Here is a 128,321-nt window from a genome sequence, read left to right as displayed (position 1 = left end):
GTCAGAGGTGCGAGCAAAAATCTGACAATGGCGCCGGCAGCGATGCTGTTTTCCAGCTTAGCGTGGTGCTAGCAGCCTCACAGCCGGCACTTTAGTCGGAAAATGCTGATTACCGTGACCAAACACCCAGTTTAAGGCGAGGTAACGGATAATCTCTGACTTAAGTTGTTCTAGTCGAACTTGACAGCGCGCTGAACTGATTAGCTCACGTAACTCCTTCCTCTGGATATTCAGCATCGTGCTGAATTGAATCGCTCCCCCATGTATCTTATGGTGTGTACACACGTAGCGATTTAAAAGGACGATTTGAACGATATCGTTACCTTTCAAATCGTTCTTTTAAATGGTCCCTACCAACTTAGCTTCGACTAGCGATGCGCGGCCACGTATGGACGATAGCGATATCGTCCGTGCACGCAGGTCAACTTGCTCGCTATAGTCGACGGTAAGTTGGTGGTGTGCTGGATGATTGATATTGGTCATCCAGCATACCAAGGAGGGTGCATAACGATCTGCCAACGATATCGTATACTGGCAGATCACTACGTGTGTACGCACCATTACTTTGAATACATAGGATTAAAAAAAACAGGAGGAGATCTTTATGTAAGATTCTTCATTTCTTGTTCAGTTACAGATTCTTTAAAACCATAAGGCGAGTGCTCAGTCATATATACACAGACACACAGTGTAAGGTGCCAGACAGATCATCCAGCAGTGATGGGTGCAGCGTATTTACAAAAACATTCTTCAGAAAAACCACGGCAATGTAGGTGCAAGGGACTAAACACAAATGTAAACCACTCGGGCATGCGCCGTCATACAAAAGGCACTCATACATGTGCAGTCATACAAAGGCACTCATACATGTGCAGTCATACAAAAGGAACTCATACATGTGCACTCATACAAAGGCACGCTCACAAGTACATGTACAGCCATACATCGGCACTTTTATATAAGCACATAGCGCCCGGAGACCGGCTGTGGCCTACACAGTTGCACATCACATACCGGGCTTTGGTTTGGTCATAGGGGATCGTGGGAGGCTGGAGACCCCGCAGGCGGATACACAGACAGCTACATCTCCTAGGTTACTTACCGCGTCCTCCCAGTTCTGCCGATTATACGTATTAGATCCCAGCGAAGTCGCCATTTTACGGTAGCCCGGTAGCCTAACTCCCAGTGGCAGGGCGGGGGCCTAGTTCCTGTACTGAGTGACCATATGCCCGCTACTACGCATGTGTCTCCAGTGGAACTCTAGTGGCTGCGCACTACACTGCGGGGTGGCTAGTCTGCAAGGTCTAGACGCTCTTAGTAGCGCTTCCTAGCGGTGCCTAGCCGGCATTACGACTACGTACATGTTGACTGAGTGTAATGGTCTCTGCAGGGTTGTTGAGGTCGTTATGTGTTGTTTGTTAGTAAATTATTTATGCTTTATTTTATTTTTTTACTCCCTTGAAGTGAGATCACAATAATACATTGTCATTGGTGCGGATGTAGTCTTGGCTACATTGTACAAAAAAAACACAAATGTAAAATTGCCCATATAAATAAGCATTTTGTGCAGAATGCTGTGTCAGATTCACAAGGCCAAAGCTAAGTACACACTGCACGATGGTGTACAGTGGGCACAGTCGACAGGACATCACAATGTAACGATACATCGCGCGTCTGTACACAGTGCACAATGCGGTGTACATTTGCGCGATATATAGCTCCATGCTGTATTTAGCAGCATGGCGTCATTCATCGCATTGTCCTGTCTGCTGTGCAGCACAGCAGATGGAATTAAGGCCATAAACGACTCGTGGGCACACACTATGTGATCCACACAACATATCTTTACTATCCGCTTTAAATATATCATTCAATGTTTTTGCATAGTGTGTACACAGCATTAGTCTAATACATCTTTTACATTAGAATGCCGGGTCGCACCCGGGATTATGTTCACGTGCCTATCGGCATCACGTGTGGAGCCGGTGCTTAGAGATGATCGCCTATTCGGAGAACGAGACCCAGGCCGCATTGACCCGGGTTACCTGTTCACACTGCTTCACAAGCAGGGTTGAACACGCAATCAACCCTTCACGTCACACGACCTGGCTTATTTCAACCCTGCCCTTTCGCACTGCGCAATAACCCCGCGCTCATGTGCAATAACCCGGGTTATTGCTGCTAGTGGAAAATGGGTATAAGGGATGTGGCTTGACAGGGTTGTTAGTAAGTACAGTACCTTAATGAAATATATACGTAAGACAATATATCTGGACAGTGTTTTTATTAAATATTAAGGTCACAATACCATTCAAAATACAATTAAATATATACACAAATAAAAAATACTAATTAAGTACAAATAAATATAAACATTAATTAGTTTCCCATTTGAAACCAAATGGGAAATTTCTTTCGTGCCACGAACCAAATGCAAATATCAATTGATATCCCTTTTACGGGTTATTGCTGGGTCTACCCGGGTCATGGCTCAGTGGAAAAAAGTATCTGAAAAATAACCCGGGTCAAGTGACCTGGAAATCCAGTGAAGAAGAGTGTTCCACTGCACCCACGTGCAGTGTGAACGGCGCAGATCTGGGAATAACCCGGATCGGTGCTGTAGTGGAAAAGGTGTGTTTCCAGGGTCTGACCCATTTTGGAACGGTGTTCAAAATCTCGGGTCAGACCCTGGACTTAGGTGGAAAATAAGCTGATTGGTGATTGTTGAGCAGTCACCTCCCACTTTTTATGACCTCACAAGTTTAACAGGGCAGACCTGGTTTCAATGTGAAAGGGCTGACCTGGGAATAACCCAGATCTAAGGTGCAGTGTAAATGGGGTCTGACCTGGGTTGGAACCATGTCCGAAAACCCAGGTCGGACCCGGGTTTTTGGTGGAAAAGGGGTATAAATGAATGCTAACAGGTTAAAGCAGCCAGACTAATAATGTATATAGTATTAGTGGGATGGATAAGTATGCACTCAGCGAAAGAGAAGCAGCTGCCGATCGTTACCAACATCATCAGGGTATATTTTGCTCTAGGGGTTGTGCAACCATAAGAATACACCTCTTAAAATGCATATATGGGTCGTTGCTGTAGTTGAGTAGTCATGGGCGAAGAGAGGAAGGGGAGCGGGTACTAATTACCTGGACCATGGCTTGCTTGAGGGGCCCAGCGGGGGCCCGGGTTCAACACCACTTCCCCCTTTCTACCTATCAGCAGCCCAGCACATGCTGCTGTGTGCTGGGCTGCTGATGCGGCTGCGCATGCCCAATTGGTTTAAAAAAAAAAACACAAAAAAACACATAAAAACACATGAAAGGCACACAGTGCCTAAAAAAAGCCGTCCGGCTACCGCCAGGTTCTTCCCGGGCCGGCCAAAACCGGCAAATGTGAAACTGGCCTTAGGCAGCTGCCTAGGGTGCCGGCCACTAGAGAGTGCTGCTGAGGCCATCTACCACAAGAGGGAAGGATGATTCTGAAAGAGACCTCCTGTTCCTGTATCTATATGAAGCTGGCAACAGCTACAGGTCATAACAGAGGCAGTCTCTATTTTCCCCTGCTCTCTGGGTTAGCAACACATGTGTTGTGCTGTGCTGTCACTGTTACACAGCCTGACCAGCAGCTCCCGTCCCCTACTCTTTTCTCCGCTCTCCTCACTCCCAACCAGTCACAGTAGCTCAGCTCCTATTTGAGACAGATGATGAGTTGGCTAAGTGCTGCGGATGTCCATCACTGGGGTGTCCATTGATGGTTCCATTGGTGATTACCATCAATGGCACAAAAACCATCTATGGTGAACCATCAATGGTTTTCACCTCTCAAAGGCCACTGCTGCTGGGGCTGCGGACCAATCAGAAATGGGGGTGGGGCTTAACAGACGCCGGGACAGGACTAAGCTCTGTCCCATCAAAAAAACAGCCATCGGGTCCCACTCGGCCATCGGTGGCAGAGAATCATTGGCATTCTGTTATCAATGGCAAAACCATCCATCATCAGTAGTTAGAATCAATGATTATTAACTATCAATGGCCATCCCTATTAAATGCTCTTAAACATAAACTGTGCATGACATGAAGGGCAGGCAGGGATCTGCACAGTGAAAGGAATGGAACACATGTAGATATCTGCATCTATACCACAGGTTCTCAAAGCAGGTCCTTAGGTCCCCAAACAGTGCACGTTTCCTCACAGGATCACAAGTGAAATAATGCAGATATTTTTAAATGTGTCAGTGAGTAATGAATACACCTGTGCACCTGCTGGTTAACCTGGAAAACGTGACCTGTGTGGAGACATGAGGACCGTGTTTGAGATCAATGATCTATACTATCTGTATCTCTTCTGCTGAAACTACTAATGTGCGTCTTCTTCCTGCAGCTGTAAAAGTATCAGCCACCAGAGTGGGGGAGTGAAAACTCCCCCTTTTGGTGATCCCTGAAAGACCCATAGCGTGTTAGCTTAGTGCTGATGCACTGCGCAGAATCATATCATTGAGTTTACGGCACCCAGTGCCAGCCACACCCCCTCAGCGCATGATGTCACGCCATGGGGGGGCGGTCTGCCAGCAACCGAAACAAAAGCACTGCCTGGAGCATCCTCAGGATGCTTTGGATGCCGTCAACCGACACTTCAGCCATCACTGCACCTGCGATTCTGACTGCGGCACCCTGCTAGCCGGATACAGGGACCATGGATAAGCAGCTGTGCACCAATCGCCCATATCTAGTTATGGCCCTGGTGCTGAATCTTGCCCCCTGGTCAGCCCCAATACGCATGCACTAGGTCTTGCAAACATCAACAGATCTTGTGCGCAGACGGAATGTCACAGCACATATGGCAAAATGGTTAGATGTTTGCAGATACCATACGGAAAAGTGATTTTCTCTACATGATCTGCTTTCACATATTACTATGTTTGATGTGTCAAAAAGCGCTAGTTATAGCTAGTGATGTGCGGGCCTGGATTTCTGAAATCCGAACACACCCAAATTTAGGAGTTCCGATTCACTTTTGTGACCCAGTTCGGATCTGTTGCCGGTGCGGAACTTGGATTTAAAAACCGAACTTGGGTTTTGTATTCGGACATTTTAGCTGTTTTCATGGATTTTTTATCCAAATCCAAAATCAAAACACTTGAGGGTGGTTTTGCAAAACCAAACACGAAGATGAATCCAGATCCAAAACCAAAACACAGGGGTTAGCACATATCTTTAGTAGTTATAGCGCATCTGTCACTTATCACCTCTTCTTACACCCCCCCGGAGGGGCCTATTTATCAAAGTGTATTTGAGGTATAATCCCCGAAAACACCCGGGGGTTTACCTCAAATATTAAGTATCCCGCAGATGTATTAAGGCAGGGCTTGACAAATCCCAGGGGCCAGATCGCCATGGCTACCAGATTTTGCTGCTTGGCTACCAGATTTTGCAGTGAGGAAGCAGATCCTCAGCTCCAGCGAAGATTCGTGCCTATAGTATTGCGGCATTCATTTCATGCACAGGAGTGCATGTGCTGAGTGTCATCTGCAGTGACTGCTGTGCCTGTGTCTGTCCTGGCCTGTGCTGACTCCTCCTGTCCATCCCATCCTGCGCTGACTCCTCCTCTCCATCCTGGCCTGCTCTGATCTTTGCTGTCTGTCTCGGTCTATGCTGATCCTCCTGTACATCCCGGCTGTCTACTGTCTCCTATCTCTGGCTGTATAGAGATCTCCAGTAATAGGGTCTATGCATGGCCAGGGATTGCGGAGCAGCTTCAGAGTGATAGTGGTGTGACCATGAGGGGAAGGGGGGTTCTGTTGTACTTTCTGGCACCATTGTTTTATATGAAATGTGGTCCGTTATTGGTGGGGGTGGAGCAGGGGAGCTGTGCAGAGCAGTGAGGGGGCCTCCATGTTACTATATCCATTCAACTGTGGCCATTTTGTGGACTAGTATAGTGTGTATAACAGTTGCATAACACACAGAGCTGTGCTCCTCACTCACTCCTGTAACTTTTTGGAGGGGACAGTGATCTGGCTCCTACACTTTCATCTTGGCTCCTAGATTTTAGAAAGATTAGTCAAGTCCTGTATTAAGGAGGGACCGCAGCAGGTATCTCCGATGTGATCCCTCCATTATCACTGGTAGCCGTCTCCCCCATAGGTTTCTATGGGAGATGTGATGCTGACAAATTTACCAATATCCAGAATGCGATGCATTCCAGATATTGGCCCCCGCAGCCAGCTAGCCGCTGTATATCGTGCATAATTAGCCTGGCGGAGGGATCCATCTGAATCCTCCCCGACTATTGCGGATGTGCATGTGCGGTCAGCGGGACTGCGTATGCGCAGCACCCCCTGCACTGGCTGGCAGCTCTCCAGAGACATCGCAGGGACAGGCTCCTTTCGGAGCCCGTGTCCCTGCCTGTCCCGGATGATACATCTGGCCGATAGGATCGCTTCTTGCAATGCGATCATGGGCGTTACTGGCATGCCCTGATCGCGTTGCAAAATCGATCATTGATAAATGGACGCTAGAGCCTGTTACCTAATCATCAACTTTAATAAACTGCTCTGATATGCCTACCTGCTTCCCCTGTTTTCTTATTTCCATATAATTTGGCTGAGAGCCCCCTAGCACATGCCATATTACAACATATACCAAGTTACCAATGTGACATTGTAAGTCTTCCTGCACAATATACTGTATGTAGCTGCCTGGTTGCGGGGATAGGAGCCCTCACTTCAATCACAATTAGTTGCATCGGAAGAACTTGAAGCACATGGGGTGGACTGAGTCCTCCAGCTGCTGTCACGGTGCGGGAGGGACACATGCTGCTGCTCACACTCACAAGCGCAGGGAGCACCAAGATGGCCGATGCCACAACAGAGCAGCGTGAGAGGTGATGTGTATTACCTAGTATTATGCACTACTGTCCCATATCTTACACAGACTGATCTGTCATGTACAGTGCTAGAATCCAGCGGCAGAGGCCAGGGCAGGCTGGCGGACTGTATAACTTGTACTTTATCTGTGATCTATCTTTTCAACGGTATAGGCCTGAGCAGCGCTCTCTAGTTACTCTGTTCCCCGGAATAGTAGTTGTAGGACGGGTAGTAGTACCGGTTTCCCACAGCATGACGTTTTTGTGCCTGTCTCCTTATCTAAACTTGGCACTTTTATTAGGCTTAGTGGTCTGACTCTGAGCACTGTATTATGATATACAGAGATTTTTATTTTATATAGGTTGGTCTGTGGAAGATAATCTCTCGGCTATATGTATTAATGGCTCGAAGGAACATATTTATTAATAATTGTGGTCTTTCCCCAAAAATAAAAATTGCTTATTATCGCCACAATTCACGACAGTAAAGAATCTTTATTCGCCTCAATGTATGATGAGAAAAATAAGCGATTGAACGATTAGGACATCGTTATCGTTCAATCGCTCATTAATTGTGCAGTGAATATGCCGGAGATGTGCTCTCCCCCTGGTCGTTTTCGGCATTTGTCATCGCCTGAACATGCAGGCCACCTGCCGATTTCGTCAGGTTGTGCATGTTCGAGGATGAGGGTGCCTGCACTGAACGACATATCGTTCAGTGTGGGCACATTATCCACTGCACAGGTTGATGAACTATTACAATGTTGTAAGCGTACAGTCGTTCCACTCTCTTGTAGTGGATATGCATCTTAAGAAGCAAAGTGATTGCATTTGTGATCACTTTACTCCCTGCTTCGGACCCTGCTGCAGTACTGAGCATGTGCAAGCGGATCAGATCCCTCTCCCAAAAATGTGCACTTTGTAGCCCTTGTCTATAGTGGCTGACGCCTTCTGAAGATAGCGTTACTACCAGAATTTGGTAAATTTGCCAGTTAAGCTGCCCTTAAAGAAACCTGTAGGATCTGCTTTTGCAAATGAATACTTATGGAGATATCTGCTGCAGTCTCCCTTTCTCTTGTACTACAGTAGGGATGCTTAGCTGACTGGGTGGTTAGCACCCATTCCCTGTCTGCCCTGTTTGGGTGGTTAGCACCCATTCTCTGTGTGCCCTGGCTGGGTGGTTAGAACCCATTCCCTAGCTGCACTGCCCTAGCCCAGACTGTCATCCATTACGTGCATCACAAACGTCTCTGTGCCGCATTGCTTGCTACAAGGCCACACCTCTTTTTGGGTGCACCACACCCCCTTTTCAGGCAAAGCATCTACTGTGTGCAACTGTCCCTATTTAGTAAACCACAATAGTACACCACAAAACATTTTCCTTTAGAGTAGATCGACCAGTCCAAAAGTCTGGCCGTCTATGGTATCGAATCATAGTCCCTTTATAGCATTAAAAATTGTTATGATTGTTTCATAATTATAAATTCAATAATCTATTTGGTTTGGTTTTGCAACTGATACAATAAATTCATGGTTTCTAAATACTATTACATGCAGGGTTATATGTAAATGTAAGGATGTATATAGAACTAAGAATTCTAGCTGATAAAACTCCTTCCGACCATGCCTTAAAAATTGTGATTCCCGCCAGCCTCCCAAAAAGGTGGTGTGGTCAGGCAAGGACATGCCCCTAATTTATCACACTTGGGGGCATGCCCAGCACTTACGAAGGTGCTGGGCTTCCCCCAAGCTCTCCCCTCACTGTGAATAGATGCCGTGCGCATATTTAGAAAAAGCACGGCATCTATTCGGTAGCCGCAATTTTTTTTTACCTGTGGGACACTGTGGCCCACGGGTGGGGATGGCACAAGGCAGGCTGTTTTAGCAGAGGTGTCACTAAAAGGGCAGGGCGCATTTTGGCCCTTTAAAATCTAGCAGGGCGCGGTGCCCCGTTAAAACAGCCTAGCGGGAACATTGTCAAGTTCTGTAGTCTGGTGTCATTACCATTCTACTCGCATACCGTATGAAAGCGCAAGGTTAAGTTTACAATCTAAAAAAAAGTTACGTTTATTCAGTTTCTCTTTTGTAGAGTAATTTTTGTTGATTTAAATGGAACCTCTCTTCGGATCGTTTAATTTAATTTTCACGTGGGATAGATAGATCATTAAAGTAGCAATATCATGAAACAAAATTAAAAAAAAGTGTGTTTTTGGTAACATATGACTGTGGATAACTATAAGAAGAATCTTAGGGGACAATTGTGTTTGGCAGGATGTGCCGCTGAGCATCGCTGTGATGCATTACAGTGCACATACCTGCTGCTGTATATATTACTTGCAACATAGCTAGTTTTACTGGGCACCTCTGTAGGTTATGAAGACCTTGTAATGTTGCTGGCCATCATCTGCTAGTAGTGTTAAGCTGGGTACACACTGAAGCGATGTGCACCCAGCCGATATGTCGGATCCTGGGTACACATCAGAACGAGGTAATGAACGACGGACTGATACCACGTTCCATCCTTCATTACCTGCAACGGTACCGATTAGACGATGTCGCAAGCGGCCGCAAGAGCGTGCATATTGGCCGTACACACTGAGCGGTGCGTCCGATATGTCGTTCCGATTCGTCCAAAAATGACATTCCGTGCCGACATCGTCTCAGTGTGTACCCAGCTTTAGTCTTACCTCTTTGTCTGCTCTGCCATTGTCACATTTCTCATTGGCCTATCATTTTTATTTAATAGTGATGAACTGGAAAGTTATGAAAAGTTTATTCAGAGAAAGGAACAGCTTGCCTCCCAGGAGTATTGTGGAGAGGACAGTGAGGAAGATGACGATGATGATGAAGAGGATGATTGGTATTGGGAAGGCAGCAGCGTTAATCTCACAAAGCACTATTCCTCTACAAGAGCGAGTAATCCTCAGGTATTAATTTGCTTGTTTTGTGATACCTGTAAATAAATAACTTGACTGTATGTAATATTTATTTCTTGTTTACAAATATAAATTAGATTTTTTTTTCAGTTAACACATTACAAGTAATGGAGCATACACATGGTCAGATTTGTCAGATGAACGATTTGAACGATTGAACGATTTTTGACTGCATTAAAATGAATGGAATCGTCCAAGTCTGACTGCAAACACATCAGATGTCAGATATCGTTATCTGACAAACGGGAACGCGCATCGTTCATCGTTCAGATATGTCAGATTTTCCTTCAGATATGAACGACTGAATGATTTTTAAATCGTTATCGTTCAGATCTGAAGGAAAAATCTGACCGTGTGTAAGACTCTTACGTGTTTATCACAGATGGTTGTAGAGCTGCCCGTGATACGAGCTTTGTGCTCTCCGGGAAATTATTGGTCATTATTCTCAGTGCCTATGAATCCTTTATATGTTGTGATCATGCTATATAAATGGTCGTGGAAGAACGTTTTAAAGCAAGAAGAAGATATACGATCTATGTTATCATTTGTGATTTTACTTATCCTCTGTGCGACAATATTGTAATACTAAATGTTAGCTAAAATGACCGTACTTTTTATAACTCTTAGAAAAAAAAAAATGTCTTCTTCAGCAGAATCAAAACCTATGACTGTCATCAGCAGAAATCTTGTGTTTTAGGCTAACAGACAGCATATGCATAACGGCTCATCTAAAGCATATACCGTAACGGATAAGGTTTTGCAGAAGTATGAAAATAAAATTCATCTAGGTAAGCATAAGTTGTTTTAGCGTTCCTGGTGTAATGCTTGAGGATGACCTTTCTCATGAAATCTTTTCCGAATGTATAAAATCAAAGATACACATGTAATAGTTTTGTTACATCTTGGCAGCATCTGTTTTGGCCAAAGAAACATTATTTCTGGTTACCTGATATGGACAGCATGCGTTTCCGTTATTCATATGGCTCATTTTGAAATAAAATTGTGTTGTGTAACTGTTATTGAAGGCAAAATGTCTGTATATGATGGCTCTATAACAGTAACAAGGTTGGCATAGTGGTGAGCATTACAGCCTTACAGTCCTAATGTCATGAGTTAAATTACTGACCATATGTATGGTGTCTGCATGTTCTCCCTTATGTTGTGTGTTTCTACTTCTGGTTCCATAGGGGGTCCACATGGTTGACCTTGGGGTATAGCTGGATCTGGATCCACGGGCACCACGCAGTTAAAGCTTTTGCTGCTCCCTGGATGCACTGGGTCCATCCTCCTCTATACCCCACCCCAGCCACAGGCACCTTAGTTTTAGTTGGTGCCTGGCCGGAGTCGGGTCACCGTAGCGCAGAGGGGCTGCTTAGCAGCCCCTAAGCTACTTTTTAGAGTTTATTAATTTCTTTTTTTAGTGACTCTTCAGAGCGGTAGCATCAGACTGTCCATTGGACATCCAAGCTGCCGCTTCTACACCCCGCTGGCGCCGCAACACCAGTACAGATCTGGGGATCGCGGCGGGACCCCAGAGTCTGTACTAGCACGGGCCGTGGGCTCTCCCACGACTGCTGCCGGAGCGCCGGGGATAAGGTTAGACGCGGGTCACTGCTTGCGGTGACCCGTGTGTAAAAATGCAGTCACATGCCTCCGGTCTCTGGGGACGGACCGGAGGTGCTAGCAGTGGCGGCGTGCTCCCCCTTTCCGGAGGCATACCCCGCGGGACCACGAGACCACCAGGGTATTATGCAGCAGCGGGAGCCAGCGTCCCTGGGGTCAATCGCTAGCCAGGGGAGGCAGCCTTCCCTGTTCAGCAGCTCCTCCCCTCAGCTCAGCGATCCTTTCCGCTTAGGTCTGGCAACGCTGAGCTGCTTCCTCCTGCGGCCACTCCTCTGAGGTCTCCGGCGGCCATTTTTTCTCCGGTGGCAGCGCAGATCTCGCAGGCAGTGTGCGCTCGGTCCCCCTGTTTACCTGTGTACACTATAGCCCTTCCAGACAAATCTGGGCGGTTGATTGTAGTGACAAGGTGCAGTGAGTATTAACTTTCTGCATTGTATGTGACTTTCGCTAGTGCTGACTGTCTGTGCTTTATTTCTACTTACTGTCAGTCTATGATTATCCCTTTCCTTCTCCTACAGCCCTGACAGGTGTATGTGGGAAGGGCTTTTCTTGGATCTCACTGATATAAATTCATGTATTTGTGAGGTCGGTCACATACTGTGGTGTGCTACACGGTGCCATATTTGTGGGCTTTTGTGCTGCATACTTGTGGGTGCTCCAAGAGTACATTCTGAGCTTCCCAGTTGTGTTGCTATATATATATATATATATATATATATATATATATATATATATATATATATATATATATATATAATTTCGGTGTGTGTGTATGTATATATCCGAAATAGGGTTGGAAAGGACATGCGCCTAATAGTGTAGTAATTTATAAAAAATGAGCACGTGCTCAAATATAAATGTGCGTACCAAAAGATACGCGAAAAAGTTTTATCTATAGTGCTTTTACTGGAGCTCCATGTGGTGAAATAGACCCGGAAATCCAGAAACCTTAAAAAGGATAGGCTCAAACAGAGCCAGAAAAAACACACATAGTGTAGTATTTTCTTAAAAAAATTGTATCGTAATTAACATATAATTATGCGTACCAGAACGATACTTGGATCACTGCATATAGTGCTACATATAAATATGCGTACCAGAACGATACTTTGATCACTGCATATAGTACTGTGTGTCACCTTCAACATCCCATAATCCTTCACCAGAAGGACTAGAGTGTTACACCTGTTAGCACCAACTGGACTTTATATAAATATATTTTGCATTACAGTGCAATATTTTTTGAGACTTTAACCAGAGCGCCATTCTATGAATCCTCTACAAATACTCATATATATATATATATATATATATATATATATATATATATATATATATATATAAACATGTCTGAAGAGGGTTGAGCTCTCTACGGCTCCCACTCTGTTCTCCTGCAGACGCTGCACTGCATAGGTGAATATGGAGGATTTATCACAGGATGGGCTGTGTATGAGGTGCTGTCAGTTACCTGGTCCCTCTAACCCCCCAACCTCGGGACAGGATCCTCCTTAGGCAGTGTTTTTTCAGGTGCTGGCGTCCATCGCGGACCGTCTGACGGTCCCGACTGCTCTCCCCCATAGGGAGTTACCCCAAACAGCCACCCCCCCCCTTCTCCGGGTGTACCAGAATTATTTCAGTCTTCCCCTGGGCCTCAGACTGTTCATCCATATGCGGGGTTCCCTATGTGTGTTCAGTCTCCTCCAATGACGCAGCAGTCCGTCATTCCCTTCCAGGGTCTCCCGCCAGCGGGTCAACCACCTTGGGTGGATGTGTTCTCCAATTCAGTGCAGAGTTTGGCGGCCTCATCTTCAGCCTTTTAAACCATGTTGTGTAGTGACAAGTCTCACAAGGCATCAAAACGCACTGTTATGTCAGCCCAGTCTGCACAGCTATAAGACTCAGATGCGTCCTCGGTTGACGGGGAATTGCATGAGGACTCTGATTTGGATTCCCCTGTCCCTGAAGTGGAGATGAAATCTTCCATTAATGTGCGGGCGGTGCAGTCCATTCTTAATATAGAGGATGACGCCCCTGCCCCTAAGTCCAAGTATTCAAATTTTAAGCAGGCAAAAGTGACTTCGGCTGTGTTTCCTCTCTCTGATCAGCTGACTGATCATATGGCGGAGGCCTGGCTGTCGCCTAGTAAGAGGTTCCAGCCGCAGAAACATTTAGCATCTAGTTATCCGTTTCCTGCAAGTAATTGCAAAAAGTGGGAAACCCCGCCTGCGGTGGATTCTCACGTTACTCGGTTAATCAAGAGTGCTACCTCGCCTATGCCGTCCATTTCATCCCTAAAGGATCCCACGGACAGGAAAGTGGAGACTTGTTTAAAATCCATTTATTCTCTCTCTGGGGCGGTGCCCTGTCCGTCCATGGCCATCTCTTGGGTGGCTACAGCCATTGAGAGCTGGGAAAATGTACTAGATGATACTCTTCCTGAGGAAGCTCCGGAGGTTCAGAGAGCTTTGGTTGGACAGATGAGGGATGCCGCTCCCTATATTGGAGAAGCGTCTTTGGATGCCAGTCTTCTGACTTCCAGGGTTTCGGCGGCAGCGGTCTCTGCTTGCCGGTCTTTGTGGCTTTGTTCTTGGAGAGCGGATGGGGATTCCAAGAAGGACCTGGAGGCCTTACCCTTTAATGGGGAGATTTTGTTCGGTCCTGATCTGGACAAAATTGTTGATACCTTGGCAAAGTCTAAGTCGGCATTTCTGCCAGCAGCTGCGCCTTCTAAAGCTAGGACCTCAGCCTCTCAGTCCTTTCGGACTCAGGCTAAGTCCAAAGGTCAGTCCTTTCCGATGCAGTCGTCAACCAAGGCTGCTCCTAAAACAAAGAAGCAGGCCTGGAGCACTAGACGCCCTGCTTCCAAGCCAGATGATAAGCCTTCAGCCTGATGGGACGGGCCTCTCTCTGGGGGATCCCAGAGTGGGGGGCCAACTTCTTCAATTCGCCCAGTGCTGGTGCAATACCACCACGGATGCTTGGGTACGAGAAGTGGTCTTTCAAGGGTACACCCTGTCCTTCCGTCACAGACCCCCCCAACAGTTCTTCTGCACGAGTCTTTCTCAGGACAAGACCAAAGTCTTCCAGATTCAGGAAGCCAAAGAGTCCTTGCTGAAAGCAGGGTTGGTTGTTCCCATTCGGCTTTCTCAATGTGGGAAGGGTTACCACTCTTCTCTATTTCTGGTTCCGAAAATCAATGGGTCTCATCGGCCTATTCTCAACCTGAAATCGTTGAACAACTACCTCAGAGTCTCCCTGGTCATCCAGGACGCCTACCTCTATGTTCCTATAGCCCCTTCACACCAGCGGTACCTGAGGTTTGCTATACACCAGCTTCACTTCCAGTTTCAGGCTCTGCCGTTTGGTCTTTCCACGGCTCCAAGGGTGTTCACCAAAGTTATGGCTGCCCATCTGCGCAGCCAGGGTATATGGCTTCTGCGGTATCTGGACAACCTCCTATTGCTGGCAGGCTCTACGGAGGTACTTTTGCAACATCTGCACCTGACGATCGCTTATCTGCAAGCGCACGGGTGGCTGAAAAACTGGAAGAAGTCCTCCTTCATTCCGTCACAGAGGATGGTTCATTTGGGAGCCCTTCTGGACTCTCGTCAGCAATGGATCTTTCTGACTCCAGAAAAGGTTTTCCTCCCTACAATTATGAGTGAGCAGTTGTCTGAAGAGTTCCCAGGTGTCGGTTCACTCGGCAATGAGAGTTCTGGGGTACATGGTGTCGACATTCAACATGGTGGAGTATGCCCAGTTTCATTCCAGGCCCCTGCAGGGGCTGATTCTATCCAAATGGAACAGGTTACCACACCATCACAGGGCCTGTTGCTAGCTTGGTGGCTTCAAACGTCTCACCAAGGGTCGCCCCTTTTGGATCCCGGACTGGGTTCTGCTCACGACAGATACCAGCCTCCGGTGTTGGGGGGCAGTGTCGGGTCCACTTTCACTTCAGGGCCGTTGGACGGCGGAAGAAGTGGTTCTTCCCATCAATATTCTGGAACTTCAGGCCATGTACAGGGCCTTCCAGTTGTCCGATCAAGCTCTTCAAGGAAGGGCAGTGCAAGTTCAGTCCGACAGTGCCACCACGGTGGTGTACATCAACCGTCAAGGGGGGACTCGCGGTCGAGCAGCAATGTCAGAGGTGTCACGCATCCTGTCTTGGGCGGAGTGCCACCTTCCGGCCAGTCTATACTCCAGGAGTTCTCAACTGGGAAGCGGACTTCCTCAGCCGTCACGACATGCATCCCGGGGAATGGTCCCTTCACTCAGAGGTATTTCAACTGCTCGTGGACAGGTGGGGACTGCCGGAGGTGGACCTCATGGCCTCCCGTCACAATCGCAAGCTGCCTGTGTACGGGTCCAGGACAAGAGACGCCAGCGCAAGCCTGGTGGATGCGCTGTCATTGAAATGGACATTGGCGTATCTATTCCCTCCGATATCCCTGCTGCCTCAGGTCCTTCGGAAATTAAAGCAGGATGGCGGTACGCTTCTGCTGGTGGCTCCGGCTTGGCCCCGAAGAGTACCATCAACGCTCTGTTTCCTCTGCCTCAACGTCGGGACCTGTTGTCTCAGGGGCCCTGCCTTTACCCAGATCTTGGTTGTCTGTCTTTGACGGCATGGCTCTTGAGACATCCGTCTTAAGGTCCCGGGGTCTTTCCAGCTCAGTCATCAGCACAATGCTACAGGTGCGCAAGCCTGCTTCCGCCAGGATTTACCACAGAGTGTGGCATACTTATTTTCAGTGGTGGAGTCCAGAAACTACAATCCTCAAGCGTTTCGTGTTTCTAGGATTTTGGCGTTCCTGCAGTCTGGGTTGGACCTAGGCTTACACCTAGGTTCTTTGAAAGTTCATGTGTCTGCACTTTCTGTGTGGTTCCAGAGTAGGATCGCTACTCTGCCTGGTGTCCGCACCTTTTTCCAGGGTGTTCTCAGGATTCAGCCTCCCTTTGTTCCCCCAGTGGCTCCTTGGGATTTGACAGTGGTGCTTCGGGCCCTACAAGGTCCTCCATTTGAACCTCTTGTGTCGGTGGAACTCAAGTGGTTGACAGCTAAGACTGTTTTTCTCGCCGGCAATTGCTTCGGCCAGAAGAGTTGTCAGAATTAGGCGCGCTTACTTGCCGTTCTCCTTTTCTGATTTTTCACCAGAACAGGGCAGTGCTTCGCAACCGTCTGGGTTTTCTTCCTAAGGTGGTGTCTAAGTTCCACATTAATCAGGAAATAGTTGTGCCGGCATTTCCGTCACCTGATCTCTCGGCTGGTGAGGCTTCCTTAGATGTTGTCCGTGCTCTCCAAGTTTCTGTGGACCGGACTAGTTCCATTCGGAAGTCTGATTCTTTGGTCGTCCTCTTTGGTTTTCACAAGAGGGGTTGGCCTGCCAACAAACAAACTTTGTCCCGTTGGCTTCGTTTGGTTATTTCTGAGGCTTATTCACAGGAGGGTTTACCTGTTCCGGCCTCTGTTAAGACTCATTCCACTCGGTCTGTGGGTCCCTCGTGGGCTGCTTGCCGTGGCGCCTCGGCTGTTCAGCTGTGTAAGGCGGCCACCTGGTCTTCCATACAGACTTTCCTAAGGTTCTATGCGTTTGACACCTTCGCCTCTCAGGATGCATCCTTCGGGCGCCGGATTCTCCTTTCAGCGCAGGAGCGTCCCTGCCCTTAGTTGTACTGCTTTGGGACATCCCCAAGGTCAACCCTGTGGACCCCCTATGGAACCTGAAGTAGAAAACAAGAGATATGGTAAGAACTTACCTTTGTTATCTTTCTTTCTACGAGGTCCATAGGGTCCACAGGGTGCCCGCCCTGACGCACTTGGCTTCATATGGGCTATGTGGCTGGTCACCGGTTTTCCTTTTCCCTTTCTGTGAGTATGGTTCTCGTGTGTTCCAGTCTTCCTCCTCTCTGTTTTTTTTCCTCCTCCGACCTTGGCTACTTAGCAACTGCGGTGCCTGCGGCTGGGGCGGGGTATAGAGTAGGATGGACCCAGTGCATCCTGGGAGCAGCAAAAGCTTTAACTGCATGGTGCCCGTGGATCCAGATCCAGCTATACCCCAAGGTCAACCCTGTGGACCCTATGGACTTCGTAGAAACAGAGATAACAAAGGTAAGTTCTTACCATATCGCTTGTTTTTTCCTCCAGGTGCTCCAGTAAACTTCAAAAACACACATACAGTATAGGGTAGTTGGCTTCAGACTAAAAATAACCCTAGTGTGTATGTGTGTTATAAGAAATGTAGATTCTAAGCTTCATTGGGGCACGGTCTGTGAATGACTGAAATATTCTCTGTAGAAGTGCTGCAAAATGCATGCGCTCTATAAATAAGTGTTAATATATTATGAATATACATGTCTATATTTAACTTGTTTGTACAGTAATACTTTGTTACTGGGCAACTACATCTGTACCTGGGTCCAGGGGCGTCGGAGCAATTTTATATTGGGAGGGGGGGGGGCGCGCAACATAAAATCGTTCCGGCATGCGCCTCTCCCCAATAATAGATCCAATAATAATAAATATCCCCCAAGGGCTCCAATGCAGCAGGTAATAAGCAATATTCCTCACCTTATATATTGTAGTAACAACAGGCAGAACTGATCCCAGTACAGGAGGAGTGGAGACTGGGAACTATATAGACCCTACAGATGATATAGTGTGACACTCTGCTCTCATCTCTCCTTTCGCCACACTTGCACTCGCCCCCTGCAGCCTCTGCACGTAACTCTCCCGCTGCTGTGTGATTTATGTAACAAGCAAAATAATGGCAGCTGATGGTGTTAATCTTAGATGGCTTCCTGTTGAAGGTTTCTTGCCATCAATGGAAAACCCTCGATGGACATCCCTGCATATAGCAGGTCTGGATGTTGGAAGCATGGCCACAGGAGGGGCGTAGGCACAGAAAGGTCCCCCCTTCCTCTCCCTTCCTTCCTCCTTCCCTCAATGTATGTGCACACATCTGTACACCCACACATACATTTTTGCATTGTGTTATTTAAAAGCTTCCTGTTTTCCAGTGGGATAAAAAGTGTAAGGGTTAATTATGTAGTAAGAGTTAAATTGAATAAGGGATTTTATTTTGTGAAATGAGTCTTGCTGTAGATTGACCTTGGTTCCCAAGAGCAGCAGATTGATTTTCATCTATTTTGATGGCCATCTAAATGTTCGGAGTGTGTGAGAAATGTCCTCCGCCTAGGCCTTTTGTTTTAAAGACATACTGTTTTTTCCTCTGATGTATAAGTATATTTGTGAAAGCTGATTCTATCAAGCATTGCCCGTCATTTTCCCACTATTCGTCAATTGCTCTGGAAGGGTATATGAACCCCCTTCTACATCAATTAGAGTAGAGCCAGTTAAACAAACATGGGGTCACAGTGTAAGAGTTCACTATGATTTAATCCATGTTTGCTTTTGATAAATATTTGATATATTTAATATTCTAGATTATATACTTTTCTCTCAACAACTATGTTGATTGATATCCATTATGAAAGCCACGCATCAGAGACCAAACATATTGGGAACTATATCACTGGGCATCTGCTTGTTGCCTTAAAATTAGTTTGACCACATTTAAAAATTCTCAGACTTATGTACAGTGGTAAAAATACCAATATGATGACAATAGGTATTCATGAGAACTCACTAGCTTCCACATAACATAGCCCATCATTGGTTTTGGTTAGTAGACACTGCAACACAAGTCCTGAATTTACGGAGGCTCTCCCCCAGACACCCAAAAGAATGGGCCCGCCTCCTGTATGCCTTACATTTCCCAAGTGAAGTGGGCTGCCATGAGGTCTGATGACATGCTTCAAATTGAATTGCTTCATCTTCAAATACACACCCACACCTCAGACATAATTGCTCCCTCCAGGACTATTCCTGTCTGAAATGTGTCCTATCCTACTGGTTCAGACACACATGGGAAAACTTGTTCAAAAGGGAGAGTCCCCTTTTTCAAATTATGTGCCTGTAAGTACTAGGGAGGCCAATCTCGACTCACTTTTTCAATCCCGGGAATCGGGATGGATAAAATGTCAATCCCGGGATTTAGTTAATCAACGCCGGCCGCCCACAGCACACCAACTCCAGTGCTGGCAGGTGCGGCTGTACAAGGGGGTAGGCTGGTGTGCAGCTGCACAGCGTCACCTATATGATTTCACACGCAGCCACACAGACTTAGGATGCCTGGGGCAGCGTTTGAGCTGATGGAACTAGTGCTCAGTGCTGCCTCCAGGCTGAAGACAAGCCATGCCAAGCAGCCCATTTTAATCTGAAATCCTGACTGTTTTTTTCCCTAAATCCTGGGATCCCTGGATTGGCTTCCCGATTTAGGCATTGTCTGGTACTCAAACAATAAGTTACTACTTATTGTTTGATTACCACACAATGCCTAAGTTGGGAAGTAAAAAATTTATGCCAAAAAATTCAATTGTCCCCAGATGGTTAGATCTAAGGGCCTGACTCGGACTCGTTCGCAAGGCTGCGTTCGCACGCAGCCTGCCGATGTTTGCAATCTGCTCATGCATACAGGACGCAGTGCTCATGCGCAAACTAGTCCAATGCGATCAGGAAGCATTCGCACCCTGTATACAGACTCTCCACAAGCATGAGTGACAGGACGTGCCGTTTGTGGGTGGTGACTGGGGGTGGTCGATGGTAACAGGGGGGGGGGATGTGCGAACGCATGCGTGTTTGTGCGTTGGAACGCCGTTTCAGGGGCGTGCATCGTCAGCATACACGTCACATGGCTGAATTAAACACAGCAGCGCTCTCCGTGCTTGCGGTAGGGTATGGTCAGCCACAAGTGCTGCGTATGGGTCTGATGTTACCGATTTGTGGGAGTGGGAGGCCCCGGTGCACAACTGTGTAAGAAGACAAGTACATTAGAGTCTCTAGTTTGAGAAATAGACGCCTCACAAGTCCTCAACTGGCAGCTTCATTAAATGGTACCCGCAAAACGCCAGTGTCAACGTCTACAGCAGGGGTGGGGAACCTTTTTCTGCCGAGGGCCATTTTGATATATAGAATATTATTCACGGGCCTGGTTCAGGACATGCCCGCTCCGTGTGATGTCACACCGTAGTGGGGCCACAATCGCTGGCGATTACAGCAATGCCCAGAGTATCCTGAGGTTGCTCCGGGGAGCTGTAAGGGCAGCGGTGTGACCGTCTGAAGCGTCCTAAGGACGCTCCAGGTGGCACTGCTGCATAGATTCTGGCTGCACGATGCCACTCTAGGCATCCTGCTAGCCAGATGAGGCTAGCAGAAAAAAGCTCAGAGGGCTAGACCAAATGATTCCGGGGGCCTTATACAGCCTTCCCCATCCCTGGTCTACAGTGAAGAAGCGACTCCGGGATGCTGGCCTTCTAGACAGAGTGACAAAGAAAAAACCATATCTGAGACTGGCTAATAAAAGGAAAAGATTAATATGGGCAAAAGAACACAGACATTGGACAGAGGAAGAATGGAAAAAAGTGTATTGGACAGATAAATCGAAGTTTGAGGTGTTTGGATCACACAGAAGAACATTTGTGAGACGTAGAACAAGTGAAAAGATGCTGGAAGAGTGCCTGACACCATCTGTCAAGCATAGTGGAGGTAATGTGATGGTCTGGGGCTGCTTTGGTGCTGGTAAAGTGGGAGATTTATACAAGGTAAAAGGGATTTTGAATAAAGAAGGCTATCACTCCATTTTGCAATGCCATTCCATACCTTGTGGACAGCGCTTGATTGGAGCCAATTTCCTCCTCCAACAGGACAATGACACAAAGCACATCTCCAAATTATGCAAGAACTATTTAGGGAAGAAGCAGGCAGCTGGTATTCTGTAGGTAATGGAGTGGCCATCGCAGACACCAGATCTCAACCCCATTGAGCTGTTGTGGGAGCAGTTTGACTGTATGGTACTCAAGAAGTGCCCATCAAGCCAATCCAACGTGTGGGAGGTGCTTCAGGATGCATGGGGTGAAATTTCTTCAGATTACCTCAACAAATTAACAGCTAGAATGCCAAAGGTCTGCAATGCTGTAATTGCTGCAAAAGGAGCGAAAGCAAACTTTGAAGGACAAAATTATTATTTCAAATAAAAATCATTATTTCTAACCTTGCCAATGTTTTGACTACATGTTCTATTCATTTTACAACTCATTTGATAAATAAGTCAGTTTTCATGTAAAACACGTAATTGTCTGGGTGACCCCAAACTTTTGAACAGTAGTGTACATACCGTGATTGCACGGCAAAACATAGTGGGCGTGCTAATGTCTTGCTAGCGATCGCAGGATTTGCATACTTTGGATGCGGACAGCTGCGTGCGAACAGGTCTGAATCAGGCGCTAAGGCCCAGATCTTCCTCATCTTGTGTCAAAATTAAACCGGGTCACTTAATGCATTAGGTGTTAGCAAGTGTATGTCTTGTTGGGTTCCCATATTACATATTTCTATACATTGTAAGTGCATTTAGTTGTAACACAGAGAAAACTATGAAAAATGCATTATTTTCAACTGCAGATTTTATTTTTTATTAAAAATATGAATAGAGTCCTGCTTTTTTCTGTTATGGAAATGTGGATAAATGCTGAAACAACCACCACAAAGTGTTTCTTTGTGATGTGTTTTATAAAAAAAAAGTACACGTTTGCTTATATTTCACTTTTTTGCAATTATCAAGAAAATTAAGAAAACAAAACCAAACAAACTTTTTTGGCTATTTTATTGATGTTAGATGGAATAATGGAATTTTCTGAAAATGCATAAAATCCTGAAAAAATGAGGTATAACTTACATTGGCACTGCATTAAAATGAGTGATATCGATGTTGGAATGTGACCACGGCCTCCACACAGGGGTGAGAAAACCATCAGCAGCATAGGGATTAATACTGGTGGCTGATAATGCTTATGTCTAGTAATAGCCACCAGCAGCAAAAAATTGTTATTCCAATACCTCATTTTACCTTCTGTGTCATGATCCTCTCAATGTACAGGGCTGCAAAATATGCTTCTGTTATTTAAATATAAGAGGAGTAATGTTTGATTTCATTATTATGTTTTATAGGTAAACTTAATGTTTCAGATTCTGTTATGAATAAAGTCACTGAAAAATCAAGAAAGAAGGATGCAGATACGTGAGTATCCCAATTTTTCAGTTCTATTGCTTTGCTTTCCTTCTTGTTTGCTTTTATAATGTACACGGCTGTTTATTTTGTCATTTGCAACGGTAAACATTTATCACTGATGTATAATAATAGCAGCAGTTAAGCTGGGTAGACACTATACAATGTATTGTATAATTCTGCTCATCCACTAGGCGATTAAACCTAGTCATGGAGCGATAACGACGGTCGTTATCGCTCCATCGTTTGGTAATCGCCAGCAAATTCGGGCAGTAAAAGGTTAAAAACGACCAGCGATGCGCGCGTCCGCTGGTCGTTTTTAACATCAATCATCGCCCGAACATGACGGTCAACCTGATGACCGCCGTCAGGTTGCCATGTTCGGGGATGATTGATCTGCATACACTGAACGTTCAGTGTATGCACTTCACCCCGCAGGAGACGATGGCGTCGTAATCGTGCCGTCGTCCCCGCATCGTGTAATGGATGGGCAGCTTAATACGTACCCCCATTCCGCCGTCCATTGCATTGTCCCATTGGATGTTCTGCCGTCCAGTGGGAGGATTCCACGAATGACGTTGTGGTGTTACATGAAACTATATATTGCGTTGACGTATGACAGATCATGTAGTGGGTATGGCGATTTGATATATAGTTACATCGTGATGCTGGGTCGCTGTGTACCCAGCTTTGAATAGGAATGTTACTGTTTTTTTAAGTTATCTTTGTAATACCGGAATATAGACAACATTTGGAAAACTTAAATGTCATTTATGTGTTGTACATTGCCTACACATATACATTTTTTCTTCTTAATGGCAGGTATCGGGTTAAGGATAAGTCTGACAGAGCTACTGTGGAACAGGTATGTTATTTCAGCTTCTTGCTGTCTATTGTAATCTCTCATAGATTAAACAGTGGTGTTAATAATAATAGGGCAGCTGTTTTAGCCATTAAGTAATATGGGGGAGGGGGGTGACAACAAAATTAAGGGAATTTAATAAAAAAAATGTCTAAATTGGTGGCATTTATCATTTTGGTAGACTTAATCATTCCTGAAAATTACAGCATTTGTTACTTATATTACACACAACTTCTATACACATGGCTATGGTCATTTTTATAAGGGATGAAAGTTTTGCCCTTTCACTTGCTGCCGCAGGAAGTAGAATACTTAGGGCCGAATTCAATTAGCCGTGAAAAGTACCGTCTGGCGAAAAGCAGATTGAATTCGCCTCATTTGCCTTTTTTGACGCCACGTTTTCTTCATGCGCGTCCCTGCTTTTTGCCCTATTCAATTGTAAAACAGGCGAAAACGCGGATAGGCGAATATTTTACAAAGCGAAACTAGCGAAAAGGACATCTTTTTTGGGGGAAATCAGTCTGTACCCCATAAAAAGCTTCAGTGACCCTGAGAATCAATATAGAATAGTAGTAGTAACCCTAATAAAAGTATTTAATGAACTTATTTTGTTGCAAAGGGCTGTTGTATGCATATTTGCATATGTGTGGAAAAATGATAGAAAACAATGGTTTTTTTGAAAAATAAGTAACGTAATTAAATTTGAGGTACCTGAAAATGTGTACTAGTATATTTTGATGTCTCTAAAATGAAGATTTAAAAAAACTCAAAAATAGACCTGCTGCAATATCAAAAACACCTGTCTCATCCATATAGCCGCCCAAAATATCAGGCCTTTTACCCATTTTCAAACACTTTACATTTTCGCCCCAAAAGTGACATGTCTTTTTTTTGGGGTGATGTAAGATATTTTTTTATTTATTTTGACTAATTAAGCATCGGGGGGGGGGGTTCTGAACCAAGTCCCCACATTTGTTCCCCAAAATATGAATTTTGCACTTTTTTCTCCTGCCTATTGCTGAAGAAACTTTTTTGCCTATGGAGAATTGAATACGGACATACTTTGAAAACAGGCAAAAAAGCGCAAATCGGTGAAAACTTTTCTCCAAATAGCACTTTCTTCAGGGTCCATAGAGATCCACAAGATACCATGGGGTAATGTGGTTGGAGAGATCCAGGCACCAAACAGTTAAAGCTTTCAGCTCCCAGGATGCCTCGGGTCCTCCTGCATATATACCCCAGCCACAGGCCTTCAGTTGTTCGTTTGGTGCGGCAGGATTCAGACGCACCTTTGTAACGGGACTACTCAAGCAGTCCTAAGCTTTTATGTTTATGTTTTATTTAATTTTCTATGTTTTTGGGTTGGCAGTACTGAAAATCTGAATTAAGACTCATATACTGCGACTCCTTCTGCCTCTGCCAGGCTGCGACACCAGTAATAGAGCTGGTGAGTCCGGCGGGTCTCGGCTGAGCATGCTAGCAGCGATGCTGGGGCCCGGACTGCAACCATACACACGGAGATGTCAGGTAAGGCGATTCCTCGCTTACTGGGAATCGCGCGTGGCAGTCCTTGCTTCTGGCATTGGAGACCCGCCGGAAGCAGCTACAGTCAGGACCCGGAGCGTCCGCGTCCTCACTAGACCACCGGGGCCTTATCGTCTGACTCTGGAGATCGGCTGCAGATGCCTCTGCTCCCACGAGCCCAGCATACCTGGTCGGTTAACGCAGCTTAGGGGAGGTAGACGCTCCGACCCCGACCCAGACACTGTCCTGTCAAAGGTTTTTGCACGTCTAGGTCGCTCTTCCTACCCGCCTCGTGTATATGACACGCTCACAGTCCACTGCTATAGCTGTTGGTCTCATGAGGTTTTTGGGTCAGTCTCCCTGTATACCTTTCCCATGGGTCAGGTATATAGTGCTCTATATCCTACCAAGCATTGTGTTTTGAGTAGTTGATTCAGAGCCCATTGTATCATATGGACTGGTTTTGGTACATGTATATAAGATTTAATGTGCAGATAAATCTGCAGATTTAATACTGTCTCGGTATTGATTGGTTGATTTAATACTATCTCAGTATTGAGTGGTTGCTGATTGACTATTGTACATTGGTCTATGTTAGGTTTTAGAATTGAATTAATAAAGGTTATATTTTAATGTAATTCCTTTTCTATATATTGGATTCTCTTTTTGTTTCCTTTTTCTTTTGTCTTTTCTCTATATTATCAGGAGTGTACCTCATACAAGGAGTCCTTTTTGTCTTTATATTTTTGTATAAAGATTGCTTCATTACCAGATGTTCACATTTTTTTTCAGGGAGTTTTGCGAGTTCAGCCTTCTTTTGTTCCATCGGTAGCACCGTGGGATCTGTCTTTGGTTCTTAAGGGTCTACAAGCTCCCACATTTGAATCTTTGGACTCTGCGGATTTGAAATGGTTGACAGCGAAGACCCTTGCTCTCTTGTCGCTCACCAGGATAGAGCTGTTCTTCGTACAAGGGAAGGTTACCTTCCTAAGGTAGTGTCCCGTTTTCATGTAAATGAAGAAATTGTAGTTCCAGCTTTTCAGGCTCCAGACATCTCTGTAGGTGAAGCTTCTCCTGGATGTAGTTCGTGCTTTTCGTTTATATGTGGAGCGTACAAACTCTGTTAGAAAATCAGATTCTCTTTTTGTATTGTATGGTTTTCACAAACGAGGATGGCCAGCTAATATGCAGACTCTGGTTCAATGGTTACGCATCACTATCTCTCAGTTGTATACACAGTTGTGATCACCCTGTCCCAAACAAGGTGACAGCGCATTCTACTTGGTCTGTAGGGCCATCGTGGTCTTTTAAACGTGTTGTTCCTCTGCTGAACAATTGTGCAAGGCAGCGACGTGGTCTTCTGTGCACACTTTTCTTAGGTTCTACGCCTTTGATACTTTTACCTCTCAGGATGCTTCCTTTGGGCGACGAGTTCTCTTTTCTGCTCAGGAGCGTCCCCCACCCTTAGGGGAACTGCTTTAGGACATCCCCATGGTATCCCTATGGATCCCTATGGACCCTGAAGAATAAAATTAGAGTTATGGTAGACTTACCTTGACAACTTCTTTTCATAGAGGTCCACATGGCACCCACCTTTTCTTTTGATCACGGATTCCCTCATCTTGTGTAAAAGTGTATCTGGTGTACGATTGTTCTTCCGTTTCCTCTTTCCTTCTCCTGCCTTGAGGCTTGTTTACAAAACTGAAGGCCTGTGGCTGGGGGTTGGGTATACTGTATATGGAGGAGGACCCGAGACATCCTGGGAGCTGAAAGCTTTAACTGTTTGGTGCCTGGATCTCTCCAACCACATTACGCCATGGTATCCCTGTGGACCCTATGGACCTCGAAGAAAAGGAGTTATCAAGGTAAGTAACATATTCGCAGCTAATTGAATTCGGCCTTAAGTATTCTTTTCTCATTATCAGCCTTAAGTATTCTTTTGTCATTATAACCTGAAACCAAATTACAAATCACAAATGTGTTATGCAAAAAGATATAATTAGTGTCAAGATAGAATACAGTCAATTAATTTGTTTTGCTTGCAAGGTATTGGATCCTAGAACACGGATGATTCTCTTTAAGATGCTTACAAGAGGGGTAATATCAGAAATCAATGGCTGTATCAGCACAGGCAAAGAAGTAAGTACTAAACTATAACATTATGCTGAGTCTCCATTTTAATTTCTGTATAGGAAAAAGCAAATAGCATGGACATTTTTAGTACTTGTCCTTCTATATCTGAACTCTTTAAGGGGAGTGGCACTCACTCTCTACATGAAGACCAAGAATTGTGAAGGGCAAGTCCCAAGTGCCAGTTGAGGGGTTACAATACAGAACTCATTCATCACTACCCATTAAACTAGTTGGATCCATTTGAACTGTTCCCATTAAAAGATTGTGTTTGAAAATTGTTTTGTAAGATGTCACTTCAACATATTGGGATAGTCTTTTTATGGGTGGGAAACCGCATGGAAACTGCAATCCCTTGACTGTTAACGACAAGTGGGACTTACTTTCTATATGCAATCACTGTTGGCGAATGGCAAGCTCCCCTTGCTACTATATGCGCTACAAGATATTGCACGACTCTTGGGGAATTACCCAATACTACTAGGTAAATGAACCTCATGGATGCACATCACTGTTATTTCCACCATCACTTTCTTACATTAAAATTTTTGAATAAAAAACATACCTTACATATACTTGTGGATGAGTTATATAGAAAATAATGATTTAAGACTAATACATTTTGCATTATTCGGTGCTAAGATAGAGTGTACATATAAATGCTAAGGAAGAGCCTCACTCATTCTAATCATTACAGGAGTTCAAATGGAGGTAAAACTTAGGCAGAGATACAGTATCTCCATTGCTTCTTTTTTTTTTTTTTTTTTTTTTTACATCTGTGGGGAATTCTCCCCAATTATATTTTTATTAGATACAGTAAATAAATTGAAATATTATAATAATCTCAACAATATCATATACAAAATTAAAATCAAATAAAATTTAAAACAATAAAATAAAAGGAGGGGGCCAAAAAAAAAGGGTAAATAGCTAAATTTTAGATACTACACACTCAGAAAATACATACAAATATCACATTTTCAAAACGGTATTGTATAACCCGGTTATATATCAACAAAACAATACCCTTTTGGAACTCAAGGGACTATATTATTAGAAGGAGAAGGAGAATGTAGTATTCCAATATCAGTTGGGCCAGGTCTCAAGGGATTTCCTCCCAGACTATCCCTATATTCTTTCCATTTAAACCACAGCATATGAGGCGAAGAGACCGCAGTAGAATAGTTACTGTCCGCTGTCTCAAAATCACAATGGCATTGAACTTTATTTATTATATGGCCTAAGCTGGGCACACAGTCTGTTCTCCACAATTGAGCAATGGCAGCTTTTGCAGAGATTAGAATGTGCCCCATTATATATCTATCTCCCTTTGATAAGTTCCCAGGGAAAAAATGAAACAGAGCAATAACCGGGTCCAGTGGTATCCCCACTCCCGCAATATCCCCAATCAAGGTGAACACTTCGACCCAAATAGGTCTCAGTAGAGGGCATGACCAAAATACATGGAAGATACTTCCCACTTCTCCACACTTTCTCCAGCAAAATTTAGAAATGGATGGCCAAATCTTATGTTGTTTCTCAGGGGTGAAATATGATCTATGGAGTAACTTTAAGAAAATTTCTGAGTGGTTCATACAGCGAGACACCTTATAGCAGGTTCGAAAAACTATTTCCCAATCTTCCTTTTCCAATGTTCTTGACCAATCCTTCTCCCATTTTTGTAATGATGTGAATTTGTTTGATCTATTCTCCGTTATTAGCTGTTGATACCACCATGTAATGCCCCCTTTTTGAGTAGAGGACTGGAATTGTTTTAGTATATACCCAGGTAAGGAACTATGTTGGAGATTGAAGGAGGGTAAGCTCTGAACCCAATGCCGCATCTGCAAGTATTTAAAAAAATCCTGTTTCGGGAGACTGAACTTACTCTGAAGCTCAGAAAAGGAGATAACTTTTCCACCAGACATCATATCCGCCAATGAATTCATTCCTGCAGCCTTCCAAGGCTCAACCTGTAGGTTTCCAATTAGTCTAGCTATACAAGATATTGAGAGTGCAGTTGTCGGTAAGGAAACATCTTCACACTTAATAACGAATCTATTCCATGCCTGTATTGTGGCACCAACTGAACCAGAGTGCCTGGAACTTGGGGGCTGTGCAGAGACTGGAAGCCATAACAAATCTGGGAGAGCTAGGGGTTTAGCGGCCTCCGATTCCCACGCAACCCAAGGTTTAATGTTATCCTCCGCAAACCAATCTCTCGCCTGATTGATCAAACAACCATACTGGTATTTCTCTATATCTGGGAATGCAACTCCTCCTTCAAGTTTAGGTAAAGAGAGAGTTGCTCTTGCTATTTTTGGCCTACCCCCTTTCCAGATGTATCGGCCTAAACAGATACAACAGTTTTGGCAGTAGCACCATTTTAAAGGCAGCTTTCAAAGCCACTTCAGAAGTGGCCAGTAGAGGGGCATAATTGCATTCAATTATATCTTTGGTTCTAGTCAGGCGCACTCCCAAATATTTCAGGGAACATGATTCCCATGAATAGTTAAAGGATGATTTTAAAAATTCTAATGTGTCCGTGGGGATATTTATTGGGAGGGCTTCGGATTTATTAGAATTAAGCTTATATAATGAGACCCTTGAATAAGCATCCAGCAGACGGTGTAGAGCAGGGAGAGAGTCTCGGGGATTATACAAACTAATCAAAACATCATCCGCAAATAGACAAATTTTGTGGCTAGTATTCCCCAGCTTAGGGCCCTGAATTTCGTGTGACCCTCTGATTTTCTCAGCCAAAGGCTCAATTGCTAGCGCGAAAATTAATGGGGAGAGAGGACACCCCTGACGGGTGCCATTTGAGATGCTAAAATTAGAGGAAAGGCAACCGTTTACATATACCCTAGCTGATGGGACCGTGTACAACGCCAGAATGGAATCTACAATTAATCCCTGAAACCCAAATTTCTTAAAAACCTCCCGGATGTAGCCCCAGTGTAGTCTGTCGAAGGCCTTTTCTGCGTCTAATGATAAGAGTAGTAGTTGTTTTTGAATCTTCTCACAATGTTCTATAATATTGAAGGCTCGTCTGGTGTTATCAGGTGATTGGCGACCCATAACAAATCCCACCTGGTCTGCATTAATTAAAGATGGTAACAGTGGGTTGAGTCTTAAAGCTATTAATTTGGCGAAGGGCTTAATATCCGCATTTAGTAGAGCAATGGGCCTATAATTCTGAACCTCAGTGGTGGGTTTGCCTGGTTTATGAATGGCTATAATATGGGCTTCTAGCATTTCTTTGGGAAATATTCCTGACTTGATAGCCTCATTAAACACTAGTAAAAGTACCGGCGCCAGATCCGCCTTGTAAACCTTATAAAAATTAGAGAAATATCCTTCAGGACCGGGGGCTTTATCTAAGGGCATGAGATCTATAGCTTGCTCAACCTCTTTATGGTCCACGGAGTATTAAGAGTTTCACACGTGGCCGAGTCTAGGACAGGGAGATTTACATCCCTGAGGAACTCTTTAATTCCCTCTAAGCTTGGTTGAGGTGTTAAAGGGTTCTCCTGTAGATTATATAACTTAGCATAGTACTCAGCAAAGGAGTTTGCTATTTTAAACGGATCTATCACCCTACCCCCTTTCGAGTAATTAATCGAATATATCTTTTCTCTAGCCCGCTTTCCTCTTAATTTACGGGCAAGTAATCTCGATGCGCGGATGCCCTGATTCAAACGGGCAAGGTTCCTATGCACTTCCTGTAATAAAAAGACATTAAGCTGCTTGCGTGCCCCAGCTAACTCTATATATATGGTTTTATTTGCTGGGTCCGCTTTATGAGCTGTTTCTAGGGAGTTAACAACCTCTTCTAATTTTTCCCATTTTAATCTATATTCTCGTTTAAACTTGGCGGCAATTTGTATTGCAGAGCCCCGAACAACACCCTTCAAGGTGCACCAAAAATTAAAGACAGAGGTCTCATCTGGTTTGTTATTGATTAAGTATTCCGATAAGGACCTCTGAATATGTTGTTGAGCCTCCGGTTGAGCAAACATATGTTTACCTAATCTCCACGGGCCAGGGATATGTTGTCTATGTGCAATGTCCCATGAAATGAGAATAGGGGAATGATCAGACCATGCCATAGGCATAATATCTATTTTCTTAATAGAAGATGGCGTAAATTTATCAGCTAGTACTAAGTCTATTCTTGAATACGAGCCATGAACATGTGAGAAAAATTAGAAATCTCTATCTACTGGATGTTTAATTCTCCAAACGTCATATAGCTCATATTCTGCAAGGAGCTGTCGGAATCCCCTAGAACACTCGGTAGACTGCCGATTCCTGGGCAAACTTTTACTGGACCTATCTATCAAGGGGTCAGGCACCAGGTTAAAGTCTCCCATAATAATAATGGCACCTTTACTGTATTTCTGGAGAAAAGCACAAAATGTCCTACAAAAATTCAATTGACGTGTATTTGGGGCATATAGGGACACTATGGTAACCTCCTTACCCTCCAATTGACCCACCAGCACTAAATATCTCCCTCCCGGGTCAGAATATTGTTTGTTCAGTACAAATGAACAATGTTTCGAGACAAAGATTGCTACTCCAGCTTTCTTAGATGGACCACTAGCCATTTAGCAAAGGGGAAAGCTATCATTATTAAACGCTGGTGGAGAGGAGACACAGAAATGTGTCTCTTGAACTGCTACAATTTGACCTTTAATTTATGGAAATGATTTAAAGCGAGCCTTCTCTTATGCGGTGAATTAAGCCCTTTGGCATTAATTGATATCAGATTAACCATAATAAAGTATTATGAGATAGTTTAAAACCAATGGGAATTGTGTATAGCGACAATTTTAATCAGTACATCTTAGCCTACTACAATAAAATAATAAAAAAACAAAATGGGGAAAAAAAATAAATAAAAAAACATAAAATTAAATACATAATCATAAAAATTAAATAACAACAAAAAGATGAACTAACTGAAATGCCCTCACTTGAGGACAGAGACGGTTGCCTAACCATGGCAACATGGTTGGGATACATGGGAAATTAAACACATGTCATACACCACCTTAAACAACATTGAGAATACAAGGTCATAACTATAACCTAGATCAGCGGAACTTCTAGACCTGAGATAAGATAACTTGAATTTTTCCCTAGCCTAAAGAGGAACCCATTTAGATACTATGACCAACATAATAACAAAGAATCTAACTCAATATTACAGACTTAGGGTTCTTGAGACTAATCAACTCTACCATATAGGCATGGGGGGAAAAAAAAAAAACTTATTTGAAATCATTACGATTCAGCAATCGTCCAGTCCTTCTGAATATGGCGAAGAGGAGAGCATCTAGAAGAGGACACTTCTATCTTCATCTCTGAAAGAAATTTCTCACCCTCTTCAATAGAGGAAATGGTGGTCAAGGAGCCATTGCGTGAGATGAGGAGTTTAGTAGGAAAGCCCCATCTGTAAAGAATATCAGCTTTTCGAAGGGCAGAGGTGATAGGTTGGAGTGAACGTCTCTTTAGTAGAGTAGCCTGAGATAGATCTCCATATAACTGCAACTGGCCCATAACAGCGGCCGTTTCCTCAGATGGACGAGCAGCTTTCAACAGAGCCTCTTTAATATGGAAGAAGTGCATACACATGAGGACATCTCTTGATGCGTTCTCTGGTGCCCTTTTGGCTTTGGGGAGCCTATGAATACGGTCAATCAAAAGATCAGTAGATTTCGCAGAAGGAAGAAGCTTTTGAAACAGAGACATTGCGTAATCGTGGAGGCTGCTATTGGAAATATTCTCAGGAACGCCTCGTAGCACACACTTTATCTTTGAGTGATGCTATTTCGTTCTGCATTGCTTCATGCATTGTGATGAGATCGTTATGCGACCCCACCACTTCACCCATTTTCGTCTCCAAATCATCCGTACGACCTCCAAGATCATCTATGGCGTGCTGACAATACTGAAGAGTAGCCCGAAATTCAGCTGCAACTTCATTTTTAAATTGTGAGAGGAGTTTTTTCATTGTACCCACTGTAAGAACTTCTCCATCCTCTGAAGTATCCTGAGAGGGGCACGGAGGTGTCGCCCCTTCGCTTTGTGCAGGTTGAGATATTGAGGACCCCTTTCGTGCTGCAGACTCTTCAACAACTTTTGATTTAGGAGATTGAGATGAGGCTTTGAAGAAAGAATTTTGAGAGACAGGTTTCTCCACTCTCGGCTTCTTAGGCGCCATGTATGATATTAAGATTGTTGCAGAATAGAAATATGAATTAGCACAGACACACCAACACGCAATGACTTCAATATGCTGAAATTATCTCAGGTCTTACTATAGGCGGTATTGAACATGTGTTAAAGAGAAACAGCGACTACATCTCCCTGAGATCAGAATATACTTGCAGAGTAATTACTGATAGATTTGATAAAATTGGCTGGGCTTAAGCAGGAGAGTCAGCCTGAATACTTTCCAAAATGGCCCACAGACCTTTATAGAAATCTCACTTCAGGCCTGGCTGTGCTGGGGATAATCTGCCCCTGACACTTGGATGTTAGGACTGGGGGAAAGGCAGGAGGGGAGCAATCTCAAGCCAGTTTATGGTGTCAGGCAGCCTAAGCCACCTACTCACACCAGCAGGACAGCGCAGTTGACAGATGCAGGCTGAGTGCAGGATGCCCAGTTACTGATATAGCCTACTCCTGGGGCCTGCTAATCCTCCTTCTGGTAGGTAAGGTGAGCACCTGCAGTCTCTCAAAGAGATCTCCGGAAAATGCGGGGCAGGAGAGAGAGGCTACCTTTAGGCGCGAGTTGCGCGTTGCCGCTGGGCGCTCCGGCGGGTCCCACTCCTAATCCAGTCCCCGGCTTCACAGGTCTGACAGGCCTCAGTGCATCGCTATGCGCCGGTGGTCGGCTGACACTTTCCCTGGACTTCTGGCACAGCCGCAGGTGTCCCAGCAGGCTCCCGAGAGGCTCCGCAAAGCACTTTAAACCTTTGGGGTCTGGGAGAGGGTCTCATTAGCACCTTTTGTAGGGGATTCAGCAGGAGCCCACAGGGATTGCGTCCACTCGATTCTGCAGTCAGGCCACGCCCCACTCCATTGCTTCTTTTGCTGCTGGTGTTGGGAAGGGAGTGGGGCTTTATGACTCGACACGCTGGAGGCCCGTTTACACCAATAGGCTCCATCTCACAGCAAAAACTCTGCAGTCAAATGTGAAATGCCAGGTAAGGAGAGGAGCACACTTAAATGCTCTGTGTCCCCAACCCTGGCAACCACAAACTCGGGAATAATGAAAAACTATGTGTGTGTTTTCAGGTTGATTAATGCCATAACAAGAACCTGAAAGTATTTTTGGTGGTAGATAGAAAAGCACAAAATAACACATTTGCTTTAAAAGGTGCCAAATTAGACACTGCCTACGGTGTGAAGTGCCTCAGTGGCAAAGGGGTTAATTATATCATTAACTCATTAAGAAATACATTTTGCTTAGTTTGTGTTTCATAAACCTAGTGGCTTAAATTTTTATTTTTGTATTATGTTTTTTTTTCAAATTATTTTTATTGTAGGCTAATGTTTACCATGCCAGCACTTCAGATGGAGAGAGCAGAGCAATAAAAATTTTCAAAACCTCAATCTTGATGTTTAAAGATCGTGATAAATATGTGAGTGGGGAATTCAGGTAAGAGACTTTTAGTATCCATTCCAGAAGTGTAGAAGGTTTACAAATACCAAATAAATCAGTTGTGTTGCAAAATATCAAACTTTAATAAAGTTACCCATATAATATCGCTATAATCAATAACGTAGGCTGTAATTTTTTTTTGCCATAATATCCTGGCATACTTGAAGTTTGTCAAATGAAATTAATGGCAACCAAATGTTAGGGTAGTGATTAACAGGTTCTTATGTGGCCAATGTACATCAGACAGGAACATGGCTTTATATGCTCATACACTGAGAAGAGGTTATTTTCAGCAAGATAGCACCTTTTTGTATTTTTGTGCACCGTTTTGTATAGATGATAATAATAAAATTGGGAGTTTTCCCTTCAGGATGAAGGTAACAGACTATATATCCATACATATTGCAAATGTGTAACCAATATTTGTAAAAAATTTTCATATAACATTCTAGGGTTAAGTAGACTTACTTAAGGGCCCCATACTCCTGAGCCGCGATTCCCCGTTCTGCCGTCGCCGACCGTATGCACTGATTGGCAACCAAAATTGCAATTACAAATCCCCAATGCTCCAAAAATGGTCGGAATTGGGGAATCAAGATTTTTCAACATTTTGAATATCCCCGATGTTGGCAGAATGGGGACTTACGGTAATCCGTTGCAGATGTATGGGCCCTTTAGACTTTGATATGTAATTTCAGCAGAGACAGTCACAGCAATTTAAAATGTGTATGTCTAATAACTGACCTGTACCAAGAAGTAACTTTCATACCAGCTGAGTGAAATCAAACTGTTTATTATGTAAATTTTCAACATTCTAGGTTGTTCAGAAAGTTTTTAAACATCCTCAGACATTTATACATTCACTATAAAATTTAGCTCATGTTTATGATGTTGGTTTGAGCTGGGAAGAGCATGTTCAAAGTATTATATTTTTATACATGTGTTTCTCAGTGCTTACTATTTGATCTTCAGGTTTCGACATGGCTATTGCAAAGGGAACCCTCGAAAAATGGTAAAGACATGGGCAGAAAAGGAAATGAGAAATTTAATAAGGTGAATTAAAATAACATTTTATTTGATTATATATTCCCTAATTGACAATTATGTCTTGTTTTGGTGCATTATCTGTTTAATTACTACCCATGTCTGTAGGCTGGTTGTTTACCTGATTAAATGTTTTTACAAGCAGTGAGTTGGTACCCTCTAAATAATTTGAAATGGCCCTGTATGAATTGATTTAAGATTTGCACATGTATTGTATTGAGTATATAGCAGATTGTTGACTGTACCGTCACTTTTGAATACATTGTACTTAGGAAATATTTGTGAACATTCAGCTGTTTGGGCTTTATTACTGTTCATTGTTCTATGGATACTCCCATACAAAATTTTGGCATGCTCCTGTTACCTGCCCTGTTCTTAAGGTGCGTACACACTGGGCGATAAAGTGGACGACTGACCGATAACGATATCGTTATCATTCAGTCGTCCACTTTATCGTCCATTTTTAACCCCAAAACGATGAACGATAACGACGACGCGCGTTCCCGCGGGTCGTTCGTCATCATTGTTCATCGGGCTGACATGCAGGCCAATCTGACGATCTCGTCAGGTTGCTGCATGTTGGGGAATGCAGGTGAGAGCCCGGCACTGAACGATATCGTTAAAGATATCATTCAGCGGCTGTGCTCAATGTCATGAACGACATTGAGCACAGCCTGCCGGGGACAACACTACACGATATCGCTCAGGGAGCATATCGTGTAGTGTGTACCCACCATTAGTGCGCTGTGCATGCAGTCAGCATTGTTTCAGCTGGTCAAACTGTACTGCATCCAGAGAACACCAAAGCGCTTTAGTCTTGCAACCCCTTAACTATAACCAATATACCTGCAACATTGCTTTAGCTCCGGCCCCCTACTTCTGCTGTGCTTTAGATTATTACATGTGTTACCTTGAATAAACCTATTGAGAATGTTTGTAATACTGATATTCAACTAACTTTCCCTCTGTTTGACCCTTTGTGTAGACTGAACACTGCATCTATCCCCTGTCCAGAACCGATTATGCTGAGAAGCCATGTTCTTGTCATGGGGTTTATTGGGAAAAATGAGATGTGAGTAACTTGTAAAAAGCAACCTCTTAATAATGTATAGGTTTTAAAATATTTCATATTAGAATTGCAGTGTCGGCTCAGCAGAAGTTTCCTATGTACGCACTCTTACAGTGCTTGAACTGTTTACTACAGTGTTGATATTTGTTATGCAGCTACTTTCTGGTATCAGCCATTTTGTATTGTATGGTCACAGTTCTTTTTGGTAGCCTTAAATAAATTCCCCCCCCCCCCCCCCCACTACCACATTTAAACCTAATATACACTACTAGTCAAAAGATTTAAAACACCCCGATTTTTTTGTCCACTTTTTATTTTTTTTATTTAAGCAATTCGAGTCCAGTGAATAACCTGAAATGTTATAATGGTAAGTGGTAAACTGACAGAGATTAAAAAATTTAGGTCAGCAAAAATTTTTTTAATTTTTTCTTCGGGGTTCATGGGGTCCACAGCCATTACGTTGGGGTATGAATCCCAGTCACCACACAGTTAACACAAACGAGCTCTCTGCTCCCAGGATGCACCGGGGTTCCTCCTCATATACCCCACCCCCTGCCTCAGGTAGCCAGTTCTTCCTGTTTGGTGTGTTCACCACATAGACAGTGGGACTGCTGGAGCAGTCCTGCAGACAAGTAACAAAAAAAAAAAGAGAGTTTTACTCTCCATCACGGCGGGTGGTCTGAGTTGTCCTGGAAGCAACCTCGCGTCTGATAGGAGACGCACCGGCCACCCGCTACAACTACCTCCTCCGGCGCCGCACTGCTAGCCTTGGCAGGACCATGGCTAGGGCTTCGGCAGGGTCTCTCATGCCCTGGACCGCATCCGGATCAAGGGGATGGCAGGTAAGCGGGTGGTAGCGGCGGCCGCCGGCCTCCGGTGGTGAGACTGGCTGGAGGCCAGCTGCAGTCGGGAGGCATACAGCTTGTTTCCTACGCTAGACCGCCGGGATGTGATGTTCCTGACCAGCCGGGGCTTGTGGCGGCAGCCAGGTCAGTTTACCGGGCAGGTCCAAGCAGCATTGGGGAGGTGCGCTTCCCCGGCGGCCCCTCCCCCAATCCACACGCTAGTTCAGTCCTCTGGCGCAGTGATTGTGGGTTGCCTCTCCCAGCCTCCATAGGGCAGCCAGAGTGTATGTCAGTTGCTCTCTGAACGCTTCAGGACGCTGGGCAGTCTCCCTGTATACCTTTCCTACTGCTGGTTCAAGTTTTACAGGGCTCTATCCTACCTAAGCCTAGGCTGATTGTGGTAGCAAGAGCTTATATGCATATGACTCGCAGAGTGTTTATGCATGACATGTGATTGTTGTTTTTATGTAAAAAGAACTGTGACTCCTGTAAACTATCACTGTCTTTCCCCTTAACCCTTTCCTACGGGTGTGTGGGTAGTTAGGGAGAAACAAAATCACGTGTGTACTCAGAACGTGTCATTATTATGTCTCAGAGTCTGAAGGACAGGCGGCTAAAGTCCCTGTGCTGGGGGGGTTTTCCCCACAGGATTTCATACAATCTGAATGATGTGGTTACTGTGTTAAGTAGACAAACCTCCCAGCTTTTGGATAGGAACTCCCTTGGGTTTCCTTTTCCCAGATTATGAACCAAAATACCTTGCTTAGTGGCCAGGTTGAACAGGCTCAATATCCTACTAAGCTGGTGTGCTTTTTGATTAAGAGCCTATGGCAAATATACTGCTTAAATGCGTTAAGTTTTGCTGAGTTATGCTGCCTTTGTTTCTGAGAAAACTATGAGGGGAATTCAATATGAAACGTAAACTTTGCTGTCGAAGTTTACGTTTCATATCGGAGCTTTTACCTGGGATAAAGTATCGGGCACGCGCCCGCTTATCCCCGTATTCAATATGAAACTAACGAAAACGGAAGCCTGCGAAGTTTTCCTAAAAAAATTTTAGGACCCCCCTAAAGTTGTAAAAACATGGGGGATCACTATGGGTACCCCGTAAATGAAAATGATAGTCGGGGAATGAAATGTAAATGAAAGTCGGGGATTTAAATAGCCGCAGCAGGTGTTTTTTTTCCCGACATTGAAGAAGTGTTGCAGAAGAGCACTTAGGTTATTTTTTTCGTTTTTTTAAGTGGTCCCATCAAATTTGGGATACATGAAAATGGGTACTAGCATATTTTTATGTCCCTAAAGTAAGTTTGTAAAAATTCTGCAACTATGCACCTGCCGCTAATAGCCTATTCTAGAATACACCTGCCGCATACTTGCAGAATAGCCCTGAACCTACTTCAGGGTCCATAGGGGGTCCACAGGGTTGACCTTGGGGTATAGCTTGGATCTGGATCCACGGGCACCATACAGTTAAAGCTTTAGCTCCCAGGATGCACTTGGGTCCTCCTCTATACCCCGCCCCCGAGCCACAGGCACCTCAGTTTCAGTTTGGTGCCGGCCGAAGTCGGTTGCACTGTGCAGTGGGGCTGCAGGAGCAGCCCCATAGCTTTATTTTTACAGAAGAAAAGTTTTTTATTTTTTTCTCTTGTTTTACACTTAATGCAGCAGCATAGGACTGTCCTTCTGGACGTCCATGCTGCCGCTTCAACACCCCGCTGGCGCTGCGACGCCAGTACTGATCTGGCGATCGCAGCGGGACCCCGGAGTTAGTCCTAGCATGGCTCCGGGACCTCCCTCTGACTGCTGCCGGACTCTACGGGGAACAGGTAAGCCGCGAGCAGCGCTCTTAGCGCCGCTCGCGGGGGTAAATGCAGTCAGTTGCCGCCGGTCTCTGGGGACAGACCGGCGGCGCTAGTAGCGGCGGCGGGCTCCCCCTCATGCAGGCATACCCCGCGCTCCGCTGGACCACCAGGGTATAAGTTCCAGAAGGGGAACCGGCATCCCTGGGGTTAAATACTAGCCAGGGGAGGCAGCCTTCCCTGGTTTAGCGGCTCCTCCCCTCAGCTCAGCGCGCCATTTCTCACGTGTACTGGCGTCGCTGAGCTGCTCCTCTGCTGGCCACTCCTCCTCAGAGCTCTCCGGCTATAACGCAGGCTCCCAGGCAGGTGCATGGTCAGGTCCCCCTGTGTACCTCTCCCCTACCTAAAGGACAGTGTACACAGCGCTTTAACTCCCCCCAGACACTGAATCTGGGTGGTTGAGGGCAGCGATTGGTGCAGTAAGTACAATCTTCCTGCATTGTATGTGACTTTGCTAGTGCTGCTGTCTGTACTCATTTTCTACTTGCTGTCAGCATATATCTGTCCCTTTGCTTCTCCTACAGCCCGAAGGTGTGTGGGGGAGGGGCGTTTTTCTATTAACCTCACTTTTATAAATCATGTATTTGTGAGGTCAGTCACATACTGTTGTGTGCTACACAGTACCATATTTTTGGGCCTGTTTGTGCTGCATGCTGGTGAGTGCGAGGGTGTTAACACCGTATGTCCTCTGCTGATAAGTATTTATTGTATAATTACTGTATCATGTCTGATGAGGAGACTGAGCACTCCGGGGCTCCTGTGTTGCTTTCCTGCAGACGCTGTTCTGCTGGTGTTAATGGGAGGATTTATCTCAGGATGGTCTTTGCGGGCAGTGCCAGCTGGCACCAGGCCCCTCTATACCCCCTATGCAGCAGGACCCCCCTTGGGCGATGCTGACATCTATTGCAGATGTCGATCCCTACAGTGACCCCTTCTGGGGCATTGTCCCAGCACTCTATCTCCCATTCCCCGGATATTCCGCAGGTATTGCGGTCTCCCTCCGGGGCCCAGACTGTGAGACAGTATTCGGGGCTGCCTGTGTATGTCCAGCCTCCCCCTGTATCACAACAGTCTTTTCAGGGCTTCCCTCAGTCGGCTCCTCCGCCTTGGGTGGATGTTCTCTCCAACTCGGTACAGAGTTTGGCGCCTTCATCCTCGGCTTTTCAGTCATTTTTGCAGGGTGATGTGCCACAGAAGGCGACTAAGCGGCCTGTTGTGAGTTTACTCACTGCGCAGGTATCAGAATCGGATCCCTCTTCAGATGATGGAGAGGTCCATGAGGATTCTGATTTGGATTCTGTGGGACAGGAGGTTGAGCCTAGGTCCTCCATTAATGTTCCAGCATTAGTTAGGGCGGTGCGGGCTATTCTCAATATAGAAGAGGAGGCACCGGTCCCTAAGTCGAAGTTTCCTGACTTCAAGAAAGCAAAGGTTACTTCTAATGTGTTCCCTCTGTCCGATCAGTTGGCGGATCATATGGCGGCGGCCTGGCAATTACCCAGCAAAGAGATTCCAACCGCAGAAAGGGTTGGCTTCTCATTATCCCTTTCCTGAGGATCATTGCAGGAAATGGGAGACTCCACTGGCAGTGGATTCACATGTCACTCGCTTGGTTAAAACCGCTACGCTACCATTGCCGTCTATTTCCTCTTTAAAGGATCCAACGGACAGGAAAGTGGAGATTTGTTTGAAGTCGCTCTCCGGAGCGGTGGCGCGCCCGTCCATGGCCATTTCCTGCGTGGCTAAAGCCATTGAGAACTGGGCCAAAGCCTTGGAGGATTCTCTTACGGACGGTGTTCCGGATGTTTAGAGAGCATTAGTGGCACAAATGAGGGATGCCGATTCCTATATTGGGGAAGCATCATTGAACGCAAGCATGTTAACCTCTAGAGTTTCGGCTGCGGCTGTGTCTGCTCGGAGATCCTTGTGGCTGCGGTCCTGGAGGGCTGATGCGGACTCTAAAAAGGAGGCTCTCCCCTTTAATGGAGATTTGCTATTTGGTCCAGACTTGGACAAAATAGTGGATACCTTGGCTAAGTCCAAGTCGGCTTTCCTCCCTTCGGCTTCTGCGCCGGCTAGGGTGAGGAGCACTGCCGTTCGGTCCATTCGGGTTCAGGGTAAGGCAAAGGGCCAGTCCTTCCTGAGACATTCAGCGACCAAAGCCTCATCCAAACTCAAGAAGCATATGGAATGCTTGGCGCCCCTCTTCCAAACAGGAGGATAAACCTGCTGCCTGACGGGACGGGCCTCTCCCTGGGTGACCCCAGAGTGGGAGGCCGACTTCTCAGATTCATCCAGTGTTGGTTCAGTACCACCACGGATGCTTGGGTTCGAGAAGTAGTCTCTCAAGGGTACGCCCTGTCGTTTCGGTGCAGGCCGCCCCACCAATTTTTTTGTACGAGTCCTTCGCTGGACGAGTCCAAAGCTTCGCATCTCTGTTTCTGGTGCAGAGACCCAATGGGTCTCATCGCCCTATTCTGAGTTTAAGGCCTCTGAACAAGTACCTCAGAGTTCCCAAGTTCAGGATGGAAACATTGCGGACCATCATCCTGGCGATGGAACCGGGGGACTTCATGGTTTCTCTCGATATCCAGGACGCCTATCTCCATAAGCCCGTGGCACCGGCACATCAGCGGTACCTGAGGTTTGCTATCCTAAACCATCACTACCAATTTCGGGCGTTGCCTTTCGTTCTTTCCACGGCTCCGAGGGTTTTCACCAAGGTGATGGCAGTCATGGCTGCCCACCTTCGGGGTCAGGGTATACGGTTGCTGCCGTACCTGGACGATCTGCTGCTGCTGGCGAGCTCCCCGGAGGTGCTTCTTCATCATCTCCACCTGACAATTGCTTGTCTTCAAGCACATGGGTGGTTGATAAATTGGAAGAGGTCGTCTCTGATCCCATCTCAACGGATTGTCCATCTGGGAGCACTTCTGGACTCCAGTCAACAAAGGATTTTCTTGACTCTGGAAAAGGTATCCTCCCTACAACTGAGGATACACGGTTGCCTAAGCAGTGGCAGGGTGTCAATACATTCGGCAATGAGTCCTGGGGTCCATGGTGTCGGCATTCGACATGGTGGAGTTCGCCCAGTTCCATTCCAGACCCCTGCAGGGGCAGATTCTTGTGGCATGGAACGGGTTGTCCCGCCGGATACGATCCCAGATACTGATATTGTCCCCGGAAGTGCGCCGGTCCTTGGCGTGGTGGCTGCAGTCAGCTCATCTCAGCCAGGGTCGCCCCTTTTGGATTCCGGACTGGGTTCTGCTCACGACAGATGCCAGTATCCGGGGTTGAGGGGCAGTGACCGGCTCGTTGTCTCTTCAAGGCCGTTGGTCGGCGGAGGAGGCCGTCCTTCCCATAAACATTCTAGAGCTACGGGCAGTGTACCGTGCTCTTCTGGCGTCAGGCACCGTTCTTCTCGGAAGAGCAGTTCAGGTGCAATCAGACAACGCCACCACGGTGGCATACATAAATCACCAGGGAGGAACTCGCAGTCGAGCTGCGATGTTGGAAGTGTCCCAAATCCTGACTTGGGCGAAGTGCCACCTTCCAGCAATATCGGCAGTCTTCGTCCCGGGAGTCCTCAATTGGGAGGCAGACTTCCTCAGCCGTCACGACGTACATCCCGGGGAATGGTCGCTTCACCCAGAGGTGTTTCAACTTCTCGTGGACAGGTGGGGACTGCCGGAATTGGACCTGATGGCCTCTCGTCACAATTACAAGTTGCCCATATATGGCTCAAGGACAAGGGACGCAGGCGCAAGCCTAGTGGATGCGTTGTCAGTGAAATGGTCGTTTCACCTAGCGTATCTGTTTCCTCCAGTCTCCCTGCTCCCTCGGGTACTCAGAAAGATCTAACAGGACGGAGGCACGTTTCTGCTGGTGGCTCCAGCTTGGCCCAGACGTCCTTGGTACTCCGATCTCAGGGGCCTGTCTGTAGACTCTCCGTACCTTCTGCCTCAACGTCGGGATCTGCTGTCTCAGGGTCCCTGCCTTTACCCGGATCTGGGTCGACTGTCTTTGACGGCGTGGCTCTTGAGACAGCCGTCTTAAGGTCCCGGGGCTTTTCAAGCTCTGTCAACAGTACCATGCTTAGGGCACGTAAACCTGCCTCTGCACGGATTTACCACGGAGTGTGGCACACTTACTTTCAGTGGTGCGAGTCTAGAAGCTATGACCCTCGGGTGTTCAGAGTTTTCTAGGATTTTGGCATTTCTGCAGTCAGGTCTTGACCTGGGCTTACGGCTTGCTTCCCTAAGAGTTTATGTATCGGCCCTGTCAGTGTGGTTCCAACGAAGGATTGCCACACTGCCTGACGTTCACACTTTGTTCCAAGGTGTTCTGAGGATCCAGCCTCCCTTTGTGCCTCCAGTGGCTCCGAGGGACTTAGCGGTGGTTCTTCGGGTCCTGCAGGGACCTCCTTTTGAGCCTCTTGAGTCGGTTGACCTCAAGTGGTTAACACTTAAGACTGTGTTTCTCCTGGTTCTTACTTCGGCAAGGAGGGTATCCAAGTTGGGGGCACTTTACTGTATCCCCCCCTTCCTGAGTTTTTGCCTAAAGTGGTTGCTAAGTTCCACATAGATCAGGAACTTGTGGTGCCAGCTTTTCAGGCTCCGGGTCTTACGGCTGGCGAGGCTTCGCTGGACGTGGTCCGGGCTCTCAGAATTTATGTTGAATGGACGGCCTCTGTTAGGAAGTCCGATTCGTTGTTCATCCTCTTTGGTTCCATAAGAGGGGTTGGCCTGCCAACAAACAAACTTTAGTCCGTTGGCTTTGTTCTGTTATTAGGGAGGCTTATATACAGGAACGTTTGCCTGTTCCAGCCTCTGTTAAGGCTCATTCCACTCGGTCTGTAGGCCCTTCTTGGGCTGCTAGACGTGGTGCCTCCGCTGTTCAGCTGTGCAAGGCAGCCACTTGGTCTTCAATTCAGACATTTTTGAGGTTTTATGCGTTTGACGCCTTTGCCTCTCAGGATGCATCCTTCGGGCGCAGGATTCTCCTTTCTGCTCAGGAGCGTCCCCGCCCTTAGTTGAACTGCTTTGGGACATCCCCAAGGTCAACCCTGTGGACCCCCTATGGACCCTGAAGTAGAAAACAAGAGATATGGTAAGAACTTACCTTTGTTATCTCTGTTTCTACGAAGTCCATAGGGTCCACAGGGCGCCCGCCCTGACGCACCTGGCTTCAAATGGGCTGTGGTACTGGTCACCGGTGTTTCCGTCTCCCATTTCTGTGAGTATGGTTTCTTGTGTGTTCCAGTCTTCCTTCTCTCTGTTTAGTCTCCTCCTTCGGCCTAGGCTACTTACCAACTGAGGTGCCTGTGGCTCGGGGGCGGGGTATAGAGGAGGACCCAAGTGCATCCTGGGAGCTAAAGCTTTAACTGTATGGTGCACGTGGATCCAGATCCAAGCTATACCCCAAGGTCAACCCTGTGGACCCTATGGACTTCGTAGAAACAGAGATAACAAAGGTAAGTTCTTACCATATCTCTTGTTTTTTAAACACTTTTTTCCCATTTTTTATTTTTTTTCACCCCAATTTTAAAATAATTTTTTAGGGTGTCCCTATTTTTTTTTTTTACTTTTTTTGACACAGCTATTGTTTAAATGTCATTCCCAAGGGTACAGGCTATTTTTTTAAGCCTGCACCCCTAAACCCCAATTCTGCACTTTTTTTCACCACCTATTCAGTGGTGAAAAGTTATCCCCGTTTTTTTTCAAAGACTTTTCGAACCTGCGAAAAGTCTTTGAAATTGAATACAGTGTAAAACTAAAACCTGCGATAATGACGTCATAGGTGCGATATTAACGCAAAAAACGGAGTTTTCGCTCCATATTGAATTCCCCTATATGTGTGAAGGTGAGCACATTACATTGGCACCCAGCTGTAGGCTATATTGGCTAATTTGTAATTCACATATACTGGTAGGGCTGGGTTGCCCATCTCCCCTCTCTTCTAATTAAGAAGACTCAGCTGAGTTGAGTACTGATTGGGGGGGTGGGAAGTTTTCTATCCCTGAGTATGCCTTGTTCCCAGGAAAGTGCATAACATTGGAATCCTACCAACTTTTGTTGCTTGGATTCAGTACTGATTGATGCAAATCTACAGGTAGATGTTGCAAAACTGGTCAGTTAGGCATGGATGTGCTACTGTTCAAAGTTTTACTTTCCTTAAACCCCTAAACTGCGGTTAGGGGTTAGAGAGTGCTTCACATGTATGTTTCTGTGTCAGTTTAAACCAACGTTTGTTGTGGGTTACTTGCAAATGTTCTCAGGAGATTTGGTTCATCTCCCTGGGTGTCTCTCTGTGGATGGCCAGGTTATACAGAGCTTGATGTCCTACTTAGCCTTATCGGCTGTTTGTAGTTGACTAAAAATTTGTTGCATGTATGTATATATGCCTCCACTGCGGTGATCAGGTCATACAGAGTTCTAGGTCCTACCTGGTGTTTTGGTAGTTGGCCAGAGAGCTTAGTGTATATGTACAGTGGATATGCGTGTATGTATGTATGTATGTATATATATATATAGTGTTCCCTCTAGCTCCGGCGGCAGGCAGGGCGCCGGAGCTAGAGAGGGCAATCTTGTGCACGCGCCTAAGGCGCGCGCCCCCGAAAAGGGGGTGTGGTTATGAAAAGGGGGCGTGTCTATAAGACGCGTCCCCTTTCGTCATACTTGGGGGCGTGCCCGGCGCTTACGGACATGCCGGGCAGCCCCCAAGCGCTGCAGAAAGGGAGAATAGATGCCTGGTGCATGCGCCCGGCGTCTATTCTCCGGCGGTGACCCGCGGGTGAGAACGGCTCCTGCAGGCTGTTAGGGCAGGGTGCTTTTTGCCCTCCTCCTGGAGGGCAGGGTGCTTTTTGCCCTCCTCCTGGAGGGCAGGGCGCCGCGCCCCGCTAAAACAGCCTAGCGGGAACACTATATATATATATATGTGTAATATATATATATATATGTGTGTGTTCCCTCTAGCTCCGGCGGGAGGCAGGGCGCCGGAGCTAGAGAGGGCATGTCCGTGCGCGCGCCGAGGGCGCGCACTCGGGAGCGAGAAGGGGGCGTGATCATCAAAAAGGGGGCGTGTCTATAAGACGCGTCCCCTTTTCGTCACTCTTGGGGGCGTGCCCGGCACTTACGGACACGCCGGACAGCCCCCAAGCCCTGCAGACAGGGAGAATAGATGCCGGGCGTCTATTCTCCGGTGGTGACCGGGTCACCGCACATTTCTTCACCCGCGGGACACTGCGACCCGCGGGTGAAGACGGTTCCCGCAGGCTGTTAGGGCAGGGCGACTTCCAGAAAGAGGGCAGGGCGCCGCGCCCCGCTAAAACAGCCTAGCGGGAACGCGCTATATATATATATATATATATATATATAAAATGTATCCATGTGCATTACATGTTACTTATGGAATCTGCTGTATTATGCTGCCTTGTCAGCATAAGTCTATCACTGCTGTTTCTCCTTATGTAACCCGCTACAAAGATACGTGGGTACATTGGATGTAAAACGGTGGTCACATTAATACTAGACATTGGATAAACCTTGTATGTCCAATGAAAAGTTAAGACAGATGGCTGGAGCCCCTGAGTTGGTGTCATGTGTGACCTGTAGCAGCAGCCCCCTATGGTTATGCCCTCTATATTTCCATCATGAATGGACATTTGACCTACAGCCATACCACACTGGACATGCCCAATCTCATCTGATTTTGGAAGCTATGACGTGTTGGTCCTGGTTAGTACTTTGATGGGAGACCACCTGGGAATACCAGGTGCTGTAGGCAGTGGTTGAGGCAGGGCATCATCTTTAGTAGCCGTTCAACAATCACTACAGGCTGCTAGACCAGATGGCGTTGGCCCCTCATGTGGGCCAGGCCACAGAGAGGGGCGATGGGGGTGTCCTCACTGGACTTAATATAAATGGGTTGTGGTGGTCACTGTTCTAAAGAGTCACCACAGTAGTCAAATCTACCAGATCATAGCGCAGGTTGTGGACAGGTTGGCGACTCCTGCGCCAACCCTGATATTAAGGTATCTTCAGCAGCGGCAACCTACCATGTTTAGACTTCCTAGGCATCTGTCCTGGAGGGACATGTGTGCTCACTCGGGTCAAAAATGTGACTTCGTCCTTAGCAGCTTTCCAGCAATTATGGCAAGCAGCTAGGCCAGTACAGCCAAAAGAATCAGAAGGCGGTCGGTCTCGCGCTCCGTCCAGCCCTCAGATTCTGGTACATCTTCTGGTGTTTAGGGGGACACACGGGTCTCCTCCCAAGAGTCACTCTCAAGAGAGGAAGACCGTCTTCCAACAGTACGTCCCCTCCATGATCAGAGGGGTCAAAGCTATGCTTGTGGAGCCGGTATAAGGAGAGGCTCCAGTGTTCTAATGCCAGAAAGTTGTGAAAGCCTCCCAAATCTGACTACAGCCAGACCATACTGGACATGCCCAAGATTGTCTGATCTTGATAGCTAGGCAGCATTGAGCCCAGTTAGTACTTGGATGGGAGACCACCTGAGATACCAGGGGTTGTAGGGAAGGTAGTATGGAGTTTCTCTGGGCAGAAAAATCCATATTACCAGAAAGGTTGAGGCCTTATGTCCCTTTCCAGTACCATTGGCATTCACCTTTAAATGTTCCACTGATAAGAGATTTGAAGCTGGTTTCAGGGCAGTCTTTCTCTGTCAGGAGCTGTTATTTGCCCGGCCAGGGTACGGCTGGGGTTCCAAATAAAAACACAGACGATCTGTCTCTCGCCAGAAGAGTGACTATCCGTTAAAGACGTTTTGTCGCAACAAGGGTCGCCCGTTCTGGACCTGGATGTTACCAGCCTCCGCGGGCGGGGAGCAGTGACAGGTCGACACACGTTTTCAAGGAAAATGGAGGACAACAGAAAGCAGTCTCTCCGTAGAACGTGCTGGAACTAATGGCAGTATTCAGGAGCGCTCTTCAAGCTCGGGAAATACTAAAGGGACAGGCCGGTCTAGGTGCAATCTAACAATGCCACCGCAGTAGACTGCCTCATCCATCAGGGGGCAGAATGTCATTTTCCAGCGAGATCGGTTGTGTTCATACCAGGAGTCCTTAATTTGGAAGTGGACTTCCTAGGCCAGCAGGATATACACGCCAGAGGGTGTGGGCTCTTCATCCACAGGTATTTCAGAGCCTTGTGGATGGATGGGTGTTCCAGAGGTAGACCTCATGGCCTTGAGTCACAAGCACAGGGTCCCCAGGTATGGGCACTGGTTCGCCAACCTGCAGAGTCACTCCATAGACACTCTGTGGCCTCTTCTGCTAAGGTCGGACCTGTTAATACAGGATCCCTTTCTGTATCTAGACCTGACTCGTCCATCTTGGACGGCATGGTTCTACAGACCTCCGCCTTGAAGAAAGGATGTTCTGTAATTCAGAGGACAAGAAACTTACTTCTGGCTGCATTTATTACAAAACTTCATATGTTCTCCGGGGTGAATTGAGAAAATGTGGCCCTAGGGGGTTAGGTTTCTCGAGTATGTTTTTTTCGTCAGACTGGTTTGGACCGGGGCTTTATCTGGCCACCCGGAGAGTTCAGGCTCCTGTACTTTCGGTGGGTTTAGCGAGGGATCGCCCCATGGCAGGACGTTGGAACATTTTTTTCAGGGTGTGTCGAGGGTACAGCCTCCCTTTGTCCCCCCGATAGCCTGTGGGGGCTGACATTTGGTTCTCAGGATTTTTGCAGGGTCCTTTATTCGAACCCCTGAAATCAGTAGACCTAACGTGGGTGACAGCGAAGACAGTTTCTCCTGGCTATCGCTTTGGCCCGTAGGGTCTCTGATCTAGCAGCACTTTCTTTCCGCTTCATCGGGAGAGAGCGGTACTTCATACTAGGGCGGAATACCTTCCAAGAGTGGTATTCTGGTTCCATATGAATGAAGAGATTGTGGTCCCAGCTTTCAGACTACAAGCCTCTCGGTAGGTGAGGCTTCCTTGGATGTTGGCCGTGTGCTACATATTTATGTGGATTGCGCCAACAGCATGAGGAAGTAGGTTTCCCTTTTTGTACTGTATGACAGTCATAAGGCTGGCCAGCCGATAAGCAGACGCTGGTCAGATGGATTCATATGACAATTTCTCAGGTATACACACAGACTAGTCTGGTGGTGCCAGACTCAGTAAAGGTATATCCACACAATCAGTGGGGCCTTCATGGGCGGCTTGCTGGGGCGCCTCTGCTGAAAAGTTCTGCAGGGCAGCCACATGGTCTTCCGTCCACACCTTTGTCAAATTTTATGCCTTTGACAATTTTGCCTCTCAGGATGCCTCCTTCGGGCGTAGGGTTCTCTTCTCTTCCGAGAGTCAGGAGCGTCCCCGCACGTAGGTTTAGTGCTTTGGGATATCCCCAAACTAATGGCTATGGACCCCGAAGAAAAGAAAATAAGAGTTATGGTATAACATACCTTTTGTTAACTCTTTTTCTTCGAGGTCCATGGGGTCCACAGGACACCCACCCAGACGCACCTGTAGTTCTGGGGGAGGTTTCCGTAATTTTCTTCTCTTGAGAGTCTGGACTCATGAGTATGGGTTTCTTCTTTCTTACCCTTTGTTTGTCTCCGCCTGCTTGAGCTTGGTAACGAACTGGCTACCTGAGGCATGGGGTGGAGTATATGAGGAGGAACCCCGTGCTTCGTTGGAGCAGAGAGCTTGTTTGTGTTAACTGTTTGGTGACCGGGATTCATACCCCAACGTAATGGCTGTGGACCCCATGGACCTCGAAGAAAAAGAGTTAACAAAGGTATGTTATACCATAACTCTTATTTTCAGAGTTATAAAAATAAGGCCTTTTTCAGGGAACAAGTAATTGGCTAAGAAGGTTACGAAGCTCCGCCAGTGGACTACTGAAGGCTGGATTGATCAAAATTTGTAACCTTTAGCTCATTATATGCTGTGTTAGCCCTTTTGGTCACACTGTGCAAGTTGAGGACTCAGATCCAGCAAATGAGCCCCAGACCATCACGCCTCCTTCTCCAAGTTCAACAGTTGGTGTCACATGGGTTTATTTACTAGGAGACGGAACAAAACTTAAAAGGACAATGATTTTAACACGAAAACATGAGGTTAAAATTGGCTACAATCCTTAGCCATTTCAACAGCCAGCGTACAAAACCCTTACTTTGCATACCATGCATTACTCTCTAATCTTGTCAAGGATTCATCCTACAGCAAGCCTCCCAGGCTATTACAGTACTACCTTTTGAGGAAAGAACAAGACTATAGGATTCAAATCTTGGAATAGCCAGCACAGTCTCCAGACTTAAACCTCTCAACCTGGTTGGGGATGAACTGGACAGAAGGTTGAAAGCAAATCAACCTACAAGTGCAACACATCTGTGGGAACTTCTGCAACAATGTTGGGAAGAGCTTCCCTAACATTGGGCCTGATTCCAATCCGTACAGAACAATCCGTACAGAAATGCCAATATTTATGCAGCTTGAGCGATTTTTAGTCATTGCGCATGCCTGTAAGCCGCACGCGCAGTGATTGAATTGCATTCATGCAGAGGATTAACTGGAAAAGTGAGTGACAGGTAGTCGGCATTTGGGAGAGGTAATGCGGTGGTTAGAAAAACGCAGGCATGTCGGGACCATTTAAACACGGTTTTAAATTGGCCACTGTGTTCTTGCTCGCAGCAGGAGAGCTCTCTGCATGTCTGGAGACCCGCTGTGTCTGTAACAGCTTAGATTTACTCACAAGGCTGATGGCTGCCTGATCTGCATCCGATGTTTCCGGTTTTGTGTGTGAGCGGCATATGTGAATTGCTTACAGTGTGCCTCTCTAAATACTAGACGGCAAGTGAGTCATTAACATCTTTTCTCCTTCATCCACTAGGGGACACTGGAGTTCAAGACAGTGGGGTATAGACGGTGGTAGAGTAGAGCCTGGCACTTTAAAAAAATCTAGAAGTGTGACTGGCTCCTCCCCCTCTATGCCCCATCAGCCCCAGTTTTTAGAATGTGCCCGAGAGAGCTTGAAGCACATCAGGCTGTCTCCAGCCTTTTTTGAGTATAATTTATTTTATTTTATTTTTTTTTAGAGCTTTTTATTTAAAGCATTGAGGACAGGCAGACTGTTTACTGTGGCAGTCTGCCTGCTACGTGGGAGCCACCGGGAGGGCACCACACGGCTACCGCAGCCTGTGTCCGGTGACCCTGAAGGGGGACTTTAAACAGAGTCATCGGACTCCATGAGGACCCGACACAACTGAAACCGGTTCGTGTCCGGGTTTCCTCATTTGCCCCCCAGCCCAGCAACCCGGCCGCAGCAGTTTGTAAGTATATCCCACCACTCCTGACTAGCTGGAGCAGTGGGCCAAAACGCTGGGCTTAGGGACAGCGCGTGCTGCGCGCTTGTCATACACAGCTCCTTCCAACCTGCCACGTGGTGGTGTCGGAGCTGCTGACGAGACCCGCCGCTGCACTCAACAGTCAGCGTCAGGGTCTCTGGCTTATTCCTAGCCATCATCCTCTTAATTGAAGGAGGGGATGGAGCGCGGCCCCTGCTACATCAAAAGCGCGGTGATGCCGCGGCGGTCACTGAGGACAACTGCTCCTCCCTCCTCTATATAGGAGTTGTAATGCTGGGTGAGTAGATCACACAGTAATGACAGACGCCGCACTGCTGCTCATTAAGAAAACAACGCTGACAGGCGAGGTCCCGCCATCTGCCACAAGCAGTGTAAGGTGCCGGCTTCGGAAGCCAGACGAGTCCCTCTACAGGAGGCAGTGCAGCGCTGACAAGCAGCGCGGTCCTTGGCCCCTGCGCAGAGTAGACTGCTCTTGTTGAGAACAAGGGCTCCAACTTATAAATAAGTGGGAGCCTTACAGTGCGCACGCCGGTATTATGGAAAGGGCGCGTCATGCATGTTAGCGGCGCCATCTATGGTCTGGCCTGTGCTCTCCCTCATCTGAGAGCAGCGCGGTTCTACCAGTGCTCGCTTCAGCATATAGATTAGCTCTATAGCAGGGCTTTAATGTTATAACTAACCAGCAGCTCTCCTCTAATGTACAAAGGAGGAGACGCTGCGACCCTATGCTTTTTAGTGGCTGGGCTGACAAACGGAGCGGTGTCATCCCACAGCCCCCGGACGGGCACTTAGTACTTCAGCGGCGGCATGGCTTCCTCCACTAACGTGTAGCAGCCTGCTTTTGGGGGTGTTTTCCTGTTAGCGCAGCAGCGCACACATTCTCTGCATTAGTCCCCCCGCGAAGAAGCACCCGGACGGAGTGCTGTGCAGACAGCCGCCTGCATGAGGGAAAGCACATTAAGTGTAATGGTAGCGTTACTGCCTCACAGCACTGAGGTTATGGGTTCAGTTCCCGCTACGGCCCTAACTGTGTGGAGTTTGTATATTCTCCCTGTACTTGCGTGGGTTTCCTACGGGTACTCCGGTTTCCTCCCACACTCCAGCAGCCGCCTCCCGTTTTCCCTCTTTCGGGCTGCCCCAACAGCAGGGATTATTAGCGTGGGTCTCCTACGCGCCACCCTCCCCCTCCTACGCTGGGAATGCTGATGCACAAAAGGTAGGGGATGCCTGTCACTGTTTGACAGGAGTAGTGCTAGCTATAGTAGATAGCTGGTTGCTAGCAGTATGGGTACTAGCCCAATACCCTTTTTGCTTAACACCGCACTATGCGGTTATGAAAATAAATGACTGGTATTACCCCCTGTCAGGCTTCCCCTTGGTTCTATACAAAGGGTGCATAGCTTAATCTAATTGCTTTTGAAGGCTTCCTCAGGGTGCACTAGCTACCCTGCCTAAATGAACATTGTTTTACATTGGCTCACCTTAGTCACTGTTCTGGTGCTGCTGCCAGAATTTATGGTTATAGCATACCCTTAACCCAGGGTTAGCAGATTATTGCGTCCCATACCCAGGTTATGGCTCACCTTATAGAGGGGCAGTACTCTTCCCATGCATATATGTGGCAGCACATATACTAACTTATAGGCTGGTCTTTAAAAACTTCTAGTTCTCACCAGCCTTCTGTGTTTACCTTAGAAGGTATGCATATGTGCATCTATATAGATTCTATTTTAGGTGCTCCATTCAGCAGCACATACAAGAGGAAGTTAGTTACTGCGGTGTGGGGGTTGGCATTACTGCCTCACAGCATGGAGGTTGTCTTTTTGATTCCCGCTTTTAAAGGAAGTAACCAGTAACAGAAGGGTCCCAGGATAGTCTGGGATAGCACGCTGCTAAAATATCCTGCTTCCTATGCCGTAGCAGAATGACGACCACAGGCGGCACATGAGCAGTTCCCCTGCATGGAGGTAAGCCACATGTATGTATGTATGTATTTGTATTTTATACTAAGCCCTGCTTTAAAATATATTCATGTCTGGAGTGAATTTTGTCTTGTGGCTCAATTCCTTCCATAGCTCTATTATTGCTCATGTTCTATTTTCAAAATATTATCGTCACCTACTAATCTTGTATGTAGGTATGCATGTTTGGAGATAAATATCTATCGCTTCTTATCCTTACCATAAAGGTAGAGGTAGGATCTGTTATCAGTTTTATGTCTGGTACATAGCATAGTTTAAAAGAGAGGTTCTGCGATTGGAGGCTGGACTCTCCTGATGCGGTAGTTAATACAATAACTCCGCTTTACACCATCTGTCCCTAAGGTTTTGTATGTGGGTATATACCTATATTCCATGGGAAGCCACCTGGGATTACCAATAGCTGTCAGCTTTATCCATATATATATATATTAATGGTGGCTCTATAGACTAGAGTCAAGTTCTGCAGCTTATATAATGATAGTCGCAATTCCCTAAGGCATTGCTTCTATTATGAACCCTATACATGACTGGGGCCTTCTTGTATGTACATGTGTATATATATATATATATATATATATCATATGTACTTTAATCCTCCTGGGGTTATAGTTCTGTTCTTGTCAGTCCCTATCTATGACGCCCCCCTTTAGGGTGATATATGATTATTTTCAACTTTGCACTTGGTAGCAAACTTATAAGACACTAAGAAGGCGGGATATTTGTGTATGTATGTGTGTGTGTATGTATGTGTATGTATATATGTATATATATATATGTGTATGTATGTGTGTATGTGCATATATATATATGTGTATATGTGTGTGTGTGTGTGTGTGTATATATATATATATATATATATATATAAATAAATATATGTAGTATGCTGATCTCCTGAGGCAGGACATGTATAGATATGGCATGCTGATCTCCCCGTGCAGGAGTCTGACAAGTAAACTTGCTGTGTGGGCACTACTCTTCCTTTCAAAGAGATTGCCTTCTCATGCAACTATGTTGTCTGTGTGTATGTGTGTATATATACTGATATATTCCCATTCCTGGTATAAATATTTTCTAATAATTGGAAAAACCTGGTTTTTAACCCTATTGGGGTTATCACTACAGATATATCCCTTCTTTTCTGGGGATAACGAACGCACTGTCTAGGTACAGGTACCCTTCTCCGTATAGACTCCATATTATTGTCTTGTCACATATCTCAATACATGAGTGTCTAAAGGGCCCCTAGGTACACTCTATCTGTACATAGAGCATCCAGGTTCTATTCCATCCTCAGGGCTTCAATTGTTAAATTAAATGAAGGCCTAGGGCCACCCGCTGATATAGGCAGGGTCAGGCCTGGATTGTATTAGATTTGTGGGCGTAATACACACTTCACCATTATAAGTGTTAATGTACTGATACTTACACGAACAGACCGTTTTCTGTTTTATGAAAAGTTTCTATATGGATACACATCCCTAATATAACCAGCTCAGGTGCAGAGTACTGTTGTACAACCTTCTTGTCTCCACTAACATTTTGCTAGTTTATACAGTGTTTTCTACCTCAACATCTCCAGGCTGAAGTCCGTGCTGTAGAGCATAGGGTCTTAGCCCACTGAAGCTACTCCCTATACCTGATGGGGCAGGTTGCTGTGAGATGGAAAAGGTCAGTGACATTCTACATAGCGTCCAGAGGGCTTTTGGACGCTCATAGGTAAGCGGGCCTACCCCACTAATGCCCAACCTGACATGGCATAGCCGTTATTCTCCCTTATGCACCCTAGTGGTGGTCCTAGCAGCCATCCGCTCTGTTAATCAGTTGGCTCTACATTTTAGAGTTTCCCTGGTGCATAGTTTTAACAGTGAGATTAGTGACACTATTCTACTAGAATCTGTTGACTGGTACCTGACTGGTACTTTCAGGGTTGTCCTAGGGCTCTAGCCTTGCTGTATGGAATGCTTCCCTATATTGGTAGCTCTCCCTGGGTGGCTGTTGCATACGTGCTCTTTAACTGCTAGGGTATCCTGTGTGTTTCAGAATATGCTCAGGCCAGCAGTTGGTACTGACTACGCACTTCTATCATGTTGGGAATTGTCTGTTGTTTTGGAGTTTGTGGCTGTGATTTTCTTTTCAGCTGCAGGTGTTCAGTCGCTGTTTTCTACTCTGTTTTCGGAGTGGGGTTCTGCTGTCTGACCCTCTGAAGGTATTGTAATCTCAATCCTCTAGATGCTGCCTCTGCTTCGTCCCCAGTGTGATCTCCACTCATGGGAGACTTCTATGGTCTTTTCCTTCTGCTGGTTTACAACTTTGTAGTAGTTGGACCTCCAGAATGGTTGATGGTGACTGTTCGGCCTTGACTTTTACCTCCCTGCAAACTCTTTGTTAGGAGTCTGTGGACAGGATCAGCACTGTTTCTGTAGACTGATATCGTTATACTTGTATCTATATGATTATGTCCAACAGTGCTGGTTTTCTACTATCTGCGACAGCTGCAGTTTCCTGTTTCCGAATCTGGTACGGTTTTTCTCGAATTTTGTTCTCGGGTTACTGCCCTTCTCACATGGATTCTGGTTGGAGCTCTCTGCTCCCAATAGTCTGGCTTGGTCTGTTTTCAGCTGAGTTTACAGTGTTCTGATGCTTCTCACCTGAGGGTGTTTTCTCGCTAACCACTTATTCCATTCTATTTACGCTGTAAATTGTGGAATTTCTGTGTCTGTTCCGCTTGGAGTTCTGATTGTCTCCTGGCTCACTACACTTGATCCTCCGCTCTTGCCTTCCGTTGAACCTCTGGTTCTTGGCGGTCCCTGTTTCTGTTGGCCAAAGGGTCGGCATGTTCTCCGCGCTTCCCACCCAGGAGGTTGGCTTTGGGACGTCCCCACTGTCTTGAACTCCAGTGTCCCCTAGTGGATGAAGGAGAAAACAGGATTTTGGTACTTACCGATAAATCCCTTTCTCCGATTCCACAGGGGACACTGGACGCCCGCCCAGCGCTGCGTACCTGCCAGTTGTTTGGTTCCTTCTATGGTTGTGTGACTGCATAATTCCCTGCAGTGGTTTCCTCTGTTGTCCTTCAGTCGGTCTTGTTCCGTTCTGTGGTCTTCTCCTTCTCCTTGTTTTCCTGTTGTCCTCCGTCTCCTCTCGGGCTCAGTTCTTAAACTGGGGCTGATGGGGCATAGAGGGGGAGGAGCCAGTCACACTTCTAGGTTTTTTTTAAAGTGCCAGGCTCTACTCTACCACCGTCTATACCCCACTGTCTTGAACTCCAGTGTCCCCTGTGGAATCGGAGAAAGGGATTTATCGGTAAGTACCAAAATCCTGTTTTTGCGATTTGGTAGAGACCACAGCTGCAATGGCATTTGCGTCCGGATTGGAATCATGGCGTTCTTTCTAAAATGGAAATAATGGGCCTAAGTGAGTTCAGCGGATATATACAGTGCCTTGCAAAAGTATTCACCCCCTTTGCATTTTTCATGTTCTGTTGCGTCACAACTGGAATTAAAATGGATTGTTTGAAGGTGTGCATCATTTCATTCACAGAATGCCTACAACTGTGAAGTTGTGTTTTTTTATATTGTGAATCAAACAACATTTAGGACAACATAACAGAAAACTTCTCCATGCATAGCTATTCACCCCCCTAAAGTCAGTACTTTCTCGAGCCATCTTTTGCGGCAATTACAGCTGCAAGTCGCTTTGGATAAGTCTCTATGAGCTTGCCACATCTTGTCCCTGTAATTTTTGCCCATTCCTCAAGGCAAAACTGCTCCAGCTCCTTCATGTTGGATAGTTTCCGCTTGTAAACAGTTATCTTCAAGTCTGACCACAGATTTTCAATTTGATTGAGATCTGAGCTTTGACTAGGCCATTCCAACACATTTAAATGTTTCCCCTTAAGCCACTCGAGTGTTGCTTTAGCAGTATGCTTCAGGTCATTGTCCTGCTGGAAGGTGAACCTCCGTCCCAGTCTCAAATCACAGGCATACTGAAACAGGTTTTGCTCAAGAATATCCCTGCATTTAGCACCATCCATCTTTCCCTCGACTCGAATCAGTTTCCCAGTCCCTGCTGCTGAAAAGCATCCCCACAGCATGATGCTGCCACCAGCATGTTTCACTGTGGGGATGGTGTTCTCGGGGTAATGGGATGTGTTGGGTTTGCGCCAAACATAGCGTTTTCCTTGGTGGCCGAAAAGTTAAATTTTAGTCTCATCTGACTAGAGCACCTTCCTCCATACATTTGGGCAGTCGCACACATGCCTTTTGGCAAACTCAAATCGTCTCTTCTTATTTTTATCGCTAAGTAATGGCTTTTTTCTGGCCACTTCCATAAAACCCAGCTCTGTGGAGTGTACGGCTTTTGTGGTCAATGCACAGATACACCAGTCTCTGCTGTGGAACTCTGCAGCTCCTTTAGGTTTACCTTTGGGGTCTCTGTGCTGCCTCTCTGATTAATGCCCTCCTTGCCCGGTCTGTGAGTTTTGGTGGGTGGCCCTCTCTTGGCAGGTTTGTTATGGTACCATGTTCTTTCCATTTGATGACGATGGATTTGATGGTGCTCCGGGGGATCATCAAAGATTTGGATATTTTTTTTATAACCCAACCCAGAATTGTATTTCTCAACAACTTTGTCCCTGACTTGTTTGGAGAGCTCCTTGGTCTTCATGGTGTGATGCCTCTTGCTTAGTGGTATTGCAGCCTCTGGGGCCTTTCAGAAAAGGTGTTTTTATACTGACAGATAATGTAACACTTAGATTTCATACAGGTGAACTTCATTTCACTAATTATGTGACTTCTGAAGGTAATTGGTTGCACCAGAATTTTTGAGGGGCTTCATAGCAGAGGGGGTGATTACATATGCACATGCCAATTTTCAGAATTTTATTTATAAAGATTATTTTTTATATATATTTTTCTCATTTCACTTCACCAAATTACAGTATTTTGTGCAGATCCATCACATAAAATTGAAATAAAATAAATAAATAAATTACAGGTTGTAATGGTAACAAAACAGGTAAAAAGCCAAGGAGGGTGAACACTTTTGCAAGGCACTGTTTCTGCAAAAGGTGGCTACAGTACTTTGACTAGTCAATATTTAGATTTAAACTTCTTTAAACAAAATGATTCTATGATTTTCTTTTCCAATTGTTTATTTGTTGTGTGCTTTTATTTCAGAGTACACTAAGGCCATAAACTTTCAATAAAAACTGGAAAAATAGGGGTGTTCCAAAACTTTTTGACCGATGGTGTATATTCAAATCCGGTCTTTGAAGCCAACAAATGTATTTGCTCATATTATTAACTCTTTTACGTAAAGTAACCTGTTTTTCTTGGGTTGGGTATGGGATCCCGGCAGTTGGGATGCTGGCGGTCTGAATACCGACAGCGGCATCCCAACAGTCAAAGTCCTGACATCATTAGGTAAGTACCATCAGTGATCGCACTGACGAAAAAAAATTGTGGGTCCTAGGGACCCCTCACTTTAAGAAATTGGGGTCCTACTCCACTGGTTCTGGGTCCCATCACATATTATTGGGGGTGAGAACAGGCAGCAGTTGAGACAGTGCTGGGGGCCGGTAGCAGTTGGGGTAGAGTTGGGGGTAGAGGGGGAGTAAGGCCAGGCAGTGCTGAGGGTAGTAAGGGGGTTAGGGGCTTTCACTGGAATTGCACCGAAGGGTCCCACCACACACTGGCAGCACTGCTCAAACGTATTCTAGCAAACACTGGCACTGCACAGTAGTATCCCATGGGTTAGTGATGACGTTGGGGAGCACGGGGCAGTGATGACATTATGGTGAAGGAGCACGGGGCAGTGATGACATTGTGGTGGATTGACACGGGACAGTGATTGGGTGGAGGGCACGTGGCAGTGATGACATTGTGGTGAGGAGTGCAGGGCTCTAACGATATGATGATGGTGGTGGGGGGGTACAGGGCTGTGATTACCATTCCTGAGAAAAAAACAATAAGTAAATGGAAAGGAATAACACACACACTCAACAGCGATGGCTTTACCCAAACCGTACTGCCACACCTGACAGTGCAGTCACACAGAAAGAAGGCTGCCGGAAAGACTGTGTGCACGCTTTGTCACTTACTCAGCTGTCCTCTGGTGCTGGAGATGCCGCTTTTGGTAGGAGCCCCAGCCACTTGTCTCTCCCAGTTGCCTGGGAGCCAGCATCAGACGCTGGCCCTAAAGGAACTTAATTGCGAAGGAGATACACCACAGCCACGCCCACCTCGGTGTGTCACTGCATCCTAAGGTATCTGGGTCGGCTCTCTTGCCGATGCACTGGGCTGGTGCCTGGCTGGCTGCAGCAGCTGCTGCTTGGTGCTCACTGTTTCATCAAAAAGATGGCGGGTGGCGAGCTGGGGACGGGGCGGGCTTCTAATGGGGACACCTCTTCGTCTCTATTGGACGCGGAGACGCCAGGTAAGTTACTGGGCTGGCTGCTGCGGTGTGCACTGAGCGCATCCTGCAGGACCCGCTCATTTTTAAAAAGTGAGTCCCTCCTTTGCTGTAGCACGTAAATATGCGCTATAGCGCGTATTTTGCAATCACTGTGATCCTAACGCTGACACCCCTAACCCTCCCTCCCCGGTGCCTGAACTTAACCTCCCTCTCTAGTGCCTAAATCTAAGCTCCCCCCTTAATGCCTAACCCTAACCCTCCCCTAGTGCCTAACCCTTAACCTATCCCTCCCCAACCCCTAATACTTACCTTTGGGATGCCGGCAATAGGGATTCTGGAGCCAGGATCCCGACTTCTGCCAGTATTCCGGCGACTGTATTTTGACCGTCGGCATCCCGTCCGGGATGCTGACTACCACCTGTTTTTTTCGCTTTGGCAGTCCTTTACTAGCTAGCATGCTAATAATTTCTGCCCATTGCTGTTAGCTAACATTAGGGTCCATTATATGTAATGGCGTCAGATAATATAAATGCATTTTTAATAATTGGTATATTCCCATACAGCCACATGCTTGATGAGGTATATATGATCGTGATTTCCTATGCTAATAGTAGCTGCAGACCCAGTAGACTATCAGGAAAAAGATGTATCATTTAATTTTATGTGTCATGTATAAAAATGTAATTTGTTGGTGCTACTTGTTTTGTTAAAGATATTTCCTCAGTGTATGAGTTCCGTCGGTGCCTCTTTGTGTAAGAAGAAGTTACAATATTCTGGTAGAAACTTTTTTTTTTTTTTCTTTAATTTTATTTTTTGTTGCTCTGGTTGACATATACCCGATCCTCACATTTAATGCATTTATTGTATTTTAATTTTACTGTTAAGTGTCCTATACATGAACCCTCTTCTTCCTTTTTTTGTAAGGCCTGCACCTTTGTTAAAGAATGTCCAGTTATCAGATTCTAAGGCTCGAGAGATTTACTTGGATGTTATACACTACATGAGAAGAATGTACCAGGATGCCAGACTGGTACATGCCGATCTAAGTGAATTTAACATGCTGTAAGTGTGTTAATGTATTTATAATTGTCATGTTATGCTTAGTGAAGCAGTTAATGGCTGGAGCGTAAGTCTTTAAGCTTTATGGAAAGTATTTCTGTATAGTAAAACAAGGTTTTCATTATTATTAATAAATTATGAAACTTTATAGGGCGCCACAAGTGGTCTGCAGCGCCGTAGAGAGGACAGAACAATAGGACAGTACAGGGTAATACAGTGCAGAAGACAAGTAGCAAATAGCACCACAAATCTCAGTACAGCCACTGATACTAGGCGTGCAATGGAAATATTCAGCGTAAGCTGAAACCTGTAGCTATTAGTGTGGGCGCAGATGATGGTTCTGGGACATCTGAAGAGACTTAAACAATGGAGCAGTGGAATTCAGGTGCAGAGAGCCCATGGAGAAGGTGTAGAGTGTAGCTGTGTGCAATAGAAGTAGGTAATGAGAACAGGAGGGAGGAGGGTCCTGCTCATGGAGCTTGCAGTCTAAAGAACTGTGTGTGCTAAAACTAGTAACAATTCTGAAAGTTAGAAAGTAACCATAGACTGGAGCTGATTCAGAGTTGTAGACAAGTCTGTTTTGCAGACGAATGTTGCGATCCTGCGCATACTGCAAATGCATACGAGCTGAGAGTACGCAGCATTGAGCAATCTCATCTTCATCTCCAGTTGCAGCTGGATGGGGTGTAAATGGGTGGGAACTGGGCGTGCAAACTAGTGTTCTGAGTGCGTGTCCTAGGAGTGTGGGCTATTCAGAGTTGAGCATATGCAGAGGTCAGTGTGATTTTGGAGATATGTCTTGCACCAAGGACAGGGCTGGGGCAAATGCGAGCCTTAGATGATGGCTACTTTCACAGCCGGATGGATGCGGCAAAGTGGCGCATAGATGTAGGTAGCTCTGAAAGTATGCAAAGGGTTACATACAGTATATTTCTGAGCAGTCATTGTTGACACATCTGTGATTGCCTGCATGCAACTCTGAATCAGGCCTTATGTCAGCAGATTGTTTGCTGTGTTCTGCTTCCAGCTTATAAAGCCATTTCTATGTAATCGCATGTCTATAAATCGTCACCTGTAATGCTGACCACACATAAGCCCATGATGCAGCTTAGGACTAAGCAACCAGTATCATGTTCCAGTTTGGTGGCACATGTGCGTGGTCACATTAACTGAGATTTGTCTATTCAGAGCTTTGGCTAAGCATGCAGCACGTTTTTGAAGTCTTCTATGTGCAGGTAGAGTATTTCATACTTTGGGTATATGTCTATATCGGGACAAATTAGCCAAATCAATGCATGCTGGTCAATTTAGTCAGTAGTGTTCACAGTATAGCTGATATTTTGAAGTGATGTATCTTTTTCTGGTATTGTATACACACAATTCTTTGTTATTTTATTATTCAGTTTTTTACCAGTTATTTATACAGCGGTTACATATTCCGCAGCGCTTTACAGAATATTTGCCCACTCACATCAGCCCCTGCCACAGTGGAGCTTATACTCTATATTCCCTACCACATGTACACACACACACACACTAGGGTTCATTTTTGTCCACAGCCAATTAATCTACCAGTATATTGTTGGATTGTGGGAGCAACCGAAGTACATGGGGAGAATGTGCAAACTCCACACAGTTAGGGCCATGATGGGAATGCTGTGAGGCAGTAATGCTAACCATTACACTAACCGTGCTTGTGCAATACTGAGCTTATCCAGATTCAATTAATCCATGTTAATCTTATGGCATTACTAGGAAACAAATGGTAAATTTTGCCGGTATCTGTAATTTTTCCTGTGTATCTACTTTGGTTTAACTTATTTTTATTCTTTTCAGATTTAACAATGGACAGGTATATATAATTGATGTATCTCAGTCAGTGGAACATGATCACCCTCATGCTTTGGAATTCCTACGGAAGGACTGTGGTAATGTTAATGGTGAGTTCTAAACTACCTTATGGAATTCTAACTATTTATTTCTGTATTTGCAGTAAGTGGATACAAACGGAGTTAGATACCACTCTCCTGATTTTCCTTTATAGCCCTCGGCTCCCCAATTTATTCCAGTGCCCTTCACAAGATGTGGGAATAGAACCTTCTGTCTTTTTTATTTTTTTTGAATATTGAGTACTATGCATCCTCCCAACAGGTGGCTCCCTTACCCCTACCTCTGTCACCACTAAAACCATGGAGCAAGTGATAAATGGTCTCTAGTCTTGATAGTGTCACACAAGGAAGGCTGAACAGTAGAAACATTATCCCGTAGGTGCAATGTGATCTGACAAACTTTGTGGATACTCAGCTTTGCTGGTGGGAGGAATGTACAATGAACAGAATGCAGTGTGACTGAGAACATAGTAAAGTACAGTCAAGCAAATTTGTGCCTGCTGCAGGCATCCCTGTTGTATAACAGCAGCATGCCTTCAGCATCCTGTGTCACCTGCAAACTGCTTATGTGATCTGTTTATACACCAACCTGTGACAGTATCACGCCTGCAGCCTGCTAGTGGTCCAGTTTGGTCAAGAGGCACGACAGCTCGCCAGCCTTGTGACCCTGACTACTGCTCGCTTTGATCACCTTCATCTCAGGGAAGTACTTTTTTTTGAGTTTGCTTCAGAGATGAAGGGCCCTTAAACAAACGCTTTTATAGTCCTAAGTTACATTTGTGCAAACTTCAGATGGGACAACAAGACCTCTATCTATCTTTATGCCTTCACAAGCAATGTAAGAGACCTGTCAGGTGATGATAGAGCTTGGGTAAACCGGATCCTTTGTTCAGTCTAGGAATCACTTTTCCTGTCTGCCAGTCCTTGCAGGTGGCTCCATAGCTGCCACAGCATGTCTGTTTCTTTCTTTACTCAACCAAACCTTCTTTTTAATCAGAACTCTGTGTGGACTTGATTTCTAAAAGTTAGGGCTTTGGACCTAATATTAAGTCAGAGGCAAAGCGTCTACAAGTGCAGATGTCCATGGCAGCCTTTGCGGGTATCCATCTGTCTGCATGCATATGGTTGCACAGCCCATTGTTTTTTTTTCAGTCATCAACATTAGTAGCGGCACTTACACCCACCCCATGCTGAGTGCAAAAGATCAGTTTGAAACGGGTGTCCCTTATCTGTCCACCTTCGTCAAACAAGCATGGAACTATAGATGCCCAAGACACTCCCACGAGACGGATCTGTTCTGTGCGTCCGCATGGTAAGTGCTCAGGTGTAGCTCAGAAATGACAGACGGAGAGAAGTAGCCATGCGACCAACTCCGAATCGGGTCCATCATGATTCAGACATGAATCTCCCTCATTTCAAAAGGAAAAAAAATATTGTGCTCAAACAAATATAGAGAACAGTTTTAATAAATTCCATTTTATATGTAGGCCAGAGAAATTCTACAATAACCTCTAATAGCCTGGCGAGAGGGTCTGCCAGTTAAGGCAATGTGACCTCAGCATAAATAGCAATTTTCCTCATCATCCTATCTGGGGGACGCTGTTAAATTGACGTTGGTTTAGGTGGGCAGGACCACAGGAGTTGGCACTAGAAAGTTAATCTGATTGGCCTTGTCCCCTCTTAACACCTCCCGCTTCCTTGAAGCATCCATTCTTTCCTAGTGCCTGTGGAGTGAGCACTATGTTTTCAGCTCCTTAGTTAGCTTTATTTAACTTTTTTTGATTTTCCTCTTTGGTCATCGGCCTCAGCTCCTGTGTTCAGGGCTCAGGTAGTCCCAGTAGTCAGAGCTAGGAAACCCTGCCCTGCCCCAGATTGTACATGCAGCTAGTGTCTGTGAACTTCAAACACAGAGAGGATTTGAGTGGTCGTAGTCTACTTTGGGGGGGGGGGGGGGGTGAAGGGCTTATCAAAAGGGGGTATTGTTTGTACTCTACAGGCTGATTTTATTGCACTCTCTGGGTATTAGCTGTTTAGCAGAACTTTTAATTTCGCTGTTAAAGGTGTTTATTTTCATTTAGCCTGATAACACTGTGTGTGAGATTATTCCTGCATGTACTGAATGTGATGCCAGGGGCCCTTTGCGCGCTCTGTGAGCCTGGCAAGCATGGAGCCGATGTAGGAGTTGGTTGTCCTGGAGTGTGCTAAATCTATGGCAGAGGCAATTGCAGTTTGACTAGAACAGTGAGTCGTCAATCTGAGATTAGTGATGCCCCTCTTTCAGGGTGTCAGCGGGATCCATTGGCGTCCTCAGAGCAGGAACCTTTATGGGCCCTTAATGTTGAAATATGCCTTTCTAGAATGTCAGCCTCCATTGAGAACATTGCAACTTCAACTGGAACATCTAGGAAGCGTTCTGGTTCCTTTCAAGGCAGATGTTTCACCACCACTCTATGGACCTCATTCAGAGTCGGTCGTTGCGGCCGCACGGTCGTACGCCACCGATGTTCGCTAAACTGCGCATGCGTAAAGTTCGCAATGCGCGTACGCAAACTAGCCGCTACGATCTGAAATTTCTCTCTCCTTGAACACAGCCAGGTCGGTAGTTTGAGTGACGGAATATGGCGTTTGTGGGTTGTAACAGGGGAAGGTGCTTGAAAACGGGGGCATGCCTAATTATGCGAACAGCGTTTTATGGGAGTGCATAATTAACAAAGTAGTGTCATAGCACACGTGACATGGGAGGTTTTTACACTGACTTGATTGTAGTGCTAAAGAGAGGGTATGGTCAACCTTAAGCTCTACGACCAGTTCAGATGGTCGCGATTAATCCTTATATGGCCGAGGATGACGTGTAATGCGTACGAGAAGGGGGTGTATTTCTTGTCTTCCGACGTCTTCCTCCCCTTGGTCGGCCAGCTAACGATCCGAACTTAGGGACGCAACATGCGAGTGCATCATTTGCATATCCAGCCCCTTTTCCTGTGCGGCCGCAACGACCGACTCTGCATGAGGTCCTATGTCCAGGTGGAAAGCCTGATAACAAGCAGGCCACCATACTGTTTAGGGGCTCCTTTCCTCTCTCTGATGGTAAGGGCTCGCTTGCTCCAGTTTTGAGTCCGGAGAATTCTGGACAGGGGTTACATTCTAGATCTGGTGGGTCCCAGTCGTTGTTTTTCTTTGCTACTCCTCTACCTCAAGACCCGATACATCTAGAGGCCACCAGGACGGTGCTGTGCATCCACCCACCTTGCATTTTTCCTATCCCTCCTTCGGATAAACTTTGGACCTGGATGCTCTTCAAAAATCACCTTTTGAACTTCTGGAATCGATAGAGTTGCGCGACCTTACCTTGAAGGTTGCTTTTCTTCTAGCCATTGCTGCAGCTAGAAGGGTATCGGAAATGGCAGCTCTGTCTTGTGCAGCTCCCATAATTTATTTTTCATTCTGAAAGGGTTGTGTTACGGGCCAAGCTGACATTCTTGCCTAAGGTAGGTCCACGTTTTACATGAGCCCAAGGCATCGTTCTTCCTTCTTTTCCTTCTTCTTTCAATTCTTTGCTTCATCGTTTAGGCATTGCAGATTTACATTCATCGTACCTCAGTCTTCCGCCTTACTGATTCTCTGTTAGTCTAAACGTGGCTGGCAGACCTCCAATTGTTCTATTGCTAGATGGGTGACGACAGCTATTCGTCAGGCATATCTGTCCTCTGATGTGCTTGTTCCTACTTTACTCCCGGCCCATTCGACGCATGCTTTTAGGGCAACTTCGGCGGTTCGCCTTGCGGCTTCCGTGGATCAGTTGTGTCCAAGGCGGCACCCTGGTCTTCTGTGCATACTTTCTCCAAGTTTTACCATTTTAGTAATTTAGGTTATACCAAGGTTGGTTTCAGCTGCCTTGTATTGCGTGCGGCCTTGCTTAGTGAGGTCCCCCCTGTTAGGCTTGCTTTGGGAATCCCAGCGTAAGCTTAGCATTGTCCCCCAGATCGGTTGATTATGATTTTTTTTATGTACTCACCGTAAAATGCTTTTCTTGTCATTCATCTGGGGGACACTATGATTGCTCTCTTTCTAGTATTTTGTTGTTGTTTTTGCTTGATTTATGGTTGTTAGAGTGGTGCAACTTTGCTCCAAGCAGCTTTGTTAGAGATAACTGTGGCTTCAGGAAAGCAAGAGTGGTGAAGTGGGGGACGGAGCCAATCAAATTAACTTTCTAGTGCCTACTCCTGTGGCACAGCCCACTTAACCCAGCGTCCGCTTAGCATTGTCCCCAGATGGATGACCAGGAAAGGATTTTACAGTGAGTATATAAAAGGAAAAAAAATAGGATAGATATATAAATTTAATTATGCTCTGCTACTCTCATGCCCACAATATCTGGCTCAGCTATATATTCCAAGGTAAAAGTGGCAGAACTACCAGTGTGGGATACACACGCTTGTTCGACATTCACATTCCTTGTTGCGACATTCAGAATACACCTGTCAACTAAGCTGGTAAAGCAGCATGTTTCTAATTATACTGGCAACACCGTCAAAATGCTTTAAGCTGCATTTTTAAATGTGTCTGTGGTATACTGGTCCTGCATGCCGACATTATGAATGTGAATATGCTGACTGTATACCTCTAGTTTTTGAGCCAACTTGGAACAAACAGGCAGACACAACGTTCTTATAATATTAGTGTAGATCAATAAGCCTGTTTCACAAGCAACTTTTTACTCTTCTTAAACTATATTAACTTCATTTTTTTGTGAATGACAGATTTCTTTGTGAAGTATGGAGTTGCAGTAATGACTGTGCGAGAGCTGTTCGAGTTCATTACAGATCCATCAATTACGCCAGATAACATGGATGCTTATCTAGAGAAGGTAAGCTAATAATTCATGGTTAATGCACAGGTGAAATAATAATTTTATTTGAAAAATCTAAATTTGATAATTTAAAGACTCCTACGAAAAGAGATTAAGATTGTTATAGCCTCAAAATGTCAGTTACCAGTATTTTGCTAGGCCCAGTGGTCACTGGCTACTGTGATTTTAACAGTCCTTTAGCACTTTTATATGTTAATAACATAATGGAAAAGGTTAGAAAAGTAGCAGGCTACATTTGGAATTCCAGCTGCTGTGGGACTACACATCCCAGCATGCCCAAGAACAAAACTGTGGCAGGGCATACTGGGATGTGTAGCTTCATAACAGCTGCAGTCCCACACATTGCCAACCCCTGAGTTGGACTATGGTTACACAGGTGACTTTTAAACAATTTCCCCTCCATCCTGTTTTTCTGACAGGTGAATGTGATGATCTGGATCCTCACACAGGATGCATTTGATTTTATGCAGAAACAAAGGGACAGTGCACATAGCTCATTTCCCAAAGTGGGAAAATAGGTCATGCTCTACTTCATCACCCTGTAATGCAAAAGCAGCCTTCAGACTCTTCATTAGGGATAGACGCAGTCTGGTTGGATAGGATGGCTAATAGTTCACTGGCAAACTACGCCAATTTACATTCAGAATTTGCTGACCTTATAGCATCAGATACCTGGGTTTAACATAATTGCCGTGGCCAGTGCCTCCATACAGTTCACAAAGCTAAGGGATGAGAGAAGGCAGCCCTGACGAGTGCCATTAGTAATTCCCACTCAGTCAGAGAGCGTCCCTTTTGATTTTGATATGTGCTGAGGGAGTTGCATAAAGAGCAAGAATCCTAATTAGGGGGGTAGGACCGAGGCCAAGATGTGTCAGCAGACCTTACATAAGAAGCCAGGCATTCTAGCAAAGGCCTTCTCAGTGTCCGTTGACAGTAAAATTGTTGGGGTGCAGATGTTGTGATTTTGATGTAAAAGATCAAGGACCTTGGTGGTATTGTCCTGAGCCTTACTGCCTGGCACAACCCCCACCTGGTCAGAATGAATGTGTTGGTAATAGAGACTTAAGACTATTAGTCATAAGTTTGATGCATAATTTAACATCAATGTAAAAAGTTACATTTATCTTTAGCTGGGACACTAAGCCAGGTCCTTTCCCTCCTTGTGGATAACATTTTTAGGTGGGCCTCGAGTGATTGGTGTGAAAAATCCTTCTTATAATCCCTTCAGGGCCAGGGCTTTTTCCTACAGGTGTAGGCTTCACCTGTCCTCTATAGTAGTTCAGTAATATCGAAAAAAGGCAATATAGCCAGATCCTCTCTGCCTCCAAGATAGTCAGGAAAGCTATATCTCTTAACTATTGAGACACCCTATCTTGAAAGAAAATATCAGATGTAGGGTCGACCAGGTTATATAATTTGGTGTAATAAGAATGAAGGTGTCTAAGGTCATTTTAAATTCTCTACCATTTGGATCCTGAACAGCTTCAATATATTATACTGCCCACTGGGCACATAGGCTTCTCACCAACAGCTTCCCTGGCATGTTCCCCCACTAGAAATAACGTTTTTTGCAGAGACTAAAGTCATGCTTAGCTCTGTCATTAAGCAGCCTGTTAAGTTCTACCTTTGTTTCTGTTAGCGCATCAAGGTCCTTCTCTAGATCTCTGCCATTTCCAGAGATCTAAGCTTTTGCAAAAGCAGCTGTTTGAATTAAGGGCCTGATTCAGAGCCGGACGCTCTGAACGAGCGCCCGCTCTGAATCAGGGCGTGTTTTTTTTAATTGCGAAGCGGCCTTTTGGACGCTCGCATAGCTGTGGGTTACCACCCACAGCTATGCGAGCGTCCATGATGATGGTAGTGATGGTCAAGACCATCGCGACCATCTGGGCTTGCGACGAGACCCTTGTGGTAGGGTCTCGTCTGCCGCAAGCCCTGGAGTGATTTTGGCTCTATCAGAGCCAAAATCACTCCCACTGACAACACTAGTGATGTCAGTGGGGCCGGACCCAGACGGAAGGCGTTCCCATGGGAACGCCTCCGTCTGGGCAGCCACGCCCACCAAAGGGGGCGTGCTGTCACTCACCATCGACAGCACGCCCCCTTTGGTGCGAGACCCATAACGATGGCTACCCCGTCGTTATTCGGGTCTCACGCATGCGCACGACGGAGGCGCCTCCGTCGTGCGCATGCGCATTTGGGAAACATCGACCTGCTTGCGAGCGTACAGCGCTCGCGAGCGGGTCTGAATGAGACCCTAAGTTCCCACAGAGCACACACTTATGGGCTTCCAAAACAGTGACACTGGACATCCCATCACACTCAATGAGTTCAAAATAATCAGCATTTGCCTGGGCAAGTTGAGGCTTATGCATCATGAAGGAGGAGCTCATTCAGACGCCACGTGCACTGTTCAGGGGAGGGATGTCTCATTGGGGTAATAGGTGCGTGGTCAGACCACATCTTGACATTGTAGAGCTGTGTCTAATCCTGTGCATAAATCTATGTGGGAGTAGGAAGTAGTTGAGTCTAATGTAAATGTGGGTTTGAATTAAACATGTAATCCCTAAGCTCTAGATTCTGAGAGAGCTCATGTTCGTATAGGGTATATCTAGTGTTCATTCTAGCACCCCGTACCTGTCACAACCCATGCAGTTCCTCTTCACTGCCTGGGGTGTCGCTCTCTGCTCTGGTGCTTCTAGCACACTCTGGTCTGTATCACAGCAGTTTGTTGCATTAACTGAGTGTGCTAGAAGCACCAAAGCAGAGTGTACTTAGCATATATTTGCAATTGAGTTCCCTGAGAAATTGCAGCTGCGATGGCATTTTTGTACAGATCTGTGGCCGTATTCCTGTCCAGGAGGCAGGGAGGCCGCACCACTCATAGCGCCTGGAGAAACACCAGTGGCCAGGATGTGCAGCTACTGAGCCAGAGATGGCCGTCTAGCCTCCCACCTTCCCCTCTTGCATTCCAATTTCTGCAGGACATCATTCTAAGCTTGGCCCTCATTCACTAGCCATGAAAGTGTATGCTTGTACTATGCCCTGTTTCTGTAATACTACAATAAAAAATGCCTAACAAAATGTGTAGATAGGTTTACTGACATATTTTCTGAAGACCAACAGATGTCACATCCATAAAGTTACAGGAATTACACTTTTGTTACACCTCTGCTAGTTCTTTTTGCTGGTAATTAATTATTTTTTTCTTTAGGCAATGGAGATAGCAGCTCAAAGAACAGAAGAAGAAAGATCATGTCAAGATAAGGTTGATGAAGAGGTAAGTTACCTATGCTCTGACCTTTGCTAAATTTGCTATTTTTGTTTTAAATGCATGGATAATACTAGGAAGCCACAGTACAAGCAGGCAATTAGTTGCAGGTTTTAAGCAATTTGCTTTAACCCCATTAAGATAAGATTATAGGGGGTTGGGTTATGCAGCATAATAGCAAGTTCTTAAAGTCTACAATACTGGGTGTTCCCTATATATATTTTTTCCATTTTTCTTGTTTTACTAAATGATATGTATTGAATAAACTAAACTTAATATTTTACCCTATTTTCACCTTACATTTTAAAATATTCATCATTTATTTTTAGAGTGCTAAATTACGTAATACCATTTTGAATTGAAGAAAAGCGGGTTATTTTTTAGTTTCTTTTGGCAAAATCCAACTTTTACAGGATACAATCATAGTGCTCTGTACATGGTTTAGAGCAGTGACTTTCAACCTTTTTTAACCCGTGGCACACTACACAAGATCTTAAAATTGCCAGGGCACACCAACCTACATTATGAAAAAATATAAATATTGGCTCGCGCATAAAAAACCCCACACACTATGCCCCCACAGGAATAAAACCCACAGAAACAAAAAAAAGACATTGCTGGCCTTCAAAGAAAAAAACCCCCACATTGCTCCACCAAAAAAACAAAGTACACTGGCTCCCCCATAAAATATTACTATACAGTTTTCTGCCCCTACCTGTCAGCAGAGTGCAGCGAGCAGGCTGGTGGCCACGGGGCTGGCTATGGTTGCTGGTAGAGATGGTGGCTGCTTGGCTAGCTGGATGCTGAGGCAGGCTGGCTGTCGGTGCGGGTGGCTGCGGGGCTAGCTGGATGCTGAGGCAGACTGGCTGGCAGTGCTGGTGGCTTCGGGGCTAGCTGGATGCTGAGGCAGACTGGCTGGTGGCTTCGGGGCTAGCTGGATGCTGAGGCAGGCTGGCTGTCGGTGCTGGTGGCTGCGGGGCTGACTGGTGAGACAGGTAGGCTGGCTGGTGGTGCTGGTGACTGCGGGGCTGGCTGACTGGGGGTGCTGATGGCCTTCATGCAGAGCAGCCCACGGAGCTGGCTGGTGGGCGAGTGGGCTGACTAGAAACGCGGCATGCCTGACATGTGATGTCACGCTGCTGCATCTGCATAGGTGATGGCTCGGGCATCACTGAAGAGCTCAGTGCTACCCGGTCCGCAGTACAGCAGATCTGACCGACAGCTCTGACGGTCAGATCTTACCGCGTGGCACACTTAACCACTCACGGCACAGCGGTTGAAAAACGCTGGTTTAGAGGCATGAAGGGCTGTACTTTATTGGTTAGAGAACCAATGCCATCCTGCCAGGTGCAGAATTTTATTCTACACAGTGTGGTCTGTAGACTGGCTTATGTGTGAATTCAGTCACTGATAAGAAGTGTTTGATAAATGGCATTAGTGAAAATCAGTTAACTCTCAAAATTAACTCAAACAACTGTACTTCCTTTGCACAGCTGGTTGTATTAATGGATATGCAGATGCTATATTTCAAAAAAAAAATAAAAAAATGCACTTTTGTAATTGTCATCTTTTCATATAAGCACCATTTTTTAATTCTTGTTTCTGATGGCATTTTTTTACTCATGAAATGCACACTGAGCTAGTTTTGTGTATCTTTTGGTGTAAGCATTTTACTACATACACTCAGGTGCATAAATATTGGGACATTGACAGAATTTTCATATTTTTGCATTTGGAATCAGTTGCTGTCGACTCTCAATATGAGATCCAAAGAGCTGTCACTATCAGTGAAGCAAGCCATCATTAGGATGAAAAATCAAAACAAACCCATCAGAGAGATAGCAAAAACATTAGATGTGGCCAAATCAACTGTATGGAACATTCTTAAAAAGAAAGAACGCACCGGAGAGCTCAGCAACACCAAAAGACCCGGAAGACCACGGAAAACGACTGTGGTGGATGACAAAAGAATTATTTCCCTGGTGAAGAAAAACCCCTTCACAACAGTTGGCCAAATCAAGAACACTTTCCAGGAAGTAGGTGTATATGTGTCAAAGTCAACAATCAAGAGAAGACTTCACAAGAGTGAATATAGAGGGTTCACACAAGATGTAAACCATTGGTGAGCCACAAAAACAGGAAGACCAGATTAGAGTTTGCCAAACAACATCTAAAAAAGCCATTACAGTTCTGGAACAACATCCTATGGACAGATGAGACAAAGATCAACTTGTACCAGAGTGATGGGAAGAGAAGAGTATGGAGAAGGAAAGGAACTGCTCATGATCCAAAACATACCACCTCATCAGTGAAGCATGGTGGTGGTAGTGTCATGGCGTGACCAATGGAACTGGTTCCCTTGTATTTATTGATGATGTGACTGCTGACAAAAGCAGCAGAATGCATTCTGAAGTGTTTCGGGCAATATTATATGCTCATATTCAGTCAAATGCTTCAGAACTCATTGGATGGCGCTTCACAGTGCAGATGGACAATGACCCGAAGCATACTGCAAAAGCAACCAAAGAGTTTTTTAAGGCTAAAAAGTGGAATGTTATGCAATGGCCAAGTCAATCCCCTGACCTGAATCCGATTGAGCATGCATTTCACTTGATGAAGACAAAACTGAAGGGAAAATGCCCCAAGAACAAGCAGGAACTGAAGACATTTGCAGTAGAGGCCTGGCAGAGCATCACCAGGGATGAAACCCAGCGTCTGGTGATGTCTATGCGTTCCAGACTTCAGGCTGTAATTGCCTGCAAAGGATTTGCAACAAAGTATTAAAAAGTGAAAGTTAGATTTAGGATTGTTTAGTTTGTCCCATTACTTTTGGCCCCTTAAAAAGTGGGAGGCACATATAGAAACCGTTCTTCCTACACCGTTCACCTGATTTGGATGTAATTACCCTCAAATTAAATCTGAAAGTCTGCAGTTAAAGCACATCTTGTCTGTTTCATTTCAAAGCCATTGTGGTGGTGAATAGAGGCCAAAATATGAAAATTCTGTCAATGTCCCAATATTTATGCACCTGTATATGAAAGCTGTTTATACTTAATTTCTCCATTTATATAAACAAACCCTCAATGCGCTATTGTAGAATCAATATAATAAATTAGCTTTTAGATTAGTTGAAGCAGCTCTTCTTATGAGATCCTCACCAGCAATGGATCCAAAAAGCAGACATACTAAAACAGTACAGGAAGGCGCTCGTAGTGTAGTAGGTAAACACCTTTTTAGTCCTTAAAAAGAGTACATAACGAGCTTATCTGATATCTTATCACCCCACATCAAGACCATGATTTGCTATTCATCCTTATCAGTGTCATAGCACATTCTTCTTGGGCAGTTGTTCCCAGGTGATGAGTCACAGGCCCAATTTGGACCATGTCGGCAAAGCTGCCTTGAAGGTAATTTCTTACGCATTCGCCACGTTTTATAAGGTGGATATTCCTGCCGAAGCAAAATTCTCCAAGCAGTGGTCTTGTACTAGGTGCCTGGTTCAGGTGTGAACGCTAATGCAATTGCAGTTGTGATCTTTCACGGATCGCAATTGTGAAAATATGCTAATGCGCCACCCGCCAGCCAGTGCATAGAGACGCCCACTGAAAGCATTTCGCATCGTCCCCCCACACACACAAAAGCAGAAACATTGAACACAGATCAGGCGGCCACCAGCCTTCTAAATAAGTCTAAGCTGCCGCAGACACAGCGGGTCTCCAGACACTGAGAGCTCTCTTGCTGTGAGCAAGAACACGGTGGATAATCTATGGACAGGCCCGCTGAGAGCCACGGCAGGCGCTGGTAATAGGGGGCGTGACCTAATCGCCGGAGGCGTGGCCACGCCCCCTTCCCGAAAAAAAAAAGATATGCAGCGCCGTGAAGCAGCGCTGCGCGCTGGGGAGGGGGGCGCTCTGTGCCCCCTCAGCCCTGCTCAAAGCCAGGGGGGGTGCGATCAGTGTGATCGCTCCCCCCACAGGCATAGGAGACTGCTGTGGCTGCTGCTCAGCAGCCACGAGCAGTCTCCACTGCAGCTCAGCACCCGCTGTGTGCTGGGATGCTGTGAGAGAGGGGGAGCGGCGCCGGACCCGGGCCCCTCAGGAAGCCCGGGCCCCGGTAATCTGTACCCGCTCCCCCCCCCTCTCGGCGCCCCTGTCTATGGACACCCATAAACTGTCCCGACAGGCCTCCAGCCACCCCCCCTGTCCCCCCCCCCCCTCGTTACCTCCCCCAAATGCTGGCTTCCTGTCATTCACTTTGCAAATGAATTCTCTTGGCAAGCGTAATACAATCGCTGCACGTGCGCAGTGTGTCTTCCACGCATGCACAATGGCTAACAATCGCTCAATCTGTGTAAACATCTGCATTTGCGTACAAATGTGAATCAGGCCCTAGGTGCTTTTCTCCTTCCATTTATGGCCTGGCTATGGGACTACTGTGTTCCCAGGAAGAGAAAGTTTGATTGATTTTTATCTTTCTTGGCTATTAGTAAACTGGGGAGGGATTGGCTGCAAAGATTTATAAAGGATAGGAGTGCTCTAACCTGCTTTTTTTTTTTTTTTTTTTACGCCCAATGCCTTGCCACTTAAAGTATGGAGTTATCAGTTACCTAAATACTTTAGCCAACACCGCTGTACCTCTGAAAAACTCATGGGACATAGTTAAACATTAAGTAATATTTACAATATTCATCAGCATCACGCACAGCTATATATGATTTTCTGTCTCCAGTAGGCTGTTTCTATCTTTCAGTCCATCCCGTAACTTGCATCTTCACTGTGACATTTCAGCTTAAACCCTTTTTTCTCTATAATAGGTCTCATTGCAGTTCTTTGTTCCGTTGTAGGTGTTTAAAAAAGCGTACATACCCCGAACTCTAAATGAGGTGAAGAACTTCGAGAGGGATGTGGACTTAATGCACAAGTTGAAAGAGGAAGATATGTCACTTAACACACAACAGGATAATGTGAGTAACTTGCCTTTTGTATCATTTCTTCAGTTTCGCTTGAAAGCATTATGCTTCCTGTAGTAATTAAAAAAAAAAGAATCCATTACTGTTTACTGTTACATTTGTATTGATCCAATTCCCTCTTCCTCTATGGTCTCAACAATGATGAGGTATTATATTCTTTGTTTCTTGTGGTACAATGTCTTTGTAAACCTTCAGACAACAAAGTTCATATTGTACATTGTAATGAATAATTGAAAATACGTTAGCATGACCATAACAATAGTTCAAAGTTAAAAACGACCTCTGTAAATATTTATGCAGAAGTACCCCCTATTTCTCCTTCATCCACTAGGGGACACTGAAGTTCAAGACAGTCGGGGTATAGACAGTGGTAGACTAGAGCCTGGCACTTTAAATAATTCAGAAGTGTGACTGGCTCCTCCCCCTCTATGCCCCATCAGCCCCAGTTTTTAGAATGTGCCCGATAGAGCCGGTAGCACATCCAGCCTTTTTTATATCTTTTAATTTTATTTAACAAGCACTGAGGACAGGCAGGCTGCTTACTGTGGCAGTCTGCCTTCTACGTGGGAGCCGCCGGGAGGGCACTGCCACGGCTACTGCAGCCTGTGTCCGGTGACCTTGAGGAGGGGGCACATAGCAAATGGAGTCATCGGACTCTGCGAGGACCCGCTACTGCTGACACCGGCATGTGTCCGGGTTCCACGCCACCCCCTCAACCCAGCATCCCGGCCGCAGCAGCCTGTAAGTATATCCCAGCACTCCTGACTAGCTGGAGTGGTGGGCCAAAACGCTGGGCTCAGGGACAGTGCGTGCTCCGCAGCTGTTACACAGCCTCCTTCCCCCTGCCAGTAAGCTGGCAGTGTCGGAGCTGCTGATGAGACCCGCCGTTGCACTCTGCAGTCAGCGGCCAGGTCTCTGGCTAATGCCTAGCCACTAATACCCCCTCCTATTTAATGAGGAGAGGGGAGGACCGTCGGGCAGTGACATATTGTCACTATAGGTGCCTCTGCGTGGAATAATTGTAGCCGCGCCGGGGCTTGTACTGTAGAAGCTCCGGCAACGGCATTGACGGGGGGCACTTAGACACCGCTTCAGCGCGGCTGTCTGTAATCTAACAGCCGCTCAGCTTTGCTTACAAAGAATACCAGCGCCAAGTTGATGTCCCGCGTGGCTGATATAGGCACGCTTAAACAGAGCCATGCTCTCCCTCCTCTTGTTAAAGGAGGAGACGCTGCACCGCTGATCACAAGGCCAGTGCAGCGCTGACAGGCCGTCGGGCGCGCAGTAGTCCTCCCAAAATGGAGAACGGGAGGTGTAGCGCCGCGGTAGGTGCGCTAAACGCCCGCCATTAGCAGGAGCTGTAAAAAAAAAAAAAAAAAATTTCTACAATATTGCCGGTTCAGACTTAGGTCCGGCGGAGCAGGTGCCGCAATTGCTTCTAAGCCTCTCGCTTAGTTGGCGCGCAGTACAGCGCAGGTTTATTATAGCACGCTTATGGCAGTGCAGAGAGAGGTCTGGGCCCCTGTAGAGACTGCACCCACTGTAACCTTAGTATACCACTGTTGCAGCTAGTACAAGGCAGCCTAATGTAATAAGACATGCCTACATGGGGATGTATGTGTTTATATATGTATGTATATGCTGGGACTTCCTGTGCATATATATATGTCTGTCTGTTATTGCCCAGTTTTGTCTATTGATGTTTCCTATTGATGGCACAGTGGAATACGCTATGCTGTGTAGAAACTGTAAAGAAATTAATAAAATTAATATATGTATAACTCCCCTGTGCACAGCAGTAGCATATATGGGAAGCGGCAGAATCTAGATAGAACCTAGTTTGGTCTCTATTATAGTATAATGCTGGCATAGATTATGCTGATGCATACTGAGCGAATTACAAACCTGTGCACGCAGTGTAGCAGTCTTCCTGCTTACTGAGTTACGCAGCGGCAAGGTCCATATAGAACTTGAATGGTGGTCAGATTCCACAATGTATTGTTAGAGGGGAGAGCACTGCAAAACAGTCGGCCCCACAACTATCCTAACTGCTGCCCGACATCATTGTGATGTTACTGTGTAGAGGATAGTTATGACCATTTTATAATTGTCTATCTCAAGATGGCTGCAGGAGTCTGTTTGATTAAGTTTTAATCAGTACTCATATTAAAGAGCAGCACCTCTACATATCATGGCCGCTGCCACTATTATAGAGTGAGTGTCCGGGCCCCTGACACTAGCTCAGGGAGGAACATGCCGCAGCCTAATACAGAGACTGTGTCCGTGTCACTTGCCCTCCGCATGATCTGCCGATTGATCTATGTCTGTGTCAAATAGGCCTGTATACATCAAATATACTGCACTGAGGTTGTCTGGGGGGGGGGCTACTACTGGGGGCAGTACCAGGGGGGGGATTACTACTGGGGGCACTACCAGGGGGGGATTACTACTGGGGGCACTACCAGGGGGGGATATTACTACTGGGGGCACTGCCAGGGGGGGATATTACTACTGGGGGCACTACCAGGGGGGATTACTACTGGGGGCACTACCAGGGGGGTGGATTACTACTGGGGGCACTACCAGGGGGGATTACTACTGGGGGCACTACCAGCTGCTGCATTTCCCACCCTAGGCTTATACTCGAGTCAATAAGTTTTCCCAGTTTTTTGTGGTAAAATTAGGTACCTCGGCTTATATTCGGGCCGACTTATACTCGAGTATATACGGTAATTGTTTAAATAACAACAGACTGCAATTACTGCTCCTGTGCCTGAAGGCCTAGGGCCACCCGCCGAATAGGCAGGGTCAGGCCTGTCTTGATTAGATTGGTGAGTATCAAGTAAATCCTTGGCCCTGCGGTTCAGTTTTGAATCCCTCTCGTTGTGATCACTATAACTTCAAGGGTCACTGGTGGGGATCCATCATCAAATATGTAATATTTCTGTGTGTATCTTGACCGATACAAGATCTTATTTAAATCCGCCTTTTAACTAATATGCACTTCACCATTATAAGTATAAATGTACTGATATACTAGCAGACCGTATTTGGGGTGTATGTGTAATCTCTATATGTATACACATCCCTAATGTAACACCTCAGGGTCCTGTTGTACAACCTTCTTGTCTCCACTAACAATTTGCTAGTTTTCTACAGTATTTCCTAAGACAAAATCGCCAGACTGAAGTCTGTGCTGTAGAGCATTGGTTCTTAGCCCACTGAACTACTCTCTATACCTGACGTGACGGGTTGCTGTGAGATGGAAAAGGTCAGTGACATGCTACATAGCGTCTAGAGGGCTTCTGGTTACTCACGGGTAAGCGGTACGTCACTCATACCTCGGAAGATGCTCCAATTTCATGCAACCTGGCATTACAAGTCTCCCTTCCGCACCCTAGCTGCAGTCCTAGCAGCCATTCGCTCGTAATCAGTTGGCTCTACTACACTTTAGAGCTTTCCTGGCGTGTGGGTGCATACTTCCAACTTTGAGAGTGCTCGCTTCTGCAGCACATATTCTAAAAATTGGAACAATACAGAGAAGATTAGCATGGCCCCTGCGCAAGGATAACACGCAAATTCGTGAAGCATTACATATTTAATTGTCACTTTATTCTACTAGAATCTGTTGGGGTACTAAAGGACTGTAGCGCATCTATGGGCTAAGGCACATCTTTACTTTAAAGTGTGACAGTCATTATGTTCTGCACAGGGAGCCTGATTCCTGTTCAGTATCTGTGGATATTTTCATCACACTGACAGGTACCTGATGGGTACCTTTATGGTTGTCCTAGTGCTCTAGCCTTGCTGTATGGGATGCTTCCCTATATTGGTAGCTCTACCTGGGTGGCTGTTGCATCCGTGATCTTTAACTGCCAGGGTATCTGGGTTGTTTTATACTATGTTCGAGCCAGCAGTTGTACTTACTACCCACTTCCATCATGATGGCCATTGTCTGTTGTTTGAGGTTGCTGTGGTTTTCTTTTCAGGCCGGCACAGGGCGTGTACCGTAAAGTTCCCGCCTGGGGCGCCCATACACGAGTTTGAGACCCGCCCCAAGCGGTAGTGAGGACTCTATAGGCAGGCAACTGATGGGCTGCCAGACTCTGCCAGTGGTCTGCTATGGGGATTTATAAATGCAGGGTTTCAGTTGCTGTTTGATCCCTCTGTTTCAGAGTGGTGGTACTGCTGTCTGACCCTGTGAAAGAATTGAGACCACAATTCCTTTCAAAGCCGCCTCTGCCTCATACCCAGTGAGATCTCTATTTGTTGGAGACTGCGAATGAACACTAGGCATAATCAGACCTTTCTGCAACCTGCCAGCCATTGACAGTCTTCATCTCTTCCAAATGTTTACTGAAAACAATTAATAGTAAATTAATATTCTTGGTTTGGGATTTTTATTTCTTGTGGCACATTGTATATACACTGATTGTTTGAGTCTAGGGATTGCGAAATGCAGGAAAGAAAGATATATTTTTTTTAATGTAAAATTTCCTAGTTTGACAGTGATCATTATTAACTGTTAGACATGATCTTCTGGCTTAGGTAGATTATAACTAAAATCTATTAGATTTTCTCAGTTCACTAGTCATCAAATATTTCACTATATTCTATCTTGTGAGGTTGTGGCCAAACCCAGGGGCGTATTTATAATGGGTGCGATGCACACGGGCCCCTGGGTCCGAGGGGGCCCACACCCTGCACCCATATATTTTAATACTTACCCCTCTGAAGTCCCGCGTCGGGCTGTAGCACTGGACAAAACACCTGAAAAAAGGTCCGCTGCGGGAAAATGTTGGCTGCTCCATTTTCCCGGTGACCTGCGCATGCGCAGTGGACTCTGGGCACAGACTAGTGCATAGAGTTTACTGCTGCGGTGACACGGCCAGCCACCTGAGAGAGGAGGGGGGGATGGCCGCTACTGGGGGCACTGTATTTGGGGGGCCATTATTGGGGGCACGTTAGGGGGGGGGGATGGCCGGTACTGGGGGCTCTGTATAGGGGGGGAGTACTCAGTGTTCGCAAATACGCGCTATAGTGCGTATTTTACCCGAAAATGAGCCCCGGGGACTCACTTTTTCATAATAGGTGGGTCCCTGGGGACGCTCTCCGATGGGATTGGCTACTTGTTAAATTATCTCCCTGGCCCAGTGTCAGGAAGGACTATTAAAATGGAGGAGGAGCCAGCCCTTTGGCGCTCTTCCTAAATGCAGCAGCTGCAGGACCCGGCTGGCACTTAGCGCTACACAGGGACAGGCGGCTTCACAGTAGTGCGCGGAAGGCAGCCCCGCACCCTGAACAGGCGGAGTTTGGCCCAAGCACTGTGGCAGTATAGAAGGCTGGCAGACCCGGCATGAAGGTGGCTCTGGCATAATACAGGCGGCGCGGCAATATGAGGAGCTGTGTATCCGGCGTCTCTGACCTGGAGCAAAGTAAGTGTGTAATAAGCGGGTGGTGAGCGGGAGGGGTGTATTTTGGTGCAGGTTCAGCTAATAATGCAATCAGGGTGGGGACTGGGAGGGCTGCGAAGGCTAACGCTACAATCAGTGTGGCAGGCACGCAGGGTGTCCGGAAAGGTAGTCCCACAGGACTGTCATTTAGCATTCATAATCATTCTTACCTCCTTCCTACCTCCAGCACTTGCCTGCTTCTAACCCCCTCCTTACCCCCAGCACTGCCCCAGCTAATTACCCTTATCCCCACCATATCCCCAGCACTATGTGCCCCTAACCCCCACCTTGCACCCCTGTTCTGCCCCAGGTGCTATCTACCCTTATTCCTGCCCTACCCCCAGCTTTACTTGCCTCTAGCCCCCTCCCTGCCGCCCAGTACTGCCGTAGCTAGACACCCATATCCCCATAGCCAGCACTGCCTGCATTAACCCCTTCCTTGCCCTGCAATACTGCTCCAGCGCTCTCTACTCTTATCCCCTCCCTATCCCCAGCACTGCCTGCCCCTAACCCCCTCCTTGGCCCCCAGTACTGCCCTAGCTATACACCCATATCCCCATAGCCAGCACTGCCTGCATTAACCTCTTCCTTGCCCTGCAGTACTGCTCCAGCAGCTCTCTACTCGTATCCCCTCCCTACCCCCAGCACTGCCTGCCCCTAACCCCCTCCTTGCCCCCCAGTACTGCCCTAGCTAGACACCCTTAACCCCATACCCAGCACTGCCTGCATTAACTCCCTATCCCCAGCACTGCCTGCCCCTAACCCCCTCCTTGGCCCCCAGTACTGCCCTAGCTATACACCCTTATCCCCATACCCAGCACTGCCTGCATTAACCCGCACCTTGCCCCGCGGTACTACTCCAGCTGCTCTCCCTCCCTAACCCCCTCTTTGCCCCCAAGTACTGTCCTAAATGCTACCTACATGTACCGGAATGGGTATGAAGTCACTACGCCACCACCCTAACCCTCCCTTAGTGGTGCCTAACCATAACCTCTCCCCCTAGTGCCTAACCCTCCCCCGGGGATGCCTAACCTCCCTCACTGCATTCTAAACCTAACCCTCCCGGAGGGCTGCCTAACATTAACCTCTCCCTGGTGGTGCCTAACCCTAATCTCTCACCCCCCACTAGTGATGTCAGTAGTGAGCTTCCGGCTCTAGAAGAGCAGGAAGCTCACTGGGCTTGCGGGAATGAGACCCTACCACAAGGGTCACATCGCAAGCCCGAAGGTCGCCACCATCGCGACCATCACCTGGCGGCTCGCAAAAGCTGTGGGTGGTCACCCACAACTATGCGAGCGGCCAGGAGGCCGGTTTGAAAAAAAAAAAAAAAGCGGCTGCCCTGATTCAGAGAGAGCGGCTCTGAATCAGGCCCAGAGTTTGAAAAACACTGCTGTAGACAATGACATTTGATGAAGTCAAAGAAAAGTTTTCCTTCTGACCGCTCTTCCATGCAGACCATTGTTGTGTAATCAGTGCTTTGTACTTGCTATGACTTAAGGTGCGAATCCACTACACGAGAGTCGAACTACTGTACAATTACATAATTGTAATCATGCAATCGTTCATCATTCTGTGCAGTAGATAATGTGCCCACACTGAACGATATGTCAGTATGATAATGTGCCCCGAACATGCACAACCTGTTGATATTGGTAGTTTGGCCTGCATGTTCAGGTGCTGACAAATGCCGACCAGCGGGACCGCACATCGCTTGTCGTTGCCGGCATTTTATTGCACAATTAATGAGCGATTGAACGATTACGATGTCAGTGCACTATAGCGTGTTGTTACGCGCTACCGGCAGTGACACATAAATTGTGATGGTACCCAGAAACTGTGGAGTAGGACCCCAATATTTTAAAGTGAGGGGTCGCTGGGATCCACAGTTTTGCTCGCTGAGCGCAATAACTGATAAGTAATCATTCAAAGCCATCGCCAGATTCCATGCCCAACCACTGCAAAACCAATTGCTTCATTGAGGGGTGGTCAGAGCATCGATTAAACATGCAGATGTTCAGATTATCTCAGCAGACCCATCAGTCACTTCGTTGGTGCCTACAGGATGCAAATCTGAACATTGTTTGCCAATTATCAGTAATAAATTCTATCATTGTCACCACAGATGCCAGCCTAACAGGCTGGGGGACGGTGGTGTAAAGACATGCACCTACAGGGTCTTTGGTCTGTCCAGGAAGCTTCTCTTTCCATAAATATACTGGAATTAAGGGCGATTCGGTATGCATTGGTTCAGGCTCAATTCCATCTAAGGAACCTACCAGTGCGAATCCAATCAGACAATGCCACGGCAGACAGTTGTTTGTATAAACAAGCAGGGTGGCACATGCAGCTGGGGAGCAATGAGGGAGGTTTCTCACATCCTTCATTGTGCAGAAAGTTGGGTTCCAGCTATTTCGGCAATTTACATTCCAGGGGTGGATAGCTGGGAGGCAGACTACTTAAGTAGCCACAGTGTGCATCCAGGGAAATGGGAATTACACCAGGAGGTGTTTGCGGAAATAGTTTCCAGATGGGGATCTCCAGACATATATTTAATGGCTTTGCGTACTTCCAAGGTACGGATCTCGGTCCCGGGATCCTCAGGCATTTCTGGTGGATGCCATCACAGCACCTTGGGTGTTTCAGCTGGGATACATCTTTCCTCCTCTGGTAATGTTACCAAGGGTAATTCAGTGGATTCGATAAGTGGCACGGCCTATCATTCTGGTGGCTCCAGACTGGCTGTGCCGTCATTGGTACGCAGTTCTTCAGAACATACTGGCCGATGTTCTGTATCTTCTGCCCCCTGCATCCAAGTCTGTTACTACAGGGTCCATGCCGTCACCCCGATTTGCCTTGCTTGGCTTTGACAGTATGGTTCTTGAATCCAACATCTTAACATCTTGAATCCCTCTCTTAAGGGACAAATTTCGACCCTATCGATTATTTTTCAGAAGAAATTGGCCACCATTCCTGAAGTTCAAACCTTCTTGCAGGGGGTTCTTCACATACAGCCTCCTTATGTCCCGCCGGTTCCTCCTTTGGACTTATATTTAGTTTTGGAGGCACTTCAAAAGGCACCTTTTGAGGCTTTGGAATTACGTTATCTCACTTTGAAGGTTGATTTTTATTTTTGGCCATTGCCTCGGCCAGAAGGGTATCTGAGTTAGCATCTCTTTCTTGTAAATCTCCGCTTCTCATTTTCCTTGAGGATAGGGTAGTGTTTACGCACTAAACCTTCCTTTCTCCCGAAAGTGGTGTCTGCTTTCCACATTAACCAGGATATTGGGTCTCATTCAGACCCGGTCGCAAGCACCGATGTGCTCGCAACCGGGTCAGTTAGCCATGCGCACTCCGGAGCTCTCTACAAAAGGGGCGGCTGTCGATGTTGATCGACAGCTCGCCCCGTTTTGTGGCCGGGGGGGTGGCTTCCAAAACGGAGGCGTTCCTTAAGGAACGCCTACCGTTTTGTAGGCAGCCGCACTGACATAATCAGTGATGTCAGTCGGGAGCTTCCTGCTCGATCAGAGCAGGAAGCTCCCTGGGGCTTGCGGTTGCCGAGACCCAACCTTAGGGTCCAGCAGGCATATTTGTCTTCAAATATGACAGTTCCAGCCTCAATTTGGGCCCACTCGACTCGTGCTGTTGGGACTTCTTGGGCTCTATGGCGTGGTGCCTCGGTTGAGCAACTGTGCATAGCAGCTACCTGGTCATCCATACACACTCTTACAAAATTGTACTGCTTCCATACATTTGAAGCGAGGCATGCCAGTGTTTGATGAAAGATTATTCGAGCGCCCGGTTCCAACGCTCCCCTCCCCTCTCTTAAATTGACTTGCTTTGGTAGATCCCAGGTGGATGAAAAAGGAAATATGGTTTTTACTTACCGTAAAATCTCCTTGGAGTCCATCTGGGGGATTTTGGCATCCCTCCCTTGTTGGGTTTCATCCTAGTTACCTGTTGGTTTCTGGTTTTCTCTGACTTTGTTAAACATAGACTGAGGTTCTAGTGGAAGTGGAGGGGTAGTATGGGGGGTGGGAGCCAGTCTTAGTTAGTTAGTGCGCGACTCCACAGCCCACTATGCATAACTCAGAGGTAATGGGGACCCCCGGATGGACTCCAAGGAAGAGATTTTACGGTAAGTAAAATACTATATACTATACGTTTACAAATATCTAACCTATAAACAGTGACACAGTCTAAATCACATTATGAATGTTACCATCTGCGGATATTCTAAAGCGTTTTTGGGTTTTACTTATGAGCTTCAGTGAACTTTGTTCTGATGACATTATTCTGTATATAGTATTTTGATAGTAAGTTTTCTTGTTGCAGTAAGAACCAGATATAACCGGGACGTTTTTGTGTATGTTCTTGCTTACGTCTATGTAGTTACAGAACCTTTCTGTCAATTTTAATATCTTTATAGTCTACAGAAATAAGCTCATTATCTCAGGCGTGCGCACCCACAGACATAGGTAAACCCACATTGTGTCAGTTAGATACATTATTAGTGATATTTTATATTGCTTTGGAGTTTTGTCACTTGTATAAAATCATTATTTCAGTCACTTCTGATAAATTTCTAATTTACAGTAGAAGGTACATTGTCACATTAAGTTTATCTAGAGATTGGTAAATAGATGCTGAAATCAAATTGGTACAGTTATATGCAAAATTCACTTTAAACATTGGTAAATAATATGATTCTGATGCATTCAAATGCATAGGAATACATTGTTTGATAGATATCTCAACTGGTGTATTTTTCACAATGCATTGACTTGTGCAAGAAAACTTTTTTTCTTTCAGTCTAGTCTATTAATTTCCTTTTATTGAAGTCCTTATTATACTGGGAATCACTATTATCAAGTTTATTGTATTGATTGTGTTAGTTACTTTACAGAGAATTACTGTTTGTGTAAAGAATTGAAAGCATCCACCAAAAACTTAGCCTGAGCCAAGTGGTGTGTAGATATGAATCAAACACATGAAATGACGGAATCACTAACCTGTGTTGACAGGTCTTCAGGGGTCTTCAAACTTGGCCCTCCAGATGCTGTGGAACTACACATCCCAGCATGCACTGTACATAGTTTTAGCATGCTGTTATATCAAAAAGGTGGCAGTGCATGCTGGGATGTGTAGTTCCACAGCAGCTGGAGGGCCAAGTTTGAAGACCCCTGGCTTAGATGCTAAAGAAATTTGTGAATCTCTAGAATTCCTTTTATAGCATCATGATACAGCTGCCTTTATTTCATGACACCTCCAAAAGGTGCAAGCAGAAATTTAGCATTAACTGCATCCTCAGGATTGCTCGCCGCTTGATTGCGGGTCTCAAATTAAATGCTTTAGCTCTGGGCACTCTACCTGAGAGATAACGCAACCCCTGGCTAATTGAATCTGCCCCCAAAAAAGCTATAGTGGAGACCCATTCAGCACACCTCATGGTATTCTAGCCAACCTCAACCTCTGACTGAAACCCAAACTCCAGAATATGATACCAGTAACTGTTTTGATCTTCTGTATTGTACACAGCCGATATAGTACATATTTTTAGTGGCATGGGGCGTCTAGATTTGAAGTTCTCCTTTTTAAGTCTAGTCTCCAACTAGTTCATCTGAAAAAAAGAGGAGTCTGGAAGTAGCCATATCCAATGTTGGTAAAACATTAAGGATCCACTGTTGGAGGGTTGCATTGCGACCCACTACTGCTAGGATGAACATAAATGTTCTTATCTTTACATGGGATTCCCAGTTGAGGTGTCCAAATATGGCCCATTGTAGAGCGCCCTTAAAGGGCAAACCTGTGATGTTGCTACTATATCTGATCAGTCACTCCCAAAGTGTATGGCCGGACATTGTCAACGGCAATGATACAAGGGTGTATCACTGGAGCCATATTTTGTGCATGAATTGTACAAGTGGAGGCCTGACAGGCATCGTTTTTTAGGAAATAAATTGGGTAGAATAGGGTCCATGGAGTATCAGGAAGTCTTAAGGGGTTTGATGAGATCCTGCTGTTTCAAGATAGGAAGGGGTTGTTTGTAAGTAATATATGGCTTGGGCGTACAGATATTGTTCATTCTAGAACCCTTCACGTAATCAGTAAGGGCATATTTTAACTTTCAAGGGCAACATTTTAGACTTGATGTATAACTATAGCTACTGGTGCTGTAGCAATGCATCACATATACAGTTTTGCCCTTCAAAATTAAAATATGCCCTCCTCACTGATTACGTGCAGGGTGCTAGAATGAACGCTACACACATTTCTCAACAAAAATAAATATATACAGATTGCTCAAAGTGTTTTAAAAGTCTAGTTCCCTGTACCATCTACATAATAAGTGGGGCATCATTAGTGGGCATCAGGTTCAAATAAAGTGGTTTCATTATTTAATTATTCTTCTAGATAGTATTACTAATATTTATATGTTGCTAAGCTCTCTTTAAAAATTTATTTCATTATACTGATATTTTTTTTTCCCATTTTAGATTCTCTATCAGACTGTGACTGGCCTGAAGAAAGATTTGTCAGGTGCCGAGACGGTAAGAGCACTACATTTTCTATTCATTTCTCCTGTTGTATGACATTCCCGTCGAAATTTGGTAAAAATAAAAGACAGGTTTGTAAAACCGGTCACATCCATTAAAGTGAATTGTGGCATGATACCTCCTCTTTCTACTTCAGGGTCCATAGGGGGTCCACAGGGTTGACCTTGGGGGTATAGCTGGATCTGTATCCACGGGCACCACGCAGTTAAAGCTTTGCTGCTCCCAGGATGCACTTGGGTCCGTCCTCCTCTATACCCCGCCCCCGAGCCACAGGCACCTCAGTTTTAGTTGGTGCCCGGCCGGAGTCGGGTCACCCTGGGCAGTGGGGCTGCAAAAGCAGCCCCTAAGCTTTATTTTTATTTTTAAAAGAAGATTTTATTTCTTTATTTTTTACTATCTTCAGAGCGGCAGCATCAGACTGTCCATCTGGACATCCACGCTGCCGCTCCAATAGCCCCGCTGGCGCTGCAACGCCAGTACTGATCTGGGGATCGCAACGGGACCCCGGAGTCAGTGTTAGAGTGGCTCCGGGAGCTCCCACTGACTGCTGCCGGATTCTACGGGGCCAGGTCAGCCGCGTGCAGCGCTGCGCGCGGGGATCAAAGGCAGTCTTTAAGCCACCGGTCTCTGGGGACAGACCGGCGGCGCTAGTAGCGGCGGCAGGCTCTCCCCTATGTGGCATAACCCACGTGACCGCTGGCCCCCAGGGTGTAAGTACCGGCAGGGAACCGGCTTCCCTGGGGGTTTAATACTAGCAGGGGAGGCAGCCTTCCCTGCTTTAGCGGCTCCTCCCCTCAGCCCAGCGCGCCTTCTCTCATGTGTGCTGGCGTCGCTGGGCTGTTATCTCCTGGCCACTCCTCCTCAGTGCTCTCCGGCGGCCATCTTCAGGCAGCATCGCAGAGCTCCCAGGCGGTATACAGTGGACCAGTCCCCCCGCGTACCTCTCCCCCTGCAATGGACAGTGTTCGCAGCGCTATAGCCCTCCCAGACACTGAATCTGGGAGGTTGATTGTAGCTGAAGGTGCAGTGAGTATAACTTCTCTGCATGGTATGTGACTTTTGCTAGTGCTGCCTGTCTGTGTTTATTTCTTCTTACTGTCAGCTTATACCTATCCCTTTCCTTCTCCTACGGCCCGCAGGTGCGTGGGGGAGGGGTGTTCTTTCTGTGTACCTCACTTATATAGATCTACGTATTTGTGAGGTCCGTCACATACAGCGGTGTGTTACTCAGTACCATATTGTGGGCTGTTTGTGTTGCATACTTGGGAGTGCGCAGGTGTTATACGCCTTACCTCGTTTCGGTGATACATTTTTATTGCAAAATTTTGTGTCATGTCTGATGAGGAGAATGAGCGCTCCTTGGCTCTTGTGTTGTTTTCCTGCCGACGCTGTTCGGCAGGGGTTGACTGGGCGGATTTGTCTCAGGAAGGTCTGTGCGGGCGGTGCCAGCTGGTACCTGGTCCCTCTAAACCCCTGGTGGCGCAGGATCCTCCGTGGGTGATGTTTATGCAAGTGCTGGCGTCGATCGCGGACCGGCTTGCGGTCCCGACTGCGGTCCCTTCTAGGGTGTTGCCCCAGCCTACCATCCCCCGTTCCCCCGGTGTGACGCGTCTGGTGCAGTCTCCTCCCGGGTCTCAGACTGTGGGTCCTTATGCGGGATTGCCTGTATACGTGCAATCTCCCACGGTGCCGCAGCAGTCGATGGTACCTTTTCAGGGGTATCCTCAAACGGTATCCCCTCCCTGGGTGGATGTCCTCTCCAGCTCTGTTCAGAGCCTGGCAGCTTCGTCATCGGCTTTACTGTCTATGTTGCACAGTGATTTGCCCCCAAAGGCGTCCAAGTGACCCGTTTCGGCTTCACTGGCGGCACAGTTCACGGACTCGGACCTGTCTTCGGATGACGGGGAGATCCATGAAGACTCTGACTCGGATGCCAGGGCCCAGGAGCTGGAGGCTAAGTCCTCCATTAATGTGCCGCCATTGGTTAGGGTGGTGCGGGCCATCCTTCATATAGAGGAGGATGCGCCGGCTCCCAGGTCGAAGTACCCTAATTTTAAAAAGGCCAAAGTAGCTTCGACGGTTTTTCCCCTGTCCGACCAGTTAACAGATCATATGGCAGGGGTCTGGCAGTTGCCCCGCAAGAGATTCCAACCGCGAAGCGGTTGGCTTCAAACTATCCCTTTCCTGAGGCTCATTGCAGGAAGTGGGAAACTCCACCTGCAGTGGATTCCCACGTCACCCGCTTAATTAAAAGCGCTACGCTGCCTTTGCCGTCGATCTCCTCCCTGAAAGATCCCACGGACAGGAAAGTGGAGACTTGTTTAAAATCTATCTACTCACTCTCGGGGGTGGTGGCCCGTCCGTCCATGGCCATCTCTTGGGTGGCTAAGGCCATCGAGAGCTGGACCAACGCTTTGGAGGATACCTTTCCGGAGGATGCTCCGGAGATCCAGAGAGCGTTGATAGGACAGATGAGGGATGCAGCTTCCTACATTGGGGAAGCATCGTTAGATGCAAGCCTGCTGAACTCTCGGGTGTCGACTGCAGCTGTGTCGGCACGTCAGTCCTTGTGGCTGAGATCTTGGAGAGCTGACGCAGACTCCAAAAAGGGCCTGGAGGCCTTACCTTTTAATGGAGAGTTGTTTTTTGGTCCAGACTTGGACAAAATAGTGGATACTCTGGCTAAGTCTAAATCAGCCTTCCTCCCTTCGGCTTCTGCACCTACCAAGGTACGGAGCTCTGCCTTTCGGTCCTTTCGGGTTCAGGGCAAGGCCAAAGGTCAGTCCTTCCCGAGGCAGTCGGCGACCAAGACCGCTTCTAAGCCCAAGAAGCAGGCCTGGAGTGCCAGGCGCCCTTCTTCCAAGCAGGAAGATAAACCTTCTGCCTGATGGGACGGGCCTCCCTCTGGGGGACCCCAGATTGGGAGGCCGACTTCTTCTATTTGCCCAGTGCTGGCACAATACCACCACGGATGCCTGGGTTCGAGAAGTGGTCTCCCAGGGGTACGCCCTGTCTTTTCGTCACAGACCGCCCCACCAGTTTTTCTGCACGAGTCCTTCTCAGGACAAGACCAAGACTTCACAGATTCAGGAAGCTATAGAGTCCTTGCTGAAAGCAGGGGTCATTGTTCCCGTTACTCAATTACAACGAGGGACGGGGTACTATTCTTCTCTGTTGCAGAAACCCAATGGTTCTCATCGCCCTATCCTAAACTTGAAGTCTCTGAACAAATTCCTCAGGGTTCCCAAGTTCAGGATGGAAACGTTGCGTTCCATCATTCTGGTGATGGAACCTGGGGATTACATGGTGTCCCTGGATATCCAGGACGCCTACCTCCATGTTCTGATAGCACCTTCGCACCAGCGATATCTGAGGTTCGCTATCCTTCAACATCATTTTCAGTTCCGGGCGCTACCCTTTGGTCTCTCCATGGCACCGAGGGTATTCACGAGGATTATGGCGGTCATGGCCGCACACCTTCGGAACCAGAATGTACGGCTGCTGCCGTATCTGGACGACCTCCTGTTGCTGGCGAGCTCCCCGGAGGTACTGCTTCAACATCTCCACCTGACGATCGCTTGCCTGCGAGCGCACGGGTGGCTGATAAATTGGAAAAAGTCCTCCCTGATTCCATCACAGCGGATGGTTCATCTGGGAGCCCTGCTGGATTCTCGTCAGCAAAGGATCTTCCTGACCCCGGAGAAGGTCTCCTCCCTACAGCTGCGGATACACAGTTGCCTGAGCAGTTGCCGCCTGTCGGTCCATTCGGCTATGAGAGTTCTGGGGTCCATGGTGGCGACATTCGACATGGTGAAATTTGCCCAGTTCCATTCCCGGCCCCTGCAGGGACTGATTCTATCGGAATGGAACGGGTTACCTCACCGGATCCGCTCTCAGATGCTGGTGTTGTCCCCGGAGGTTCGGCAGTCTTTGGCTTGGTGGCTTCAGACAGCTCATCTGGTCGAGGGGCGCCCCTTTTGGATCCCGGACTGGGTCCTGCTCACGACGGATGCCAGTCTCCGGGGTTGGGCGGCAGTGACCGGCTCATTATCGCTTCAGGGTCGTTGGTCCGCGGAAGAAGCACTTCTCCCCATCAACATCCTGGAACTGCGGGCAGTATACAGGGCCCTGCAGTTGTCCGGCCCCGTTCTTCTCGGAAGGGCGGTTCAGGTGCAGTCCGACAACGCCACCACGGTGGCGTATATCAACCACCAGGGAGGAACTCGCAGTCGGGCAGCGATTTCGGAGGTGTCTTGCATTCTTGCTTGGGCGGAGTGTCACATTCCAGCGATCTCGGCAGTCTTCATTCCCGGAGTCCTCAATTGGGAGGCGGACTTCCTCAGCTGTCACGACGTGCATCCCGGGGAATGGTCGCTTCACCCAGAGGTGTTTCAGCTACTCGTGGACAGGTGGGGGCTGCCGGAGCTGAACTTGATGGCCTCCCGTCACAATCACAAGGTGCCCGTTTACGGGTCAAGGACAAGAGACGCAGGCGCCTGTCTGGTAGACGCGCTGTCGGTGAAATGGACGTTTCACCTGGCGCATCTGTTTCCTTCGATTTCCCTACTTCCTCGGGCTCTGCGGACATTCAAGCAGGACGGCGGCACGCTCGTGCTGGTAGCTCCGGCGTGGCCCAGACGTCCTTGGTACTCCGATCTGAGGAGCCTCTCCATCGACGCTCCGTACCTTCTTCCTCAGCGTCGGGACCTGTTGTCTCAAGGGCCCTGCCTTTACCCGGATCTGGGTCGGCTGTCTTTGACGGCGTGGCTCTTGAGACAGCCGTCTTGAGGTCTCGGGGTTTCTCCAGTTCGGTCATTGGTACCATGCTTAGGGCACGCAAACCTGCTTCCGCACGGATTTACCACAGGGTGTGGCGCACTTACTTTCAGTGGTGTGAATCCTGAAGCTATGATCCTCGGGTGTTCCGGGTTTCCAGAATCTTGGAGCTCCTTCAATCAGGTTTGGACCTCGGCTTACGCCTTGCCTCTCTGAAGGTTCATGTGTCTGCTTTGTCCGTGTGGTTTCAACGACGGATTGCTACACTGCCAGATGTTCACACCTTTTTCCAAGGTGGCTCCTTGGGACTTGGCCGTGGTGCTACGGGTCTTGCAGGGTCCTCCTTTTGAGCCTCTTGAGTCGGTGGAACTCAAGTGGCTGACGTGTAAGACCGTTTTTCTCCTGGCAATTGCTTCTGCCAGGAGGGTGTCAGAATTGGGGGCGCTTTCCTGTCACCCTCCTTTTCTGATTTTTTACCAGGACAGAGCGGTGCTCCGCACTCGTCCTGAGTTTTTGCCCAAAGTGGTCTCAAAGTTCCACATTAATCAGCAACTTGTTGTGCCAGCTTTTCAGTCACCTAATCTTTCAGCTGGTGAGGCTTCCTTAGATGTAGTCTTCGAATCTATGTGGAACGGACTGATTCATTGTTTGTCCTCTTCGGTTTTCACAAGAGGGGTTGGCCTACCAACAAACAAACGTTAGCCCGTCGGCTTCGTTCCGTTATTTGTGAGGCTTATGCAGAGGAGGGTTTACCTGTGCCAGCCTCTGTTGAGGCTCATTCCACTCGTTCTGTGAGTCCCTCTTGGGCTGCTAGACGTGGCGCCTCTGCTGTTCAGCTGTGTAAGGCGGCCACTTGGTCTTCAATTCAAAAGTTTTTGAGGTTCTATGCGTTTGACACCTTCGTCTCTCAGGATACATCCTTCGGGCGCCGGGTGCTCCTTTCAGCACAGGAGCGTCCCCGCCCTTAGTTGAACTGCTTTGGGACATCCCCAAGGTCAACCCTGTGGATGCCCTATGGACCCTGAAGTAGAAAACAAGAGATATGGTAAGAACTTACCTTTGTTATCTCTGTTTCTACGAAGTCCATAGGGTCCACAGGGCGCCCGCCCTGACGCACCTGGCTTAATATGGGCTGTGTGGCTGGTCACCGGTTTTCCGTCTCCCATTTCTGTGAGTATGGTTTCTTGTGTGTTCCAGTCTTCCTTCTCTCTGTTTAGTCTCCTCCTCCGGCCTTGGCTGCTTACCAACTGAGGTGCCTGTGGCTCGGGGGCGGGGTATAGAGGAGGACGGACCCAAGTGCATCCTGGGAGCAGCAAAGCTTTAACTGCGTGGTGCCCGTGGATCCAGATCCAGCTATACCCCCAAGGTCAACCCTGTGGACACTATGGACTTCGTAGAAACAGAGATAACAAAGGTAAGTTCTTACCAGATCTCTTGTTATTTCCCCAATGGTGATTATTTTGTTAATTGGACTTAACGAATGATGACCGAGTTTCATATTGCTTCACTCCTGGCTCACAACTTCATAGATATTATTAGTCACAAGACTATGAACACACTAAAAGAGGTATAGCTACAATATTCCGAGAGCTGGTAGGCACGGAATACCCAGGGCCGGGTCTCCCATTACGCATGGTACGCAGCTGCGTAGGGCGCCACATAGTGGAGGGCGCCTCAGCTGCGGGCCGCGGGCAGTCTGTGTCTCTGTAACACAGCTGCACCGTGCGTGTAGCGCTGACCGGACGGAGTTCGGTCAGCACTACACAGTGTCAAACACATAGCCACCGGGCATCTTCGGCTCACGCAGTAGGTAATGGGAGAGAAGTCATGATGCAAAGCAGCCCGGAGGACTGACGGAGGAGCTGATAGCGGCGGCGGGACAAGGAGCAAGAGCGGGGTTTCAGGTAAGTGGGTTTTTTTTATTTTAATTACGTCTCTTCTGCGGGGAGGGGGGATTACTACTGGGGGCACTATAAGGGGGGCTACTACTGGGGGCACTACAAGGGGAGGCTACTACTGGGGGCACTGCATATGCTCGCTTGCCAAAAAATTTGGACTAGGGCCGGCCCTGGGAATACCCTAAGGTGTTTAACACCGTAGGCATAAATGTTAAAGGTACAGCTTAGTACACAAAGTGTGAAATTTTGATAGTGTGCCAGAAGGTACACTGATCCGTTGCCACTATTATGCAGCATGCAATAGGGTGTACGGAGATGGCACTGTTTGTACAGAGCGTAGCCTGCGATAGGGTATTCAGAGTTGTTGGCACTGTGTAGGCAGCGAGCAGCATGTAACGAGATACACATGTGCAGGCACTGTAGTAACAGCTTCTAGCGTGCACTGAGGGGCACAAATGTGTTGGCATATAATGAGGAACAGATGTGTTGGCACCTTTTGTACAGTGTGTAGAGTGCTACCACTGTTTGGACAGCGCGTAGCATGTAACGAGATATATACGTAAGTGCTGGCACTGTGGGAACAGCACGTAACATGCAATGAGCAGCATGCATGTGTTGGCACTGTGTGAACAGTGTGTAAAATGCAATGAGAGGCACGGATGTTTTGGCACGGTGGTAACAGCGCTTAATGTGCAATGAGATACACGGAGTATATTGCAATAATCATGGAGCTCAAAACAGCCAGCAAGTGTAACAGAGTACTGTACACAAACACACACAGCAGATAAATGTAAACCAGTGGAATTGGCGCTACCAAATACCCTGGCGTCTACGACACCTGCCGGACTTCATCAGGAGGATAAGAGGATATGGACTTAGTAAAGTATTTAGCTGCTATGATACCTGGAACACTACAGATGGAAATGCGGGTATGGATGTGCTGCTATCGAGGGCACTGAACACCTTTACACAACACTATACTGGAGAATATAGTTCTGGAGCAGAAACACCTATGTAGAACACAACTGATACTCAGGCACTGGAGCGGTGCACTGAGCAGATACTTAGGCGTATATTTACTAAATTGAGGGTTGTTAGAAGTGTAGATGTTGCACATAGCAACCAAGCAGATTATTCTTAACATTTAACTAGCACCTTCTAGAAGATAATAGTTCGAATCTAATTGGTTGCTATGGGAAACATCTCCACTTCTAAAAACTCACTTTAATAAATGTAACCCTTATAGTGACTGACTGATGGGTGATTCCTCACATGAGTCCTTCATGCTGGAGGTTAGTGGTAGCACCTGGGAGAGGTGTTAGGTCATCTATAGTCTAAGGTCCACCTGGGTTCTGTTAAGGATTCTAATTGGGAAAGCCAGCAATCAGTGGCCTGCTGAATGGTGGAAGCAGGCCAGTGGTGTCAATGACTGCTGGTACTGACAAGAGGTGAGTTTCAGCAATACTATGTCTGGTCTCAATGAGGGCCCCTTACAAAATTCATGGCTTCTCACTGCTGGATAATTGTAGATGGTGCATAATATCTCTCCTGTTCCATAATGAGGTTGCTGAAGTGACACGCAGTACACTCTCATACCCCCTTTGCAAACCAGTCTTGACCAGTTTCTACAATAAAGCCCAGATGGTACCTGGTACGTACTTTCAAGGCCTCTTCTAAAAATGTTCCTGTCAAGGAAATGTAGAAACCATCCCGTTACCCCTATTATGACACACATCCATAGGTTTGCTGGCATGCCACTCATGTATTATTGTGTAAAACATGATACAATAAAGCACATAAGCTATAACACCATACCGTGCTTACAGAGTTTACATTATATTACTTCTCATTACAAAACAACTAGAAGACTACCATTCAATGCCCCCTGTAATTAGGAAAACTGTTGTTAATTAATTTGTTTACATTTTCTTAATGTGCATAAAAGTCTGGCAGTGGGTGAATTATGTGCAGTAACAGAATGCTTTACAGCTTCCATTCCCCAGTGTGTCATTGTACCACATACACATATATTAGCCAGTAACTGTATCCTTCTTTATCGTTGCTTTATGCAAATTTCCTTATGGGTAACATAGCATGTGATCAGGCCATACAAAAAAAATTGGATTTGGGTGGGCATTAAAAAAAACATAGTACTCTGTTATATACAATCGCAATTTATTGTAAAGTATAATAAAATTGGGCATGCATAAATCTGTAAACAATACACATGAACATGAAAAAAAAATCATAAGTACATAATAAACAAGGACATATAGTTAAAGATGACTATGGTTTAATGTAGGTGATAATAAAAAAAAAATATTAATAATTGTAAAATTCCCTATAAAATATGGCACAATGCACATATGTCATGTGTCCGATTTGTGCATTAACAACAAGGGTCCAGACAAATGCTGTTTGTTCTGAGGGATAAAGTCTGGGATTGAAAGCCTTGCTCTTTAAAGGCAAAAAGGTCATGAAGGGTCCTATCTGGTTAGTTAATTGGAGGTAGACTGACTTTTCAAAGCCTGATGCTGCGTTTACCTGTGCAGCATTGGCGGTGTGCATCTTTATCCGGCGTTAAAGTACAGTTTTGAAGATGCAGTGATTTCACTCACACTTGGTCTGCCTAAGGATGGAAAGTAGCAGTGCATTTGGAAATAGTGTGAAAGCAGCGGGCCCACAGTATTGTACAAGCCCGCTCCTGCTGGTGGAGCTCCTTACCTGCAGGTGCTGGTGATTGCCAGCTTCTGTGGGTTTCTGTAGGCCGTTCTACATGCTTCTTCAGGAACTGGATTGGTAGAGCTTATTTCCCCTTTGCGCTAGGGACCTGGAAGTGACGTGAGGGCGGAAGTGCAATTCTATGCCCATAAAGGACATCTAAAGAAGAAAGTTGTACGCTTGTGAGCTCGGTGGCTCGCTGCGCTCCCCACAAGGTTATGTTCCCCCTCTATGTCCACATGGATAATAGGGAATGACGTTGGACAGTAACTGATGACGTCCTCTCCGCGAAGGGAATCTAGACACTACCGAACTGAGTTGCTCCCAATTCTCTGGGAGGTCTTTTCTTTCGTGGGTCATGAAGTTACTTGTTTCATTTCCAGGTCACAATCCTGGTTCACTCGTGTGTGTGTCATGGTGACCATTGTTTTTGGTTACTTGGGTAGCATTTAGTGGAAGGTTATAGAAGTGTGTGTGTGTGTGTATGTATGTATATATATATATATATATATATATATATATATATATATATATATATATATGTTATTGATATGGATGATTTTAAGTGTTAAGTGATTCATATGTGTTGCTAATTGCTGAAGGTTTGGTATAAATAGAAGTCTGGGGCACACTTGTATCACACCCCTTGATGAAGTCCAATCTGAGAACGGAATGGCAAAATACATTGAGCGTGGCCAGATGATGTGAGGTGATGTGAAGGAGTGATTCTGGCAGATTTGAATGTGGACACAGGACGCTGGTTCTCCGGGTAGCGATACAAGTGACTGCGTGGCTAATCCTGTGCCTGTTATTCGGTAATATTCTGTTTACTAAGATGTATCTGATTTTTATTACTTATTGTCTTTATACTACTCATGTCCAAATTCTGCCAGTACTCTCCAAAAATATAAAACAAAGTGCCCCGCTGTCTGTATATTCAATGTGACTCTGAAAAAAAGGTGCACAGCCTTGAAACATCTGTCAATACACCATCTAACTTAATTAAGTGGAGATAGATCGATAGATAGATAGATAGATAGATAGATAGCAAAGCTGTCATCAAAGCAAAAGGGGGCTACTTTGAGGAATCTAAAATATAAAACATATTTTGATTTGTTTAACACTTTTTTGTTTACAACATAATTCTATATGTGTTCTTTCATAGTTTTGAGGTCTTCAGTATTAATCTACTATGTTGAAAATAATTTAAATAAACAAAAACCATTGAATGAGAAGGTGTGGCCAAACTTTTGACACTGTATATATATTTTATACCACTGATGACACATCAATGGTGTGAAGAGTATTCCTGCAGCCCAGAGGCCCCATTCTCTTCTGCTCACCCTAACAAAAGCTCCGATCTTATTACTACACAAGCAGCTGTGTGTGTATATGTGTAATTTCCTAGAATGCTGTGTTTCCTATGTGCTCAAGAAAGATGGTGATGCCTTCCCTCAGAAAAGGTGCTGACATGCAGTTCGTGCACAAACAAAGCAATGAATATTTTAACATTGAGTCCTAATGAAAACCTAGACTCTAGTGCAGAAGGACTTGCTGTGAAAAAAGAGCAGACCTCCTCAGTTCTCCTCTGTTCTCTGGCTGCCTTTTCCCAGCATGAAACAAGTACTGGATTAGGAATGCCAATGGAACATGTATGGGATAAATGAACACTTGAATAACTATTAAAAAAAAAAAACGTAAATGGCACAGAAATAATACATTTGGTAAATAATAGCACAATCCATCACATGGTCACTATGCAGCTGTAATCTGAGTGGTGCATAGATATGCAATGATATCACAGTTCAAATAATACAAATGTCTACTTTGATGGTTTTCAGTAACATATGATAATGTTGACTAATCAATATAGATGATCTTCTCTCAGCATTGTGTATATAATCTGACAGAATGAATAATACATGTTTCATGTAAGTACTCTGTGTGTTCAGGTACCAGCGTTGCTGCAGAACTGTGATGAACAGCAGGGGGAATCCGACTCTGATGCTAAGAGTGGAGAGGAGTCCACTACAGACTCTGAAGAAGAAGAAACTCATCCAAAAGATCAAAGTCCTAACCCAGAAGTGGATAAAAAGGTTAGGAGATTGTATTGTATTATTCTTTTGTTTTATTATACACACTGTATGGCAGTAAGGGAATTGGCATGTGACAGCTGTGGTGAAGAATGATCAACTTATCCCTCTTACTATAATCTTATTACACTATTTTCACTTTTTTTTCCCATTATCAGGCTGGGTCATTCTGACAATAATCAAGGCCATAAAACTGGTAACTTCCAAAACTTTTCATAGAGTTTTGGAATATTTACATCTCTCGATGTAATAGGAAGACGCTCCAAATGTCATTGTACAAGTTGGCTCAGCACTTTTGCAGTTTTGCTTGAGAGGAGATTGAAGCTGGTCTCCCTGAAGGTACAGGTTTCAGCTCTAGCTTTTTTCTTCAGTGGAAATTGCCCAGACTGCCTGAATTTCAGAGGTTTCTTCAGTGGGAGGTGTGTGCTGCATGTCCAACCACACCATGCTCCTCCTGCCGTGGAACCTTAACTTGGTTTTGTCTGTAGTGCAAGAACCTACTTCTGAGCAGTATAACTCTGTGGACTTTAATTTCTTCGCTTAGAAGGAGTTGTTCTTGCTGGCAATTGCTTTGGATAGATTGATGTCTGAGTTGGTGGCACTAGAAGATCCCTGTATCTGATTTTTTTATCAGTAAATAGCTGTTTCCGTACTAGAACTTAATTTAAACTAAAGGTTGTTTCCATATTTAATTGAAATCATGATATGGGTATTCCTGTTCTAGGTGAGTATCTTGACTCGCCTCAGGCATTGATAAAGCTCTATTCCCCTTTGATGACGATCAGGTTTTGAGGATTCATGTTTATAGATCATACCTGTTGCGGAAGACTGATAGTTTTTTGCTGTTGTACGATGCACACAAGAGGGATTGACTGGTGACTGGCCTGGCTAAGTCCAACTTAATCATATTGGAAACACGATCTAACGTACCCTATGATGTTGCGCCACCCCCACCCCCGTCATATCCTTCTGAAGCTCGCTAGGTATAGTTCTTCATTACAGTTTCATCCTCTGGCTCAAGATCTGGTCATCAGAACTCACCTCAAGCAGTTCTGATTAGCAGTCACTTTTAGGGAAATCTCCTTTCTCCTTCATCCACTAGCGGACACTGGAGTAATTACACTGGGGTATAGACGAGTGAAGAGTAGAGCCTGGCACTTAAAAAGTGTAGTTGGCTTCTCCCCCTCTATACCCCGCCCGATCCCAGTTTCAGATTAGTGCACAACGGAGTCGGGTGTTTTATTAGGGCTGTCTCCAGCCTTTTTACTTTAATTTAATTTTATTTGAACTTCTATCAAGGCTTCAATAGGCATACTGCAAGCTGCTGCAGTTTGCCTGCAACGTGGGAGTTGCCGGAGTGGCCCGCCACAGCTTACTGTGGCTAGTGTCCGGGTCCCTGGCTACTGGGTCATCGGAGCACTATGTGCGCAATACTGGTCGACTAATAGTGGTGAGTATGCCCAAACCCCTCTGGATTAGCAAGGGGAAATGGTGGGGGTGTTCTAAGCAATCGTAATGTCCTCCAGCACAGCACTGAGCGTGGCACTATAGAGTGGGCGGGAAGCTTATAACAAACAGTGGGGGACATAGGCACTGACAATCAGCAGCTTTCAGCAAGGCTGCAAAGTTTGTGCACTGACCCGTTAGATAGCGCATGCAGGCACACAACGCTAGCAGCAGTGCTATTGTAATAGATTGCCGGGTACCGGGGCTGGGGGTGGAGCTTAACGGCAGCTCCCTCTCGGATGGACCTGTATGGCCCGGCCATCTCTGAAGCCCATGAGGAGGCTGGACTACCTCGTCATGCAGCCGATCTCCAACGCGCAGGATGCCCGCCATTTTATAAGTGCTTCACTGAGCGCCAGTGACAGGAGCAGCCCAGAAGCAGTACATTTGCAGTGAGTAATGTAAAACTGCAGTGACCAGCAATGCAACAAATAGAATCTAGGTTGTGCTTAATAAAGATCAGTTACACGATTAGCAGCACAGTTGGCGCAGTGGTTGGGCTCGCAGCACTGAGGTCATTAGTTAGAGCCAGTCATTATTCTGTGTGATGAAAATATGCAAACAATAGGCGCTAACCTACTGGGTGGTTAACACTCGCACCAGGCTAGAATAGCAATAATTTAGTTGACAGCAGCCCCTAACCAGGTTGGGGAAACTGGACCCCAACAATATGAAGCACAAAAACACTAAAGAGTGTAGGAAGCGCTAGTCATTCTAAAACAAGTTTAATAATAGTATGACAAATGGGAAAAAATAAGTACATAAAATGAATAAATAAAAACAAAGAATAACCTATTAAGAGTCAGATTAACAATGCGTCTAATGGCCAATAAACCTGATAATATGTAAATCTTATTAATGCTGACGCACAATAAGGCTACAGCAATACTACTTAAATGGTCAATACGGAATACATGGTTATTGTAATCACAAGTTGTATCAAAAAATGTTTCGACCTATCATAAAAATAATGCTCCCAGTGTTTCAAGTTAGCGATTTATTATTATTATTATCATCAGTTATTTATATAGTGCACACATATTTCTCAGCGCTTTACAGAGAATATCTTACCATTCACATCAGTCCCTGCCCCAGTGGAGCTTACAATCTATATTCCCTACCACATGCTCACAAACATACACACTTTGGTCAATTTTGTGGGAAGCCAATTAACCTACCAGTAGATTTTTGGAGTGTGGGAGGAAACTGGAGTACCCGGAGGAAACCCACGCAAGCACAGGGAGAATATACAAACTCCACACAGTTAGGGCCGTAGTGGGAATCGAACCCATGACCTCAGTGCTGTGAGGCAGTAACGCTAACCATTACACCGTCTGTGCTGTGATTTGTAGCAATATAGCACTTCTAGAGCTAGTACAGCATTATCCGTGAGTTCGAGTCTGTGAATTATTCACTGTATTAAAAAAGCACACAAAAAAAAGGAAGGATATCCAAAGCATAAATGTTCCAGTTTAAAAGTGATAGACTGTGGATACTATAAGGCATTGGTGGCAGGGGGAGTGTATAAAAAAAGAAGCATGCACGCACAATGAATGTTGTCCGAACACTCACTCCCTCGTGGTGTCCCCATATGCACTTAGCGTTCAGATGATTGCTTTATCGTGGTGTAATTACCTGTGTCGCAGCACAGCCGAACTTGGCTGTCACTTATCGGGTTCAGCAGCGCTTAAAAAGGACAGCGGGCGGGAAGCCCCCAGCGCCTGCTGCCGGTGCCTCTCCCTTTTCTCCTCCGACAGCTACTGCATATAGGCGGAGCTCCGATATTATGTCGCTGGTGCTGGACCATGCATACTGGATTGTAAAGGCATCAGAGGGTGGGGGACAAATCCTATGTTTCCTTTTTGGCGATAGACAACACGTGTTATCCCTGGTGAGTTAGGTAACGGCCATCCAGAGGTAAGATCTCCGAGCGACTGAACTGCAATCCCAGTCTCAATGAACAACCGGGCAGCTTAAAGTAAAGCAGCTACAGCATTAAGCGGTGCTAATGATAGTCAAGCACCTGCTTCTTGAGAAAGCCGTCAGAGCACGGAGATTCACGTTGAAGGCTACGAGTGCTTGACTCTAAAAGTAGACTGGGATTGCAGTTCAATCGCTCAGAGATCTTTCCTCTGGATGGCCGTTAAGACCTAACTGTATCGCATAAAAGGAAACACTGGATTTGTCCTCCTGGTACTGCGTTTTGTGATTCCTGGTTCGACTTTGGCTTCTGTGCGACCTGCCTTCTCCCTGGTCCTTCGCTGTCCGTTTGGTTCTGACCCAGCTTGTCGACTATGCCGCATACACCTGATTACATACTTCTAGCTCCACTCCCAAAAATGCCAGCACCTATACGAGGGAACCTGGGCAGAGGACAGCGACCTGCGTGTCGGGTGCAGCCAAGTTCATACCTCCTTGCAGGGGTCCCTGGTGAATAAGAGTACAGGCCAACATCCATTATCCATTCGCGAGTTGTGAGAGCCTGCCTGCAGAGTCCTTTGGGCTCTGCCCACAGGGCTCTCAGTACAGCTGCAATACCCTAGCTACTGCTCTGTGGTTCATAGAACATTGTTTTCAAACAGGTCTGGCGCAAAACGAACAGTCCAGCAGGTAGATTGACATGGGGTCACTGTATAACAGCTTCTCCTGTGGTCTAGTGGGCTAATAGCCCTATTATAATTCAGGTCTAGTCCCGAGTAAACTAGCTCCCTTAGAGCAAAATAACCTCAAGGGCTAATACAGCGTATCTATAGACCATTGGTCATGGGTTCAGATCCCCATATGAAACTAATACACTAGAGCAGCTATCTACATTGCTACATTATCTAGATCTTCTCTTCAGGAGCCAGCTTTGACCTACTGCTTCCTTTATAGATGGAGTTTTATATTTAGTAAATACAGTGATTCATACTGTATAACAGTATATGTACCCCTTCTAGGGTGATTTATACCTTATGCCTGTGCTCCACAGTAACCTGTACCACGCAGACTGTAGTTACAGCTGCTACCTTATAGGGCTGGAATAATATACAATATTGTAGCACACCTACTTCCATGCTATGCAGACAGGATAGGGTTAGACAAAGGGCAGAATACTTACTGGAATGCTGGATCATCAGATGCCTCTGCCGGAAGTGGTGCTCACACGAATGTCTGGATCCGGAAGCCACTACGGCCGTTGGGACCAGGTAAGTAACCGCTGGTCCACCAGGGATAAGTCAACATTCTAACATTTCGACATATCATACCTCACCCCAGAAATATTGTGTGCATTAACAAGCAATGGATTTGCATATAGCAGGCTTTGTGTATGTCTCCATTTGAAAATAGTTTTGTATGGGTTGAAAAGTCTTCACTCTATTTTATACTACTGAACTTGAGATCCAGGCTACAGTAAACTGCCAGAGTGACTTCTGACTCAATAAGTGAGTAGCGCTATAGAAACAATATGAAGCTGGTGACCTATAACCAGTACTCTCTTATCTTTGTGGTCTGTTGCACAGGGGAGTGAGCATTTGACATTTAGATCTTCAGATAATATTTATAATTGATGCTATTATACATGTTAACTGATTCAGATTCCTTTTTACCTGCTTTTTGCAGTCCACTATTATCCTTTTTGATGCACTGCCAAGTCTTTCCTTATTTGGCCTTGTTTGTGTGAATTCCAGCATGGGTTCCTGTGGAGTAAAGTGATTATAGCTAGCTCTTTACTTCATGCCTTTCACTTTGTTTAATAGGAAAGAAAAAGAATGATCAAAGAAGCACAGAGGGAGAAGAGGAAAAGCAAGATTCCAAAACATGTGAAAAAAAGAAAAGAGAAGACCGCAAAAACAAAGAAAGGCAAATAGAGAATTTGGTTATGTGCAGCAAGGTCCAATACAGACGTGCTGGGTAACACATCCATCTTACAGATGAATTGGTAACATTACACTGTGTGTATAGGCATGCAATGCTCATATAGTCACATCCACATCTGGTGACAAAACTTTGCCCAGTAGGAATATCCTCGAACCAAGTTATTTGAAAAAATAACTTACTGTTTTTTACATAGAATATATATTTGAGTGTATACATTTAAAAAATAAATATGTATGATTATCAGTCTACATGTTTTTTATTCCTGTTGAAATAGATTCAAGTGCAGTTACCGCACCTGGCATCAGAAATTACGCACAAGTTTATCATCGTTCCAGATATTTGGAAGGACCTAAAATGTATTTATATCTTTAAACGTATCAAGTAAACCAGTGGAAATTTCATGAGTGACAAAGGGCATCTGTATTGAGTAGAACAGTGGTTAACATTGCTGTATCACACCTCAGCGTTCATGGGTTTTATTCCAACCAGGGCCCTATCTGTTTTTATGTTCTCTTGTTTATGTGGGTTTATATGGGGAATGGTTGGGAGTGTAACTACTTACCCAGGCTGGCTTTAGGGGCCCAGGTCAGTAGCATATCTGGCAAAGAGAGAGAGGAGACGCTGCGGGGTTCCAGGGAGACTGTTGCCGCTCACAGCAGCAGTCTCCTCTCTCTCTCTCCTCCAAGTGTGTCCTGTGGGCAATCCACTGATTACCCCCCCCCCCACCTGGCCGAAGGGGACAATTCCACCCCCCTTTCCAGTGCGCATATTAATTTATAAGATAATTTGGAAGGGGACGTGGTCATGTCTTGACAATTTGAATACCTTCCCCAGTACCCGGGCTTGTCATGACAGCCCTGTATACATTTGTCAAGTAAAAATCCTAATCCAAAATAAAGCATTCCAAAGTAAACGCTCAATACTGGCTAATTTGGGACATATACATCCCTAACAACTGCTTAGATTTTGAGAGTAGTAAGCTGCCTGCATGTTTCACTATGACCTATTGGTCATGCAGAACAACATACGAGGGTTGTTCAAAAAGTAATGCCTAAATGCTTACAACTCAAATTTTATTATAGATACAGATTTGAAAATTTGCGGTAAAATACTTTGAAGTCTTAGTAACAGAATAACTCTACTCAAAAACGTCACCATCTGCCCTCAAACATTTTCTCCACCTCTCAACCCAAGCTGTGAATCCACTTTGGAAAAATTCCATTGGTTGGTGTTTGACCCAGGAACGTATGGTGTTTTTAACAACCTCTATATCTTCAAAATGTTGACCACGGTAACAGTTTTTGAGAGGGCCAAACAGATGAAAGTCAGAAGGGGCCAAATCAGGATTGTATGGTGGATGTGGCATTATTGCCCACCCCATTTTGGCAATGGCCGCAGATGTTGCCATCGAAGTGAAAGATGACATTTGACAGTTGAATTGTTGACCTTTTTTTGCGGATTACTTCTTTCAGCTTCTTAAGTGTAAAAATGTATCGATCACTGTTGATTGATTGGTTTTGTTCCAAGTAATCGATGAGAATAACACCTCGGCAATCCCAGAAGAATGTGGCCATGACTTTTTTTACGGATCGCTGTGATTTAAACTTTTTTGGCCTAGGTGAACTTAGGTGTTTCCATTGCTTTGATTGGGCCTTTGTTTCTGGGTCATAAAGGAATACCCAGGTCTCATCTCCTGTAACAACATTTTCCAAAAACGTCTCAGTGTTGGCTTCAAAGTTGGTCAAAAGGTTATTGCACACTTCCACCCTCTGGGCCTTATGATCCCTGGTTAATTGCTTTGGAACCCATTTAGCACACACTTTACGATATCCTAAATCATTGATTAGTGGTTTTACAGTGCTATGGCTACATTCAAGTTCATCACTGACATCTCTGATGGTCACACAATGGTCTTTCTGAATCATGGCATCGACTTTGTGTCAGCTCTCTGCTGTCATTGCAGTTGATGGTCTGCCACCACGAGGTTTGTCGCACGCAGACTATTCTCCCAATTGAAAACGCTTCATCCACCTTCTGACATTACTATAGTCAATTGTACGCTCACCATACACTTTTTTCAGTCTTCTGTGGATTTCTGTAGCACTGCAGCCTTCTTTTTCCAGAAATTCAATGACTGCTCTTTGTTTCATCTTGGATTCCATGGTATTTCTTGGACTACCTAAACAAAAATACATATATAGCTAGCCGACATATTAAACTACAAACTGACAAAGTTTCAAATAAATGTTGCATATTATGTCAGAGTATGAGCATTTAGGCATTACTTTTTGAACAACCCTCGTACTACTACTTCAATGCTCAGTAACCGATTCTGGAAGGGCAAATATGCCTACAGTACCTCTGTATGAGGCAAACGCACTGACTTTACAAGCACATCCAAATATCTTTTTATGCTAACACATTGTTTGCCACTAAAACCTTTTAAAGTTTAACCGCATTCTTCCTTAGTCAAGTCTGTAGCCCCAGGGATATCGGTCATGCCCCTCCTTTCTCTGTGTTACCCTTGAGGCATGGCAACATTTCTAAACTCTAGCTTATGATTGTTGGCAGGAAGGTAAGATTCCTGACTCCTTCTCACAATATTAGTTAGTGGTGGTAATGAATTGCCTATTATATATTTCCTACTATGGCCTCCTCATAAGGTTTTATTATTGCAGGCCTCTGTCATCAGTAGGTTGGGAAACTATCATTCTTATATTAAATTCAACCAGTAAAATAGGTAATAAAATAATTTGTTTATATTGTGCAATAACACACAATGTAAAAAAACTGTGAGACAATTTAGCAGGAATCCATGATTCAGTTTTTGAGCATGGTTATAAAAGTGCACAGACTGATCTTTTGTACTTAAGCATCTTCATATTATTGTTTTGTGGATTAATGTGTATCTATACATTGTATAAAATAAAGTCCCTGTTAAGTGTCTGTCTGTTTGTTTGGGCTAATCTCGGGAACCAGTGGATGGATTTTGATGCAGTTTTCACTATACTATAGAGCATTTGTCAAGGAAGGTTAAGGTATATGAAACAATGTATGACAAAAGGGAGACGAGCAGTGACAATATTAGTGAATTAATAGGTGGTGAGTCAGCACTAGGGTGTCAGGTATAACATATATTAAACCAACGTGGGGGTCTATCTGTGGGTAAGGCTTACAAGATGACACCAAGTTGTGGTGCACCCAAAGGATTTGTAGTACACACATGTATAAATTTGCACAAGAGCAAGAAGACAAAAAGGCTGTTTCTCCTTTATCCACTAGGGGACACTGGAGCTTAATACACTGGGGTATAGACGGTGACAGAGCAGAGCCTGACACTTTAAATAATTTTGAAGTGTGACTGGCTCCACCCCCTCTATCGAGGAGAAAAGGATGTTGGTTGGAAGAGAAAGAGCAACCAAACATAAGAACTCTTTGTATGTGTGCACTCATTGGTTAAAGTACAGAAAAATATATTAAAGCATAACTTTTATTACAAGGCAATAGTCCTTAAAATTGACTAACAAAACAAAACTTCAGACAGATGACAAAAAGTATTATGTCATACTACATTAATGAATACAATTGTATATGGAGTCAGGTTTATGATACCCCAAGTTTGTAATTGGCGAAATATAAAGACATATATACATATCACAAAATACAACATATAACATGTAAAATAATAAAACACCAGAGTTTGTTGTATTGCAAATAGAATCAATAGCACACCTTAAGGAATAATATATCCTGATACAAAGCACTATTACAATGTGGAGTACGTGAAAAGAGAGAGAGAAGAAAAGTTGGGAATAACAGATGCTGCATACAGACTCTGCTGCTCTTTCTCTTAACGAATGTAGAGGAGAAAAAGTGAGAGATCTGACTTAGCACTTATCCCTTGAAACAACAGTCAGCTATTGGCTGTGCGCAGTGTGGGGGTGCTTGTTTTCTGTTCAGTCAGCTGGGGTTATTTGTCTTGCTCTAGGGCAGTGTTGGCTAACCTTGACACTCCAGCTGTTATGGAACTACATAACCCATCATGCACTGCTACAGTTTTGCTATTAGGGCATGCTAAAACTGTGGGAGGGCATGCTGGGATATATAGTTCCACAACAGCTGGAGTGTCAAGGTTAGCCAACACTGCCCTAGGGTATTGGACAAATTCATGAGAGAATTAATAGGCTGGTATGAGAACCACAGGGAGGGTATAGACTTAGGAGTACTGAGATAAATACAATCATGGTGTGGTGCAAGCTGCTACTTAAATTACTAACGAGATTATATTTATATACTGGTATACATCTCCATGCAAATATAACATTGCTACAATTAGTAACATGGTATTACTCGAGCATCAATTGAAAGAGATAGTATGAGCGTTCATTCTTTGTTGATGCAAGTAAAGTGCAAATGCTACAAAATCATAAGAACATGAAAAACAAAAGGTAAATTAACTGTTGCATTGGTATATCAAGGTGCATTCACATATGTAATGTAGCAGTAATCCCAATAAAAGTTACATTCGATCTCTTGTCATGTGCTGATATATATCAAAGTTATAGTCGAGTGCTCAAAAAATATAAGGTGTCTATAGTGCATGCCAGAGGTATTGCTGAAGTTATTGTTACATAAATGTTACCACGGAGGAAAGGTTCTGTATGCCTTTTAGTAACGGCGGCTGCGAGTGAGCAGTATAATAATCGCTCCATTTAAAGTAACGGCCATAATAGCGTGTGTAACAAGATAAGAACCTGGTGTTGGGGTGTCCCGTACTGCGCAGTTACGGGGCACCAGGGGGGTCCGATGCACATTTCATCTGACTTGGATTGTTCACAGGGATTAGCTCCTCCCCCCTCTATGCCTCAGCAGCCTCAGTTTTAAAAATGTGCCCAAGAGAGCTTTTGGCACATTAGACTGTCTCCAGCCTTTTCTGGGTTTCTTTTAGTTTTTTTATAATTTTTACAAGTATTGAGGACAGGCAGACTGCTTGCTGTGGCAGCCTGCCTGCTACGAGAGAGCCACCGGGAAAGGGCCCGCCACGGCTACTGCAGCCAGTGTGAGGCGTCCCAGTGGGGCTTTATAGATGAAGTCTTTGGACTCCGTGGGGACCCGCCACAGTTTACTGAGGCTGGTGTCCGGGTCCCCCACACGCCCACTGCCCAGCTTCCCAGACGGCAACAGCAGTGAGTATGACCCACCAATCCTGCTTAGCAGGGGTGGTGGGTGAAATCGCTGGGCTTAGAGACAGCGCATGGCTGAAGAGACAGCTGCAGCTGTCACAGTAGTAGCGCATAGGCTCCCTGCTCCGGTTTGTTCCTCCCCATACTTTGCAAATAGCGCTGGCGCCGTACCTGAGCACACTTAGAAGGGGTGGAGCTAGCGGCCAGACCCCCTATTGGGCCAGTACCCGGCTCTTTAGCTAATGGGCTGACCACAGGGACAGTCTCCTTTGTTTGGCACGCACTGCTCACATGGAGTGGTACCATTTGCAGAGTCAGCGCAACAGACTGCCAGCACATCTCCTGTTCTCCCTAAAGACTGCGGCTCTAACCCTGCATCGGGGACAGACGTATACAGGGACTGAGAGTCCTCTGAAGGAGTAGTGGGGTGCTTGTATTATTGGGTACACTGCTCCTCCTCCTTTATATACTCTGTATCTCTGTACTTCCAGCTAGCACTTCTCATAACTGCAGTTCTGTTTCATTGCTGAAAAGTATTATTGCAAATTGTTTGCTTGCAGTTAATTGTTAATAAGCTATGGGTCTGAGTGTGTGTTCCTTTTGAGGTGTTTGTATAGCAATGGCAGGTAAAGCTTCAGACAAGGGTACTTAGAAGCTATTGGCCTGCTCTAAATACTAGAAAAAAATAACACATGCCCGCTCGGAAGGCTCCTCACTTTGTTATGCACTCAAACACAACTAAATATAGAAGAGTCGTCCCTTTCTGCAGGCACATACCAACATTTTCTTACAGGGCAGCAGTAGGTCTGGTTTTGGTGGAAAGTTTGAGTTGGTGGAATTGACGATTAGACAGCGTTCTCTTACTAATGTGATCTTCCAGTGGACTCAAAAGGCTCTCTTTACCTCCCATCATAAAAAATGACTCCTGACTGTGTCTGTCAAAGACATCATTTTGGGGCAACAGTAGGACCGTGACCCATGTTGTTGGGTTCCTGGGCACACAAAGTGCACAAATTGTGTTAAAACTGAATATTGTTTATACAATACAGTGAAAATGAATCCCTTTCATATTGTCAAGGAAAAATTTCCAGTGATGTAATAGGCAGTCGACATGGCTTGTTTAAAACTATTAACACCTGCACTGTTAAAATGCTATAAATTAAAATAGTTCATGTGTGCACTTGATGTACACTAATCAGTAATAACCTCAAAACCACTTACAAATAATTAAAAAATGAACCACAGTGGTGCTTTACACTTTAAATATCCATAAGTCCAAAAACAAATAGTCCTTCTTTTTTTAAACAGATAGGAGGGATATGTGTGTATATGAGCCTCCTCACTTTTCCTTAAGTGTTCTGTACACCTTTCTATTCACTCCTTGGAAACTTTGTGGTTTCCTCAAAACAGAAAAAAAATGACAGCACATAGTATAGTATTGTCTAATAACAAAAAGGAGTGAACCAATGTATCTCACTCACATGTGAACAAACAAATTCAAGCACATCACAACCAAGGGGGAGAGATGTTGAATTTTCACTTCCCAGAATTATTTATTTTTATGGATAGAAGTGTCCACTCCTATTTCTTGGCCCTTCACGTCATATGGGGATGGACTGTACTTTCTCTCATAAAAAATAAACTAGGAAAATACGTAGTGTAATATTGTAAAGTAAATAATCATAAACATTTTATTACAATATCTCACTCACATGTAAAATAGAATTATAAAAGCATATCACACCCAACTGGTGTATCACCGTGGTCCCATACAGCATGATTACCCTCCTGGAGATGGTGCAGGCAATAGGAAATCCAGAGCTTCGGATCAAAGGTCCTCCATATCCCCACTGATAGGTCCGAGTAGAAGGTTGCACAGAATCAGTCCCAAATTGGTGTCGCTGGCTTAACGCGTTTCGGATCTTATCCTTCCTCAGAAGCCTATGTGACACTCCTAATGTAGCTCCATATATACCCCCATTAATCAGCCCATTTCCTCAATTGCAGGGCTTGATTTCCCGCACAAACCGCTCCGGTCACCTGACCGGAAGTGATGCTACCAGAAGTCCTTCTGCGTTCCACATCGGCCACCTGACCGGAAGTGATGTCACCAGAACTGCTTGTGCGTTCCACTGACAAGTGGAGTGAATTAACATTATCTTGTTACAATGACACTTGTCAAGGGGTGGGATATATTAGGCAGCAAGTGAACACTCCGTTCTTTACGTTGATGTGTTGGAAGCAAAAAAAATGGACAAGCGTAAGGCTCTGAGCGACTTTGACAAGGGCCAAATTGTGATGGCTAGATGAATGGGTCAGAGCACCACCAGTTTGCAGTGATTACTACCTACCAAAAGTGGTCCAAGGGAGGACAATCATTAAACTGACAACAGGGTCATGAGCACCCAAGGATCATTGATGCATGTGAAGAGCAGAGGCTAGCACGTCTGGTCTGATCCCACAGAAGAGCTACTGTAGCACACATTGCTGAAGGTCAAGTTGGCTATGATAGAAAGGCGTCACTATATGCACCAGAAAGTAAGAACTGGACCATGGAGCAATTGAAGTAGGTGGCCTGGTCTGATGAATCATGTTTTCTTTTACATCATGTGGATGTCTGGGTGTGCATGCATTGATAACCTGGGGAAAAGATGGCACCAGGATGCACTATAGGAAGAAGGCAAGCCAGTGGAGACAGTGTGATGCTGCGGGCAATGTTCTCCTGGGAAAGCTTGGGTCCTGGCATTCATGTGGAAGTTACTTTGACATGTAACTTCTGCCTAAACATTGTTGCAGACCAAGTACACCTCTTCATGGCAACAGTATTCCCTGATGCTAGTGTCCTCTTGCAGGATAATGTGCCCTACCACACTGCAAACCTTGTTCAGGAATGGATTGAGGAACGTGACAAAGAATTCAAGGTTTCTACTTCAGGGTCCATAGGGGGCCCACAGGGTTGACCTTGGGGTTATAGCTGGAACAGGATCCATGGGCACCACACAGTTAAGCTTTTAGCTCCCAGGATGCACTTGGGTCCTCCTCTATACCCCGCCCCCGAGCCACAGGCACCTCAGTGTAAGCTGGTGCCCGGCCGGAGTCGGTCACCGCGCAGGGGGGCTGCAGGAGCAGCCCCCAGAAGCTTTTTATTTTAAGTTAGATTTTATTTATTTTTAATCTCTTTTTACTACAGACGGCAGCAAAGGGCTGTCTGTACAGACGCCCACGCTGCCGCTCTGATCCCCGACTGGCGCCGCGACGCCAGTACTGATCTCTTGATCGCGGCGGGAGGGCAGAGTCCGTACTAGCCGGACTCTGTCTACCTCCCAGGACTGCTGCCGGAGTCGCCGGGGATTCAGGTAAGCCGTGCGTCGCTGGCTAGCGGCGGCGCGCAAAATGCCTTAAATGCAGTCCTTTAGCCTCCGGTCCTGGGGACAGACCGGAGGCTGCTGGCAGTGGCGGCGGGCCCCCCCCATAACCCGTGGGACCACTAGACCACAGGGATAAAGGGGCAAGCGGGAAGCCAGCATCCCTGGGGTTATGGCCAGCCAAGGGAGGAAGCCTTCCCTGTCAGCGGCTCCTCCCCTCAGCTCAGCGCGCCTTTCAGCACGTAGTCTGGCGTCGCTGAGCTGCATCTACTCGGCCACTCCTCCTCTGAGGTCTCCAGCGGCCATTTTCCCAGTGGCAGCGCAGATCTCAGGGAGCACGCGGACCGGTCCCCCTGTGTACTGAATCTGGGCAGGTTGATTGTAGTGTAAAGGTGCAGTGAGTATTACTTCTGCATGGTATGTGACTTTTGCTAGTGCTGCCTGTCTGTGCTTATTTTCCGCTTACTGTCAGCTTATACCTATCCCTTTACTTCTCCTACAAGCCCTACAGGTGTGTGGGGGAGGGGCGTTTCTACTGACCTCACTTATATAGATCACGTATTTGTGAGGTCCGTCACATACAGTTGTGTGCTACTCAGTGCCATATTGTGGGCTGTTGTTCAGCACACCGGTGAGTGCGTTTTACTTCTACCCTGGTGCCAGATATATAATATATTCTGTCATGTCAGACGAGGAGGTTGAGCGCTCAGTGGCTCCGGTGTTGGCCTCCTGCGGACGCTGTTCTGCAGGAGTAGATAGGGAGGATTTGTCACAGGATGGCCTGTGTAGTCGATGCCAGGTGGCTCCTGGCCCATCCAGACCTTCTCTGGCGCAGGAACCACCGTGGGCGATGTTTTCTCAAGTGCTGGTGTCTATTGCGGACCGTCTGTCGGTCCCGACTGCTCTCCCTACTAGGGCGGTGCCCCAGCCGACCATCCCCCATTCCCCGGGTGTCCCGCAGTTATTGCGGAGTCCTCCTGGGTCTCAATCAGTAGGTCCCTATGCGGGGTTGCCTATGTATATACAGGCTTCCCCTGTGCCGCAGCAGCCTGTGGTACCTTTTCAGGCCCCTATGGCGACTCCTCCACCATGGGTGGATGTGCTCTCCAACTCCGTGCAAAATTTGGCGGCCGCTTCCTCGGCTTTTCAGTCAATGTTGCAGACTGACATGCCTTCTAGGATTTCAAAACGCCCACTCATGACACGGGCTGCTCAGGTATCGGACTCAGAGGGTTCCTCAGATGATGGGGAGGTCCCTGATGACACTGACTCGGACGCCTCGGTCCAGGAAATGGATACCAAGTCGTCCATTAATGTGCGAGCACTAGTTAGGGCGGTGCGAGCTATTCTTCTTATAGAGGATGAGGCACCGGTTCCTAAGTCGAAGTTTCCTAGTTTCAAAAAAACTAAGGTGGCTTCTGCGGTGTTTCCCCTGTCGGATCAGTTGACGGATCATATGGCGGTAGCTTGGCAGGCGCCCAGTAAGAGATTCCTTCCTCAGAAGCGGTTGGCTTCTAATTACCCCTTCCCTGAGGCACATTGTAAAAAATGGGAAACTCCACCGGCGGTGGATTCCCATGTCACCCGTTTAACTCGGGGCGCCACCTTACCATTACCGTCGATATCCTCACTGAAGGACCCCACGGACAGGAAAGTTGAGACTTGCTTAAAGTCTATTTACTCCCTCTCCGGGGCAGTGGCCCAACCGTCCATGGCCATCTCCTGGGTGGCCAAGGCCATTGAGGGGTGGGCCAATGCATTGGAAGATACCTTCCCAGACGACGCTCCGGATGTCCAGCGGGCGTTGTTGGGACAAATGAGGGACGCTGCTTCTTACATTGGTGAAGCTTCTTTAGATGCTAGTCTGCTGACCTCGCGGGTATCGGCTGCAGCGGTGTCTGGCCGCCGATCCTTGTGGTTGCGGTCCTGGAGAGCGGACTCTGATTCAAAGAAGGGTCTGGAAGCCTTACCTTTCAATGGGGAATTACTATTTGGTCCGGACTTGGACAAAATAGTGGACACCCTGGCTAAATCCAAGTCGGCCTTCCTCCCTTCGGCGGCACTGCCTGCTAAGGTTCGGAGTTCGGCTTTTCGTTCCTTTCGGGTTCAGGGTAAGGCGAAAGGTCAGTCCTTCCCGAGACAGTCTGTGAGTAAGACTGCCTCTAAACCCAAGAAGCAAGCCTGGAGTGCTCGGCGCCCTTCTTCCAAGCAGGAAGATAAACCTGCGGCCTGATGGGACGGGCCTCCCTCTGGGGGACCTCAGAGTGGGAGGCCGACTTCTTCTATTTGCCCAGTGCTGGCACAATACCACCACGGATGCCTGGGTTCGAGAAGTGGTCTCCCAGGGGTACGCCCTGTCTTTTCGGCACAGACCACCCCACCAGTTTTTCTGCACAAGTCCTTCTCAGGACAAGGCCAAGGCGTTACAGGTTCAGGAGGCTATAGAGTCCTTGCTGAAAGCAGGGGTCATTGTTCCCGTTCCTCTATCACAACGAGGGACGGGGTATTATTCGTCTCTGTTTCTGGTGCAGAAACCCAATGGTTCTCATCGCCCTATCCTCAACTTGAAGTCTCTGAACAAATTCCTCAGAGTTCCCAAGTTCAGGATGGAAACGTTACGTTCCATCATTCTGGCGATGGAACCGGGGGATTACATGGTGTCCCTGGACATCCAGGACGCCTACCTCCATGTTCCGATAGCATCTTCACACCAGCGGTATCTGAGGTTCGCTATCCTTCAACACCACTATCAGTTCCGGGCGCTACCCTTTGGTCTCTCCACGGCACCGAGGGTGTTCACGAAGATTATGGCGGTCATGGCCGCACATCTTCGGAACCAGAATGTACGGCTGCTGCCATATCTGGACGACCTCCTGTTGCTGGCGAGCTCCCCGGAGGTACTGCTTCAACATCTCCACCTGACGATCGCTTGCCTGCAAGCACACGGGTGGTTGATAAATTGGAAAAAGTCCTCCCTGATTCCATCACAGCGGATGGTTCATTTGGGAGCCCTGCTGGATTTGCGTCAGCAAAGGATCTTCCTGACTCCGGAGAAGGTCGCCTCCCTACAGCTGCGGATACACAGTTGCCTGAGCCGTTGCCGCCTGTCGGTCCATTCGGCTATGAGAGTTCTGGGGTCCATGGTGTCGACATTCGACATGGTGGAATTTGCCCAGTTCCATTCCCGGCCCCTGCAGGGGCTGATTCTATCAGAATGGAACGGGTTACCTCACCGGATCCGCTCTCAGGTGCTGGTGTTGTCTCCGGACGTTCGGCAATCTTTGGCTTGGTGGCTTCAGACAGCTCATCTGGTCGAGGGGCGCCCATTTTGGATCCCGGACTGGGTCCTGCTCACGACGGATGCCAGTCTCCGGGGTTGGGGGGCAGTGACCGGCTCTTTGTCGCTTCAGGGTCGTTGGTCAGCGGAAGAAGCACTTCTCCCCATCAACATCCTGGAACTGCGGGCAGTATACAGGGCCCTGCAGTCGTCCGGCCCCGCTCTTCACGGAAGGGCGGTACAGGTGCAGTCCGACAACGCCACCACGGTGGCGTATATCAACCACCAAGGCGGAACTCGCAGTCAGGCAGCGATGTCGGAGGTGTCTCGTATCCTGACTTGGGCGGAGGGTCACATTCCGGCGATCTCGGCGGTCTTCATCCCCGGAGTCCTCAATTGGGAGGCGGACTTCCTCAGCCGTCACGACGTGCATCCCGGGGAATGGTCGCTTCACCCAGAGGTGTTTCAGCTACTCGTGGACAGGTGGGGACTGCCGGAACTGGACTTGATGGCCTCCCGTCACAATCACAAGTTGCCCGTTTACGGGTCAAGGACAAGAGACGCAGGCGCAAGTCTGGTGGACGCGCTGTCGGTGAAATGGACGTTTCACCTGGCGTATCTGTTTCCTCCGCTATCCCTGCTTCCTCGGGTTCTGTGGAAATTCAAGCAGGACGGCGGCATGCTCGTGCTGGTAGCTCCGGCGTGGCCCAGACGTCCTTGGTACTCCGATCTCAGGAGCCTCTCCATCGACGCTCCGTACCTTCTTCCTCAGCGTCGGGACCTGTTGTCTCAGGGGCCCTGCCTTTACCCGGATCTGGGTCGGCTGTCTTTGACGGCGTGGCTCTTGAGACAGCCGTCTTGAGGTCTCGGGGCTTCTCCAGTTCGGTTATTGGTACCATGCTCAGGGCACGCAAGCCTGCTTCAGCACGGATTTATCACAGAGTGTGGCACACTTAATTTCAGTGGTGTGAGTCCAGACATTATGATCCTCAGGTGTTCCGAGTTTCTAGGATCTTGGAATTTCTTCAGTCAGGATTGGATCTCGGCTTACGCCTTGCATCTCTGAAGGTTCATGTGTCCGCCTTGTCCGTGTGGTTTCAATGGCGGATTGCAATACTACCAGACGTTCACACCTTTTTCCAGGGTGTTCTCAGGATCCAGCCTCCCTTTGTGCCTCCTGTGGCTCCTTGGGACTTGGCGGTGGTGCTACGGGTCCTGCAGGGTCCTCCGTTTGAGCCTCTTGAGGCGGTGGAGCTCAAGTGGCTGACATTTAAGACGGTTTTTCTCCTGGCAATTGCTTCGGCCAGGAGGGTGTCTGAATTGGGGGCGCTTTCCTGTCGCCCTCCTTTCCTGATTTTTCACCAGGACAGAGCGGTGCTCCGCACTCGTCCTGAGTTTTTGCCCAAAGTGGTCTCGAAGTTCCACATTAATCAGGAACTTGTTGTGCCAGCTTTTCAGTCCCCTGATCTTTCAGCTGGTGAGACTTCCTTAGATGTGGTCCGGGCGCTTAGAATTTATGTAGACCGGACGGCTTCGGTTAGGAAGTCTGATTCCTTGTTTATCCTCTTTGGTTTTCACAAGAGGGGTTGGCCTGCCAACAAACAAACGTTAGCCCGTTGGCTTTGTTCCGTTATTTGTGAGGCTTATGCACAAGAGGGTTTACCTGTGCCAGCCTCGTTCTGTGGGTCCCTCTTGGGCTGCTAGACGTGGCGCTTCTGCTGTTCAGCTGTGTAAGGCGGCCACTTGGTCTTCTATTCAAATGTTTTTGAGGTTCTATGCGTTTGACACCTTCGCCTCTCAGGATGCTTCCTTTGGGCGCCGGGTGCTCCTTTCAGCACAGGAGCGTGCCCGCCCTTAGTTGAACTGCTTTGGGACATCCCCAAGGTCAACCCTGTGGACCCCCTATGGACCCTGAAGTAGAAAACAAGAGATATGGTAAGAACTTACCTTTGTTATCTCTGTTTCTACGAAGTCCATAGGGTCCACAGGGCGCCCGCCCTGACGCACCTGGCTTCAAATGGGCTGTGTGGCTGGTCACCGGTTTTCTGTCTCCTATTGCTGTGAGTATGGTTTCTTGTGTGTTCCAGTCTTCCTTCTCTCTGTTCCATATTCTCCTCCGGCCTAGGCTGCTTACCAACTGAGGTGCCTGTGGCTCGGGGGCGGGGTATAGAGGAGGACCCAAGTGCATCCTGGGAGCTAAAAGCTTAACTGTGTGGTGCCCATGGATCCTGTTCCAGCTATAACCCCAAGGTCAACCCTGTGGACCCTATGGACTTCGTAGAAACAGAGATAACAAAGGTAAGTTCTTACCATATCTCTTGTTGTTGACTTGGCCTCCAAATTCTCCAGATCTTAATCCAATCAAGTATCTGCAGAAAGTACTAGAAAAACAAGTCAGCGCCATGGAGCCCCCACCTCGCTACATGCAGGACATATAGGGTCTGAAGCTAATGTCTTGTTGACAGGTACCACAGGACACCTTCAGAGATCTTGTGGGCTCCATCGTCCACCATTGTCCTTCTTCCACACTGCCCAAGCTGGTAGAGCTGAGTCAAATACTCCAGCAGTGGGTACATTGAAGTTTGTCTGTAGTTTTAGGTGGAGTAAGCTTTTAACCACTTGAGGTAACTGGTGCACAATAGGTTGTTATTTCCATTAATACACATTGTCAAAGAGCAAAAATGTACCGAGCGTCAGAATTAGGGTCTAATTTGGCCACACAGGTGATTGGAAAAATCCAAAGAAAAATGGTAATTTGGGCCTCAATGCAGTGACCGAACCACTTTTGACTTTGCACACACATCTTACCACAACATGTAATGGCAATGTAACATGACCTCACATACAGGGAGATCTGACTGCATTTTCCAAAGTGCACAATAAAGAATCATATTAATATCAATAGGATCATTTTTGGACATCTTGTTTATTTTGTGCCACACTTGCAGAGATATCTGCACAACTGCATGATATCACCTGTGATATATAACAGCACATGTATAATACAGGGAAGTGCTTTAAAAAAATGCAAACTAGGACAGTTATCTCAGGCAAAAGGGGTTTTGGGACAAAAAAGTAGGAATGTAAATTTAAAAGAAGTAATTTTCTAGCTTTGAAAGACTACACAAGTTTCTACTTGCTTGGCTGATCTAATATCGATTTTACGTATATATATTTGGCTTTTCCAATGTACAGTGCTCATATAAAAATGTAAATAGTATTTATTTCTTCAGTTAGCAGAAATAGAGTAAATTTACTAAAGGTCGCTTTTAACTGATTAAAAATTGATCTAAATCAATCTACATTGATGTGTTTTTGGATAAATTTACCCCTAAATGTATTGTTGGGATGAGAAATGACTATGTTATAAAGGTAAAGTGAACTGTATTGTCCTAATACAGTGGTCTCCCCAGAAAGTTTTGCTAGGCAGGTGGCACCAAGGAGTAGCTAGGTGGGGGCCTTCATAGGCAAACGCAGGGGGGGTTTCCGTCTGCCTAGAAACCCCCCTCCCCAGCACACACCATGACCACAATAGTAATATAATACAATGTTACTAGTGCTGCATGTTCTTCTCACAAATGAAATAATTAGCACCGCCTGTGGATCTTTTAAAATGTGTCAGCTAGTAATAAATATACCTGTGCACCAACTAGGAGACATGGAAAACATGCACTGTTAGGGGTGCACTGCTATAGACCATCAATAGGGTTAATTATTAATACTGTATAATAATACACTATCCAGTACATAAGGAGACCAATATGTACATATAGATGTCCAGGGCAGTGCTAGGTTCTTCTGCTGCTCCCCCAGACTCTCGGACTTGCTCCAATGCTCTGGAATGATGCCCACATCTGAATAAAAAACATTCTGCTCAGGCATGGTGGCCCTACTGCCGCATCTAATGGCTTACTCTGATCGCTGGTCCTGTATATGCTGGAATTATGCAACACAATATAATTTGTATGACGCATATTAAAGCTGGATATGTGCTAATTATACCCTCTTCATGGACTGGCCACACTCACTCTAAAATCAAGCATTTGGAAAGAAACCACCCTCTTGAAATCCTGCGTTTGCCACTGGCCTTCGCAATAAAGAAATGTTGAATCATTGACCTTTATATTGATTTTAAACTTGATATTAACATTTTATATATTCATCTCTTCTTCTTAGAGGTCTAGTTGTCTGCAGCTTTTTCATAATCAAAGTCTGTAGGTTCTCGCCCCTCTAGTGAAATCAGCATAAAATGATTTAGTGTGCTCTGCTTCATGCAATTCCTTAAATAGGTATTGATCTGTTTTAGAGAAGAAAATCCTTAAAGCTGACCAGATACTGCCCACTTGCTATATAGACACACATAGCCAGCTCCACTTGCTGGCTGAACACCGATGGCAGCGCTGTCCAGATATTGCCCCACTTGCTATCTAGATTGATAGCAAGACCAGAGAGTGGGCCCGGGCACACTGTTCTCACCGGCAACAGTGTACCCTTCCTTTTATACTGTGGGAGGGGATCTTCTCTGCCCTTCAGTCTGATGCTGCCCGGGACTGTGACACAGCCAGTGATGTGGCCTTAATTTGCGCTATATGATATGTCAGTGCAGTGCGACTTTCACCTGTGTCACGGTGCTGGACGGCAGGGTCATTTCACTGGACAGACTGTTCGAGAAATAAAGCGTGGGGAGAACATGGGTATAGTAGCAACTATTTGGAGGAAATGTGGATGCAGTGGTTGTGATGATACAGTATGAAGCTAGTAGTCATACTAAAAGTGTGATAAAATAAAAATATCAGGGTATGATAATGATAGAAAATCAGTGGAAAATTTGTGCTTTGTAATTTAAGGATGTTTTAATGGTTTACTTCTAGAAAGGACTGTGGCTGAACACCAAGGTTACCCAGCTTAGCACAGTGGCATTATACTCATGTGACAATGGAATTAATATGATTTAAGATATTGTGACAAGACCGGAGAAGGAAGAAGTGGGAGTCAATTATATGTTTCAAGCCTCGTTTGTTCATTTATAAAAAAAACATGTTGAGACCGTGTGATACAAATCCTTAGTCATCAGTGCTATGCCAGCATTTCTGCAGACTAGATTGCTTACATTTTTGATGGAGATGGACTTAGGTGTGGTAGCCACCATTACTGCAGAGCTAGAAAAACCGGCTTTGTTTTAAGAAGGGTGGGTCCGGAATGGATTCACAGTCTCTAAAATGATGCCATGCTTGAAGAATTCTCTCTCAATAGTGACTAGCATAGACAGCAAGCCTATGATGCTTAAGTTTGTTCTGTGCAGGATTTTATGCAGCCACACCTGGGTGTGGACGAAACAGCACAGTAGTATACAGAAAGTGGTCTCTGTATCTGGGACTGGCCAGCATGACCTGTATGCATGTGACACACTATAACCATATCCACTTTTTCATCTGGGTGTATTCTTCATTTAAAGGAACTTTGCAGAGCAATGTTGCGCTGCAGGGGGGAAATGTAAAATGTGCAGACCTATTTAAAAGTAGCAATGGGACACATACTCAAAGCTATGTATTCATTTCTTAACAGTCTCTTATATAGCGCAGCATATTACATTGCACTTTACAATTGGAAACATTAATAGAACAAAACTGTGTAATAACAGACAGATATATAGGTAGGAAGACCCTGCTCGCAAGCTTACAATTTATAGATTCAGTATTTGTGTGCAGTAGGCAGTACTCTCTGTTTCATTGCAACATGGTTTGTCCAGTTATGAAATTAAACCTGTCCACTAGGAGGCACAGCGCTTTCATTAAACTGTAGTTAGTCTTCAGCATTTTGTAACAAAGAATAGCCATAGTTCTTAAACCCACTTGGATGTTTTAAACTGCAAATTATTTATCACCGTTACAAACTAATCAAGACATTTGGGCTATGTGCACTTTTGCCCTGTGTCCTAACAGTACCAATGGCCAGGGGCAGAGTTCATCGACTTTTGGGCTATCCCTTGTCATGGCCTCTTACCAGGACCAACCACTTCTCTCTGCCGTCTGTTCTGCCTTCCTAGCGCAACAACTAGGCGAATCTAGGTGATTGTCTTTGGCGCCAAAGTTTAGAGAGCACTTAAAATACTGATCAAGTGACATAATGGGATGGATGTATCAAACAGTAAAGAAGTTGCCCATAGCAACCAATCAGCTTCTACCTATCATTTTATAGAATGTACTTAATAAATGCTACCTCAAAGCCGATTGGTTGCTATGGACAACGTCTCAACTAGTCCACTTCTACACTCTTTTCATTGCTTTAAACATGCAGCTTGAGAGCTTGCTCATACATATGCACATGGAAAATAGGTAATACTTCATTAAAACGAACACACTTTAGATTTGTTTTCAATGTACTTTTAAAACGATTGTACTGGTAGTGCACATTAACGTCATTGCTGTATTAAAATTTGAACTAAAGATGTGAAGGAAGGTTACTACTAACTCTCATGTGTCCTATTATAATGTACCTTCCTGTTGGAAATATGTGTGTACAGGCTTGCGGATATAGAAGAGTTTCTGTACACACCAGCAGATGCCTTACAGCTGCAAAGCGCCTGGTTACGTAACCAGTGGAGTGGTTTATTGGTGTTAGTGCACAGCCGTGCTCACTTTTATGCACACCCTAGTCATGGAGCGGAGCAGGATGTCATACAGCTCATCAGCTGTATGTAGCTTGCGGGTAGTAGTGCAGAATGCTGGAACACTTCTGAACGCAGGTGATTCAGGTCTCACCGGAGCTAAGTAAAAGACTACTGTCTCCCACTATAGTGATTTAACACAGAGACAGGAGGATGCTGCGCATGCGCAGTACTTGGTTAGCACCCATCTTGGAATAGGCAGTGACGTGCCGTGAGGTCAATGGCTGGGAAGGCACACATGGAGATGGGTCTGGGTGCTCGGAGCCTGTCTCACTGTAACTCTCCCCTCACTACACTAAACTTCAGTGTCCATTGATTCTCCTACAACTACCTGCATCACTGTGTCTGCTCTTGCTGCTTCTGAATGAGCTCCGATCTCCAAACACTGCAGTGCACTTCCTGACACATGACACATGACAAGTCCATCAGTGCTCAAGGCATGCCCCCCATACTCAGGCATGCCTCTATTAGCTCTATTTCTGTGCAGCTTACTGCCTGTGGTGTGGCCCCGCTCCAGGGCCGGATTAAGGTCTGTGGGGGCCCCAATCAATAAAATTATACACAGTATATATGTATATATACTGTAGATATATGTATATATATATATAAAATCTATATATTATATATGTGTGTGTGTGTAATTAACCTTGGTGTTGGTTTGTGCCCTTTTGTGTGTGTACATTTTATATATATATATATATATATATATATATATATATATATATGTACACACACATATACTTATACTGTGTGCATATATATACTTATATATATACACACATACAGCATAAGTATGTGTGTGTGTATATATATATATATATATATATATATAGCAGTACATATGAGACCAGCAGCACACTCTTAAAAATAGCAACAATGCGGAGTGCAAACGTAATAGAAAAAAGAGTCAGTACATCAATATTAATCCATAGAAAAATATATTAATCCAGTTTTCAACACATAGCAATGTCAATGTTTAGAGGGGCTTGTGAACAAATGTGTAGCAGCAGTTCATCATAGCAGAAGCAGCAAGTCATCATAAAAAATACTCATCACAAGTCCTCCCTCCAGTGTGTAGCGCCCACTGATGAGTAATTTAATGATTCTATCTAGCAGCGACGTATGGAAATAGTATGTGCACACTATGATATGCAATACACAATATTTCCCTTTTACAAGCACTCTATGACATCTATTAAGATTCTGGTGGCACAGTCCCGATATTGGGGCACTCTCTTGAGTTGGTAGGAAAGAAATGTCCCTCATCATGCTGCTTTGCTCATGAAAGGGGAGCTGTGTGCACCAATCAGTGATTATTAAAAAAGAATGCTGCCTTTCTTTCTATAACCACTGGTCATTGGTCTGAACATAGACCTTGACATGGTTTGGGTACAGGATCCCGGCGGTCGGGATGCCGACAGTCAGAATCCCAACTCCTGAAGATAGGTAGCCTAACCCTCCCCCTCCTGCAGCCTAACCCTAACCCTCCCCCACGCAGCCTAACTCTAACTCTCCCCCTGTAGCCTAACTATAACCCTCCCCCCAGCAGTGGAGAATGGACACTGATGGAAATGTCATTCACTCCAGTTTTTCCTGAATGACATTTCCATCAGTGTCCATTCTCCATTATATTGCTGCAGCAAACAGTGCCTACAGGGTTAATATATCATGCATGATATTTAAAATCTTCTTTCGGGTTATCAATGACCCTTTAAATTATATTTATCTAATTTATTTAACCATTGTTTAATCATTGCAAATACCATGTTTTAATATTAATAAATTGTCACATATATTAGCACTGCATATCCTTTCCTTTTATTGAGCTTACAATCTATGTTCCCTATCACATGCACACACACATACACACTAGGGCTAATTTTTGTTGAGAGCCAATTAACCTACCAGTATATTTTTGGACAACAGTATATTTTGGTCAACAACTACTAACAGTAGTAGTAAAGAACTTTTTAGCTACTTAGACGCATGTATAGTTGAAATACATTGACCATTTGCTTGAATTTCGGCATTGCGTCCAACTCAGAATCAGCCCATATTTGTTGTGCTGTTATTTCATATTGTTGTATACAGATTGGGTATGATGCAGCAACATTTCATCTGTGGTGGCCCAGCGGAGACCTATCTGCTTCGGACGGCTTCAGCGAGGCTTCCGTGTCCCAGTGGGTCATGTGACCATCACTTCCTGGTTAGACCGAATCCTTCGGCGTTCGGGTAAGTATTTTTCTGCTATCCCTAAACGGAACCGAGGAGATGACTCCTAAACTGTGTACACACTAGGCGATATATCGGCCGTTCAAATTAACGGCGCTATAGTGCGAGCGCACCAGCTGGTGTGTACCCCCGATATGTTTGTAGTTCACAAACCTATTGCATCTGCTGTGCAGCACTACATATGTATAATATATCTGCAGATATATTGGCGCATCTGTCTGTGTGTACGGACCAAACAAAAGGTTATTTGACTTTGCTGATTACTATAGATACTATAGATTCACAGAGGTGCCGAGAGGTGTAGGGGAGTACTGAGTACTTGGCCCGGGCTTGCTGTAGGGGCCCAGCGGGGGCCTGGGTCAGTCGCTCCCCCCCCCGGGCCCTCCTAGTCCTGTCAGCGACAGCAATGCAGCGAGTACAGGGAGGCAGCTGCCTCTGAGCACTGCAGCAGTCTCCTCTGCTTGCACTTGATAGGAGGGGGGAGCGATAATATTGATCTCAAACCCCCCCCATCTGCCCCTGGTTGAGGGGCACAATGGTGCTCCACTGTGAAGCACACGGCTTGGCGTCGCCACAGATACTGTTCTTTGGGGGGTTAATAAGGAGGTGTGGCCAAGCCTCCTTACATTGGGCCATGCCCCCTTCACATTACCCGGGCCCAGGCAGGCTCTCTACAGCCCTGATGATTCATAAGGTCACTTTGCAGTATCACCATAGAAAGGGGAGAATCTTTAAAAAGTTGTTATCTGGGGCACAGGCGCTTTCAAAAATTTGGAGAATAATTTTTTGCTCCTATACAACCTAATCAGACTTTTGTTGTAGAGGTAGATGCTTTAAAGATGGGAACAAATGCAGTATTATCTCAGACATGAAAGGAAACTGCACACATGTATATTACTTTTTAGAACATCTTTTCCTGCTGAAAATATGATGCAGGTGTTAGAGAGTTACTAGCCTTTCTGCTAATATTTGAGTGATAGCACTGGCTTGAAAGGGCACTCTATCTCATCAGTGTTTAATTGTTTATACTGACCATAAAAAGCTCCAATAATCCACAAAATCGAATATGTGAAAAGAGTCAGACAGATGAGGAGCACTCTCAATTTTACCTTATTGTTTTGACGAGGGTATAGAAATACCACATGACTGCACTTTCTCGCAATTTTCTGTAGAAGCTTGTAGAAGTGTTAGAGAATGTTCCCATCATCCCTGAGACCTGCTTTCTCACAGCTTTAACTCAACATTTGTCTGGCTTGTTGCCTACTGTTCAAGAGCTTCTGCACATATCAGTGGCGTAACTAGGGTATTTGGAGCCCAGGGCAAATTTGAAAAGGGAGCCCCCCCACCCCCAAAACTTCCCGAGCTGTGGTCACTTAAAAATGGGACGTGTCAACATGACACACCCCTTTATTTTCACGCTGAACATTCCTATCCATATGCACCTTAACCCCAGTAGTACCCCTTATACAGTACCCCCAGTATGCAGTTGTGGTCCCTCTTATGCAGGCCCATAGTAGTGCCCCTTATACAGTATCCCCAGTAGTGGTCCCCCTTATACAGCCCCCAATTAGTTCCCCTTACTCAGTACCCCCAGTAGTGGCCCCCCCAAATGCAGTGCCCCACGTAGTGTTCCCCCTTATGCAGTGCCCCCAGTAGCAGTCCCCACAATGCAGTGCGCCCAGTAGCGGTATCCCCTTATGCAGTGCCCTTTATATGGTGCCCCCAGTAGTAGTCCCCCCCCTATGCAGTGCCCTTTATATAGTGCCCCCAGCAGTAGTCCCCCCCCATGCAGTTTACCCAGTAGTGGTCCCCTTATGCAGGCACCCTGTAGTGATCCCCCCTATCCAGTGCCCCCTGTAGTGGCCCTTCCTATTATTGCCCCCAGTAGTGGTCCCCCGAGTGCAGTGCCTCTTGTAGTAGGCCCCTTTTATAATGCCCCCAGTGGTAGTTTCCCCCCAAGTAGTAGTCCCCAGTAGAGTAGGTCCTCCCAATGGCGCCCCCAGTAGTAGCCACCCCTCCCCCAGTAGCGGTCCCCCCAGTAGTAGCCACCCCTCCCCCAGTAGAGGTCCCCCTAGTAGTAGCCACCCCTCCCCCAGTAGAGGTCCCCCCCAGTAGTAGCCACCCCCCTCCCCCGTTGTGCAGATAGGTTTTAAAAATAAATAAATATATATATATATATATAAAAATATACTTACCTGAATCTCTGCTCCTGGTCCTGGTCCTGCTCGCGACGCTGCTCCCGCCCGGGCTGGCGCGCTCAGCATTATGGGACAGACGTCATGACATCATGACGCCAGTCCCATTACCCACTGCAGGAGCCGGACGGAAGTCCGGCTCTTGCAGTGGGTGCTGCAGCAGTCAATGAGAGTCTATCTGACTGTCATTGGCTGCT

The 128,321-nt window shown here is 46.1% G+C and overlaps 2 protein-coding genes, 1 non-coding gene and 1 pseudogene across 4 annotated transcripts in view; 3 read left to right on the top strand and 1 right to left on the bottom strand.

The window, feature by feature from the left end:
• The window catches only part of RBM22 (RNA binding motif protein 22), a 27,309-nt gene extending 25,997 nt beyond the window's left edge, over positions 1-1,312 (bottom strand). The window contains exon 1 of one of the 2 annotated variants that reach the window (XM_088471779.1): positions 1,103-1,312. In XM_088471779.1, the coding sequence (XP_088327905.1) occupies positions 1,103-1,156 (54 nt within the window). In that variant the 5' untranslated portion in view covers positions 1,157-1,312. The other variant, XM_088471780.1, reaches the window with a different exon arrangement.
• Positions 1,313-6,733: 5,421 nt separating this feature from the next.
• RIOK1 (RIO kinase 1) lies at positions 6,734-105,451 on the top strand. The gene is made up of 17 exons (XM_088471682.1): positions 6,734-6,883; positions 9,612-9,792; positions 10,499-10,589; positions 22,484-22,553; positions 23,364-23,406; positions 26,974-27,066; positions 34,620-34,732; positions 35,708-35,788; positions 36,765-36,851; positions 61,213-61,350; positions 63,184-63,287; positions 67,997-68,103; positions 71,318-71,383; positions 76,218-76,337; positions 88,291-88,344; positions 99,698-99,841; positions 105,085-105,451. Exons 1-17 carry the CDS (start codon positions 6,813-6,815, stop codon positions 105,193-105,195), a joined length of 1,674 nt encoding a protein of 557 aa, XP_088327808.1. The 5' UTR covers positions 6,734-6,812; the 3' UTR covers positions 105,196-105,451.
• On the top strand, positions 47,222-47,340 carry LOC148524767 (5S ribosomal RNA; annotated as a pseudogene).
• Positions 79,838-79,945, top strand: LOC148524766 (U6 spliceosomal RNA). Its single transcript, XR_015878356.1, has one exon. It is a non-coding gene; the product is annotated as a U6 spliceosomal RNA (small nuclear RNA).
• Positions 105,452-128,321: the final 22,870 nt, after the last annotated feature.

Source organism: Taudactylus pleione, unplaced genomic scaffold (assembly GCF_031769625.1).
Source record: "Taudactylus pleione unplaced genomic scaffold, aTauple2 ptg000116l, whole genome shotgun sequence".
Taxonomy (NCBI): Eukaryota; Metazoa; Chordata; class Amphibia; order Anura; family Myobatrachidae; genus Taudactylus; species Taudactylus pleione.
The sequence above is the reverse complement of the archived record's forward strand: the minus strand, read 5'-3'. Positions and strand labels throughout refer to the sequence as shown.

Excerpts from the sequence above, each read along its gene's own strand:
- RIOK1 (XM_088471682.1), top strand. The coding sequence starts at position 6,813 with ATGCTGCTGCTCACACTCACAAGCGCAGGGAGCACCAAGATGGCCGAT. Across the intron at positions 36,852-61,212 it reads TTTATTGGGAAAAATGAGAT|GCCTGCACCTTTGTTAAAGA; the intron begins GTGAGTAACTTG and ends TTTTTTTGTAAG. Across the intron at positions 71,384-76,217 it reads AAGATAAGGTTGATGAAGAG|GTGTTTAAAAAAGCGTACAT; the intron begins GTAAGTTACCTA and ends GTTCCGTTGTAG.